Below are 115,599 nucleotides of genomic sequence, written 5' to 3' on the forward strand. Positions count from 1 at the left end.
GCCAGACTCTGCTACTCAGTAGCTATGTGACCCTGGGCAAACTCTTAACCTTTCTGAACTTTAGTTTCCTTATCTGTAAAATGGGGATAATGACGCTTGTGCTACCTCCTTCACAGGATTGGCTTAATAAAGATTTCTCCTAAAACACTAGAGAAATATGAACTGTTATCATTCTTGCTGATATGGGACTGTCTTTTAGGCTTCTGAGTAAAGGCTATGACCAGTTATCTCCCAGGACTTGGCCCTTTTAGAGACTTGTCTCTGTGGTTAGCAGGGTCCTTGAGAGTTTGCTTGCAAGAAGGGATGATGTGATCTTAGGGTGTGTGTGGTACTGGAGGAGAGATGCTGAGTGTTCAAGAGCTCTTGGGTCATGGGTATAGGAGTTCAGTGGAGCATGGCAACTCCTGAGAAGGTAGGAGGACAGGTTTAGAGAAGGGTTTAAAAAGAGGCAGCCAATGAGAGGTGATGAAGCTAGTTTCCTAGGTGCTCCCTGGAGCAGTTTTTAGAAGAAGGGAGGGATTTCTGAATTCCTTGACCATGTATGGAGTGAGAGATATCTGCTTTACATGGGATCTTGGCAGAGATGCTACTGGACATAAAATGTCCAGAATAGAAATACTTTAACTGATTTTATTGAAGCCTAAAACTAGAAAAAGGTCTCTGTCCCCCACTCCCTGAGGTTCTCTTCCAGGGTAGACTCTGCTAAGGAAGCACCAGGCTTCAGGATAGCCTGGAGTGAAGAAAGCTTGCCAGCATATGTCCCAGAGTAAAACTCAGTGTGTCTGACATTGCTGTTTCTGTCTTTTGTGTCATTCAGTAGTCAAGACCTTTGAGGACCTTGGCAGGAAGGTCTCTGGGAACCCTCTCTCTATTTATTTCTGGGCTTATGCTTCTATGCCAGCAGGGAGGGGAATCAATAAGTTGTATTGCCACTTTGTTATTGGACCACGTTTTCTGCCAGATGCCACCCATCCAGCCTTTTGACCCTATTCTCTTGGCTTTCAGGAGCAGAAAGCCCAAGCTGTAGCAATGGGGTCACATCCACCAAAAGCAAACAGAGTCACAGTAAATACCCAGCCCTGAGCTCCTCATCATCGTCGTCATCCTCCTCCTCCCCTTCGTCAGTCAACTACTCTGAGTCCAACTCCACAGACTCCACCAAATCCCAGCAGCACAGTAGTACAAGTAACCAAGAGACCAGGTACCATGCTTCCTTCTTTGTTCTTGGGGCAGACCATGGCATAGAAGCAGGGGCTACTTTAAGGCTTTGTCCCTAGCAGCACCTCACACTGACTGACCACCTCACACTCCTTTCTTCTCTTCCCCTCATCCCCAATCAGTCCATCTCCTTCCCTAGTAGCCATCAGAGCTGGAGCTTGACCCCAGGAACCCTGAGCCCTTAAGGTCAGCTTTCCTCTCTCCCAGAAAAGGCTCTGCCTTAAGCCAGTTACTTTCAGGCCTCAGGAATTTTCACACCCTTGGGACCATGGTATCCTTTCAGCTGGCTCTATCCTCCATACACTGTTGACAGGCCTCGTGTATGATGGAAGAGAATGTTCATTTTAGCTTGTAGGACATTTCTGAGTTCCATGATCCATGCTGCTAAATGGGATGGGACTCTTAGGATGATCAAACACACAAGAACACTCTTCACTTGCTACTGCTGCCTGGCTGGGCTAGACTGGGTTTGAGCTGAAGGAGAGAGGGAGCAGTTCCCAGGCAATTCCTTGGGTTCAACAGACTTTGAATGAGACCATGGAATAAAATCTGTCTTTTTTTAACGAACAAGGACACTTCATTGCCAACCTAGTTCAGACCTCTGTAAGGCCCAGTCCCATGCCCAGGACAGGTACTAATATGAACGATGCTCTAGTCATGATGCTAGAACTCCACTTATCCATCAACGACCCAAACTTTCTCTCTTCTCCCTGCTGTTGTCAAGTTGGTCATTTCCATCAAAGCTGGAGGAGCTAGAGGACTGGGGCAGACCTCCTAGGGGTCCTGTAGGACTCAGTGTAAGAGGAATTCCAGCTTCATGGTTCAGTGGATGAAGAGTCAGGGAGAAAAGGATACTTAAGGAAAGAGGAGAGAATCTGAAAGTGCTTGTTCTAAGGGAGTGGAGAGAAAAACTGCCAGTAGGGGTTAACTTCAAAGGAAGTTGGGAGGGAGTTAGGATTTGGTGAAAAAAGAACACTCAATCTGGAGTCACATAGACCTGGATTCAAATACTCTCTCTGCTATTTAACATCATTCTAACCCTTTCTTCTGTGATCCTCTTTCTTTCTCAGCATAAATGAAGACATTTGACTAGGTGATGTAAAAGATCATATGATTCTCTGGCCTCCATTTATAGAAGGGGGATTAGCCTTTGGTTAGTGAAAAGAGAGAAGAACTGGGAGGGTGGAGGGTGGAGAAATTAGGCCCAGCCCATCTTGATGTACTGGGCAGCTATTAAGTGCAAATCAAGCACATGTTGATTTGAATTGAAATTAAATTGAAGTGGGAGGTGAAGCTATCTGTCTGACCTTGCAAGTGAAGTCTCCCTGGAAAGCCACCTAAATTCCTTCCATCGGCACAAGGCTAGGAGAGCAGGAATTCTAAGCTTGAGCTCTAGTCTTCTGCCTGGTAGAATGGGAGTCCCAGCCAGAGCCATCTTTTCTTTTCTGACCTGTCTTAGCCAACATCTTCTCCTCCCTCTTTTTCAGTGATAGTGAGATGGAGATGGAAGCAGAACATTATCCCAATGGAGTGGTAGAGAACTCCTCCACCCGGATCATGAATGGTGCCTACAAACATGAAGAAATCCTCCAGACAGATGAATCTAGTATGGGTAAGGACCTTCTTCCCTTTCTATGATTAGCTCCAGAAATAAACTTTAGGGATGTGGCTTTTCCCCATGTGATTCTCCACCTTTTTTGTTGGCTGAGAATAGCTGGAGCTTGAACTGAACTAGTGAGGCCTGGTAGGGATTGAAGAACCCAGCTGGTCTGGAGAAATATCTGGTCTAGCCTTGGTCTGGGCTTCTTTAACAGTGTAGAGATATGAATAATCTGTATCTATCTCGGGGAGGAGAGGAAAACAGGGAGAGAATTTAGAACTCAAAATTTTTTTAAATAAATGTTAAAAAAAATTTTTTTATATATATGTTATGGGGGGGTATAGATAAAATATTGAAAAAACAAAGTAGTGCAGGGAGCTAGCTCCCTGTATTCCTCACAAGAAAGTTGTACACTGGAGTATTTCAAGAGTTGAATGGATGTCTAGATTTATTTTCAGACCTAAAATGTAAAGTCCTAGCACATCATTTGGGACGTGAGTGAGATCACAATTTAGTAGTCAGAGAAGGCAGACTATGTCTGACAGAGCATGCTAAATCACAGGAGAAATTATTGTATCTAGGGCCATCTTCTCAAACTTGCCTGCTGGCTTTTCCAGCTTCTATGCGTCAGCATACTCATGTAGATAGATCCAACCACAGATCATCCAGCAGCCCTATGTCTCCCAGCTGTTAGTCCCAACTATGATCATCTTTCCTTTAAAGCCTTGTGATGGGAAAACAGGGTCATGGGCAATCCTTGGGATTCTTGCTAGCCCTTTCTTAATGCATATGTTATATGTCCTCTCCCCGGCACAGAAGATGGGCGTCCTCGACGACAGCTCTGTGGAGGCAACCAGGCTGCCACAGAGAGAATTATTTTGTTTGGCCGGGAGCTGCAGACCCTCAGTGAACAGCTGTGCCGAGAGTATGGCAAGAATCTGGCCCATAAAGAGATGCTGCAGGTAACTCCAAGACAGTCTTAGGGCCTCCACCTTCATCTGTCCCGAAGCCCACTGGACAGGCAGTCCCAGGGACAGGCCCCACCCAAGGGGGAGAATGCTCTCAGGAGAGCAGGAGCAGAGGGGCCATTGACCCCGTAGTAGAGCCAGCCGCAGCCCAGAGTTGAGGGGTGACTGACAGGATTGGCTCCTTAGACAGTTTCCAGTAGGGCCCATGTGGTCATCACCATGGGGGTGGGTGGGAGGGGCCATCTATTCCTGAGGGAGATAAGGGGCAGCAGCAGCTTGTCCTGTCGGGAGTAGCCCCTTCAGGGATTCAAGGATCCTCCTTCATGTTTCAACCCCAACAAAACAGTCAACTCCTCTGCAGTTCAGCTCCAGAAAGTCCTGCTTCAGGAGAAGTCCCTGAGCTTCTTTCCAGCTGCTGCCCGGGGCTCCAGGAGTAAGGCCAGGCCAGCAGGCTCAGGGGGTTGGGCTGGGAGCCTTCACGAAGAGGACTGAAGGGGAGCTCCTTGGAGACGGGGAGGAAAGCAGGTCTGTTGGAGCTCTTAGGCTCCCGCTCCCCAGCACTCCAGCTGAGGAGGTGGAGAGGGGTTTGGGGAGGGGAGGGCCTCATGACAAGGGGCCTCCTTCCTCACCGATTCTTCCATCTGCTTTCTTCCATCCAGGATGCATTCAGCTTATTAGCATACTCCGACCCATGGAACTGCCCTGTTGGTCAGCAACTAGACCCTATCCAGAGGGAGCCTGTGTGTGCAGCTCTCAATAGTGCTATTTTAGGTAGGAAAAGAACCCCCAGGCAAGATTCAGATGTTACCATCCCTGGGAGTCAGTGGGAGCAGAGCTTCTGGCCTCCTCAGGGAATTTTCCCTGTCTTGGGCTTAGATAGAACCTGGATACGATGAAGGAAGGAAACTTCCTCTCTTGATTCTGATCACAGGGAAGATTTGGTGGAGGGTGCTATCCTGAACTCAGATCCATGGTGACATAGAGATCATACAGGCTTGTTGATTGTGTCCAGGCCCTTGAGGGCTTAGGAAGAATGGGTTCCTTGCTCTGAAAGCATTCACTCGCTTACATCTTAACTGGGAGAGAAGGGACTGAGTAGATTCAGTAGATCCATGCCAGTGAGGAGATCTCTTCCAGCATCTCTCTCCCAGTCCTCCCTTAACTTCACCCATGTCCTGCTTTGATTGCCTCAAGGCTCTTGCTCACTTTCCCCCACAGTGATGCTCACCCTCCTGAGGTGGTTTCTTTTAAAGACATTTGGGCCTAGGAGCTCCCCTTCTGACAGATCAGTAGACCCTCATTTTTATTATGTCCTTTCTAGGACAATAATTTCACTGATTCTGCCCAAAATCTACCAAGGTGTATTTCATAAATTCTGCCAGCAGAATTTCATAGAATTCACAATTTCTACCAAATTTTGTTTAAACCAAGGACTGAGTTCTAATTCTTCCCCACCCCTAACATCATGCTGACTCCGACTCTGCTCATAGACAAGCCTATAACTTTTGACAAATTGAGTTTCAACCTTGGTCCCAGATTGAGTCCCTGATGCCCTGCTCCTGGCCACAAAACTGACCTTTGGGGTTTTTTTGGTTGTTTTGTTGTTGTTTTTTAGTAACTTTTTCTTTAGGAACTTAGCTTTCACAGTTTCTTTTTTATTTTTCTTTTTTTTTTATTTAAGGCAATGAGATTAAGTGACTTGCCCAAAATCACACAGGCAATTATTTTGTGTCTGAGGCCGAATTTGAACTCAGGTCCTCCTGATTCCAGGGCCCGTGCTCTATCCACTACACCACCTAGCTGCCTCTGACCTTTGACTTTTGTTCCTTAACCCAAGTCTCAAAGATCTCCAATTCTGACGAGATCTGTGCCTCACCCTAGTGCTCTGTCTGACCTGAGTCCTAACTGGTCATCAACTGACGCAACCTCAGCCACAGATCGATTATTTCTCCAACCAGATTTATAGATGGGAGTATCCTAGTCATTGCCACAGAGAGCAGCCTTTGCCCTCTCCTGAACATAGATTGAATCCTCTAACATCAATACCATTTGACATATTCTGCCTCCATCTCTGGCACCAGAATCATCACCTAACTCTTTCCCTAGTTTTTGAGCTTTAACTCTGGGCCCCACTTGACTGTTAACCCTAGTCTAGTACCCTAACCCTGACCCATGGATTGATGCCCTCATGCCTACATAGTCTGACTTTTTCCTCCCTAGTCCTCTACCCTGACTTCCTAACTCAAATTAGAGACTGTATTAAGCTTATCCCTCCATCTAAATTGACATCTGACCCTGACCACAAACCTAGGCCCTGATCCCAGGTTGACCCCTACCCCCAGCCTTCATCCAACTCCCTGACCCTGACCACAGACATTGCTCTCCAACAATGGTCATCCCTAAGCTTAGCCACATCAAGATTCCAATCAAGGTTCCACAGGTCAGCCCCTGACCCTCAATAAAGGCTACAACCTGTCACTCAACTTTTAGAAGTATATACTCTTGGTCACAGGGGCAGTGGATCAAGCACTCACACATAGCCCACTCTCCTCCTGTCCCAAACTAGGTTTTTGGGGGCATTTTCCTAAATTTCCCCCTACAGACTTAAATTCCCAAATCTGACTACAATGTGCCAGCTGAGAGCTGAGGCCTTTAAAAGAATAACCAAATCTTCTCTTTCTCCCTGCAGAATCTCAAAACCTGCCAAAGCAGCCCCCACTGATGCTCGCCTTGGGCCAAGCATCTGAGTGTCTTCGGCTTATGGCCCGAGTTGGCCTAGGCTCCTGTTCATTTGCCAGAGTTGATGACTATTTGCACTAACCGCCTGAGTAAGAGAGGAGCACCTTCCCACCAAGCTGTTCCAGCCTGGCCCCAGGGCTCTTCCTGGCCTTCTTCATGCTGCCCCTCCTCCCCCTGGGCTAGCCCAAAGACTCAGGGCTAGCCTTATCCTCTCATTATTCTCAAGACCCCTTTTCACACATCTGTCTCAGAGACCTGGAAGCTGCTGGCAGAATTAGATCTTCCCCCTTCTCTCTCACTCTCCCCCTCTCTCTCCCCTCTTCTCCTTGTTTCTCCCTCCTTTTTTCGTTCTTCTCTCAGCCTCTCCTTGACTTTTTCTTCCATCATATGCAGCAACAGCAGGGACAACACACACAGTATTTGGCAGATTACCCTTCCACTCTTAGGGGACATTGTTGGGGGAGGCAGAGGGAATTGGTTGTTTTTGATTTTTTAATCTATATTTTTTCTGACTGAGCCACCAGTATTTATCTCTGGAGAGTTTGTGCTGAGCTGGTTTCTGCTAATTTAGTGATGATAAAGCTCATCCAAGTTGGTGATAGCTTATTATTTTCTTAAGTAAAAAAATGAGATATATATAAATATATATATATATATATATATAAACAAACACAGTATTTATCGTAGTGCTAGTTGTCTGGACACTTTGGGGAGAGGCAGTCCAGACAGTGTATGTTTTTAGGGGGAAGGGGAGGTCCCACTCACTAAAAAGAAACCATCTCTGTCACCTCAACCAAGTTGTTCATTTCTTTCTACCATGTCCCCAGCTGAACTTCCAAACCATAAAGTCAGTTGAAGAAAACACGGTAGGAACTTTGTTGTGTTGGATGTGGCCAGTTAGGGAAGAAGAGAGCAGGAGCCAGATCATGCAATTTAAAATGAGCCAGTGCCTCTTCCAGTTTATCTGTTCCAGCTCCTGCATTTTATAGAGGAGATCACTGAAAGAGAATAGGACCTCCCTAAAGTCACACAAGAAGCCTTTTGCCCTGTCCACTGTACTGGGTCACCTTGCTGAAAGTGTCAGGGTGAGCATGCCCTCAAGAATGGGACAGGAACAGCAATTGAGTTCAGGCAGAAATAGTCGGGAAGATGTCAGGGTGGATTGTGGAGGGCCAGTGAGACCCCCTTTATCAGGAAGTGGTTCTAATCACCCTGGGTGGGTGAGGGGCAGACTCTTGGAGAAGTAGGTCAGATCTTCCTGTCTGCTGCAGACCTCCAAGTTCTCTGAGGACAGGCTCAGGCTGCAGAAAAGGGTTAATTGGTAGAGTAAGTTGCAATCTTCAGTCCATCCTTTTGAAGGGCAGCAGCAAGGTTTGGGCCAGTTGTTTGCTTTTTTTTCCCCTACTTTGAAGTGTTGGCTTGTTTTGTGTGTGTGTTTTTAATGGCTATTCTTGGCAAAATGAGACTTTGCGGACCATGGCCCTTTGTGCAGAACCCTCATCTGGTCTATATGATGTGGAGTCACTGAATTCTGGAGGAGTATGGAGGGTACATTCATTAGCTCAGCACAAGGCCAGCATTCTGCTGTAGCAAGCCCAGAGATTCTCCCCTGTCGGGATCATCTTCTGCCTTTAATTCCAGGAGTTCAGAGCATACCTGTCCCTGAAGAAGTTTGTCTTCAATCAGCAGGAGGGCAGTTTGCATTTAAAACAGTGAAAGAAGAAAAGAAAAAGATTCTTCTGACTGAGCTCCTAAAACCCTAAGACATAAGCTGGCCAAATACTGAGGCTACCACAGGAAGGCTAGAGATGATATTTTTCAGGTGGAAGAGGCCTTTTCACTCAGTAAACAAGAAGACTGTACCTAGAAAGGGAACATGACTTGCCCAAGTTCTGTAGCCTCCATGAAAGAAATCTGTCTCCTTCCAGGCCAGGATGACAGCATCTGGAGTTAGGTATTTCAGGCCCAGAGCAGAGGGTTCAAGGAGATGTCCTCAGGGGCTCCTGGACAGAAAGGATGTCACCCAGATTCTCAAAAACCTATGCTGCTGTGTCCCTGCCACCTAGGGTAACATCAGGTTTCAGGAGGCTTGAGTCTGCTCTGGCCAGGATTGTGCCTCCCATCTCAGAGAATTTTCTGTGGTAAGATAGTTGATATCCTTTTGGGGAGCTCAACTTTCAGTCCTGGTCCCCTTTCTTGCTTAGGATAGAGGGGGTCTCAGCTGTGGAAGTTCCTGATCTATGCTTCAGTTTCCTTATCTCTAGCTCTGCTGTGGTCTTCTGGTGAACTGTGCTAACCTTTTGGTGAGGGCTCTGAATAGGATCCAATAGTCATCCTAGCCTAGATGTAGAGAGAAGTCATCTAGTCTAGCTCCTCAAGTCAGTAGTAAGGAGCCAAACCAGGACTTGAAACTCTGATTCCAGATCCAGGATTCTTTCTGTTGTGCCCAAATTAGATTTAAAAAAGTAGTGTCAAGGGTGAAAAGAGTTTTGAATTTGGAGTAGGGCACTCCTAGGAGTAGTACCACCTAGGGAACCACTGACAAGTCACCTATCATTTCCAGGACTCAGTTTCTTCATCTGTAAATTGAAATAAAAAAATGAACTAAATGATCTCTAAAGTACCTCCCAGATCTAAAGTCTATAATCCTATGAGAATATGAATTAAGATTTTTTCAAATTTATTTTAATTTAGTAGTGATCATCAGGAATAGGTAGGGAGTTACCAGTCAGAAGACAAAAGAATAATGTTCACACTTAATAATTAATAATTATTAATAATTTTCAAGCTAATCCTGGCGAGTGTGGTAGGGCCAGAGCCTTCCAGAAAACAGTTATCTACAGATTCCCAATTCTAGTACCATCTCCTCAACCATTTCTGAAGTGAAAAGCACCTACTCAGTTCTCTGAGTCAGATTACCCTTCTGATTTCTGTTGTTCATCACATTCTTTAAAATTGAATTGATAAACATCAGAATGGGTGCAGTTAGGTAGTGCAGTGCATAGAGCGCTGGCCTTGGAGTCAGGAGGACCTGAGTTCAAATCCAACCTCAGAAATTTAATACTTAGCGGTGTAACTTTGGGCAAGTCACTTAATTCCCCACCCCCGCCAAAAGATAAGCATCAGAATGTCCAAAATGGACTTGGGGTTCCCCTGGGTCTCTGCAGTCTTTAAGTGGCAGTACTGAGTTAAGTGGGAATCTATTTTGAGTGCATGAAACCAGCAGCTTGAACATTTTCTAGAAACTGTTTAAGATTCACCAGCTTAGTATTGCCTAGATTTGTTTCTTGCTCATCACAAATTCTTTCAATTGGAAATGCATGCATCCCATGAGCCTTAAGCATCAGACTAACATGTGAACCAAGGAAGAAGGAGAGGAGAGCAATTTCAAAGCCTATCAGGAAGACCAATTCTAGGCTCCCAAGTTTTAGATCCTGGAACAGATTTCTGAAGATTTGTAGCCAGATTGCAAACATAGGAGACCTATAGTAATTGGGAGAAGTGTAAGAGAGGACCTTGGAGCTTAACTTTTACCTTATCCCTTTAGGGTGAGGGAGGTATGATATGGACGCCACCTGTGAACTGTATAAGATGAGGTTAGGAAGGAGCTATTGACTTCCCCAGCTAATGGAGCCCCAAGAAGTTCATTTGTAGCTAGCTACCTAGTAGTAGGGTGAAAATTCAAATTTGGTATACCTTAATCTAGGCTAACAGGACTGCTCAGTCCTTTGGACCAGGAAAACTAATAGAATTATCTGCATGAAACAAATAATTGGGTTTAATTTCTAGATTCCTTCGAGATCATCTAATTCAGTTCTCTAACTTTACAGTTGAAGAAGCCAAGTCCTTGAGAGATGTTTTGACCAAGGTCACAGTGGCGTATCAGAGATCTGAACCTTGGCCTCCTGACCCCCTTGTCCAGTGTTTTTTTCACTACACCTCCCAATGGATTTGAATTTTCTAGTAAGAGGCACCCTCCTGAGACAGAATGCAGACTCTGGTGGCTAGTGGCTAGTTGTGGGGAAACCAAGTACCCCAAAGAGACATTGACTTGCTAATAAAAGTTGACTGTGAAAAACTTGAGAAATCATCACTCACCCTCAAGCATGCCTCCAGAGATTGCCTCTTTATCATAGTGCTGGTCATTTCCTCCTTGTCCAAGGAAACCTTCAGGAAGTGAGAATAGTGGTGGAGCCTCAGGAGCATCAGCCTCTTCCAGAGCAGATTAAGGGAGGCCCAAATCTGATAGTTCTTCACAACTCTAAAGGAAGGCCAAGTTCTATTTTTTAACCTGTTTTGTCCCCACCCACCCTTTTTTAAGAGTAATCATGATGGTATAACTGGAGGAGGGAGAAGAAGGAAGAGGATTTCATTTCTTAAGTGCCTTGATGTCTCAAGTGGACATCACGGAGGCCAGGCTACTACCTCCTCCTCCCAGAGACTTTGCCATGCCTGCATGTGTATCTGTGGTGGAATAAATTTTGCATTTTGAAAGTTAATAGCATCTGACTTTGAGTGCCCAAGAACTGGGCTCCAGCCAGGTTTAATAATTAGAATTAGTTTTTAGAGCTAGAGAGAACCTCAGAGATCATCCAGAGCCCATCTTTTTGTTGAAGACATTGAAACCCAATGACAGAACTTGGGACAAACAAAGCAAGGATTAGGATAAAGGCTGACTCCCAGCCGAGTTCTCTTTCTACTGCCCCTTGGCACCTGTAGTAGGACAGTATCACAAACACTGGCTGGAATAGAGGAAGGCACCATATCTCTCAAGTGAGCTAAGATACCACTGATGGGCATGGCCCTGTCGATTTAGGTTGAATGGCTGGATTTTGATATTTGTGGAAAAGGCTCTCTTGAAGGTCAGTGAAAACTCCAAGAGAGTGTAACAGGAGTGCTAAGAGGGAGAAGGGGAGCATTCTTCAGTGGCCACTCCCTATACAAGGTTTCCTCTTTGTTTTCTGTGCCTTATCTCAATATTTCAACTGACTTCAAGTTGTTTACATTTCTTGTCCTTCCCCAGGGATGGGGCACCTTCAGTCCCAGGTGGATCATCTGCACCTCTTGAAATTTGTAGGTAACCAGCACTAGGGTCCAGTGGGCCCTCTGTCTTCAGGGGGAATTAACCATGCCATCTCTGATCATCTCCAGGGGACTCCTAAGTTGAAGGAGGCTACAGAATTCTTGAATACTGAGGTTGAATCATATTTTTTGTGGGTCCTCATAAAGCTGCTAATGGGAGATCTAAACTCTTCCCCTCCAGGAAGGTAAAATAAAAAGCAGGACCCTTCATTTCTTTCAGACTTTCCTCACCTTATCTGTGGTGCTGATGATGATTGTCAAGTCACCCAGAGGTGTGATCAGAAAGGTCATTCTAGGAGAGGCATCCCCATTACTTGGCAGCTGGGTGCTCTCTGGGACAACCATCATCTGAGAGACCCTTTCTCTCACCTTGGGATGCCATGATCTAGGGAAACAAACATCCAAGCAGATTCACAGAAACCAGCTCACAGACCCAGGCTCTTTCTAGCTCCTGTTGTGTTGACCCTTTCAGTCCCTACTCACTAGAGTTCCCAGAAATGGGGTCAAAGGTTTTGAGTTTGGAGCAGATAAGGATGGAAAAAGGGAGTGGTTCTCCAAATTAGCAGGAAGTGGACCCTGAGGGGGCATTCCCTTTACCTCATCCTCTCCTTTGGAAGCTCTGGCTTTCTGTGGATGGGGGAAGAGAATTCAAGAGCCCTTCCTCCACTATCCCCAACTATGCCCATTAGTCCCTAATGGACTCATCCTCCAATGGATGGATGGGTGTGTTTGATTGTGCTTACTGTTTTGGGAGACAGGGAAAATTCTTCTGTCCCCTCCCTTGAAGATGGAGGAGGAGCAGAGCCTGTTGATCTTGGGATACTGACATTCCTGGGTCAAGCACAAAATAAGACAGAAACTATTAAAACGGAGAGGTTTTCTTGGACATTCTGAACTCAGGTATGAAAAGCTACATCTCGGCATGAAACCAGATTAAAATGTGTACTTTTGCCAGCACCATCAGCAGAATATATAACAGCCCCGTTCACTCCTGTTTGACACAGAGATGGCAACTCCGACTCTCAACTTTCTCGGCCTCCTCATTAAAAAGAGTATTTCCTCTTTGTGAATAACTTCAACAAAATGGACATTCTCAGAGTTGTGCACACTGGGTCTGCCTCTGCTTTGTATTTGTGAGTTGAGTTACCTGGCCACTAGCATGAAGCCTTGAAGAAGGGGTGGGAGGAGGGAGGGGGGGGACATTTTAACTAAGGAAAAAAAACTATTCAAATGTACTCAAGATATGATAAAGATGAAACTTTCTGTTGTATTTTGACAGAATTATTTTTATTAAAATATACATCCATGTGTAACTATGTGTGTCAGCCTCTGTTTTTGTTAGTCTTTGTTGAGTTATTTATTTCTCAACACAACCATTTGAGTCCCAGGCCTCATTTTCCTTCCTTTCAGCCCCATTTTGTTGACCCCTGACCCTTTGCCTTCCCATTTTTCCTATTACTAGTCCCAAAAGAGATGTCTAGATTGTTAGTACTTTCTCCTTTAAAAGATACCACCGGTGACCTGCAGAAAGGGAAGCCTCTTGAGGACAGCAGGATCTTTGAAGGAGCTTGGGACTAGGATAACTGTTTGCAAATGTCAGATGTTTCTTATGTCATCACCTGTCAGGATTTCAATTTTAAAATCAAAAGCCACCCACACTCTATAGATCTTAGGTTATGTCATCAAAACCTGATTAAAAAATATTAGAAACTCAAAATAACTTAGTTCTCCAGCCAGTGTTTGAGAAGCTTGAAAATATAAATTATATAGGAAAGAACTTTTTGAAAAAACTTCTAGGAAAGTAAAAAGTAGTTTGACAGATTTAGACCAACATATTCCATATTCCACAATAAATTCAAGATGGATACATGACATGAAAAGTAAAGGTCATATCATGAAAAAAGTAAACCTTTTCATAGCTGTTGGAGTAGAGAAATCTTAACCAACCAAAAACAGAAGAAATTATAAAAATAATAACAGTTTTGATGATATGAAATCAAAAAACTTCTGCATGAACAAATTGCAAATGTGGATTAGGAACAGAAGCAGTTTGCTGGTTAAAAAACCCCACAATTTTCTATCAAGTATCTCTGAAGGATCTGCTAGTCAAAATATCCCACCTGCTCCCGGAAATAAATGGTTAAAGAATAGAAATATTTCTCAAAAGAAATTCAAATTATTAGCAACCAAAAGGATGCTCTTATTTCTAAAAAGAGAAATGCAAATCAAGCTTCACTTCACCCCTAACTGGCAAATGTGAAGATTGGTGGGAATAGTCCTGAAACAACTGCAAAAAGACCTAATGCATTGTAGGTGAAGTTATGATTTCAGAACTAGTCTGGGCATATGATCACAATTTGAAGTACTGGCAATGTGTGGATTTTTACTCCTAACAATAGAAGAAAGAGATGAACAAGCCCATATGTGGGATTGGACCACATTTCCAAAACAGAAGAAACACTTGTACAAAGTATATCTTGGTTAGGGGTGGCTGGGTTGCACAGTGTATAGAGCACTGGCCCTGGAGTCAGGAATACCTGAGTTCAAATCCGACCTCAGACACTTAATAATTACCTAGCTGTATGGCCTTGGGCAAGCTACTTAACCCCATTGCCTTGCAAAAACAAAAACAAAAAAAACTAAAAGAAACAAAGTGTATCTTGGTTTAAAAAAAATTTTTTTTGCTTAAATGCCCATACCTTTGGACACATTCTATATGTGCCAAATTACTCATTAAATATGACCAATGGGGGCGGCTAGGTGGCACAGTGGATAAAGCACCGGCCCTGGAATGAGGAGGACCTGAGTTCAAATGCCGCCTCAGACACTTAATAATTACCTAGCTGTGTGGCCTTGGGCAAGCCACTTTAACCCCATTTGCCTTGCAAAAACCTAAAAAACAAAAATGACCAATGGATGTAATGAGATATTTATTACTAAGTATGCCAAAGGAAACTAAACGAAGATTTCAGAGAATCACGTGAAGAAATTAACTGGGGGGGGGGGTACAGCTGGGTGGCACAGTGGATAGAGCACCAGCCCTGGAGTCAGGAAGACCTGAGTTCAAATGTGACCTCAGGACTTTGGGGCAAGTCACTTTTAACCCCATTGCTTTAAATAAAATTTTTTAAAAATACAGAAATTAACTGAAGCAGAATGAAATAAGCAGTACCAGGGAAATTTACATAACAATATAAATAGAACAAGAAAAAACCTGAATGAAATGTTATTATAATAACCAAGCTGGATCTCACCCCCCCCCAAAAAAATGAGAAAATGCATTTCTTTAGCAGAGATGGGAAACTGTAGAATAGGGGTCAACAAACTTCTGTAAAGAGCCAGATAGTAAGCATCTTGAGGTTTTTTTCAGCAAAGAAATAAAATCAGATAATTTGTAAGTACTTATATAACAAGATTAAAAGATTTCTGCAAATTTTTTTGCTAAATGTAAAACAAATGAGTACTTTTTTTGGTAATACAGATCTACAAATGAGAACTAAATTCTTGCTCTGTAATAACATTTCACTTAACTGAAGTTCAGTTAGTAATCCCTATTCTCCAATGTTCATCAAACATTCCTCAAATGTTAATATTTAATCTAGAATGGGACTTTTTTATATTTCATCTTCAAATGTCTTGTCATAAAAGTGTACTGTCAAATACCGATATTAATCCATAAGAATATGGTTTTAATTGAGCAAATTAGTCTACTGGAAAGCATTCATGGAATTCTATTTCTTCTCAATAATTACCTTTTAGTTTATCATTATATTAATCACTTCCAATTGAAGATTAGGTAGAATTTCATCAATTGCACACTTAAATGAATTTTCAAATATAGAAATTAATTTTGCACCCTTCAAGATCTGAAAAATGTTATTGAATCTATAGTTTGAGCTCAGGAAAAATATATGCTCTAAAATTTGTATGGAAATGAAGATCTTATTTCTCTACTTTTGGCATTACTGGAAATGTATAAAGCAACTTGACAGTGAAATTCAAACAACATTATCATTGAATTGACTATGCCACATATAAGTTGCTTGTTTGCTTTACAATATTAAGTAGAATTTGTTTAGAAAACATCAAATGATTTTTCTCTCAACTCATTAATTTTGATCAACGTATAGCATGGAAACAATGTAAAGATGAACAGACTGCCTTCTGGGGGGGTGGGGGAAAATTGTAAAATTCAAACATTCTTCAAACATACAGAAAAATGATAGGAATAGAAACTACTATTGTTTTTAGGTTTTTGCAAGGCAAATGAGGTTAAGTGGCTTGCCCAAGGCCACACAACTAGGTAATTATTAAGTGTCCGAGACCGGATTTGAACCCAGGTATTCCTGACTCCAGGGCCGGTGCTTTATCCACTGCGTCACCTAGTGGCCCCTAGAAACTACTATTGTATATAATTGGAAAATAAAATATTTATTTAAAAAAAAAGAAACCAAATGCAGCAAAAGCTAATTTGCAAAGCCACCAAGTGTTCTTACATTTCAGTCTTGACTTCTAGCTTAAAAAAATTGTAATGAAACTTTTTTCCCCCTTTTTTTCCATTTTTGATATGATGGGTATGCATTGATGTTAAAGATAAATGTTGAGGGACAGCTAGGTAATGCAGTGGATAGAGCATAGGAGGACCTGAGTTCAAATCCAGCCTCAAACATTTTAATAATTACCTAGCTGTGTGACCCTGGACAAGTCATTTAATCCCATTGCCTTATAAAAAAAATTTTAAACTGTAAAAATACAAAACCATCCATAGTTAGAGGATTGTACAAAAATGGAAGATGGGTCAGATTTGGCCTGTAGGCCATAGTTTACCAATCTCTACCATAGAACTTTGCATATTCTTCTGAGTCTTAGTTGATGTTTTACACACTACTTTCCCTTTTTTTTGTTCTTTGTTACAAGAGATGATTGTATTAGGAAAGAAGGATAAATTTGAAAATTAAAGTAAAACAGTAAAAATCAAGATTAAAGTACTGTCTCCTAAAAATAGTAATAGTGTCTTGTATCCCTTTCTCTTTGGATTTTGAGGTCATAGTTTTCTTGAAAATATAGAATCATTATTGTAACTTTCGTGAGAAATGTTACTCTGCAGGCTTTGCTGCTCCCCCCCCCTTAGCTTCTCTTAAGATCATTCTCAGAACAACAATTACATTGGCACTGGGCAAAGCTGCTATAGATGCTGCTCGTTAATACTGAGTGTAGACTACTATCCTTGGGTTTCTTATAAGAAACTACCCAGCATGGGGGCTCTTAGGAAGATAAGAACTGCCTCTGTATCTATTGCCAATGATTGGATTAAATGGTCAAAATTTGATCAAGTTGTCCAAAAAACTAATTATGTATTCAAAAAGATCTGTCCTCGAGTTCTGTTACTTGTAACCTGATAAACCTATGTTTCTTAAGTCTTAAAAGTCAGATCCAAGATGATGCTTGGAAGAATTTTTAACTTCTTATATGAGCAAGGGCAAGCCAGCCTCAGATTACCCTACCAAAGAGCATTGCTCCCTGCCATCCATGGACATAATGAAAACTGGCCAAACAAAAGAACTCATCACAGACCCAAGAGTAACATCAGAGGCAATCATGTTCCAAATCTAGACATTTGGGGGCAGACCTAACTGTCTTAATCAGTAAGCACTACCTGAATAGCTAAGTTATGCATTACGATCTCTTTTCAGAGGCTGTTTCTAAATGTTAAAGAACAAGAAATACTGATCACCTCTCTAACCTCAGAAATTAGCCCCTCAAACCCAGGACATACCAAAAAAAGCATATTTATTAACTAAGATAATATTCCTTTTTCCATTTTCCATAAATATATGATCTAAAACCATTGTCTCCATTTCCTTGCCATTCTTTCATTTCTTACTTTCCACATCTGGTTCTAACCCCAATTTGCCTTATCGGGCAGCTTTTTCTGTCCTGATAAATTTTCAAACTCTTTTTAGTATTTGACACTATTGATCCTTTCCTACTGCCTACAAGCACATTCAGTTTTTTCTCCATCCTTAAAAAAAACCACTCATTAGACCCTACTATCTCCTTAAGGTACCATCTAATTTCTCTTATTTTCATAGCCAAACTCCTAGACAAAGTCGTGTATTCTCCTGCCTCTTCTTCCTTTCCTTTCACTTGCTTCTCAATGTTCTGCAAACTGACTTCTGACCTCATTACAAAACTGAAATGACTGTCTTCCCAATTACCAATGACTTGTTAATAGCCTGCTGGCTTTTTCTCTGACCACTCTTCAGATGCGATATTGATGTACCCTCTTCTCTGGGTTTTCATGACATTGTTCTTTTTGGTCTGTCTGACCTTTCTTCAGCTTTTCCCCTGGTTCATCATCCATCATGTGCCCTCCAACAATAGATCTTCTCCAAGGTTCCACCCTATATCTTCTATTCTCTCAACACCATTTATGCCATTGACTCCCTTTGTCAGTCTGGTAAAATCAGTGGATTCTTAGAAAAATGTCTCTAAATGCATAAAATAAAATGAGAAACTTGGAAAGAAAACCAATTAGGTTGAAATGTAGCTATCATCAAAATATTTTTAAAAACAAGTTAATAGACTCTAGGTTCAGAAGCTCTGATCTAGAATGTCTAATCTGGTAAACTCACCAGTTCCAGTTAGTTAAACAGATGGCTCCCATCTATATGTCAGGACTAATCTCTCTCCTGAGCTCCAAGCAGGCATCTCCATCTATCTCTTGAATATTTCAGACTGGATGGCCCTCAAATGTCCAAAACAGAGCTCATCCCCCCCCCAAAATAAAACTTACTCCTCTTCCAAATTTCTTTATTTCTATTGAAGGCACCACACACTTCCACGTCACCTTGATTTGGATCTTTAGTACTCTCTTTCCCTTACCCCACATAACCAATCTGTTGCCAAAATTTGAAGTCTGGGCCTGGAGTTAGGAAGATCTCACTCAAATCCAGTCTCAGATACTTACTAGCTGAGTGACCCTACAAAAGTCACTTCACCTCTGCCTTTTTCAGTTTCCTCATCTGTGAAATAGAGATAACACAAGCAACTACTTTGAGAATTGTTGTGAGGATCAAATGAGATAATATTTGTAAAGCACACTGCAAAACTTAAAACTGTATGTCAATACTATAATTATCATCTCTGACTCAACACCATCTCTCCTATCCACCCCCTTGTCCATACTTCTCCTTACATAAGCACTGATCTAGTTCAGGCCTTCATCACCTCTCTCCTCTATTTTTGCAACCTCCTCCTAATAAATCTGCTTTCAGACCTTGTCTGCTACAATGCATCTGTCCCTTGACTCATCTGAGGGGCAACTGGGTGGTGAAGTGGACTGAAAGGCAAGGGGACCTGAGTTCAAATCCTGCCTCAAACACCAGTCAGTGACTCTGGGCAGGTCATTTCACTGATTGCATCCTTCCCCCTCCAAAATTAAAAATAAGTAACATGGGGCGGCTAGATGGCACAGTGGATAAAGCATCGACCCTGGAGTCAGGAGTACCTGGGTTCAAATCCAGTCTCAGACACTTAATAATTACCTAGCTGTGTGGCCTTGGGCAAGCCACTTAACCCTATTTGCCTTGCAAAAAAATAAAATAAGGAACAGGTGTGATCATGCCCCTCCTCACTCCCTGATTCTCACAGGGAGTGCCTTGGCACATCCAGCATTCTGGGAGTTTTGCCATGGGTACACCTCAAGACTCTCCCATTCCTGAGCCCCGACCTTGCACTCAGGTTACTAATTGTCTGTCTGTCTGAACTTCTGGAAGATCACAACAGCAGCAAAGTAGAATGCTTTGCTATGACTCCTGGGCACGAAAAAAAAAGACATTTCAAAGAGAGCCAGACTGCCCATTGGCTCCTCATTGTGACCAACTTAAATATGTGAAGAAAAAAGTCTGAGAGGTGATGCCTTAGTTCTCCCTTGAATCCATCCTCCTGAGGTACAGTCCCAGCCATGATCCTCCTCTACTCCCATCAATACCAGTGGCTCCCTATTACCTCTAGGATCAGCTAGAAAGTGTTTAGCTTTACCACTTGGGTCCACCCTAGCCTCCCTTCCCTTCCCTTCCCAACTCTTGTCTATCTATATTGGCCTCCTGGAGGAGTTTGGTAGTGCAGTAGATAGAGTGCTGGGCCCTGAGTTAGGAACATTAGAGTTCAAATCTAGCCTGGTGTAGTGGTGGACAAATCATTTAACTTATTAGCTTCAGTTTTCTTATCTGTAAAATGGGGATAACAAAACTATCTCCCTCTCAGGGTTGTCAGGATTAAATGATAGAATATCCGTAAAATGCCTGGTATACAACAGTCTCTTAATAATGCTTGTTTACTTCTTTTCCTCCCTTCCTTTCTTCCTTTCTCCTTCCTCCTTCCCTCCCTACTTCCTTCCTCCCTCCCTTCCTTCCTCCATTGGACACCCTGAACCTTTTCCCAGACATACTGAATTCATCTTCAAGTATGAAGGACAAACACCAAAATCCTACCTTCTGTACCTTTCTTCTGCTGATTATCTCCAATTGATCCTGTCTTGATTATACAGAATTGTTTGCCTGTTGATGTCCCCATTGTACTGTAAACTCCCTGGGAACAGAAGCTTTTTCCTTTCTTGAGAGTCCCCAGTGCTTAGCACAATTCTTGGCTTAATTAATGCTTGTTTACCATGGACTATTTGGAGCTGAAAGGCAGAGGAAAAGGAGAAATACTGTATTGGAAATATAGTGGAAATATCATAGAATGACCTCATTATGTTGGGGAAAAGGTACAGAGGTGAGGCAAAAATCATTTGTCTAACGACCTAGAGGGGAAATGTCTCTAAATTTGCACATGTGATTCTTTTGAGCCATTGAGATTCTGCTCTGCTCATAGAACACACCACCTTCTTTGATGCAGGCATGCATCCCGGTATCTCTTCTTCTGACCTCCAAGTGAGCACCTGCCACGTGTGAGTTCTGTATAATAGTTTTGGGTAATATGTTTGGCATTGGACTAATATAGTTGTACTCTCTGCAGTAGAGTTTGGATGCTTGGCAGTTTAGTTCAAGAAAGGACCTCATTTTCTGTATCCTCTCCTACCAAGGTGATCTTTAGAATCTTCCTAAGACAATTCACATGCAAGCCATTTAGTTTCCTAGCATGGGGCTGGTGGATGCTCCAGTTCTCACAATAATGAGGTTGGCACAATGACCATAGATCTTCAGTTTGGTAGTCAATCTAATACCTCTTCTCTTTTATACTTTCCCTTAGGGCCTCCAAAACACTGAGCTAGATCCGGCAATAAGTGCATCAACTCATCATCTATGTATATATCCCTGGAGAGCATTCTGCCAAGGTAAGTATTCAAAAGGTCTCTATTTGTTGTATAAATGCTGGTCCCACATAGGGTTTGATGCAGGTTAGTGGAAAATCTCTGTTTTCTTAGTGTTAATTGTCAACCAAACTTAGCACAAGTGGCAGAGAATCAACCCATATTCTGCTGCATCTTAGCCTCAGAGACCAGGCACAATCATCTTCAAACAAAAAGTGTACCAATTTTCCCTCTACTGTGTCTTGGCTTGAAGCCTTTTCAAGGGAAATTGTTTACCATAAGTCTGGGAGTTAGCCCTAATGATGTTTGTGTCTTCACTTGAAAACTTCTGACAGCATCAAGAAAAAAAAAACATACTAAAAAGCAGCTAAATGGCATAGTGGATAAGAGCATCAGCCCTGGTGTCAGGAGGACCTGAGTTCAAATCCAGCCTCAGATACCTAATGATTACTAAGCTGTGTGACCTTGGGCAAGTCACTTAACCCCAATGCCTTGCAAAAAACAAAAACAAAAACAAAAGCATGGTATTGGATTCTTAGGTGACTGGGAAAGTGTGAGAGCATTGTCCATGATACAGAACCTGGGCAAGCCTGCCATCATGAAACTGATGAAATTCTCTGGGCAACCAAATTTTACCATAGTCTTCCACAAGCCTTCATGACTGATAGTTCCAAAAGCCTTGATCAGATTGATGAGTAGTGTGTACAGACCTAGGATCTGCTTCTGTTATTTTTCCTGGCATTACTACCAGCAGACACTTTGTCAACCATTCCTTGGCCCTTTCTGAAGACTCACTGACTTTCAGGTAGATCACCATCTTCCAGGTGAAGGATCAGCTGATTAAGGAAGACCCTGAAAAGAATCTTTCTGTCATTGACTAAGAAAAAGACCCCTGTGATTGTCCCAGGACAACCTTTTTCCTTTTCCTTTATAGAGATGGACAATGGAGGCTTCCTTGAACTTCTAAGGCAAAATTTCTTCTGGCCTTATAACCCCAGGATTTCAGACAGCTTTTGTATGAGCATTTTTGTAAATCTCAGACTAGAATCAGCACCAGGTGCTTTGCCACATGAAAGCAACCTAATGATATTCAAAGCCTCTTCACTTGGAACTTTGATTAGAGAGGAAATAACTTCGACTTGAGGCATTCGGTCAATGGCTTCAAATTTGGATGATGATGCTCTGCTGGGAGCCCTATCAAAGTGTTCAGCCCATATTTCCAGGATCAGTGCTCCATTAGCACTGAGTAGTTGAGATATACCAAAGATAAATAGCCTTTAGGGCATTACAGAAGCTCTTTGGATTATTACTATCAGTTTAAAATTCAGTCTTATCTGTCTTTTTACTGAGTGTATGGAGTATTCATAGAGGACTAGCACCTCTGGTATGGGGGCTGCTAAACCCTTTTCAGGGCCAGTTATTCACTTTTGATGTCCACCTGCCACCCAACTCTGACCAGTGGTTTCAAGAAGCTCCATTCAGCATGTGCAGCAGCCACATCTCAGTAAAACCATCTCCATCTCAACCAGGTTGAGAATACCCAACAGGACTCAAATTCATCAGTGAATTGGGGAAGGAGGTATCTACCCCAAACATGTGATTACTTCCCCTGATGAAATGCACACATGTTTGTAATGAGGGCAAAGAAGAAAATGTTACTGGAGCTCTTAGAGCTTGGTCAGATGTAGAAGAGACCAAGGTCATCCACTGTGCCCCAAACCATCACCATCTATTTTTGATTTTTTGTCTTGTTATTGGACTCTAATGACTCTAGAAGAGAGAGACTGATGACTTCACACAACTCTGCCTCCCTTAAATACAATTTACTCAAAAGTCAAAAGACATCACCCATACTATTTTACTATTTCATTATTTTGTCCATTTACTATTCAACTGTCACATTATTTTATCATTTCCCTATGTTACAATTTTACTATGGCAACCAGAAAATGATGAGGCAGCAGGTGTGGATATATTGGGAGATACAACCCTTCACATAGGTGGTCCAGGCCACCAGGTCACCTTTCCATTGCCTGCAGCAGCAGTGAGACTCAGCAACCCACCTTTGTCTGAGTGTCCTTTTGAGGTACTGCACTGCTCATCTCCTGGTGTGAGAAGGGGCTAAAAAAAGTGCCCTAAAAGTGATCTTCTTCACTAATCCTGGCCTGCTTACCACAGTGGGCAGGGGATTCCACCTTGTAAAAACACACAAAAAATTGTACAAAAACTTTTGTGAAGATGATTCCACTCTCTTGTGGAATGTGCTCATGCTTATAGACAACACAAAATCCAGTAGACTGAAACCTGAAAGACCAACAGTTTTTGATGCAAGAGAATTCAGCAAGCTGGCAGATGGAGACCAGCTCACTGAAGTTGAAGCTGGATACACATATTTCTGGAATGGCCACAGTAAAGGGTTGCACCTTGAAGTTGATTAAAGTTTTGCAATCAAAACCAATAAAGTCAACAAGTTTGTTTGTCTCCCAAAAGGAATGATTGACAGGCTCATGACAATGCAATTGCCACTTGCAGGAAAACACCAGGCCGATAACTCTGCTCCCACCATGATGATCTCTGTTGAGGTTAAAAATTTTTTTTTTCTTAAGACTTGGAGACCCTCATTATCAAAGTGCCAAATGAAGCCAGTTTTGTAATTCTGGGTGACTTTAGTGGTACAGTAGGCACAGACTATCAGATATGGTGGTGAGTCCTTGGAAATGGAGTTGGAGTCATTTAATGCTGAAGACTTGTGTATCTTGGGAGCTTCTCATCACCAAAACTATCTTCCATTTATCTAAAAATAATAAAACATTTTGGATGTATCCTTGCAATAAAAATTGACTTTTAGTAAACATCATTTTTAAAAGATTTAATAATAATTTTTTCCAGTAACATGTAAAGATAGTTTTCAACATTTTGGGTGAGATTTTTGAGTTCCACATTTTTCTGCCTACCTTCCTCTTCCCCCTTCCTCATGACAGCAGTAATCTGATATAGATTATACATGTACAATCATGTTTAACATATTTCTATATTAGAACATACATTATAATCAACTATGATGGACTTAGCTCTTTCTTTGTCAGCAGTTCAGTAACCAAGGACATTTTTTTTTCATTTTTGTGAGGTAATGGGGGTAAGTGACTTGCCCAAAGTCATACAGCTAGTAAGTATCAAGAGTCTGAGGCCACATTTGAACTCAGATCTTCCTGACTCCATTACTGGTGATCGCACCACCTAACTTGCACCATCCAAGGACAATTCTAGAAGACTTATGACAGAAAATGCCGTGCACATCTAGAGAAAGAACTATGGAATTTGAATGCAGATCAAAGCATACTTTCACATTTTAAAATTTAATTTGTTTTTTCCCTTTTCTCATGTTTTATCTTTTAGTTCTGATTCTTCTTTCACAAAAGGACTAATATGGAAATGTGTTGAGCTTCATTGTATAAGTACAACCTATTCCAGATTACTCATTTCCATGGGGAGGAGGAGGGAAAGGAGGGAGATAGAAAAATGTGGAACTCAAAAGTTTACAAAAAATATATATATATATTTTTATCCATAGGGTTTTTTTTTTTGGTTTGGTTTGGTTTTTCTTCCTCTGGATGTGGATAGATTTGTCCATAGAGTCTCCTAGGGTTGTCCTAGATCTCTGAACTGCTGAGAGGAGCTGCATCCATCAAGGTTGATCAACTCACAATGCTATTGTTAATGTGTACAGTCTTCTTTTGGTTCTAGTCCCTTCACTTAGCATTAGTTCCTGTAATTTGTTCCATGCTTCTCTAGAGTCTGACCATTCATGGTTTCTTATAGAACAATAGTACTCCATAACTTATATACCATAAAGTGTTTAACCATTCCCCAATTGATGGGTATCCTCTCGATTTCCAATTCTTTGTCACCACAAAAAGCACTACTATGAATGTTTTAGAACATTTTCCCATTTTTTTTTATGATTTCTTCTAGATATAGTTCTAGTATTAGTAAAGCTGGATCAAAATTATGATCAGTTTTATTGTTCTTTGGGCATAATTCCATATTGTTCTCCAGAATGGTTGGATCAGTCCACAATTCCACCAGCAATGTATTAATGTCCCAATCTTCCTACAATCTCTCCAACATTGTTTTCCCTTTTTGTCATCTTAACCAATCAGATAGGTGTGAGATATGGTACTTCATAGTTGTTTTAATTTGCATTTCTCTAATCAGTAATGATTTGGAGCATTTTTTTCATATGATTTTATATAACTCTAATTTCTTCATTTGGAAACTGTCTATTCATATTCTTTGACCATTTATCAATTGGGAAATGATTTGTAACCTTATAAATTTGGTGCAATTCTCTATTTATTTTAGAAATGAGACCTTTATCAGAATTCTCAGCTATGAAAATTGTTTCCCAGTTTTCTGCTTTCCTTCTAATCTTGGCAGCATTGGTTTTATTAGTGTAAACCTTTTTTAATTTAATATAGTCAAATTCATCCATTTTGCAATTCATAATGTACTCGATTTCTTGTTTGATCATAAATTTCCCCCTTTCCATAGATCTGACAGATTATTTCTTGATCTGTTAACTGGTCTATGGTATGCACTTTATGTCTAAATCCTGTACCCTTTTGGACCTTATTTTGGCATTTAGGGTATGAGATGTGGGTCTGTGCCTAGTTTTTACCATTCTGTTTTCCAGTTTTTTCATCAATTTTTGTCAATTAGTGAGTTCTCATCACAGAAACTAATGTCTTTGGGTGTGTCAAACAGATTTACTGTAGTCATTTACTACTGTTTCTTATCCTAATCCACTGATCCATTACTCTATTTCTTAACCAGTACCAGGCAGTTTTTATGACTGTCACTTTATAGTATAGTTATAGATCTGGTAAAGTTAGGTCACCTACTTTTACATTTTTTTTTTCAATCAACTCCCTTGACATTCTTGACCTTTTGTTGCTCCACGTGAATTTTGTTACTAGTTTTTCTAGCTTGGTAAAATAGTTATTTGGTAGTTTGATTGGTATGGAACTGAATAAGTAATTTAATTTGGATAGAATTGTCATTTTTATTATATTAACCGGACCTAACATGAGCAATTGACATTTTTCCAATTGTGTGAGAAGTGCTTTGTAATTGTGTTCATACAGTTTCTGCATTTGCTTAAGAGGTAGATTCCCAAGTATTTAATGTTGTCTGCAGTTACTTTAAGTGGAATTTCTCTATCTCTTGTTCTTGGATTCTGTTGTTCATATATATAGAAAAACTGATGATTTATGTGAGTTTATTGTATATCATGTTACTTTGCTGAATTTGTTGTTTCAAGTAATTCTTTAGGTATCATCATATCATCTACAAAGAGTGAAAGTTTTGTTTCCTCATTGCCAATTCTGATTCCTTCAATTTCTTTTTCTTCTCTTGTTGCTAAGGCTAACATTTCTAATACTATGTTGAATAGTTATGATGATAAAGGGTATCCTTGTTTTCACCCCTGATCTTATTGGAAATGCTCCTAGCCCCATTACATATATTTGTTGATGGTTTTAGATATAAACTGCTTATTATTTTAAGGGAAACTCCATTTATTCTTATACTCTCTAGTGTTTTTAATACGAATGGATGGTGTATTTTATAAAAGCCTTTTTCAGCATCTATTGAGATAATCATATGATCTCTGTTGATTTTGTTATTGACATATTCAATTATGTTTGAGTGTTTTCCTAACACTGAACCATCCCTGCTTACTTGGTATAAATCTTACCTGATCATGAGTAGTAACTTACTGTAATCTCTTTGCTAAAATTTTATTTAAGATTTTTGCATTAATGTTCATTAGGGAGAGGTTGGTCTATAATTTTCTTTGGTTTCTTCCTGTTTAGGTTATCAATATTATATTGATGTCATAAAAGGAATTTGGCAGAACTCTTATTTTTAAAATAGTTTATGTAGAATTGGAGTTAATTATTCCTTAAATGTTTGGTTTATAAGAATTCATGTGTAAATTCATCTGGACCTGGAGATTTTTTCTCTTAGGGAGTTTATTGATGGTTTCTTCAATTTCTTCTTCTGAAGTGGAGTTATTTAAGTATTTTATGTCCTCTTCTGTTAATCTGGGCAGTTTGTATTTTTGTAAATATTCATCCATTTCACAAAATTTATAAACATTTTTGGCATACGGTTGGGGAAAAATGAATGTTGAAAATTATCTTTGCGTATAATTGAAAAAATAAAATAACATTAAAACCATTTCCATATTAGTCACATTGTAAAAAAAGAAGAATCAGAACTGAAGAGAAAAAAAAACAAAAGGAAAAAACACAGGGTCTGCTGCTAGGTGGCGCAGTGGATAGAGCCCTGGAGTCAGGAGGACCCGAGTTCAAATCCGACCTCAGACACTTCATAATGAACTCGCTGTGTGGCCTCGGGCAAGCCACTTCACCCCATTGCCTTGCAAAAAAAAAAAAACCCTTAAAAAATAAATAAAATTTAAAAAATGATGGGGAAATGCAAGGGCTGCCGGCGGGGCAGTGTTGTGAACGCCATCACGAAACCGCCAAAATGTGTGTTGGAAACTCTCTTTGCGTGTAATTGGAAAGAACAAAGTGTTTAAGAGAAAGAGAGAGGTGCGGGAGGCCCGGATGGCAGCGGACGGGGACGGGAAGCGGAGGCACCTGCCCGGCGCGCCGGCCCCTCGGCGCAGGCGCAGACCGCTCCCATCCTGCCCCGAGCGCGGCCTGGCCCCGGGGGGACGGGAGAGCCGCGGCTGCCCGCCAGGGGGCGCCCCGGTGCCGCCCGGGACCCCTCCCCCCTCCCCCGCGGGGCGCCGGGGCCTCGCTCTGAGCGCCGCCGCGCCGGGCCGGGGCCTTTAAGAGCCGGGCGGGCGGGGGGCGGGGCTCGGGCATGCGCGCCGAGGCCTCCCCGCGGCCCCGCCCCTCGCCGAGCCCCGGGCTCCTTAGAAACGGCCGCGGTCCGGGCCACGCGAGGCCGCCGCCGCCGCCCGCTCTGCCCCGCCGCCCGCTCCGCCCCGCGCCGGGAGGGCATGCGGGCGGGCCGGGCCGCGCCTCGGCGGGCCCCGCGCACCAGGTGAGAGCGGGGCCGGTGGGGGAAGGGGCGGCGCCGGGGGCCGGGCCTGGGGCTCCCGCGGGCGGCCGCGCGGCCTCGGGGGACCCGGGGCGCCGCGGCGGGCGGGAAGCCGCGGGGGCCGGCGCGGCCGCCGGGTGGGTGCTGCGAGCTGTGGGGGGGGCGCAGCTGGGGCGCACCCCGCCCGGGTGGCAGCACCGACGGGCAGAGGGGGCCAGCGGGGAGCCCCCGCGCCTCAGCGCTGGAAGGGGCCGGGGGGCTGCTCTAGACTCGGCCCCTGGGCCAGCTCCGACGGGCTGTGCCCCGCCGGTGTGCAGCGGACCGCGGAGAACGCGGCGAGCGCGCAGGGAAGTCGAGTGATGACAGCCTGGCCCTGGCCCTGGCCCTGGCCCTGGCCCTGGCATTTCCAGGAACACAGTTGTCTGTGAGACCTGAATCCCCAGGAGGCTCGGGGGGAATTGAATGTAGGATGTTAGGGATGGCAAAGGACCTTGGCAGACCCTGGAGCTCAGCCCGGCCATCGGACAGAGGAGGAGAGGCTTGTCGGAAGGTACAAATTAGTCCGCAAGTGTTGACGATGATCCATGCAACTTGTGACTCCTTATCAAATGGACATTCTGCTCCCTTCCCTCGTAATGTTACCCAGGAGAGGAAGTCGAAATTGGAACTTTAGATCCCACACAAGTCCTGGTGCCTCCGGCTGTGTTGGGAAAAGCCTGAGATGTGGTGAGGTTGTCATCTCCCGTCACTTATGCTTGCCAGTCCCTTCAAGCTATGTCAGAAGCAGTTCTCAGATCCTCAAGGATCTGAGGTTTTTTCCAGTATGAGTAACGTAGATAAGATTTTAGAGCGCACTTGCAAAAAAAAAAGAGAGAAAGGAATCCAGAACCTCATGAGGGTAGTTTCCCATTTTTTAAAAAATGATTGAATGATTCAACACTTAAATAAATAGATATTTTTCATGGATTAAAATGTCCAAACTCCACTTTACATGAGAACTAAATAGCCAACAACTTAGAAGAATTTTGTTAAATATACTTTATTAGCGCTTAATCCTCACCACCTGGAGTTTGAGGCTTATTTTGACTTTTCATAAGGGAGCAGGTGGACTTAGACAAATGAAAGATGATATCTCCATATCAAAGCAACATCAGACGTCTAGAAACAGCAAATGTTGTTCACAGAATTGCAGATTATTCATCACCATATATAAATACACACATATAATATGTTTAAAAAATTAAAGACCAGGGGCAGCTAGGTGGCACAGTGGATAGAGCACCAGCCCTGGAGTCAGGAGTACCTGAGTTCAAATCCAGCCTCAGACACATAATAATTACCTAGCTGTGTGGCCTTGGACAAGCCAATTAACCCCATTTACCTTGCAAAAAAAAAGAAAATTAAAGACCAGCTTGCAATACACTGCTGTGTTTTTGGTCTGGACCTGTGATTTCATTAGCATAAGAGAGAAAGCTAAGAGAGAAGTTTTAAGAAATTTATGAAAAACAGGAATATTTGCAATCATGAAGTATCTTCAAAATCTACCAGGGGGATAGAAGGGGCTGGGTGCTCAAGGACCACCAGCCTCCAGGCCTCAGTTTACAGCTCCATTAAATGAGAGACTTGGGGTTGGTCATGGCTGGGAGTTCTTCCAATTCTACATCCTGGCTTCTTAGACAGAGCAAGACCCTGGGGCTAAAAGTAACTACATCTATATTGAGAACAAGGAAAAAAATGCTTCTTGGTAGGACTGCAGAAGGAACAATTAACTCTGCCTTTCTAACCATTCTTTTGGGACAGTGGATGCTCACAGAAAACTCTCTGAAAGCTTGAATTTCTCTCAGACTTTATAAGTGAGATGTCATTAGTTTCAGTACATCATTGTGTAGGGAATAATAGACTTAGTTTATGCTACAACTAACATGTAAGTCCCTCCAGTGTAAATCCAGATAAATTCAGTGTTCCACCTGTTTCAAACCTTAGTATTTTGCTCTTGCTCTGGGGTTAAAGGAATTTTGACTTTGTTAAAGTAGGATTACAATGAACTTGACTGAAATTCCTAAGATGATTCATCATCATCATCATCATCCCTCTTTTAGGAAATTTGACAAGGATGGAAATAATATTTTATTTTTTCCCCCAACTACATGTAAGGATAGTTTTCAGTATTTTGTGGGCAACTTTTTGTAAAAATGCAGATCATGTTTACTCTGTACTTTCTTATCTTGTATGATTCTTGCCTGTGATCCCCTTATAACTCTTTCCTAGAATGTCTGCCTAATGTATGAGGAGACTTCCTCTGGACCTCTGGTTATTGCAGGAATATCAGTGAAACAACCCATAGTGATCAATTTATTAAAGATTGTATAGAGATTAAAAAAGTAGGTACACAATTGAGTAGCTTTTATTCTTTTTTCAGTTTCTTTTTTCCACTATAGTAACATCTATTGTTTTCTGCCAAGAGTTTGTTATCCTCTCTTCTTTCAGATAATACAAAAATAAGTTCCTCAAAATGCTGTCATTTCTTCTTTGTGAAGACTTAATCTTGGAAGAAGTGCTCTTCTCACCTGTGTTTTTTTGAATGGCATTTCTGTTTCCTTGTGCAGCAGCACATCAGAGACTGTGATTAATATTAGAGGCCAGATGTGGTGACTTCATATAGAACTGGTGAAATATCGTTTCCCTTTTTGTTCTGCTTTCAAGTGTTTTAGATTTATTTAATTGGCTAATTCTCTATAAAGTTTCTTTAGAATTTTTTTCTCCTCTGTTACTATTCACATTAAATATCTTTCTGTCTATGCATGTATGCATATATGTAATCCTAAATACAAAAGACTTAGAAATATGAGCAGAGAAGACAGACATTTTAAAAAGTCACTAGATCTCAAATGCCATTATTAGTTTTGTAAGTTGATATATAATAGAGCTATGGTAACTTAGATTCCACTCCTTTCTGTAGTCCTTACTTCCTGTGGGGCCTTGGATAAGTCTCAGTTTTCTCATCTGCAAAATGGCTACATTGCTGTCTATAGATTTTCTTTCAGCTCTCTATCTAGGCTCCTCTGTCTTTCACTTACTCTTAAATGAGATGTGTATTTGAAGTCATCAGTTAAATCTTCAAGAGTTGTTACTTTCACAATGTTGTCACTTCATATATAAGATATAGTAAAAAAAAAATGCAGTTTTTTTTGTTTTCAGTTTTTGCAAGGCAGATGGGGTTAAGTGGTTTGCCCAAGCTCACACAGCTAGGTAATTATTAAGTGTCTGAGGCTGGATTTGAACTCAGATACTCCTGACTCCAGGGCCAGTGCTCTATCCTAGCCGCCCCTAAGATGCACAGTTTTAACCACATTTAATTGTCAAGTTTACTGAGCAAATTTTTTTCTGCATATTTTCATTGAGAGGCAAGGGGGAATTTGCTGCACTTTGGCTATCTCCCGCTCTCTGAGTCAATATTATTAATCACCTTTATCAGAACATGTACTTGAATATTGCTGGAGTCTACTTAAGGAATTAATTTGCTTTTTATTCCAAATCTCAGATTTGGAACCAAGGAGGCAGGACTGTGAGACATAAAGGCATGGGGGTGGCAGGACCTCATGCTATTAGGCACTTTGGTTTGAAAGGATTTTGGAACTGACATGGAAACCCCTTCATTAGGTAGTTGAAGGGCCCAAAGATAGTAGAACTTTCACCTTTCTGTGTTAGAAAGGGAACTGGACTTGAAGTTTGGAAAGCCTGGGTTTACATCCCAGCTCCAGGTATTTACTTTGAGGAAGTCATTTAACCTCTCAGCCTCAGTTTCCTCATCTGTAAGATGCAATAAAAAATATTTTCAACATTTAGTATCTCATGGAGTTATGAAATCATGCTTTATAAACCAGAAAGTGCTACATAAATGTGAAGAATTATTCCTATGATTATTTCTCAAGATTACACATCTGGATAATGGCAGAGGCTGCACTAAAACCTAGTTCCTTCCTTCCTAACTTCTAGTGAAAATTCAATTTTGCAGAATGATCGTTTAAGAGGGGCGGCTAGGTGGTAAAGTGGATAAAGCACCGGCCCTGGAGTCAGGCGTACCTGGGTTTGAGTTGGGTCCCAAACACTTAATAATTACCTAGCTGTGTGGCCTTGGGCAAGCCACTTAACCCCATTTGCCTTGCAAAAAAAACCAAACCAAAACAAAACCTAAAAAAAAAAAAGAGTAGGATAAGAGTAAGTTTTGTAGAGTCACACATATTTTCTTAGATCTTGTAGGGCAGAATGACACTTTGATCCCCAGAATAAATAATATGGAAGATTTATTTACTCAGGACTGTTTGAAAGGACTATTAAAATTTTCCTCTGGTTGTCATGCCAGGATTCATGACATTTCATACTATTCTGGGGCAGTGAAGGCAAGTAAGCAATCAAGCTCAGACTATAAAAGAGTCATTGACAGTGTTTGACAAGAAATGAGGAAGTAGAGAACTAGTAATATTAACAGAATTTGCAGAGTAAATCAGTATCCTCATTATCAACTTTCACTGAACACATTTCCTAGTTTCCAGATAACAGTGGAAGTGGAACAGGTTTACAGCAGATCACCTGATCTGTTACACCTGATATTGAAAGTTGTAATGCAGAGGCCTCTGCAACTGGAATTAGTGTATTTTATATAGGAAAGTATTTAATGTATCTATGTTGAATATGCCAGTCACAATGGGAAAAAATTGTTTCAGAGAATATTATTGTAACAATATAGTATGTCAGTACTTCACTGGATCCATGATTTCATCTTTGGGCACTCCCCATAATTCATTTTAATCAATAAGCATTTGTTAAGATCTTTCTGTATCTAAGGTAGACTAGAGGAAGACAAATGATCAGAACCCATCAATAGTTGTTCACCCTGCTCTTGCCTGCAGGCAGCAGCCTGTAGATGCTTCCCCTAAATCCTTTTCTGTTTTGTGGATGTCAGTAGTATTATATGCTTGAAAATCTTGGAATATCATGCTCTCTTAAGAATAAAATATTTTGGGGCAGCTAGGTGGCTTAGTGGATAAAGCACCGGCCCTGGAGTCAGGAGTACCTGGGTTCAAATCCGGTCTCAGACACTTAATAATTACCTAGCTGTGTGGCCTTGGGCAAGCCACTTAACCCCGTTTGCCTTACCAAAAAAACCTAAAAAAAAAAAGAATAAAATATTTTGCAGATGACCCAGACAGCAATGAAAAGACACTTGGGCAAAAGTAAGTTACTGCTTACTACCCAAAAATGGCATAAAAGAAAGCAAAGATATATTTGATGTGCTTAAGAAGTTAGGGTTGCCCTGGTACTATCAGTGTATTCTAAAAATAAGAAATAATGTCTCTTTCTGAGACAGAAGTGTTGTCTCACACATGTCTTTATGTCCCATTGTTTTGCCTTCTTGGTCTAGTGTGATCTGGGACAAAAAGCTCATGTGTAGACTTTAGGAAATGTCCAAGGAAATGTTCTGATAAATGAGGTCAATAATGTTGATTCAAAGAACTGGGGACAACCATGGATCAGCAAATTGCTCCTTGCTTTGTGTTCTTCCTCACTGAATCTTATCATCTTAAATTCTTCAGCACAGTGAATTAACATCATATAAAAAATAAACACAAAGAATTGTGGTAGAAAGGAATGAAGTAGTCCCTTCTTTGTTTAAAGATAGAAAATTCCTAATTTAAGATTTATTTTTTCACAGTATCTGCTTTGTAGGTCCTAGTTCTTTGTCCCTGTCATCAGCAGTTTTCATGTCAGCCTTGTGACAGGATGCCACCACGTCTGTGACCTAAATAGTGCCTCCTGAACTGCTGGGATCAGCCCTGGCAGATTATTCCCAGCTCATCCAAAGCCATTTATAGGGAGGGTTTCCTCCAGTGGAGCATTAGGAATAAAAGCTACAAAGCACATGACTTAAGTTATTTCCTGGTGCTGAAGTCTTGCTTCTACTGGGACCATCCAGTAAGTGGAAAAGGAAAAAGCAACTCCATGAACTTTATTGTTGTTTTTTAAAATTCATAGCTTTTCTCTCTTACAACATCATTAGTTATCCTAAGTACCCTTCTCCCTCCACCTCCCAGAAAAGCATTCCATAATCATATTTTTCAGAGAGGAAAACAATCAGACAAACTGTTCAAAATATTTAAAAAGTCATAAAACATGTGCAGTGTGTCACACATCTGAACCTCTCACCTTCATGAAGGTCTGGGTTGGGGGTGTCATAGTTTTCCATTCAAGTACTGCTTGAATTATATAAGATCAACACTATAATTTTGTTATATTTACTTCTGATTTTTTTTTTTTGCATATGGTTGCGATTCTTCCACCCCCCCACCCCCCTTCTGCTGAAAATACTATATTATAACTCTTCAGGTGTTTTACTTTACTTTTACTTCAGTGTTCCTACTGACTCTTTTCCCCTTACCCTGATCTTTCCTCTCTTAGTTACCCCTTTCCCTTTGCAGATTTGTTTATTGATACTTTTTTTGCTTTCTTGCTTTACCTGATTATATAATCCCCTGCCTGCCAGCCTTACATACATACATACATACATACCTTTTTTCCCCCCTCAGGTAAGTAAATTCCTCTCCTCTCCTCCCACTAATAATGTTCATTAATTTCTAAATTTCTTTTTTTTTTGCACCCCTTTCCAAAAATTATTTTTCTCATTCTCTTCTACTTTAGACCTTTAGTCTCTGATTCATGATCCTATAATTATCTTATTTTTCTTTTTTTCTCTGTATCTCTCATGTAATCAAGGTTTCCAAAGTATCCAGTCTAGATTTTTGGATATATCCATAAAACTCTAATGCTTCTTTACTGTTACCTCTACTTGATTTCTACCTTCAACCTATCACCTTGTGAACATTTATGAAGTCTCTTGTTAATTGCTTTTGTCTTTAGCTGCTACATTTGTTTATTGTAGAGAAACAAATAATCTCTTCAGTTATGGTTTTCTTTCTAAAAATGTTTCATACTCTTCTTTATTATTTACCTTTCATTTTTTTTCATTTATAGTTAAGCTCAGATTTTCAGGTTAGGTTACTCTTAGATGTATTGTGAGCTCCATTGCTTTTTAGAACACATGGTTCTATTCCCTCCTACATTTTCTGATGGATTCAGAATAGTCTTTTATTTTTTGAATGTTTTCTTTGTGTTTGAAGATCTCTCTCCTGATCAATTGCAGAACTTGTTTTGTTTTATTTTTTTAAATTAAATTGAACCACACTAGTCCCTGCTAGCTTCTGAACTTGCTTCTTGCAATTCTAGGCTCTTATCTTTCCTTAACACCAGAATGCCTATCCTGGGTCAGGTCCCTTCCTTAGCCTCCCCTGGAACTGCTGCCACATATCATCCATTCCAGTCGCTATCCCTTGGTAAGGGTCTGGGGACCTCCTCTTGTCCTTGTTTACAGCCTTTTCCAGAGCAGTGGAGTGCTCCTAGAAGACCCCTCCCAGAACCCTTTGGAAACTGAGACAAACCTCTCTGCCAATCTCCAATGCAAATATGGGCTAGAAAAGTGATTCACTCTGACTTTTTCTTGACTTTCCTCTTCAGAAGTTGATCTGGTGTGTTTCCTAGATCTATTTAGAGGAGTTGGGTAGTAGGACAGCTTGCTGGACTGCTCCTGCAACTCTGCCATCTTGACACTGCCCTCCCTTCCCTTGCCTTTACCCACCCAGCTGTTAGCCTAATTCAGATCCTCTTCCCTTCTGGCCCTTAACAGTCCATCTTGCCCATACAGCTCCGAACATGTCTCCTCTAAATAAAAACTTGGCCTTGGAAAGCCTTTACAGTCTGGTTCCAGACAATCTGTCCAGGCTTTTCATGGTACTCTCCTTCATATGTCCCAATGAAACCGAGCTGCATGTCATACCCCCCCCTCCACCCCCTCCAGTAGTCCCTTCCCCACTTCCATGCCATTTCAGAAGCTGCTCCTTAGGCCTGGAATGTACTTCTTTCTTCTTCTGAGAGTCCTTCTTACTCAGCCTAAGACAACCCCTCCTAGAAGGAGCCTTCCTTGATTTAGTGCCCCTCCTTTTCAGGGCATCTGAATACCTACCTTTTTATCTATTGTATCTTTGAAGGCAGAATCTTATTTTTCTCATTTTTGTCTTTGTAGTTCTAGTACCTTAAATACATGTAGAATCTCACCACGTTACTTGAATCCCAACCCATGTTTGCCACAGAAAGAGTCAATTCTTTCCAATTCTGAATTTTTTTTAATAAGAAAAGTGAATTAAGCATGTTTCTGAATAGAAACTACTTAAGAAAGTAATAGAGCTTGAAGGAACCTCAAAGGTTATCTAATCACATTCCATTTTATAGTTAAGGAAATAGCCTAGGATGTGCAGGCTCCCAGGTCTTCCAAACATCAAAGACCACTTCACTATCCATTCTAACTCACAGCTTCATCCTTCCATAGAAAGCAAAATAGATTGCCTCATGTGATTGTTTTTCAGTCAGCCAATAAATATGAAATACCTTGTATATGTCAAATACTGTGCTAATCCTTATGAGTGATATACAAAGACAAATAAGGATGTGATTACTAGCGTCATGGTGTTTACTTATAGCCTTGTTGGGAAAAATAAAGAAAATTCACATGAAAAGATAACTAACAGTAAAAAAATGGAGAAAATAAGATAACCTAATAGATCATTGTTGGCTTGTGATCTAGAAAGTCTTCCTGAAAGTGGGTGGGCCTTTAAAAGAATGGGTAGGATTCAGATGAAAGGCAGGCATTCCATCTCAGGAGGACAGCATGAGTAGAGACAGAGAAGAAGGAGGATTTATGGTTTTTTCTATGTTATTTATTTATCATTGATTTGCATCAATCTTGGGGAAGGTCATGGAGGCCAGGGGTGTGTCTGTGTTTTGTGTGTTTGTGTGTGTGTGTGTGTGTCTGAGAGAGAGAGAGAGAGAGAGAGAGAGAGAGAGAGAGAGAGAGAGAGAGAGAGAGAGAGAGAGATTGGTGTACTGGATTGGAACTGGATTCTAGAGAGCCTTGAATACTATTTAAGGAGTTTCATTCTGTAGATGGAGAGAATCTATCAAAATGTTTTGAGTGAAAAAGGGTGGATAATAAAACAAAAGCAGCATTTTAGGAAAAGTAAAGGGATAGCAGATGAAGTGTGGGAATAGGAAAAAAGACCCAGTATTGAAGTAACTCAGCTGTGGGGTAGAAAGAGTTCAAATTGAGGGGGTTGTTAGTGGAAGCCATGGATTGATCAAGAGATGCTTTGAAGAATATGAAGACAGGACTTTTAGCCCATCATGCCTCCTGATTCTTGCAAATAGTGTTGCTTATTCACCTTTGCAGAGGAGAAAATAAGGACACATAAGCTAATTTTGCACTTGAGTTAGAAAGTGTGTTAATATCAATTTTGATCTTTATAATTCTAGTCTATTAGAGTTACCTATTGCTACCCTTGATCTTCTTGATTCTTGGAGAAAAACATAGTAACAATAAAAACAAAAATGCCTTCATAAAATGTTTTCAGGTTTGCAAAGTGTTTTATTGATGTTTCATTTAATCCTCATAACAGCCCTGGGGAAATAAGGTATTAATATTGTCACTGTTTTCTAGATGAGGAAACTCTGTTGGGCAGAGGTTATTTTAATTTTTTTCCAGTTGCATGTAAAGATTGTTTTCACCATTCCTTTTTTTTTGTAAGATTTCAAGTTCCACATTTTTCTCTTTTCTTCTAAGTAATTTGACATAGTATACTGTACAGTCATGTTAAAATATTTACATTTTAGTCATGCAGAATGAAAGGGAAAAAATCATGAGAAATACAAATTTTAAAAAAGTGAAAATAGTTTGCTTTGGTCTGCTTTCAGCATCCATAGTTCTTTCTCTGAATGTGGGTGGCATTTTCCATCACAGGTCTTGTAGAATTAATTGTCTTTGATCATTAAACTCCATCATAGTTGCTTATCACACAATATTGCATTTGCTTTGTACAATGTTTTCCTCATTTCACTCAGCATCAGTTCATTAAATCTTTCCAGGTTTTTCTGAAATTTACCTGCTCATGATTTCTTACAGAACAATAGTATTCAATCACATTCATATGCCATAACTTGTTCAACCATTCCCCAATTGAAGGTCTTTCTCTCAATTTCCAGTTCTTTGCCACTTTAAAAAGAACTCCTATAAATATTTTTGAACATATGCGACTTATCTAGTTTTTTGTAATCTCCTTTGAATACAGACTTTTTGGTGATGCTGCTGGTTCAAAAGGTATGTTTTACAGCCTTTTGGGTATGGTTCCATATTGCTCTTCAGATTGCCTGGATCAGTTCACAACTCCATCAACAGTGCAGTGTGTCCCAGTGTTCCCCTATCCTCTTCAACATTGATCATTTCCATTTGTTGCCATCTTATACAATCTGATAAGTGTGAGGTGGTAATTTAGAGCTGTTTTTATGTGTAATTCTCTAATAATGATTTAGAGCATTTTTTCACATTACTTAGATAACTTTAATTCCTTCATCTGAAAACTGGCAGGCAGAGGTTAAGTGACTTGCCTAAGGTTTCATAGAGAGTAGGTCTAAGACCAAATTTGAACTGCTCTGTCTTATGAGTGCAAGTCTGGCATTTTATCCTCTGGGTCCCCCTGCAAGCAGATCTTTGTCAGCATTTTGCACTCAGAATATATTCTAATAAATTTGTGCATTTTAGTAATACTATGACATGAAGCTAGTAAATCAATCAGGCAGAACCACTCAAATGCCTAAAACTAATTTACACAGGTTTCAAAGATTCAAAGCATATTGTAAAATGAGAAATGAAACGTCTCCTGGTTGAACAGCATCAGTCTTATTACAATAATATATGAGTCTGAAATAAAGGAAAAACTTAAAGAAAAAATAATTTTCCTGTGCCATGAGTATAGCTCCTGAGCTCCAGGATTTACTTTGATTTCCCAGGCCAGTCTTGGCACTAGAGATCAACCTTACTTCCTTTTCAGGATTGGCCATTTTTTAAACTGAAAATAATCTTTGCCTTAAAACTTCTCCATGGAAACACCTAGTCTCGTGCTTTGTTTTTCCTCCTTTTGGGGATTTGCTAGAAACTAGGCAGGAGGGAAAAATTCTTGAAGTCAAGCAATTCTTTGCTTTACCAACATGTAAAAAGTCTTTTTTTTTCTTGTTGTTGAGAGAGCAGAAGAGGGCAGATGGTTGGCACAGCTCTTTGCTAGCCTCTTTTCTGAGGTCACAGAAAGGTAGTAGTAGTTTCTCAGGCAGGTAGGTCTGCTTGTGATCAGCCTGGCTTTGTTACCTCGGTTCATAAAATACTTTGGATTACTTTACATATTGGTAAGTATGTAATAACACTTGCAGCATTGTATTTCACTGCAAATGTTTTTTCATTCCCAGATCATAGATACTTGCTATAGGGGCTTTAAAACTCTTTAAGGCATTGTTGTTGATTTTCTCAGGAAATTGTCCATTGTGCCAGGATGTTGTTTCTTGAACAAATTCTTTTGGGCTTTTCTTTGACTGCAACTGGGTGGGCATCCTAGGCTTGCCAGCACAGGAAAATGTCGAGTGCTGGTTTGGTGGATAATAAATCTAACCAAAATGCTTTCTGAGGTTTAAGAAAGCTTCGTTGCTAGGATTTGCAAAGAATTTCATGTCAACTGAGTAGCAAGTAAGTAAAATTAAAGCTAGGATTTGGAGCATAAAAGGACTGAAGAGGTCACCTGTTCCAACCTCTTATTTTATAAATGCAGGATTGGAGTAGGGAAACACCTTGGTTTCCACAGCTAGAAAGAGCCTACTTGGGATTTTAGCCCCTGCTCATCTTCTTTGTACATCTTATAATTCTTCATATCTTCTTCACTTCTTCTGGGTCATCACTGATGAGTGAAAAGTATCCACTGTTTTGTTTGTTTGTTTTGCAAGGCAAGGGGGTTAAGTGGCTTTCCCAAAGTCACATGGCTAGGTAATTATTAAATGTCTGAGGATGAATTTGAACTCAGGTCCTCCTGACTCCAGGGTTAGTACTCTATCTACTGCACCACCTAGCTGCCCCCTTGCACCCACAGTTTTTAATCCACAATTGTTATACATGATCTGACAAGATACTTTTTCCAAGTCTTGTTAAACATACATTTTCTGGTCTCAGGGAATACATGTGTGTCTATAGGTACATCTGTGACTTCTCTATTTCTCTCTTGACTTTAGACTATAGTTTACTTTCTGAAGCCTCATTCAATTCTTGGGTTGTCTTGTTGGGGACAAGATTTAGCTGTTATTTCTTACATTTCTTTTCTCAAAAACTGTATCTTTTCAGTCTATTACTTGGTCATCTGTGATTACTAATTTAAAAATCCTTAAACCACCTACAAAAAACAAATCAGCACTATTTAAAGCTTAAGCTTCTAGTGAATTTTGACGGAGTGTATGGATAAGCTAAGAAAAATGCTCTAGCAGGGAACATGTGAGAAGATATTGAGACTGCAGAAAATGTCCTAGCAGGAAAAAGAGCAGCTGTTAATCTGTTTTAATCAAAAAGTGAACATTTAGAGAACTGAAATGTTGCCTTCTCAGTCCCTTTGATTATCCTGTTAAAACAAAACAAAAGTATCTTTTGTATTGGGTTCACCCCAGAAAATCTTGTGTCAATACTAAATTGGATTTAGAATATACTTTTTTAAAGTTAACAGCCTACCTTTCTCATTTCTAATGCCATAAAAAGAAAGTTTGTCTGGCTTACTGTTTTCAAACATGTCAGGAAACATGTCAGGAAAAACCTAAATCAATACCGAAGATTTTTACATTAGTTTGACAAGCTAGTCCCCCAAGCAACCTTTTAGAAAGTAGAAATATGATTTGACAATTATAAAGGTATGTATTTGTTTCATCTACTAATTTATCATTGATTTGTTCTATGATCTTAATTGCTGCATATCCATTGCCTTTTGTTGTTTTCTTTATCAGCCCAGTAATAGTTCTGCCTTTCCTTCTTGGAATAAACTTCTTCTAGTATATCAAGCACTTTTATAAAAATAGTCTACATGCTGCCACAATTTTATTTTCTATTCAGGTAGGGTAGAAATAAGCTTTCTTTGCAGGTTATGTTAAAGTTCATCACTGCAGATGGGCTCCCTGCCTCTAGGTTACAAATCAGTTTAGTGCTTATTAAATTATAATTCACTTCATTGCCAGAGCTAGTTCAGTATTTGGGAGGAAGAAATTGTCCGAGAGAAGAAATATTAGATTGACTACCAAACTGAGGGTTTTGCAGGCCTACAACAATGAAGTCAGCACAGTGGACAGTCTGCCAGCACATGCCAGGAAACTGAAACACTTCCATTTAAATCGTCTTAGGAAGATTCTGAAGATCACCTGGCAGGAGAAGATACCAGACACCAAGGTCCTTTCTCAAGCTAAATTGCCCAACATTCCAACATTACCACAGAGAGTGCAGCTGCAATGGGTTGAACGCATTGTTAGAATGTCAGATGTACACTTGCCAAAAGACTATTCTATGGAGAACTCACATTACAGGGCAAGTACTCACAGGGGGATCAGAAGAAGCAAGACAAGGGACACTGGTGATCTCTCTTCTAGAATTGATTGTGCAGCATGGGAGACACTGGCACAGGATCACCTAACATGACGTGCCTTCCTCAGAGAGGGTACTGCACTCTAAAACCAAAGCAGAATGGAAGAAGCTCAAAAGAAACGTGTGATTCATAAGTTTAGAGGATGTTCACATGGACTATTTATTCTAGACCTGTGATAGAGCATTCCGAGCTCATATGTGTCTAATCAGCCACAGTTGTACAACACTGTAACTTGTCTCTAGTGTAGTGATGTTATTTTGGTCTTCTTTGAAAACACAGGACAAGACCCAACCAAAGTATAAAATCATAGTATTTTAAAGCTAGGAAGATATCTAATTAACTCTTTTATTTTACAGATAAAAGTCCTGAAGACCCAAAGAGGTCAAATGACTTGTACAAGATCACATAGATAGACTTCATGGTTCTTAGTGCTCGAGTCTACCATGTGACCCTGCCTCTCTCAGGTAGTTTTCTGAATTTGAGGTCGACTTTTCTTTCTTTTTTTTTTTTTGACTTCTTTCTTTAAAAAGAAAATGTTTCTATAGTTTATAACTATTCTGAATAACTGCCTCTGTATATAAATCATGATTTTTTTTCTTTAGAAAGATTTTATTAATTTTGAGTTTTACAAATTTCCCCCATTCTTACTTCCCTCCCCCCACCTCCCCAGAGAAGGCATTATGTTAGTCTTTACATTGTTTTCATGGTATACATTAATCTCAGTTGAATGTGATGAGAGAGAAATCATATCCTTAAGGAAGAAAAATAAAGTATAAGAGATAGCAAGATTACATCATAAGATAATTTTTTTTTTAATTAAAGGTAATAATCTTTGGTCTTTATTCAAACTCCACAATTCTTTTTCTGGATACAGATGATATTCTCCATTGCAGATAGCCCAGAATTGTCCCTGGTTGTTGCACTGAAGGAATGAACAAGTCCATTAAGATTGATCATCACCAGGGGCGGCTAGGTGGCACAGTGAATAGAGCATCGGCCTTGGAGTCAGGAGTACCTGGGTTCAAATCTGACCTCAGACACTTAATAATTACCTAGCCCTGTGGCCTTGGGCAAGCCACTTAACCCCATTGCCTTGAAAAAAATCTAAAAAAAGAAAAGAAAAGAAGATTGATCATCATCCTCATGGTGCTCTTAGGGTATACAGTGATTTTCTGGTTCTGCTCATCTCGCTCAGCATCAGTTCATGCAAATCCCTCCTGGCTTCCCTGAATTCCTATCCCTCCTGGTTTCTAATAGAACAATAGTGTTCCATGACATACATATACCACAGTTTGCTAAGCCATTCCTCCACTGAAGGACATTTACTTAATTTCCAATTCTTTGCCACTACAAACAGGGCTGCTATGTATATTTTTGTACAAGTGATGTTTTTACCCTTTTTCATCATCTCTTTAGGGTATAGACCCAGTAGTGGTATTGATGGATCAAAGGGTATGCACAGTTTTGTTGCCCTTTTGAATCTAATTCCAGATTGCTCTCCAGAAAGACTGGATGAGTTCACATCTCCATTAGCAGTGTATTTAGTGTCCCAGATTTCCTATATCTCTTCCAACATTGGTCATTATCCTTTCTGATCATATTGACCAGTCTGAGAGGTGTAAGGTAGTATCTCAGAGATGCTTTAATTTGTGTAAACCATGATTCTTAATGGACTTTTTTTTTAGGTTTTTGCAAGGCAAATGGGGTTAAGTGGCTTGCCCAAGGCCACACGGCTAGGTAACTATTAAGTGTCTGAGATCGAATTTGAACCCAGGTACTCCTGACTCCAGGGCCAGTGCTTTATCCACTGCGCCATCTAGCCACCCCTTAATGGACATCTTAACTCAAATTACCTTTAATAGAGAGTTTCCTTTCATTAATGCTGTGTGTATATGAAACATGCAATAAAAACATTAAAGGTGTGGATTACTTCAAGGGCCACAGAGAAGGACATATGAGGGGCATCAGACAGACTGACTATGACAGATTACCAATGAAGAACTGGTCACCATCAGAGGACTGTGAAAGGGAATGTTGGTTATACCAAAAGAGTAAAAATCTGGAAAATTCAAGTGTCATATTGAGCACTAAAAGGTGCCCGTTGTGTTAGGTGGATAATCTTTGGAGGATTTATTGGGGGGACAGATTTAGAAGGAATGGATGGATTGGAGTCACCACTGATGGAGGGATAGATGGTAGCTAACAGATCTATTGAAATAAGGGAACGATTTGATCCTTGCCAGTATCTGTGTGCCTGGTCCTTTAGATTATACATGTACCTAAAATGCCTTTGAATTTTCTAAGGAATGAAATTCTCTCTTTAGGTGTCTCTGGTTTTATTCAACATTTTCTTTTCTTTGTGTTAATAGTATTTTTTATTTTTTCCAATTATATGTAGAGATAATTTGCAACATTCATTTTTTAAATTTTTTTAAATTTTTTATCTTATTTAAGGCAATGTGGCTAAGTGACTTGCCAAGGTCTTACAGCTAGGTAATTATTAAGTGTCTGAGGCTGGATTTGAACTTGGGTCCTTCTGACTCCAGGTCTGGTGCTCTATCCACTGGGTCACCCAGCTGCTCCCTCAATATTCATTTTTGTAAAATTTTCTTCTTACCCCCTTCTCAAGATAGCAAACAATCTGATAAGTTATACAAGTACAATTATGTTAAACATATTTCTATATTAGTCATATTGTGAAAGAAGAATCAGAACTAAAGGGAAAAAAATCACAAGAAAGAAAAAAGGAAAGAAAAAATTTGAAAAGTGAAAGTAATATGCTTTGATCTGCATTCAGACCCCCCATGGACCTTTCTTTGGATGTGGATGGCATTTTCCATCACAAGTCTTTTAGTATTGTCTTTGATCACTGTATTGCTGAGAATAGCAAAGGCTGTCATAGGTGATTATCACACAATTTTGCTGTTAAGGTGTACAGTAATGTATTCTCCTGGTTCTGTTCACTTCACTCAGCATCAGTTCATACGTGTCTTTCCAGGGTTTTCTGAAATCCACCTGCTCATCATTTCTTATAGAACAGTGGTATTCCATTATATTCATATACATGTTTGTTCAGCCATTCCCCAATTGATGGGTATCCCCTCAATGTCCAATTCTTTTCCATAATAAAAAGAACTGCTATAAATATTTTTGTACATGTGGATCCTTTTCCCTTTTATGATCTCTTTGGCATACAGATCTAGCAGTGGTATTGCTGGATCCAAGGGTTTGCACAGTTTGATTGTTCTTTGGGCATAGTTCCAAATAATGCTCCAGAATGGTTGGATCAGTTCACAACTCCACCAGCAGTGCCTTACTATCCCAGTTTTCCTACCTCCCCTCCAACATTTATCATTTTCTTTTTCTATCATAACTAATTTGATGGGCATGAAATGGTACCTCAGATTATTTTATATTTCTCTAATAGTGATTTAGAGCATTTTTTCATATGACTATAGATAGCTTTAATTTCTTCATCTGAAAATTGCCTGTTCCTACTCTTTAACCAATTATCAATTGGGCAATAATTTATATTCTTCTAAATTTGACTCTGTTCTCTGTATAATTTAGAATTGAGACCTCTATCAGAAGCATTGGCTATAATAATTATTTTATTCCCTAGCTTTCTGCTTTCCTTTTAATTTTGTTTGCATTGATTTTGTTTATGCAAAAGATTTGAATTTAATGTAATAAAAATAATTCATTTGGCATTATATGTTTGTTATTTTTTGTATTCAGAGCATTTTAAAAAAATGTTGACCTCTAAGGCAACTACTGTGCAATGTCTACATAAAAACTAAGTTGATGGGGCAGCTAGGTGGCGCAGTGGATAAAGCACTGGCCCTGGAGTCAGGAGTACCTGGGTTCAAATCCGGTCTCAAACACTTAATAATTACCTAGCTGTGTGGCCTTGGGCAAGCCACTTAACCGCATTTGCCTTGCAAAAACCTTAAAAAAAATTTAAAAAATGTTTATTTGGGGTGGCTAGGTGGCATAGTGGATAAAGCACCATAGTAGATAAAGCACTGGCCCTGGAGTCAGGAGTACCTGGGTTCAAATCTGGTCTCAGACACTTAATAATTACCTAGCTGTGTGGCCTTGGGCAAGCCACTTAACCCCGTTTGCCTTACAAAAAAACCTAAAAAAAAAAAAAAAAAAAACTAAGTTGACAGGGAGATTTTCCTGGCTCTTGATGTTGGTTTTTGTATTCACAAGGAAGCACATTCTTGCAGCTGTGCTTCCTTGATGTGCTTCTGGCCACCCTCCCATTCTTGCCTCCTTTGGTTGACCTTATAGTACAGTAAGTGCTTTGATAACTTTCTTAGCCACAGCTTGTAATTAAACTCACTGAGGGGAAGGAATTGAGGAAGCTCATTTGGAACACATAGTGCAATTTGGGTATGAAGCCTTTGCATATAAATCTAACACTTACACTTGGAAATAAAAGGGTGGTCTTCTTGTGGAAGCAGGTGCTATGTATGGATTGTCAGTCAGGCCTTCAGATCAGGAAAATCATTCAGTTAAATTTAGCAAGCATTTATTAAATCTCTAGAAAGTCACAGGCAAGTGCGGCTAGGTGGCTTAGTGGATAAAGCACTGGCCTTGGAGTCAGGAGTACCTGGGTTCAAATCCAGTCTCAGACACTTAATAATTACCTAGCTGTGTGGCCTTGGGCAAGCCACTTAACCCCATTTGCCTTGCAAAAACCTAAAAAAAGAAAAGAAAAAAAAAGTCACAGGCACCTCCTCCTTGTGTTTGTGATGATTGAAAGATTCTTTTGACAAGTCACTTATCTTCTCTAGACCTCAGTTTCCTCCTCTGAGAAATGAAGGGTTTGGATTGTATCTCAGACTCAAATTCTATAAATCCATTTCTTAATTCTTTATATCCTTCATTTGCTCTTGTTCATGGTGGGTACTCATTAAATGTTTCCTGATTAGACTAGGCTACTATGTTATAACAGAAAAGTAGTAATTTTGGTAACTTTTTAATGTCAAAGTCATGAATGTTGGTGTACCAAATAGATGCCGCCTTTGTTGCCAAAAACAAACAAACTAGGAAGTAGATGTTAGACTCAAAAAACCCATTTGGAGTGTAAATCTTCTAACTTTTCTGGGAGTATTAACATGAAGTTTGAGCAGAATTTATTTTAATTGTTTGGTTGATTAGAAGAAATTTAAATGAGGTGGGTTTTTTTTTAAGTTCCAAAGAATTATTTAATGATTTTCAGGTAACATTTTTCATTCCTTTATAGATGTTTCTACTAAGTGTAATAATCTAAGTAAAAAATGAAAAAGGTCACCTTCCAGTTTATTCCCATGTCCAGAGATCACTAATCCATAAGAGCTATCACTTCTTGGGGTAATGGAAAAATGAAAAGGCATCAGAGCCTTTTTTAAAGCTTATTTAATATTTAATTTTCCCAATTGCATGCAAAAACAATTTTAACATTTTTTTTCAAATTTTGAATTACAAATCCTCAACCTCCTTGCCTCACCCCTTTATTGAGAAGGCAATCTTTGATCAGGTGACACTGACCTTCTGACTGTTTTATAAACAAGTCTCTCCATCTCATGGCTCTGGTGGTTATCTCTGGACCACTGTCCTCCATTCTGACTACTGATGTCCTGGGAAACCTTCCCCAAACTCTTTTTAATTCCAGTGCTTTATATAGATTTGTTTTCATGTCGTTGTTCCTTCCCTACCTTAGATTGGAAGTTCCTTGAGGGCAAGGACCATCTTTTGCCTCTTTTTATGTCCCCTATGCTCGGCACAATGTCTTGGACCTAGTTTGCCAGCTTCTAAAGTAGAGGGATTAAAATTGTTTTCCTGAAGGATATAACATTTGAGTTTTACTTTTAAGGAAGTTCACTGATTAAAGAAAGAGGAAGGGAATTCCAAGCTTTGTAAACAACCTGATAAAGGAATAGGGGCAAGAAAGTATACTGAGGAGCGACCAGGTGCCGTAGTGGATAAAGCACCGGCCCTGGAGTCAGGAACCTGGGTTCAAATCTGGTCTCAGACACTTAATAATTACCTAGCTGTGTGGCCTTGTGCAAGCCACTTAACTCCGTTTGCCTTACAAAAAAAACCTTAAAAAAAAAGAAGAAGAAAGTATACTGAATGAAAAGTATCCCCGAAAATCTTTCTGCAAAGTCTTCTGATCTTTAGAGGTATAGCAAGCATTTCTTTACACACTTAGTATTCCACAAACATTTACTGAGTGAGAAGCATTTTAGTATTTTTTTAATTTAATTTTTTTTTTTAATTTAAGGCAGTGGGGTTAAGAGTAACTTGCCCAACGTCACATAGCTAGGCAATTATTACATATCTGAGACTAGATTTGAACTTGGGTCCTCCTGACTCCAGGGCTGGGGCTCTATCCACTGTACCACTTAGCTGCCCCCATTTTCTTTCTTTTTTTCTTTTTTTTTTAGGTTTTTGCAAGGCAAATAGGGTTAAGTGGCTTGCCCAAGGTCACACAGCTTAAGTTCTTCCTTTTTTTAAAAAATAAATTTATTTTTCCAACTACATGTAAAGATAGTTTTCAACAATCATTTTTTGGCAAGGTTTTGAGTTTTACCTTTTTCTCCCTCTCTTCCCTTCTCCCCTCCCCTAACAGAAAGCAATCTAAAATAGGCTCTATATGTGTAATTATGCCAAACATAGATTCATACTAAATGTGAATTGTGAATGAAGAATCAAATCCAAATAGAAGGAGAAAAATTAGAAAAAAAGACATAGTATATAATACAAATTTTTAAAATGGAAAATAATAAGCTTTGGTCTGCATTCAGACTCTATATTTCCTTCTCTGGATGTGGATGGTACTTTACATCACAGTTTGTCTTATTATTGAATTGCCGAGGTGAGCAAATCCATCACAGTTGATTGTCACACAATGTTGCTGTTAATTTGTACAGTGTTCTCCTGGTTTTGCTCACTTCATTCAGCATCAATTCATGCAAATCTCTTCAGTCTTTTTTTTTTAACTTTTTAAAAAAAATTTTTTTAGGTTTTTGCAAGGCAGATGGGGTTAAGTGGCTTGCCCAAGGCCACACAGCTAGGTAATTATTAAGTGTCTGAGACCGGATTTGAACCCAGGTACTCCTGACTCCAAGGCCGGTGCTTTATCCACTACGCCACTTAGGCGCCCCCAGCCTTTACTGAAGTCCAGCTGCTCATCTTTCTTACAGAACCATAGTACTCCATCACATCATTCCCCAATTGTTGCTTTCATTGTCCAGATTTTTGACACTACAAAAAGAGTTGCTAGAAATATTTTTGTACACATGGGATTTTACTCCTTTTTATGATCTCTTTAGGATACAGACCTACTATTGGAATTGCTGGATTAAAGGGTATGCACAGTTTTATTGCCTTTTGGGTGTAGTTTGAAGAGCATTGTAGTATTTCTTCAAACTCATTTGCAAAACAAAATCTCTTAATTTCTTTAAGTTACTTATGGTCACAGTGAAAAATTAAAACAGAATTGCAAAGGCCAACCCTGAATAACAATTGCCCACTAACTGACATGCCAGACATTCTTTTAATTTTTTTTTTTGGCCATAAACACAAATGAATTATTTGCTTCTGTACTCTTATTTGTTATGAGCCTTAAGATTATCATCTATTCTGTCTCCCAAATATACTGATCATGATCTATGTCCTCACTCTGGGCAGTGCTACAGCTTTATTAGTGAAGATTTGGTTATTTTCTTCTTTGGTTCTATCTTCTTTTTTTTTTTTTTTTTCTGAAGGTTCTGTTCCAAAAATCTGGGACATGGAGAATAAAGGATGGGAAAGAGTTGGTGTCACCCTGAAGGTTATGTTTTGTTGTTGTTATTGTTTGTGGTAGATTCCTCTTGACTACATTTGGGGTTTTCTAGGCAAAGATAACTGAAGTAGTTTGTATTTCCTTCTCCAGATTATTTTACAGATGAGTCAAACTTGCTGAGGCATACAGCTAGTAATTGTCTGAGGTCAGATTTAAAACTCAGGTCCTCCTGACTCCAGAACTAGTTCTCTGTCCTTTGTGCTAAGGCCAGTGCTAGATGGTCTTCATTTTGTATAGTTGCTCAGATTCAGTACTTCATGAAAAATGTTCTTACAGTTTCCTTGGGAGATTAATTTTTGTTATGTATTATTCTTTTTTTTATTTAATTTGGATCTGAGCATCAGTAAATGCTTTCTTTACTAAGCCAAGAATTGTGCTCGCTTATTTCATAGATTGTTTATATTGTAAACTAATAGACCATCTCCCCTTTAATTTTTTCCATTTCTCATAATTCATCTCTTCTCTCTGGTTCTACACAGACTTCCTCTCATGCAGAATCGAAGCTCCTTCTCATCCTTCCAAGCTCAGCCCCAGTACTAACTTTTCCATCAGCCCCTTCTGACCCCTTCAGCTGCTTGCTTGTACCTCTGGCTCTTTTTTTTTCTTTTTTTGGGGTTTTTGCAAGGTAAACGGGGTTAAGTGGCTTGCCCAAGGCTACACAGCTAGGTAATTATTAAGTGTCTGAGACTGGATTTGAACCCAGGTATTCCTTACTCCAGGGCCAGTGCTTTATCCCTACTGCGCCACCTAGCACCCCCCACCTCTGGCTGTTTTGTATAGGAAAGCTCCCAGTTCCCTCAGAATGGAAGGGCCTGAGGGGCACCTTCTTTTATGTCTTCTTTTCCCTAGTGTCTAACACAGTATCTGATAGACATACAGGAAGCTATTGATAAATCCTTATTGACTTTTTGTCATTACATTTGTCTTTCTGAGATTACGATTTTTAGAGTTAGAAAGAAAAGCAGGAAAAAAAACTGACTTGCATTTCAACATTCTTGAGAGCATTTCACATGTGTATCAGATAAAATTCAGCTTCCTGGGCTTATTGTGGCCTCTAGGTAGAAGCATTAAAGGAAAATAAAATGCATTGTAGTTAGGGATAACAAAAATGAGGGGGAAGCATATATTCTCAGCTCTAAGAGAGCTGGAGAGGGAATGCTACTGATGGTATGGGCAGGGAGGAGCTTCTCTGGCAGGATAGATGGTTTGGAGTAGACCTTATCTTCCTGATTCTGAGTGATGAGGTCAATTTGGAAAAGGGACTTGATTCAGTGATAACATCTCTAGAATAATTTTTTTGTGCCAGGTTGATCTCTTCTGATCTATTTGTTCATCTCATAGAAAGCATGTTTGACTGGATTCCTGATGGTCCAACCCATGGCACAGATGCAACCTGTCTCTTCCTTTGGTTCGGTCCATGGCTTTCTGTCTCATTTTAAATCTCTTGAGTTATACCCAGTGCTAAGCACAAAGCAGGTGTTCAGGAAATTCTGAAAACTTGGCATCTCAGACTGTTGATTTCATATTGGATCCTGAGGTTTAGTGGGTAAGAATTTGCTCAATCATAGAGCACTGAATCAACCATGATGTACAGTCAGCAGCACTGCATTGTGAGCCCGTTCTCCTGCTTGATTTCCTGCGTGCTTTGGATGGGACCCTTCCCTTCTGTGGACTTCCTTAGTGTCCTCAACTGTAGAGCAGGGGCTTAGGCTTGCTGGAGGAGCTTGAGCCAGAGCATTCTCTGCAGCTGCTTTGGAAGACTTTCATTCTAGAGACAGCTGAAGCTGAGAAAGGATATTTCATTTAGGGTCCCAATGCCACTGCTTCCTGGTTTGATCCTCACCCACCAGGGAGGACTCAGAGCTCATTAGAACCTTTCTTTAAAAAAAATTTATTTAAGGTAATGGGGTTAAGTGACTTGCCCAAGGTCATACAACTAGGCCATTATTAAGTGTCTGACTTGAACTTGAACTCAGATCCTCCTGACTCCCAGTCTGGTGCTCTATCTACTGCGCCACCTAGCTGCCCCAGAACCTGCCATTCTTTTTTTTCATATTTTTTCATATAGACACTAATATTTTTATTAACAAGTGCAAAAAGGGTGAGGGCCCTGAGCCCTGCTGCATCCTCTTCATCAGGTCTTCATCCTGCAGGGACAGCTCTGTTAGTTTTTTGCCCATTCGCTCATGGATATCCAAGTAACTTGGAGACACATTGATCCAGACACATAGATTCACCCTTGGAAAGTCTGGCTCCCTTGTAATGAGGAGGAACACACTTCTGGTGGCATGCATTGCTCATCCTTTTGTACATGTCAGCCATCATCTCCACCTCCAGCTCAGCCGCCAACAGTTGGGCCCTAAGTGCATCCATCACAATCCCTCAGACCATGCTGGTTCAGGCTTCCTTGGTCCTAGATGAAGTGTAGGACAGTGGCAGCCAAAGCAGAACCTGCTATTTTATTATTTTTTTTTGTTTTTTTGCAAAGCAAATGGGGTTTAAGTGGCTTGCCTAAGGGCACACAGCTAGGTAATTTGGTGTCTGAGGCAGGATTTCAACTCAGGTACTCCTGACTCCAGGGCCAGTGCTCTATCTACTGCGCCACCTAGCTTCCCCCAGAACCTGTTACTTTTTTTTTTAATTAAAGATTTTATTTATTTTGAGTTTTACAATTTTTCCCCAATCTTACTTCCCTCCCCACCCACAGAAAGCAATTTGTCAGTCTTTACATTGTTTCCATGTTGTACATTGATACAAATTGAATGTGATGAGAGAGAAATCATATCCTTAAAGAAGAAACATAAAGTATAAGAGATAACAAGATCAGACAATAAAATATCATTTTTTTCCCCTAAATTAAAGGGAATGGTCCTTGGTCTTTGTTCAAACTCCACAATTCTTTTCTCTGGATACAAATTGCATTCTCCATTGCAGACAGCCCCAAATTGTCCCTGATTGCTGCACTGATGAAATAAGCATGTCCAACAAGGTTGATCATCACGCCCATGTTGCTGTTAGGGTATACAGTGTTTTTCTGGTCCTGCTCATCTCACTCAGCATCAGTTCATGCAAATCCCTCCAGGCTTCCCTGAAATCCCGTCCCTCCTGGTTTCTAATAGAACAATAGTATTCCATGATATACATGTACCACAGTTTGCTAAGCCATTCCCCATTTGAAGGACATTTACTTGATTTCCAATTCTTTGCCACCATAAACAGAGCTGCTATGTATATTTTTGTACAAATGATGTTTTTACCCTTTTTCATCATCTCTTCAGGGTATAGGCCCAGTAGAGGTATTGCAGGATCAAAGGGTATGCACATCTTTGCTGCCCTTTGGGCATAGTTCCAAATCTCTCTCCAGAAAGGTTGGATGAGTTCACAGCTCCACCAACAATGTAATAGTGTCCCAGATTTCCCACAACCCTTCCAACAATGATCATTATCCTTTATGGTCATATTGGCCAGTCTGAGAGGTGTGAGGTGGTATCTCAGAGAAGCTTTAATTTGCATTTCTCTAATAAAATGATTTAGAGCAATTTTTTATATGACTATGGATTACTTTGATCTCCTCATCTGTAAATTGCCTTTGCATTTCCTTTGACCATTTGTCAACTGGGGAATGGCTTTTTTTTTTTAATATGACTCAATTCTCAGTATATTTTAGAAATGAGTCCTTTGTCAGAAGTATTAGTTGATCTTGGTTGCAGTGGTTTTATCTGTGCAAAAGTTTTTTAATTTAATGTAATCAAAATCATCTAGTTTGTTTTCATTGACATTCTCCATCTCTTCCTTAGTCATAAACTGCTTCCCTTTCCATAGATCTGACAGGTAAACTAGTTCTTGATCTTCTAATTTGCTTATAGTGTTGTTTTTTTATGTCTAAATCCTGTATCCATTTGGATCTTATCTTGGAATTGGGTGTGAGGTGTTGGTCTAATATTCTAAGTTTCTTCCATACTAACTTCCAATTTTCCCAGCAGTTTTTAATCAAAGAGAGAGTTTTTATCCCAATAACTGGACTCTTTGGGTTTTTCAAACAGCAGATTACTATAATCATTTCCTGCTATTGCACCTAGTCTATTCCACTTGTCCACCACTCCATTTCTTAGCCAATACCAGACAGTTTTGATGACTGATGCTTTGTAATATAATTTTAGATCGTGTAGGGCTAAGCCCCCTTCTTTTGCACTTTTTTTTTCATTCAATCCCTGGAAATTCTTGACTTTTTATTTTTCCATATGAATTTACTTATAACTTTTTCTAACTCATTAAAGTAAATTTTTGGAATTTTGATTGGTAGGGCACTAAACGGGTAGTTTAGTTTTGGTAGAATTGTGATTTTTTATTATATTACCTCTACCTATCCATGAGCAGTTGATATTTGCCCAGTTATTTAAATATGATTTAATTTGTGTGAGAAGTGTTTTATAATTGCTTTCAAGATGTTTCTGAGTCTGCCTTGGCAAATAGACTCCCAGGTATTGTATATTGTCTGAGGTTACTTCGAATGGGATTTCTCTTTCTAGCTCTTCCTTCTGTATCTTGCTAGTCATATATAGAAAAGTTGAGGATTTTTGAGGGTTTATTTTACATCCTGCAACTTTGCTAAAATTGCTAATTGTTTCAGTAGTTTTTTGGATGATTTCTTGGGATTCCCTAGGTATACCATCATGTCATCTGCAAAGAGTGAGAGTTTTGTCTTTTCCATCCCAGTTCTAATTCCTTCAATTTCTTTTTCTTCTCTAATTGCTGAAGCTAACATTTCTAGTATGATATTGAATAGTAGTGGTGATAATGGGCATTCTTGTTTCACCCCTGATCTTATTGGGAATGCCTCCAGCCTCTCCCCATTGAATATGCTTGTTTATGGTTTTACATAGATACTGCTAATTATTCTAAGGAACAGTCCATTTATTCCTACACTCTCTAGTGTTTTTAATAGGAATTGGTGCTGTATTTTATCAAAAGCTTTTTCAGCATCTATTGATATGATCATATGATTTCTGATAGGTTTGTTGTTGATATACAATTGATTATACTAACAGTTTTAGTAATATTGAACCAACCCTGCATTCCTGGGATAAATCCCACTTGATTATAATGTATCATCCAAGTGATAACTTGGTATAATTGTTTTGCTAAGATTTTATTTAAGATTTTTGCATCTATATTCATCAGGGAGATAGGTCTATAATTTTCTTTCTCTGTTTTAACTCTTCCTGGTTTAGGTATCAGCACCATATTGGTTTCATAGAAAGAGTTAGACAGAGTTCCAGCTTCACCTGTTTTTCCAAAGAGTTTATATAGAATTGGAGCCAGTTAGAACCTGTTATTCTTAATATCAGTTGGAATTAACCTGTGTCTCTCAAACTCTGCCTCTTAGGGGGCAGCTAGATAGTGCAGTGGATAGAGCACCAGTCCTGGAGTCAGAAGGCCCTGAGTTCAAATCTAGTCTCAGACACCTAATATTTACCTAGCTGTGTGACCTTAGGCAAAACACTTAACCCCCATTGCCTTAAACAAATAGAATTTTTTAAAAATAAATTTAAAAAAAACTCTGCCTCTTAGAAATTTGCTAGATGGGAGGTCTGTGCATTTTACTTTTCTTTCTCCTCTCTTCTCTTGCCCTGATTTGAACCTAATGAATGCTTCTTTTTTGACCACCCCAATGCATTAATTAGTGCAAGCTCAGGGTCTCCTTTTCATTAGTGAGGCTTATATTCCACAAGTCATTTCGTCTTGGAATCTCTTTTTCCTGAGTTTAATAATACATTACTTATCACATTACAGGTATTTTGGAATGATCAAATTTTATTGTTCATTCATGTATAACCCTTCATGACCCCATGGGCCATACTGTCCATAAGGTTTTCTTAGCTAAGCTCCTGGAGAACTTTACCATTTCCTTCTCCAGTGAATTAAGGCAAACAGCAGTTTTGTGACTTGCTCAGGGTCACAAGTTAATAAGTATCTTGAATTCATGTCTTCCAGACCCAGCCTTCTCTTCACTCAACCAGAGTCAAATCATTATGAATAGCAAGTACTTTGTAGTAATAGTGAGACCTGTGACCTTTGTGTGACACTTGAAGTGTCACTGTTTTGTAGGCAACTCAGGTACTGTCTTCAGAAGGCCCCTTGTTAGTCCAGAAGTCCTCCCCATCAGGGAACACCTCCTGGATTATCCCTGTTGTTGTCCTCTCTGGTCACCAGAGGACACTTGTCCTGTTAGTGCAATAAACAGTGGCAATAAGTAAATGAACTTGGAGTGGCATTCAGAATTTGGGGAGGGGATGATAATGATGACTAGAATGAGAAAGGAAACCAACATTCATCAGCTACAGCTGACACTGCACTGCGGGCTTCACGAGTCCTGTCTCTTTTGATCCTTACAACTAGCATGGGAGATAGGGGTGGCTATTATTCCCATTTTACAGATGAGGAAACTAAGACAGACAGAATTTAAGTGACTTCCCTAGTATAACACAGCTAGTAAATCTCTGAGGCAGGATCAGATTTTTCCTGAGTCCAGGCCCAACATTTTATCCACGTACCACCTAGCTGCTTTGTAATATCACTTAATTATGAGAATAGGAAATCCTTGCCTCTAGCCTCTGCTCTTGCTTCTGTCTCCCTCCCTCCCTCCCTCCCTTTCTCCTTCTGTCTCTGTCTCTATCCCTGTCTTTGTCGCTGTGTCTCTGTCTCTGTCTCTCTGTTTCTGTTTCTCTCTCCGTCTTCTCCACTTCTCTTTATCTCATTGACCCTGCCCCCCCCATTCAGAAGAGAAAGGCATTATACTCTCAATAGATCATAGCAAAAATGAAAGGAAAAATGTTAAATTCTACCATTTGGAGCCTTCTGTCTTTAACCATCTTCCCAATCTTTTCCCACCCCTCCTCCCTGTTCTATAGGTATAGCCAGGAAATTTTGAACCATAGTTGCCCACAAATTGTGGAAAGGGAATAAGGGGGTTGGGATAATTGTCTGGTACTGCGGTGCCAGGCCACAGAGGGAAGGGAAGAGAGATAAGGGACTCTAGATCAGTCCCACACACATCAACAAAACTGCCTGTCTCTTTCAGGAATAAGAGTCTCCTGGTATTTGTGTTTTGGAATGTTGTCTCTAGCTAAGTCTAGAGAAATTGGCTTTAGAGAGAGGAAAATTACTAATGTGTGAAGTACTCTCCCAGACTATTCCTGTCAGTAATCATACACACCCATATTCCTTTTAAGTGGTAGTCTTGTCAGCCTATCACGTTGAAAGGAATTGGTGGCGGCAGGTAGGTGTGGTACATGTTTCCCTTTGTATATCTGATCCTCATGTTTTGACAGGTGTGTTTGGGGAAGATCGAAACTAGCTCTTGGTCTGCTGAGCTCAAGTAGGCTTAGATGTGCCAAGGTTGTAGACAAATCTTTTTTGTTTCTGGTCCAGAAAGGTAATTCTGGCAGCGGACCCTAGCTAAAAGCAGTTCTGGCTCGGCTGCACCATCCGTAGTCATCTAGTTCCCTCAGACTCAGTGGCACACGCAGAGAGATGGGTGATGAGTCTCCAAATACTTTTTATTTTCAGAGAGGCTTGCCTCGGTCTATACCTTCAGTTCTTCTCTGTTTAGACTCCTTCCTTCCATGTTCATTTGTTTTCATAGTATCAGCCATCTCCTCAATCAGTTCTTAAAGTTGAAGGAACTTAATTAAAATCATGGAGCCCTTTGACAATCTGATGAAGCCTACGGACCTTTTCTGAAATATTATTTTTATATTTATGAAATAAAATACATAGGATTACAATAAAAATCAATTTTTACTGAAAGAGTTATTAAAGTATTTAAAAAGCAAGTTTACACACCCAAGATTGAGTCCCTATCCTAAATACCAATGACTCTCCAAACCTACTAGGGTTGTTTAAAAAGTAAATTGTACAAGGTGTCTTCCACCAAATTTCAGTTCCTTTTCCACAAACAAAATGTGCTCTTTATCAGACCTATGTTTCATTGTTGTAGGGAACTGAAGCACCTGCTATGCTACTTAGAGCCTTTGAGTTGCCTGGGACACAGTGATTAAGTAACTTGACCAGGGTCCCAGGGTCAGAGGCAGGACTTGAACCCACACCTCTCTGTTTGCAAGGCCAATTTGCCATATATAACAGCATGAAACCTCAGATTTATCTGATAATCCATTCACAAATGCCATTTGGAAAGTATTTCTAGTATTTATGAATGGGTATAAGTGGTATTCTCCAAATATAAAAGTTTTAGTTATAAAATATAGAACTGAGATTACAGATTGAGCAAGCTAACCCCCTTCATTTTACAGGTGAAGTCACTGAGGCCCAGAGAGGTTCAGCAACAATGAAATATAATGCCTTCAGTTCTTTCTAGTTTTTTTATTTTTCTTCTTCCATTCTTAACCCTTCTGTCAATGACATGTGATTAAACTCTGGGCCTTTAAGCAAAAATTTTAGGAAGGACTCTGTTATTCTTTGTAAGTATCAAACTAAGATATCCATTAGAGAGGGAGCCCTATTTTCATGAGCCCCCCTTTTATAAAAAAGAGAGATGTGGATTACAGAATGTCAGTGATTTCTACTCCCTCAAGTTATCCTCCATTTAAAGATGAGGAAAAGGCTTCAGGCAGGTGTAAGGTAACTTGCCTAAAATCTCCCAGCTAATAAATTATGGAATTGTAATTTAACTAGACAGTCAACAAATATGTCTTCTCTTTGTGGCCTTTGGACAAAGTCCTTTCACTTCTCTGGCCCCTATTTCTCTTTTCTAGGAAAATGAGTTGTATGAGATGATGTTTATGTTCTATTTGAGCTCTTAATTCTAGAATTTCCTTTAACCCAGGTTTTCTAGCTTCCTATGATACCACCTTGCCCCTACCATTTTGTTGATCGAACGTCAAGGTTTAATGAATTAGATTGATGGAAGTGCTGTTCTAGGAGGAATGGAATCCTTAAAACCCATTTCCAAGATCAGGACCATTTGGTATAGAAGAGGTGCCTAATGCTTGCTGACTACATTTAGAGTTGATTATATTGCTCTCCAGGCCCCATCTGTGAAGTAGCAGTTGTCCAACAAGTAGGTTTCAATGGGGAGGTGAGAGGAAATGAGTCAGTGCATGTTCCATTTGAAGCCAGTGGAGACGGAGGAGCCCTGCCCTCTGTCAACATTATTTTCCACCTTTTCTCTAGATGCTAAAGAAAAATAGATGGGAACATTTCCAAACTAGGGTTACTAGGTGACTATTCTCAAATATTTTACTGTTTTTTTTCTAACAACCACGAGCATAGCTAATTCTAAAAGTGTACAATTTAGTTGAGTCTATCAACCCACCAGATGTCTGTGCTTAGAAATGAGAGAGAAATCAAAATGGATAATGGATCAGTTCCATATATTTTTTTGTATTCCTTTCTGAACCCTTTATATTTAATTTTTTTTAAAGTTTTTGCAAGGCAGTGGGGTTAAGTGACTTACCCAAGTCACCATACAGCTTAGGTAATTATTAAGTGTCTGAGGTTGGATTTGAACTCAAGTACTCCTGACTCCAGGGCTGGTGCTGTATCTACTGTGCCACCTAGCCGCCCCAACCCTTATATTTTCTAAACTAATAGGGTAACTAATTCCCCCAGTTCGTTTTTTGCCTTTCCTCCCTGACCAGGCAGTCTGAACAAATTCCAGTTATGCTGGTGCTGTAGTGGGAGAGCAGTGCTTCAGTGGAGCAGAAAGAACCCATCAAAACGAGGCAGAATCTGCTCTCAGGAGACTGTGGTGGGGTGCAGCTTTAGTGAGGGACCTGGAGTGGGACCCTGGGAAAGTCAAATACATGCTAATGATGATGACTGGGTTCACCAAGAAGGAAATACAGGATGTTTTCAAAAATAAATAAAGGTGCTTTCAGGAGGATTAAGTCTTTGAATTAGCCCCCTCATCTATGTCCTTAATTACCTCATTTTTGCTCTCTGAGTTAATCCCCTGCAACTATGTCTCCCTGATTCCCTCATCTCTACCCTTTAAAAATTCACCATCACCTTCATTGAGCTGCTGCCTCCCCCCAAATAAATGCCCTTTGTTTGACCTGGAAAAAACAAAACAAAAAACCAGAGACTCCAAAGTTTTCTTTAGGGGGGGTGGGAGACATTAAAGAAAAGCAGCTTGAAGGAGCTATAACTTGAACCAAATCTTGAAGGGAGCTAAGAGCTCCAGGGGTGGAGGTGAGGAAGGCAGACAGTCCTGGCCTGGGAGACATGCCTGTGTTAGAAATAATGAGGCTCACTGGTGACAGTTGGCAGGGCAGCCTGGTGTATGGTTGGCAGTGCCAATACTATGGTCCAGACAGTGGGCTAAGTAAGCAGTATACAAGGTTGATTGGAGAGAAAGGCTTTCCTATTCTTAATTCTAGTGTTTTCCTTTCTGTAGAAGGTGGAAGGAGATCCAGGAGCTGGAGATGAGGGAGAAAATTCCAGATTTGTGACTTTCAATACCAGAGGAATTTGTATTTGATTCTAAAGGTGGATTATCAGTTGGACAGTTACATGGGAGTGAGACTAACAGTGGCTTCAGAATTCAGGGAAACTGATGAGGATATTGCAGTATTCTAACAGATCTTCTGTTCATTGTGGGAGGAGAACAAGTTTCTGGATCCTTTTGTGTGGACTGTGTCCCCTTTTGGCAGTCTGGTTAAGCATGATTATTATCAGAATAATATTTCTAAATGTATGAAAAGCATAGGATTGCAAAAGAATTATCAAAAATTTGTGGTATGGAAAATAGGAATAGAAATTGGACTGCATTGTTACAGGAAACTCTGTTAAAGAAATTTCCTCTTTGGGGCAGCTAGGTGGTGCAGTGGATAGAGTACCAGCCCTGGAGTCAAGAGAACCTGAGTTCAAATCCAGCCTCAGACACTTAATAATTGCCTAGCTGTGTGACCTTCGGCAAGTCATGTTTAACCTCATTGTCTTAAATTTAAAAAACCCAACAACTTCCTTTTCTTTTTTTTCTGTTTCTTTTTCTTTAGAAAGATTTTATTTATTTTGAGTTTTACAATTTCCCCCCCATTCTTGCTTCCCTCCTCCCACCCCCCACAGAAGGCAGTCTGTTAGTCTTTACATTGTTTCCATGGTATACATTGATATCAGTTAAATGTGATGACAGAGAAATCATATCCTTAAGGAAGAAAAATAAAGTAAAAGAGATAGCAAAATTACCTAAGATAATGGGTTTTCCCCCCTAAATTGAAGTTAATAGTCTTTGTTCAAACTCCACAATTCTTTCTCTGGGAAAACTTCCTTTTCCACTGCAGGTAAGGACCTTCTCTGCAACATATAGTCATTTTTAAAAGTGTTATTTATTTTTAGCATTTGCTTTTTTAAAATTTTGATCTGAATTTTCTCCCTCTCTCCTGCCCATTCCCCACAAGGAGAAGACAGGAAATGTAATCTTAGTTATACATATGGAATCCTGCAAAACATTTCCGTATTAGTCATATGCTATATACAGAGCCTTAGAGGGTGACACAGAGCCCTGAGAGGTTAAGGGACTGGCCCAGGCCTGTGTCAGAGGCAGCACATGACCCTTTCTGTTTCCAAGGTCATTTCTATCCACTGGGCTGCCTCCCACAGGGTTCCCATTTTCCTTCACAGAACATCACTCTTCAATCATAGAAACATTGATCGAGAGAATCCGTTTCACCACCAAAAGGCTTCTCTCCCCTCCTTCCTTCTTTCTTCACTCCTCACCCCGTCCCCCTTCAGGCATTTGTCATCCTAAGAACCACAAAGGTCATCCTAACCTCATTGGTATCTGTTAATTTAACACATTCTGTTCTTTCCTCTTCTCCTCCTCCCTTCCATGCAATTTAGATCCATTAAACATTGAATTACTGGTTGGAAGGATCTGTATGAAGGATGTTGCCCAGTTCTGAATACTGTGACCCAGGCCTGCCTCCATCATTACCTACACCCAACTTCTGCTTTCACACTATTAGAATAAAGTCTTTTGGGGCAGCTGAGTGGCCCAGTGAATAGAGAACAGGCCCTAGAACCATGAAGTCCTGAGTTCAAATGTGGCCTCAGCCACTTAACACTAGCTGTTAGTGAGACTGGGCAGGTGATTACCCTGATTACCTTGCAAAAAGGACCCTCTACTATCACTCTGTTGCTGTTGTTATCTTGGGCTTCTGTATTTGTTCACTCATTTCTGTTGTTTGGGATGTTTAAGAAACAAATAATATCTTCAAGACTGGTTTTCTAGGGGTGGCTAGGTGGTATAGTGGATAAAGCACTGGCCCTGGAGTCAGGAGTACCTGGGTTCAAATCCGATCTCAGACACTTAATAATTACCTAGCTGTGTGGCCTTGGGCAAGCCACTTTAACCACATTGCCTTGCAAAAAACCTAAAAAAAAAAAGACTGGTTTTCTAAGAATTTTTTTGAATATTTAATATTTACCCTTAAAAAAAGATTTCAAAAGAAATATTTAATATTTATTCTCATTTTGTACAAATTTTTTTATACCTTAATAAAATATTCTTGTTTAAGAGTAAAGAAAATACCCCCCTCCCCCCCCAAAAAATATAGACTCACTTGAGTGATAAAGTAAAGGGGAGAGAAAAAAATTAAAATTAAAAAAAAATAATAGTAAGAATTGTAGGTATGGCCAGATGGCGCAGTAGATGGAGCACCAGCCCTGGAGTCTTGAGCACCCAAGCCCATATCCGGCCCCGTACACCCAACAATCACCCAGCCGTGTGACATGCAAGCTGCCTGAACCCCACTGCCCTGCAAAAACCAAAAAAAAGAAAAAACCCCAAAATAAAATAAAATAGTAATAATAGTAGGGGGGTGGCTAGGTGGCGGACAGAGTAATGGTCCTTGAGTCAGGAGCACCTGGGTCCAAATCCGGCCTCAGACACCCAATGATCACCCTGCTATGTGGCCCCAGGTGGGCCACCCAGCCCCATTTGCCCTGTACACCCCCAAAATAATAAAAATAAAAAATGTGCTTGAGTCTTTGTTCCAACACCAACAACTCTGTCGCAAGTGGGTCACATTCTTTATGATAAGTCCATGGCAAAAGTTACTTCCATATTTTTCCACTGTTGCCATTGCTGATCGCAACTCCCTCCTTTTGTACTTCTCCACTACCATGTACTATATTTTCTCTCTCCTTTCACTCTGACTCTGCTGTAGGGTAGCTCAGTGGTGTAGCAGACAGATCCCTGGCCCCGGGGCCAAGAGGCCCTGAGCCCCCATACCACCCCTTAGGCCCAGCATCCACCTGGCCCTATGGTCCCAGACAGGCCATCTAATCCCAGCCCCTGCAAGAAGTAAAAAAGAAAATGTGTTATATCTGACCACTCTCCCCCCATGGTCCATCCTCTCCTCCATCCCTCACATCACCCCCCACTTCCCCCTGCCCCCCCTTCTTCTTACTCCAGATGCCTATACCCCATTGAGTATATTTGCTGTTTCCTCTCCTAGCCACCTCTGATGAGAGCAAAGATTCCCTCGTTCCCCCTTGCCTTCCCCCCTTCCGTATCATTGCAGTAGCTCATTGTAATAAAGAAAAATCTTATTATGTGAAATATCTTGGCCTATTCCCCCTCTCCTTTTTCTTTCTCCCATTATATTTCCCTTTTTTCTATTGACTCCATTTTTACACCATATTTTATCTTTGAATTCAGCTTTCTCCTGTGCTTCAAGTATAAAAGCTCCCTCTACCTGCTCTATTAACTGAGAAAGTTTATATGAGTATTATCAGTGTTATTTTTTTCTATTCAGGAATATATGCAGTTCATCATCATTAAGTCCCTCATATTTTCCCCTTCTCTTCCAATCTCCATGTTTCACCTGAGTCCTGTATCTGAAGATCAAACCTTCTGTTCAGCTCTGGCCATTCCAACAGGAACATTTGAAATTCCCCTGGTTCATTGAAAGTCCATCTTTTTCCCTGGAAGAGGACATTCAGCCTTGATTCTTGGTTGCATTCTAAGCTCTTTTGCCTTCTGGTATATTCCAAGCCCTACGATCTTCCAATGTAGCTGCTGCTAAGTCCTGTGTGATCCTGACTGCAGCGCCATGATATTTGAATTGTGTCCTTCTGTCTGCTTGTAATATTTTCTCTTTGACTTGGGAGTTCTGGAACTTGGCTATAATATTCCTAGGGGTTGGTTTTTTGGGATCTCTTTCTCGGGGGGATCGGTGGATTCTCTCCATTTCTATTTTGCCCTCTGCTTCTAGATTATCAGGGCAATTTTCCTGTAGTAATTCTTTGATAATGATGTGAAGGCTCTTTTCCTGATCATGACTTTCAGGTATTCCAATTTTTAAATTATCTTTCCTAAGTCTGTTTTCCATATCAGTTGTTTTTTCAATGAGATATTTCACATTTTCTTCTAATTTTTTTCATTTTTTTGGTTTTGAAGCATTGATTCCTGATTTCTGGTAAATTCATCAATCTCCCTGAATTCTATTCTTTGTCTGAAGGATTTGTTCTTCTCAGAGAGTTTTCTTATCTCTTTTTCCATCTGACCAATTTTGCTTTTTAAAGCATTCTTCTCCTCAATAACTTTTTGAACTGTTCTATCCATTTGACCTAAGCTGGTTTTTAGCGTGCTATTTTCTTCAGCATTTTTTTGGATTTCCTTGACTAGGCTGCTGACTTCATTTTCATGTTTTTCCTGCATCTCTCTCCTTTCTTTTCCCAGTTTTTCTTCTCCCTCATTTGATTTTCAAAGTCTTTTTTTGAGCTCTGTCATAGCCTGAGCCCAATTTCTATTTTTCTTGGAGTCTTTAGATGTAGGAGCTTGGGCTTCCTCATCTTCAGACTGAGTATATTGATTCTTCTTGGTTTCATAGATAATGTATTTCTCAATGGTGTTTCTCTTGTTTCTCTGCTTGCTCATTTTCCCAGCCTGGGCCTGGTTTTGGGGGTGCTTCCTGAGCTTTTGGGACACTCCCACAAGGGTCTCAGTGTGTGAGGCTCTGTCCTCCCTCATGGTCTATGAATGACCATAAGCGCCCCCCTCTGCCACGGGGCTGAGTTGGGGGTGGCCCTGCTGTTCTGTGGGGGGCCCTGGACTGCGATCAGGATCTGAATGTGGTCAGAACCCAGAGTCCTGTTCCAGGGGCAGAGGACAGAGCTGGGCAGTCTCTCTCTCTTCACTCCCCTCCCTAGGCTCAATGGGCTCATGCCCTGGGGGCTCCTGCTTACCAGCTCTGCCTCCTTCTGTTTCCTGAATCTGGGCTGCAGTGGCCACACTGCTCTCTGTGTGCTCTGAGGGCTGGGCTTCACGTGCTTGCTCTGGCAGAGGTACCCCGGCTGTTCCCCCAATTTGTGCCTGGTGCTCCCTGGGGCGTAGCTCAGGAGACTCCCCCCTGCTGTGAGCTGCGGCTCCCAGCACCCTGGGGCTTCCTGGTGGCTGAAGTTCTTTGGCTCTGGCGGGCCACCCCTCTGGTGGACCACCCCTCTGACCCCTGGGAACAGAGCCTTTCTGCTCTTTTCCAGGTTACCTTGAGTAGGAGAACTGCCTCACTGGGTACCTCTGTGGGTTCTGTCTCTTGAAAGTTTAGTTAGAGTCCTTAGTTTCAAAGATTTATGAGAGAGCACCTAGGACAAGATCCACTCTTGTTACCATCTTGGCTCCGCCCCTTTAAGAATGTTTTGAAAATTGCTTTATAATCTTTTTGACTTTATGGTTAAGCTTAGATTTGCAGAATAGATTACCCTGAACTGCTGCATCCTAAATTGTTTGGAATACATTTTTAATTTCTTCCTGAATTTTCTGTTTAAAGACAGAATTCAGATTTCATTTCCTATGTGTTTGAAGGTCTTCCTCCTGGTTACTTGCAGAACTTGTTTCCGAATTGAATTGTTAAATTTAACCACTATATGTATTGGAGTATACTACTTTGGGTTTGTTCCTAGAGGTAACCTTTGAATTCTTTCAATTGTTATTTTATTTTCACGTTCAGAAATTCTGGTCAATTTTCTTATATATATACTTCTTTACATTACAGTTTTCAGATTTTGGGGAGATCTGTAATCCTGAGGTTGTCTCTATACATTCTGACCAGGCAGCTAGGGATGTAATGCTAAGTCTGTAGCCAGGAAGACTCATTTTCATGAGTTGAGATTTGACTTCAGACATTTAGTAGCAGTGTGACCCTGTGTAAGTCACTTAATCTAATTTGCTCATTCATAATCTTGATACCTTCTTATGGAAAAGGAAAGGACAAACCACTCTAAATGCTTTGCCTGGAAAAAATCTCAAATGGGGTCATGAGGAGTTGAAGATAAGTGAATAACAAATAACAAATTTTGAGCAACAAGGTGTCAGTGGATGGAATGCCAGACTTGGGGTCAAAAGACTTAGCTTTCTGAGTTCAAATCCAGCCTCAGGCACTTACTGTCCTAGTCAAGTCACTAATTGGTTTACCTCATCTGTAAAATGAGTTGGAGAAGTACCTTTGCCAAGAAAATCCTAAAAGGGGTCATGAAGAGTCAGATAAGATCCAAATAACTAAACAAGCTATATCCTGTCTTCAAGATTAGTGTTTTTACAGATTGTGTTTTTCTTTGCAAGGCAGTGGGGTTGAGTGACTTGCCAAGGTAATTATAAAGTGTCTGAGACTGGATTTGAATTCAGGTCTTCCTAACTCCAGGGATGATGCTCTATCCACTGCTCAACCTAGCTGCCCCTGAGTTTGTGGGGTTTTTAAAATGTTTTTGCTTCTCTTCCTCTAGATTTGCTTCTCATTTCTTAATTTGCTTTTCCAATAAATTGTCTTCCCTTTTGTTTCTTTGGTGATTCTTGCCCTCATAGCTTCAGTTTATTTTTTTCAGTTCTGCCCATTCTGCTGTGCAGGCTATAAATTTTGTTTTCAGAATTGATTTCTCTTCTTAGTATGTGGTAATTCTTTGTTCTCAAATTCTTGTTCTCATCAAGTATGGCATCATTTCCATTATTTTGCAGTACTTATTATTGGATACTTGAACTCATTTATGGGATTTGGAGGCCATATTTGCTTCTGCTTATTACCTGACTTACTTGCCTTTGCTTAAGGTCATTGTGTTTCTTTCTCAGATATTTGGTCATTTCAGTTCTTCCCCCCAAATCCCTGTTTTCTCTTTTTCACTTTCTTACTTCCTCCCTTCCAACAGTAGGTTTTTCCTGGGAGGTTGTGGGAATGGGGAGGTAAGAGAACTCCAAGCATATCAACAAGCATTGCAACACTGGAAAATTCTTAGTTCACCAGCTTAGGTGTCTGTCCCAAATGACTTTTGAGGGAGGGGACAGACTTGTCCCCAACTGGAAGCTGTGTTTTTTCCTTCAGGTTCAGTGGAATGACACATACCCTCCACATCCAGTGTCCTGCCTTGCTCCCTCTGTTACTCTGTCCTCTGGCCCAGCAGTTCAGAGCATTGTCATATTGAGAGGACTTTTGATATTTGGAATAAGAGTATCCCAAGAAGTGGCAGGGTTGGGGGGGGGGGGGTGAGGTTGAACTCTCTGTCAAGCCAAGTCATGTGTCCTGCCCCTTTTTCTCTAGCCCTTCACTCTCCTATAGCACAGGATATCTATCACCTTAGCACCAGCTAGTGAGACTCCAGCAAATTTCTGCCATTTGTAGGGCAGGAGTATACTATAATGTGGCTTGTGTAGTGCCGAGGGTATTGAGGGAGGAGATGTTGAGCAAGCTCAAGAGATATTGGCTCATAAATTTTTCTAAATCTTTTGGGCTCATGATGTCTTAGACCAAGGAAATAGCTGAAATTGTTTTATCTTTGTTTCATAATTTCTGTCATGGAGAAGCTTGAGAAGTCCTGAGGAGTAAAGAAAATGTCTAGTACTTCTTTGTGTTGGTCATATAACCCAGAAATTTCCTAATTGCCAGATCTAATGACCTTTTCTTGATCATCATCCTTTTGATCTTTCTGCAACATTTGACACTATCAACCACTCTCTTCTTTTAAAATTTTTATTTTTGTTGATAGTTTTCTATTTTTTTTAGGTTTTTTTTTTTTTGCAAGGCAAATGGGGTTAAGTGGCTTGCCCAAAGCCACACAGCTAGGTAATTATTAAGTGTCTGAGACTGGATTTGAACCCAGGTATTCCTGACTCCAAGGCCAGTGCTTTATCCACTACGCCACCTAGCTGCCCCTATTTGTTGATGGTTTTCAACATTCACTTTTTAAAGATTTGAATTCCAAATTTTCCTCCATCCTTCCTTTCCCTTCTCTTTCCCCAAGATAGCAAGCAGTCTTATTACAGGTTATACATGAAATGCTAAATATGTTAATATATGTTAAACATAACCCCATATTAGTCACATTGTAAAAAGAATCAGAGCAAAAGGTAAAAATCACAAGAAAGAAAATGGAAAGAAAAATTTTTTTAAAAGTGAAAGTATTATGCTTTGATCTGCATTCAGACTTCATAGTTTTTTCCTGTGGATGTGCATGTTGTTTTCCATCACAATTGTTTTTGATCACTATGTTGCTGAATCTTTCATAATTGATTATCACATTATTGCTATTACTGTGTACAATGTTGTCCTGGTTCTGTTCACTTCACTCAGCATCAGTTCATCTAAAATCTTTCTAGGTTTTTCTGAAATCTGCCTGCTCATCATTTCTTATAGCACAGTAGTATTCCATTCTATTCATGTAGTTGTTTGTTCAGCCATTCCCCAATTGATGGGCATCCCCTCAATTTCCAGTTCTTTGCCACAAAGCTGCCTTAAGGTGCTATACTTTTGTACATGTGGATCCTTTTTTCCCTTTTTTAAAGATTTCTTCTGGATACAGACCTAGTAGTGGTATTGCTGGAACAAAGGGTATACACAATGTGGTTGCCCTTTGGACACAATTCCAAATTGCTCTCCAGGATGGTTGGATCAGTTCACAACTCCACCAACAGTACATAAATGTCCCAGTTTTCCCACATCCCCTCCACCATTGTTGATCATTTCCCTTTCGTGCCATCTTATCCAATTTGATAGATGTGAGGTGGTACCTCAGAGTTGTTTTAATTTGCATTCTTTAATCAAATTCACTCTCCTGATGCTATTTTCTTTCTAGGTTTTTATGATCCTATTCTCTCCTCCTCTTACCTATCTGATTACTTCTTCTCTAACTTATTGTTTTCTAAGTCACTCTTAAGACAGCCCTGGGTATGCCCTAGGGTTCTGTCCTGAGTCCTCTTCTCTCCTTGATTTCATTAGCTCTTATGGATTCAGTTAACATCTCTTTACTGTTGATTCTCAGATCTACTTATTCATCCCTAATCTCTACTGATCTTCAGTCGAACTTCTTCAAATGTGTTTTGGACTTGTGGAACTAGATTTCCTATAGTCATTATTGTATCCAGAACTTGTCATAATCTTTCCCACAATACCGTCCCCTCTTCTGAACATCTTAATTATTGTTGAAGGTTGACCCCATCCTCCCAGTCACACAACCTAGATGTCATTTTCAACTCTTCACTTCCTTTCACCCCTGATAACAGATCTGGTGCCAATTTCTGTCTGTTTATTTTTTTAATATCTCTCATGTGCCTTTTTCTATCTCCATCAACATAAGCTTTTAGGGCCTTTTGGTCTCCCTTCTCCCTGCTCATCAGTTGTCAAACTGATGTTCTTAAAGTGCAGGTTCATAACCCCCATTCAATAAATTCCTTTGGGTTCCTATTGTCTCCAGGATCAGATTTAAGTTCAAAGGCCTTTATGTCCTGGTGCCTTCCTCCTTTTCCAATTCCCTCACACATTATACTCTAATCCAGTGACAGTGACTTCCATGCTCTTCCTCACACAAGATACTCAATCTTCCTGCACCATCTCTGGTCACTCTCACTGACCGTCATCTGAGTCCAAAGTTCTTTCCTTTCTCCTTCCCATTTCCTGGCTTCCCTGGCTTCAAATTTGAAGTGACTCCACTTCTCTAAGAAGTGTTTCCATTGTACACCCTAACAGCAGCATGGGGGGCGATGATCAACCTTAATGGCCTAGCTCATTCCATCAGTGCAATAATAATCAGGGACAATTTTGGAGTACTTGCAATGCAGAATACCATCTGTAGCCAGAGAAAGAACTGTGGAGTTTAAACAAAGACCAAAGTCTGTTACCTTCAATTTAAAAAAAAGTCTTATGTACTATATAATTTTGCTATCCCTAATATTTTATTTTCTCCTTAAGGTTGTGATTTCTCAACACATTCAATTTTTTTTAATTAAAGATTTTATTTGAGTCCTACAATATTTTCCCTAATCTTACTTCTCTCCCCCCACCCCCCCCCCCCCCACAGAAGGCAATTTGTCAGTCTTTACATTGTTTCCATGGTATACATTGATACAAGTTGAGTTCAAAACATTCAATTTCTTTTTTTTTCTTTTAAGGTTTTTGCAAGGCAAATGGGGTTAAGTGGCTTGCCCAAGGCCACACAGCTAGGTAATTGTTAAGTGTCTGAGGCCGGATTTGAACCCAGGTACTCCTGACTCCAGCCCGGGTGCTTTATCCACTGAGTCACCTAGCCACCCCTAAACACATTCTATTTCGATCAGTGTGTAACATGGAAACAATGTAAACATTATCAGACTGCCTTCTGTGGGGGACTGGGGGAGGGAAGGAAAAGGAGGAGGAAAATTGTAAAATTCAAAGCCTTACAAAAAAAAAATAGGTAGAAACTACTATTGTATATAATTGGAAACAAATAAAATAATAATAAGAAAAAAATTTTAAAAAGAAAAAGAAGTGTCCCAGTGTGTGCTAATGTGAGGGCCTTCTGAGTGTGGCTCTAGTGTATCCTATGTGCAGTTTGTGCCTTGTTGCTTCCCAGTTCCCTTCTTTTCTTTCCCATTTGTCTGGGAGCTCCTCTTGCCTTTCTTGGCATCCCCAGGGCCTCACACAGTGCCTGACCCATAGTAGGCACTTAATAATACCAGCTAACTATTTGGAACTATGCCCAAAGGGCAACAAAAATGTGCATACCCATTGACCCAGCAATACCACTACTGGGTCTATACCCTGAAGAGATGATGAAAAAGGGTAAAAACATTACTTGTACAAAAATATTTATAGCAGCCCTGTTTGTGGTGGCAAAGAATTGGAAATCAAGTAAATGTCCTTCAATTGGGGAATGGCTTAGCAAACTGTGGTATATGTATGTCATGGAACACTATTGTTCTATTAGAAACCAGGAGGGACGGGATTTCAGGGAAGCCTGGAGGGATTTGCATGAAGTAATGCTGAGGGAGATGAGCAGAACCAGAAAAACACTGTACACCCTAACAGCAACATGGGGATGATGTTCAACCTTGAAGGACTTGCTCATTCCATCAATGCAACAATCAGGAACAATTTTGGACTGTCTGCAAAGGAGAGTGCCATCTGTATCCAGATAAGGAGCTATGGAGTTTGAACAAAGTTCAAGGACTATTCCCTTTAATTTAGAAAAAAACAGATATCTTATTGTCTGATCTTGTTACCTCTTAGACTTCTCTTCTTTAAGGATATGATTTCTCTCTCATCACACCCAATTTGGATCAAGGTACAACGTGGAAACAAAGTAAAGACTGACAGAGTGCTTTCCGTGGGGGGGGGAGGGAAGCAAGATTGGGGGAGAAATTGTAAAACTCAAATAATATCTTTAATAAAAATAAATTTAAAAAAAATACCAGCTAACATTTACATAGCACTTAGTAGTGCAGGGCAAAGATTGGATGACCCCTGCCTGATTGGGTCAGAGAGATGATCTTCAATTCTTTCCAGGTCTCAAATTCTTTGATTCTGGGTACCTCCAATAAAAGGAGTAAGTTGTAAGCAGTTGTACTGCAGAACCTGCTTAAAACCTTCTTTTCATCACATTGTCTGACTTCTTCACATTAGGAAGTTGGGGATACTACTTAACAGATGCTGATAAAGTCCCTTTTAAGGTCCATTTCATTAAAAAATGAGTAACTAAGAGTTACTGCTTTCTGCTGCTGAAATATGAAATGAGAACAGGTAGTTGACTGAAAGAGGAAAGTATAGAGCAATAAGATGGAACTCTGAGAAGCCAAATGTGGCATCAGGTATCTAAGAAGCAGCATGACCCAAGGGAAAGTATATTGGGTTTCAAGTCAGGAGACTCTTGGGATCAGATTCTGAATTTTCTAACTCTGGGGACTTCGGGCAAATCACTTAAGCTCTCCAAACTTGTCCTTGTCTATAAAATAAGGGGACTTGGACTCCAACATCCTTTCTGCCTTTACAATTATTGCTTTTTGGTTCTAAAATATGCCTGATAGTGATCCTTTAGCCTTCACTGACAGATCACTAGTAATGGAGAACTCCCTACCTCCTGTGGAAGTGCTAATTTTTAGGAAGTTTTTCCATACAGATTGTCAAATTAAATTTCTATAACTTCTAACCATTGCTCCTAATTCTGTCCTTTGATTTTGCCTTTAAGAACAATACTTTACTTAATTACCTTAATATCTGATAACAATTAAATTAAATACCTTAATACCTAATAACAATCCCCCTTTTTTCCTGGGCTATTATGTTCACAAATGTATAAAATTTACAAAACTGAGTTGACATTTTGCTTATTCATTGATTAGATGTTCTTAATATTCAGTTTTCTAGAATACCTGTAAAGTAACCAGAAAAGGCTATTGAGGAAAAGAAAATCAAAGAAGGAAAAGAGGACCACCCAGGATTGCAATAATTAAATGGAAAAGAAAAAGTCAGAACTATTCATTTCTTAGACTTTGTTTCTGACTGAACAAAAATGGTTAATAAAGTTGAAACCTAACATAAAAAGCTGTAGCAAAACAGTACCTGGCAGGTGTGAATGCAAGTCAACTAGACATCAGAAAGCATGGCTATTATGTGCCAGGTCTGTGCCTGGCACTGTGGAGGACTGATGAATGTGAGTGCTGAAGTACTGCCCATGATCTTTGAGAGATTATGGTGAATTATAGAGGTGTAACAGGCCTGGAAAGGAAAAATGTACTGATATTCAAAAAGAGAAGAGTGCAAATTTCAATTCCTAGAAAAATTTAGCCATTATAGATTACTTTTAAAACTTTTACTTATTTTTTTTGTTACCTTTGTTTGCCTCCTTCCCTTCTTCCCAAGCCCAAATTAGAAAAGACTGGCATTGGATATCCTTATATATGAGGAACTATACAGTATATACTTCCATAGGTCACTTCTTTCCCTGGAGGTGGATAGCATTTTCCTTCCTAAGTCCTTCATAGTTGATTTGACTGTCCATAACTTAGTCATGCACAGTTACTCTCCAAACAATATTGCTATTACTGTATACAACATTCTCTTGGTTCTGGTCCTTTCATTCTGCATTATTTCATACAAGTCTATCCATGCTTTTCTGGAACTAACCTCATTATTCCCTCAATCATCTACCACAGCTTATTCAACCATTCCCCATCTGACTGGCACTTTCTAGTTCTTTGCCACCATAAAGAGAAAGGTGCTGTGTATTTTAGAATGTAAGTGTTTCAATTACAAAGGACCTATGAAAGATGATCTTCTTAACTTCCAGAGAAAAAACTGCTATATGGAACCATGTATTTTTATAGATTTATATGTATATCTCTATCAAATGTTGACCTTCTCTAATTTGGGGTTGAGAAGGAGGGAGGGAACAGCTTGGAACTCAAATGTAACCCCCTCAAATTAAGACAAAAACAACATATAGGTTCTTTACCTTTTCCCCTGATCATCTAAGAGTGGTATTGCTGGATCAAAGGGTTTATAACTCTGGCCATGATTCTAAATTGTTCTCCAGAATGGTAGGGTCAGTTCACAGTTCCAGCAACATGTATTAGAGTCCCAACTTTTCCACATTCCTTTCAACATTTATCCTTTTCTCCTATCATTTTAGCTAATCTGATAAGTGTGGGATGATATTTCAGAGTTGTTTTAATTTCCATTTCTTTAATCAATAATGATTGATACTTTTAGGGCATTTTTTCTTAAAACTATTTAGCTTTGATATCTTTTTTCCAAAAGCTTCCTGTTTATATCCTTTGATCATTAATCAGTTGAAGAATGATTCAGATTCTTGATTGATAATTTGTTTTATTTTTTCAGTTAACATTTTATAAGTTTTTCAACATTCTAGTAAACTTAGAAATAAATAAGTTTTCCTTAAAACTTCCCTTAATCCTCATTTTACAAATCAGGATACTGAGGCAGGCAGCATTTAAATAATTACCCAAGGTCACATAGTAAATTTGAGAGCAAATTTGAACCCCGGTGTTCCTGATTAGAACTCTGTTTCTCTCCACCTTGCTGGCTATGATAAACATAGTTTTTGTTGCCCGACTGATTATAGTGGTGAGAGCTGTGGACTGAATCCCATCTAAGCTGCCTACTGCCTCTATGACCTGGGGCAAGCCACTTTGCATACTGGGACCTTAGTTTCCATATGAAGTAAGGTGATTGAGATGGTCTCTAAATTATCTTCTGGCTCTAAATCCTGTGAACTAATAACACTTATTCTGAATGAGTCAGAAAGTAACTCCTGATTATTGTCTTTTCTGTTAAAACCGAGATATACCTCTCTTATTATTTTAGGAGCCATCATTGATCTGTAAGCATGAAGAATGAGACCCTAGTGAAGAGATGAATTGGTGAAGCCAGGATGAAGCTGCTACCAGGAGTAGGAGTCTTTGGGACTGGCAGCTCCGCTCGGGTTCTGGTCCCATTGCTGAGAGCTGAAGGCTTCACCATTGAGGCCTTGTGGGGCAGGACTGAAGAAGAAGCAAAGCAGCTTGCTGAAGAGATGAGCATTTCCTTCTACACCAGCCGGACAGATGACGTCTTGCTACACCAGGACGTGGATCTGGTTTGCATCAACATTCCCCCTCCACTTACTCGGCAGATAGCTGTGAAAGCTCTAGGTACAGTGAGATTTGTCCCTAGGGGGTAGATTGATTTTAATTATTTCTTTTTCAGTGCATGGAACATTGCAGACTACCTTCCTTGGTATTTGTCAACCAATATGCCCTTTTTTACTTCTCATTTCAAAATGTTCAGTGGTAGTAATTACTGGTGCCTATAGAGCTCTTCAAGATTTACAAAAATTTTCCTAAAAGTAAACTTATCAGGGTGGCTAGGTGGCGTAGTGGATAAAGCACCGGCCTTGGAGTCAGGAGTACCTGGGTTCAAATCCGGCCTCAGACACTTAATAATTACCTAGCTGTGTGTTCTTGGGCAAGCCACTTAACCCCCATTTGCCTTGCAAAAAAAAAAAATAAACTTATCAGGCCAGGTGACTAGTACTGGTATTATTTATCCCTGTTTTATAGCTGGGGAAACTGAGACTCAAATAAATTAAGTAACATAATGAGATATCAGTTGGATTTTAAAACCAAGTCCCCTCACTCCTATTCAGCCTTCTTTCCCATTCCTTTCAGTAAATGTGAAAACGTAAGTGAGCCAGAACAAATCACCCTGGGTGTATCAGGATGGTCTAAGAACTTAAGTCCACTTCTGCCTTTTAGAAGGACACCACTGCTTAAAGTAAACACTTTTATTCTGCCACTGAAGTCCTGTGTTAGAAAATGTTCATAAGAAAACATTTCCCCTCAATATACTTCTGCCCTATAAGTTAGAGGGTTTGTATTCTCAGTAACTTCAAAGTCATCTCTTGCTCAGAGCAAGAGCTAAATGGCAGAGTCCCAGAGCTCGAAGTGACCTTAGAACTAATTTAATCCTAAAATCACATATACCTGGGAAGTGCGGTGTTGGGGTACATCCAAAATCTAGAAAAGGGATCTCAGAGACCTCTAATACAATTTATGGTTTTTTTTTTATTAAAGATATTATTTGAGTTTTATAATTTTTCCCCCAATCTTACTTCCCTCCCCCCCCACCCCACCCCCCACGGACAGCAATGTGTCAGTCTTTACTTTCTTTCCATGTTGTACCTTGATCCAAATTGGGTGTGATGAGAGAGAAGTCATATCCTTAGAGAACAGACAAGAATTCTAAGAGGTAACAAGATCAGACAATAAGATAATCTGTTTTATTCTAAATTAAAGGGAATAGTCCTTGAACTTTGTTCAAACTCTACAGCTCCTTAACTGGATACAGATGGCACTCTCCTTTGCAGACAGCCCAAAATTGCTCCCGATTGTTGCACTGATGGAATGAGCAAGTCCTTCAAGGCTGAACATGACTCCCATGTTTCTGTTAGGGTGTACAGTGTTTTTCTGGTTCTTCTCATCTTACTCAGCTTCAGTTCATGCAAATCCCTCCAGGCTTCCCTGAAATCCCGTCCCTCCTGGTTTCTAATAGAACCAATAGTATTACATGACATACATGTACCACAGTTTGCTAAGCCATTCCCCAATTGAAGGACATTTACTTGATTTCCAATTCTTTGCCACCACAAACAGTGCTGCTATAAATATTTTTGTACAAGTAATGTTTTTACCCTTTTTCTTCATCTCTTCAAGGTATAGATGCAGTAGTGGTATTGCTGGGTCAAGGGTATGCACATTTTTGTTGCCCTTTGGGCATAGTTCCAAATAGCTCTCCAGAAGGGTTGAATGAGTTCACAGCTCCACCAACAGTGTAGTAGTGTCCCAGATTTCCCACAACCCTTCCAACAATGATCATTATCCTTTCTGGTCATATTGGCCAATCTGAGAGTTGTGAGGTGGTACCTCAGAGAAGCTTTAATTTTCATTTCTCTAATAATTAATGATTTAGAGCATTTTTTCATATGGCTATGAATTGCTTTGATCTCATCTGTAAATTGCCTTTGCATATCTTTTGACCATTTGTCAATTGGGGAATGGCTTTTTGTTTTAAAAATATGACTCAGTTCTCTGTATATTTTAGAAATGAGTCCTTTGTCAGAATCCTTAGCTGTAAAGATTGTTTCCCAATTTACTACATTTCTTTTGATCTTGGTTACAGTAGTTTTATCTGTGCAAAAGCTTTTTAATTTAACATAATCGAAATCATCTAATTGGCTTTTGGTGATGTTCTCCAACTCTTCCTTAGTCATAAACTGCTCCCCTTTCCATAGATCTGACAGGTAAACTAGTCCTTGATCTTCTAATTTGCTTATAGTATTGTTTTTTATGTCTAAGTCCTGTAACCATTTGGATCTTATCTTGGTAAAGGGTGTAAGGTGTTAGTCTAATCTAAGTTTCTTCCATACTAACTTCCAATTATCCCAGCAGTTTTTATCAAAGAGGGAGTTTTTATCCCAATGGCTGGACTCTTTGGGTTCATCGAACAGCAGATTACTATAATCTCCTGCTTTTACACCTAGTCTATTCCACTGGTCCACCACTCTTTTTCTTAGCCAATACCAAACAGTTTTGATGACTGGTGCTTTATAATATAATTTTAAACCTTCTTTTGCACTTTTTTTTCATTAAGCTCCTGGCAATTCTTGACTTTTTATTTCTCCATGTGAATTTACTTACAATTTTTTCTAACTCATTAAAGTAATTTTTTGGAATTTTGATTGGTAGGGCATTAAACAGATAGTTTAATTTTGGTAGAATTATCATTTTTATTATATTAGCTCTACCTATCCATGAGTAGTTGATATTTGCCCAGTTATTTAAATCTGATTTAATTTGTGTGAGAAGTGTTTTATAATTGTTTTCAAAAAGATTCTGAGTCTTTCTTGGCAATTAGACTCCCAAGTATTTTATATTGTCTGAGGTTACTTTGAATGGGATTTCTCTTTCTAGCTCTTTCTGCTGTATCTTGCTAGACATATATAGAAAAGTTGAGAAGATGGCGACATGAAGGGATCTGGTCTTAGGAGCTCTCTGATAAAAACTCATAAGCTAAGGACTCTAACTAAACTTTTGAGAGACAGAACCCACAGAGGGACCCAGTGAGGCAGTTCTCCTACTCAAGGTAACCTGGAAAAGAGCAGAAAGGCTCTGCTCCCTGGGTCGGAGGGGCGGCCCACCCAAGCAAAGAACTTCAGCCTCCCGGAGGCAGCCCCAGGATTCTGGGAGCCACTGCTCACAGCAGCAGGGGCGTCTCCTGAGCTGCACCTCAGGGAGCACCGGGCACAAAGTGGGGGAACAGCCCCAGCGGGGGACCTCTGCCAGAGGGAGCACATGGAGCCCAGCCTTCAGGGCACACAGCTAGCAGCTTGGTCTTTCAGCAGCCCAGACCAGGAAACAGAAGCAGGTGGAGCCTGTAAGCAGGAGCCCCCAGGGCATGAGCCCATTGAGCTGAGGGAGGGGAGTGAAGAGAGAGAGACTGCCAAGCTCTGTCCTCTGCCCCTGGAACAGGACTCTGGAGCTCTGACCACATTCAGATCCTGATCCCAGTCTAGGCCCCCCCAATAGAACAACAGGGCCCCCCCCCCACCTCAGCCCCGTGGCAGAGGGGGGGCACTTATGGTCATTCACAGACCAGGAGGGAGGACAGAGCCTCACACACTGAGACCCTTGTGGGAGTGTCCCAAAAGCTCTGGAAGCACCCCAGAAAACAGGCTTAGGCTGGGAAAATGAGCAAGCAAAGAAACAAGAGGAAGACCATTGAGAAATATTTTGCAAATGAGCCCAAGAAGGATCAAAATACCCAGTCTGAAGATGAGGAAGCACAAGCTCCTGCATCTAAAGACTCCAAGAAAAACAGAAATTGGGCTCAGGCTATGACAGAGCTCAAAAAAGACTTTGAAAATCAAATGAGGGAGAAGAAAAACTGGGAAAAGAAAGGAGAGAGATGCAGGAAAAACATGAAAATGAAGTCAGCAGCTTAATCAAGGAAATCCAAAAAAATGCTGAAGAAAATAGCATGCTAAAAACCAGCTTAGGTCAAATGGATAAAACAGTTCAAAAAGTTATTGAGGAGAAGAGTGCTTTAAAAATGCAAAATTGGCCAGATGGAAAAAGAGATAAGAAAACTCTCTGAGGAGAACAAATCCTTCAGACAAAGAATAGAATTCAGGGAGATTGATGAATTTACCAGAAATCAGGAATGAGTGCTTCAAAACCAAAAAAAATGAAAAATTAGAAGAAAATGTGAAATATCTCATTGAAAAAACAACTGATATGGAAAACAGACTTAGTATAGATAATTTAAAAATTATTGGAATACCTGAAAGTCATGATCAGGAAAAGAGCCTTGACATCATTCTCAAAGAATTACTACAGGAAAATTGCCCTGATATTCTAGAAGCAGAGGGCAAAATAGAAATGGAGAGAATCTACCAATCCCCCCGAGAAAGAGATCCCAAAAAACCAACCCCTAGGAATGTTATAGCCAAGTTCCAGAACTCCCAAGTCAAAGAGAAAATATTACAAGCCGCCAGAAGGACACAGTTCAGATATCATGGCGCTGCAGTCAGGATCACACAGGACTTAGCAGCAATTACATTGGAAGCTCATAGGGCTTGGAATACAATATACCAGAAGGTAAAAGAGCTTAGAATGCAGTCAAGAATGAACTACCCAGCAAGGCTGAATGTCCTCTTCCAGGGAAAAAGATGGACTTTCAACGAACCAGGGGAATTTCGAATGTTCCTGTTGGAATGGCCAGAGCTGAACAGAAGGTTTGATTTTCAGATACAGGACTCAGGTGAAGCATGGAGATTGGAGGAGAGGGGGGAAATATGAGGGACTTAATGATGATGAACTGCATGTATTCCTGCATAGAAAAATAACACTGACAATACTCATATGAACCTTCTCAGTTAATAGAGCAGGTAGAGGGAGCTTTTATAGTTGAAGCACAGGAGAAAGCTGAATTCGAAGATAAAATATGGTGTAAAAATGGAGTCAATAGGGAAAAAAGGGAAATGGAATGGGAGAAAGAAAGAGGAGAGGGGGAATAGTCCAAGATGTTTCACATAATAAGATTTTTTTTTTATTACAATATGCTATTGCAATGATATGGAAGGGGGAAGGTAAGGGGGAATGAGGGAACCTTTGCTCTCATCAGAGATGGCTAGGAGAGGAAACAGCAAATAAGGGGTATAGACATCTGGAGTAAGAAGGAGGGGGGAGCAGGGGTTAGGGGTGGGGATGTGAATAAAGGAGGAGAGGATGGACCATGGGGGGAGAGTGGTCAGATATAACACATTTTCTTTTTTACTTCTTGCAAGGGGCTGGGATTGGATGGCCTGCCCAGCACCATAGGGCCAGGTGGATTCTGGGCCTAAGGGGTGGTATGGGGGCTCAGGGCTTCTTGGCCCCAGGGCCAGGGATCTGTCTGCTGCGCCACTCAGCGACCCTACAGCAGAGTCAGAGTGAAAGGAGAGAGAAAATATAGTACATGGTAGTGGAGAAATAGGAAAGGAGGGAGTTGCGATCAGCAATGGCAATGTTGGAAAAATATGGAACTAACTTTTGTGAAGGACTTATCATGACAGAGTTGTTGGTGTTGGAACAAAGACTGAAGCACATTTTTTGTTATTATCATTTCGGGGAGGGTGTAGGGCAAGTGGGGCTTGGGTGGCCTGCCTGGGGCCACATAGCAGGGTGATCTTTGGGTGTCTGGGGCCGGATTCAGACCCAGGTGCTCCTGGCGCAAGGGCCAATGCTCTGTCTGCCACCCAGCCACCCCTACTATTATTACTATTTTATTTTATTTTGGGTCTTTTTTTTTTTTTCTTATTTTTGGTTTTTGCAGGGCAATGGGGATCGGGTGGCTTGCATGTCACATGGCTGGGTGATTATTGCGTTTACGAGGCTGGATAAGGACTCAGGTGCTCATGGCTCCAGGGCTGGTGCTTCGTCCATTGCGCCACCTGGCCATACCTACAATTATTACTATTTTTTTTTATTTTAATTTTTTTCTCTCCCCTTTACTTTTTTCGCCCAAGCAAGTCTATCTATATTCATGGGGGGAGGGGTATTTTGTTTACTTGTAAACAAGAATATTTTATTAATGTAAAAAAAAAATTTGTGCAAAATGAGAATAAAAAATAAATATAAAAAAAATTACTCAGACACTTAATAATTACCTAGCTGTGTGGACTTGGGCAAGCCACTTAACCCCATTGCCTTGCAAAAACCTTAAAAAAAAAAGTTGAGGATTTATGAGGGTTTATTTTTATTTTATAACCTGCAACTTTGCTAAAATTACTAATTGTTTCCAGTAGCTTTTTGGATGATTTCTTAGGATTCTCTAGGTAGACCATCATGTCATCTGCAGAGTGAGAGTTTTGTCTCTTCTTTCCCAATTCTAATTCCTTCAATTTCTTTTTCTTCTCTAATTGCTGAAGCTAACATTTCTAATACAATATTGAATAATAGTGATGATAATGGGCACCCTTGTTTCACCCCTGATCTTATTGGGAATGCCTTTAGCCTCTCCCCATTGAATATAATGCTTGTTGATGATTTCAGATAGATACTGCTAATTATTTAAGGAACAGTCCATTTATTCCTATACTCTCTAGTGTTTTTAATAGGAATGGATGCTGTATTTTTTCAAAAGCTTTTTCAGCATCTATTGATATGATCATATGATTTCTGATAGATTTGTTATTGATATAATTGAGTATACTAACAGTTTTCCTAATATTGAACCAACACTGCATTCCTGGAATAAATCTTACTTGATCATAATGTATTATCCTGGTGATAACTTGTAATCATTTTGCTAAGATTTTATTTAAGATTTTTGCATCTATATTCATCAGAGAGATAGGTCTATAATTTTCTTTCTCTATTTTTAACTCTTCCTGGTTTAGGTAACAGTACCATATTGGTTTCATAGGAAAGAGTTAGGCAGAGTTCCATCTTTCCCTATTTTTCCAAAGAGTTCATATAGAATTGGAACCAGTTGTTCCTTAAATGTTTGGTAGAATTCACTTGTGAATCCATCAGGCCCTGAAGATTTTTTTTTTAGGGAGTTCAATGATGGCTTTTGAATTTCTTTTTCTGAGATAGGGTTGTTTAGGTATTTAATCTCTTCTTCATTTAACCTGGGCAACTTATATTTTTTAAATATTCATCCATTTCACTTAGATTATCAAATTTATTGGCATAGAGTTGGGCAAAATAATTTCGAATTATTACTTTAATTTCCTCCTCATTGGTGGTGAGTTCACCTTTTTCATTTATGATACTAGCAATTTGGTTTTCTTCTTTTTTTTAATTAAATTGACCAGAGGTTCTTCAATTTTATTGGGTTTTTTCATAATACCAACTTTTTGCTTTTATTTATTAATTCAATAGTTTTTTGCTTTCAATTTTATTAATTTCTCCTTTAATTTTTAGAATTTCTAATTTGGTATTTAATTGGGGATTTTTGATTTGTTCTTTCTCTAATCTTTTTAGTTGCATGTTTAGTTCATTGATTTCCTCTTTCTCCAATTTATTTATGTAAGCATTTAGAGCTATAATATATACCCTGAAAGTTGCTTTGAATGAATCCCCTAGGTTTGGGTATGTTGTTTCATCATTATCATTATCCAGGATAAAATGGTTAATTCTTTCTATAATTGGTTTTTTGGTCCACTCATTTTTTAAAATGAGGTTATTCAGTTTCCAATTTGTTCTGGGTCTATATCTCCTTGGCCTAGTATTGCATATGACTTTTATTGCATTGTGATCTGAGAACGATGTATTCACTATTTCTGCCTTTCTGCAGCTGATCATTAGGTTTTTATGTCATAGTACATCGTCAATTTTTGTATAAGTTCCATGTACTGCAGAGAAAAAGGTATATTCCTTTCTATCCCTGTTCAGTTTCCTCCATAAGTCTACCATATCTAATTTTTCTAACAATCTGTTTACCTCCTTAACTTCTTTCTTGTTTATTTTATGATTCGATTTATCTAGATCTGAGAGTGGGAGGTTTAGGTCACCACTAGTAGAGTTTTGCTGTCTATGTTGTCATGTATTTCTTTCAGCTTCTCCTCTAATAATTTGGGTGCTGACCCACTGGGTACATATATATTCAGTATTGAAATGACTTTATTGTCTATGGTACCTTTTAGGAGGATAAAGTTTCCTTCCTCATCTCTTTTAACGCTATCTATTTTTGCTGCTTCTTTGTCTGAGATAAGGATTGCTACCCCTGCTTTTTTTTTACTTCAGCTAAAGCAAAATATTTTGCTCCAACCTACAATTTAAGTTTTTAAATGAAATTCAGTTTTATTTTCTGGTCCAAATCCTCTCTCTCCCACCTCTTCTTCCCTCTCTGCACTCGCACTCCTCCTTCATTGAGAAACAGGAAAAACAAAACATATTGCAAACACAAATAGGCAAGCAAAACAAATTCCCACATTTTCCATGTCCAAAAAGAGTCCTCTAATACCACAAGCCTCAGTCTGCACTCTGAATCCCTCACCTCTCTATCTGGAGTGGGAAATAGCATGTTTCATTACTCTCACATAATTTAGATAGAATACTATGACTGGGGCCCAGAGAAATCATGACATGACCAAGGAAGAGCCAGGATTTTAACCTTGAAACCCTTGACTTCAAGATCAGCTAGCTCCCTTTCTGTGCTGCCTCAATACATGTTTCCATGTAGAGTGGCTAAGAATAGGCAAGGCTGTGACATTAGTCACAAAGAGCTATTCTTGTAGTTTGTAATGTAAAAGGCAGTTGTAATAAAGGCTGATCCAAGGACCCCTTTAATTCAGTGTGTTAAGTACTATGCACCATTCATTGTGCTAAGGACTGGGGCAGTTTTGGTTATTTTAGTTGTATCTGATTGTTCATGATCCCATTTAGGGATTTTCTTGACAGAAATCCTGGAGTGGTTTCCCATTTCATTTCCAGCTCATTTTACAGATGAGGAAACTGAGGCAAGCAAGGTCAAGTGATTTTCCCAGGGTCACACAGCTAGTTAGTGTCTGTGGTTGTATTTGTTTTTATTATTATTATTATTATTTAGGATTTTGCAAGGCAAATGGGGTTAAGTGGCTTGCCCAAGGCCACACAGCTAGGTAATTACTAAGTGTCTGAGCCCGGATTTGAACCCAGGTACTCCTGACTTCAGGGCCGGTGCTTTATCCACTGCACCACCTAGCCGCCCCCTATGGTTGTATTTGAACTGAGGAAGATTAGTCTTCCTGATTCCAATCCCTATCCAAGCTCTAACCACTGTGTCACTTAGGTGCCTAAGGACTGAACAAAGAAAAGGTGAAAACATGGTCTTTGTCTTTAAGGAGTTCACATTCTAATAGGGAAGAAAAAGTGCAAATAACTCTACAGATATCATATATATATATATATATATATATCCTTATTTCAACTTTGAGGTTCTGTGCAACTGTTTAGCCATTTTATTATCCTGTCTCTGACTTTCACCACACATTGCTGAATTGATGGCTAATTGTCATTATTATTATTGGTGTATCTGTCTCTCCATTTCTATAAACTGAAGTACCATAGAGGCTATTACTAGTAAGGTCACTATTGCATGGTGTTAGTAAATACCATTGTTAACTATGATGATACTGTAAGCAAATTTTCCTGAGGATACACAGTTCCCCAGTTGACTCTGAGAGAATATCCTGCCAGTCGATTGATGTCTTACTTTTAGATTCCAAAGGAGGTCAGAGAGAGTTTGGATTCTTTGTGCTTTAATAACATTCTATCAAACATTGAATTGGTACCTTCAAGTCTTTTTAAAGTTGCCTCCTAAAGTTCCTATAATAAGAAATAATAATATGATATGATATACGATATAATAAATATAATATATATGAAGTTAAATCAGCACATAGTATATTGTAAATATATATTTTGAGAGTAAGGCCCTTAGGGGTGGCTAGGTAGTGCAGTGGATTAGGGTTAGGGCACCGGCCCTGGAGTCAGGAGTACCTGGGTTCAAATCCGGTCTCAGGCACTTAATAATTACCTAGCTGTGTGTCCTTGTGCAAGCCACTTAACCCCATTTGCCTTGCAAAAAAAGAATAAGGCCCTTGAGGCAGGTACTGAGGGGAAGATGGACAATGAAATAAAAAAAGCAGTCCCTATTTCAAGGAATTTGCCATCTCATTGGAGAACAAACTGCATGAAAACTTAAGTAATAATATATAGTAGTATTGTTAATGTGATAATTTTTCTTAAATTGCCAATTTTTAAAAATCTTTGTTTTAAAGAATGAGTTAGTGAGAAAAGAGACAAAAATAAAAGTGACATCAAAACCAAAGAACAATAAAAATGAGATTTAAAGAATAGAAAAGATTTTGTTAAGTCCAGTACAAATTCTGTAAGTTCTTATCTCTTCTTGAGATGCAGGATGTTTTAAAGAAATCTAATTCTTGTTACTTTCGAGGTTCTTTATTCACAGAGGCCAAAGGAATGTTGAGGAGGCATATATACCTTTTATTGTACAGCCTTGGCAGCAGAAGGCTGGCAAGGTCAAGTCCACACATAAGTCTTATCTGTATAGGCCAAATTTACTTACCAGTTTCCCAACTTCCTAGTCCACTTGTCTCCCTTGTCTGGGGATGCACCAAATCCATCATTGACTGCTGTCCACTTTCTGTAAGCAGTGCAAGATCTGACCACCTCATCATACTACACTGCACAGCACTTTCTATCCCCTAACTTGGACAGTTAATAGGGGCAGAGAACAAAGTGGCATCATACAAAGTCTAAGACTTACATCAATTATAAACAAGTTGTGTAACTATGTACCCAGACTCCATGTAAAGATGTCTGGCTTGATTGTATAACCGTAATCTCCTAATATAGGCCTTTTCCTATCAGATCGGACCATTATGATTAAAGGAAATTCATATCCAAATTCTAGCCAAATGGTTTGTTTTACAGATGACCTAAGGTCATATGTGTTGATCAAATTTTATAAACAGTGATTACCTAGATTTAGTCTTTTACAATTCCTAGAACTCTGAGAATTGAATTTGCAGAATATTCTGAAGATGACACTTCTGCCCTACAAACTAATAATGCCTTTATTCTGGATGATATTTGTAGTAGAAGAGTAAGTAGAGTCACAAGGCAGTGATACTTCCATACAAGGTCCTGTGCTGGGTTGGGAGCATGAGAAGAGGACAGACAAAGGACTGTGGGGTGATATAACTAAGGGAAGTTGGGACAGTTTCATCGTGGAGATGGCATCTGAGCTAAGACCTGAAGGTGTGCTCGCTCGCTCTCTCTCTCTCTCTCTCTCTCTCTCTCTCTCTCTCTCTCTCTCTCTCTGTCTCTCTCTGTCTCTCTCTCTCTCTCTCTCTCTCTCTCTCTCTCTCTCTCTCTCTCACACACACACACACACACACACACACACACACACACACACACACACACACACAAAATGAGGACAGAAGGAGCTGCAAACATCACAATGTGGAGTTGGAAGTTTGTTCTGTATGTCATAGGGAGCCACTGCACCCAGTGACTAAAGGGATCAATGATACAAATTAAACTGATTCTCCAAATTAGCACCAGGATTAAGAATTAGAGCATCTGTATTTGAAGAACAACTCTGCTGCTTAGGATGGTCTTGAGCAAGTCACTTCCTTTGTGAGCCTCAATTTCCTTGTGTAAAAAGGGGGGATTTAACTAGATGACAGAGTCTGTGATTCTTTCTACCTTTAAATCTTAGGAATGACAGTACTGAACTACACAAAATAGTTTATTGGCATAGCTCATTTTATTTCATGCTTCTTAAATGAAACTCCCACCCAATTCATAGCCCAAGAGCTTCCCCATTCTTCTGGCTGCTTTTTAGGTGACTATGGCTAGGCCCAGCTTAGTCCCAGGCCCTGTTTGAGAATTCCCCGATGTTCTTTGGCCAATTGCCTCCTGTTCTTGGCATGTAAGAATTCTGCAATTTTTACCCATTTATATAAACAGGAAGTTGGGGGGGAAAGAACAAAGACATCTGGAAGCCTGTGAAGTAGTTATATATAAAGATTTTTTTTTCCTCCTTCAAAAAGTCCTTTCTAAAGGAAGCTAAATGTGCTAAAAACCAATCTCAGAATGTGCTCTGTACCTCAGGGACCCAGCCACTCACACAAGTTCACTCTAGTCTGTGCCTGTTGTTGTTAGTACTGCTTTCAGTTTGTCCTGATGGATCTCTGTCCAGAGAGCCCAGTGAATCCTTTTTAAAATTTCCTTCATAACCTGGTCATAGCAGGGTGAGGTCAATGCTATTATAATCCCCATTTTGTAGAAGAGAACCCAGGCCCACCTGGGATTTGACCTCAGGTCTTCCTGACTGTATTTCTATATAAAGGAGAAACATTTGTAAATGCACCAAGTGACCCATCTCCATGACATCTGAAGGATAAGAGAATGATACAGTATTGGGAAAAGTCTAGAATCTCGTTAATGCCCCCAGATGGGAACTGAGAATCTTAGTAACTGTTGACCTGCTCTCCTCTCTGTACAAAGACTTCCTGAGAGTCATCTCTGTAAGAATGGAGAATGCCTCACAGCCGACTGAAAACTGTGGAGAATGTGATCGCCCCATTCTGCTTAGAGTTTGCTGGTAACTAAAGTGTCCCTCTTAAAGACTCCTCTATAACTCAGTACCTTCCACCCATAGGCCAAGATCCTTTAGGAGTACTTGGAAAATGTCATTTCAGAGATAATTCTACATAAAAAACACCAGGCATGATAGCTGGCCACTATGCTTAAGTGTTCAGGGTACAAAGAAAAGCAAAAGCAGGGCTCTGCCCTCCCAAGAGTTTCTTTCCTTTTTTTTTTTTTTTTTTAGTGTTATTTTATTTTTTCAATTACTTGCAAAGATAGTTTGTAGCAGTTTTGAGTTTTATGTTTTTCTACCTCCTTTCTCTTCCCTCCTCCCCATGCCAGTGAACAATCTGACATATAGGTTGTACATGTACAAGCGTGCGTAACGTATTTCCATATTAGTCATATTGTGAAAGAGGAATCAGAACCAAGGGGCAAAGAATCATGAGAAAGAGAAAAAACAAAAAGAAGTCTTAAAAGGAACATATAGTGTGGTTTGTTCTGCATTCAGACTCCATAGTTGTTTCTCTGTATGTGAATGGCTTGTCCATAACAGGTCTCTCAGGGATGGATGTCCTTGGTCTCTGAACTGCTGAGAGGAGCTGCATGCATCCTAGTTGATCATCTCACAGTATTTTGCTGTTGGTGTGTATAGTGTTAGGAGCTATCGTGTCGATAGTGACATACATAGTGGCTCTAGATTAGATGAAAGGCATTCTCAATAGGGTGGCACTAGCAGCTGGGGGCCTGTAGGAGAACGATTTGAGCTGAGCTTTTAAGGAAGCTTTGAAGTTGGCTGGAGATGGAGGTGAGGGACTTTGTTTTCTGGCACAGGGGACTGCTATTGCAAGGACACAGAGAAGCTAGTCTATTAGAAGCCTTGCTCATAAGCCAAGGATTGTAGGGTGTGTGAAAGACTGGAAAGGGAAGAAGCATCTAGGTGAAGAAAAGCTTCAAATACCAAATAGAGGGATTTCTATTGGATTCTGTATATCACAGGGACTCAGGGAGCTGGGGGGGTGGGGGGGGTGGGGAGGTGGGGAGGGTGGTTCCCCATTGTGATAGAAGAACCAGATCCCAGAACTCAGAAGGATCTATCCTCTATCTCCTCTATGGAGAGTGAGGTCCTTCACCTACTTCTCTTTGTGAATGATGTGTGGATTGCCTTAAATCCCAAGACTTTGTAGCTATTTAGAACAGCTCTGTCATCACTGAAAAAGAGTTTAGTTCATCTGGACACAAAGGAATGACTGAATGAAGAGATTCCATTGCACATATTTCACCCATGCATTTTGCACAGGTGTCCTATAGAACTTCTTCAACAGTGTGTGTATACACATGGCACAAACAAGACATGTAGTAGGGCCTATTTATAAAGGTGGAAAGTAGACTATATTTCTTTTAGGAAATTATAAAACACTTTTACTGAACCTGTTTTCCATAATAGCTAAGGCCTACCTTTTTCATGACAGACAACTTTCCAATGTTGCTTTATGGCAACTAAGAAAACCATTGCTTCCCAAAAAAGTAGCTGTGTGGGGTGGCTAGGTGGCGCAGTGGATAAAGCACTGGCCCTAGAGTCAGGAGTACCAGAGTTCAAATCCAGTCTCAGACACTTAATAATTACCTAGCTGTGTGGCCTTGGGCAAGCCACTTCACCCCATTTGCCTTGTAAAAACCTAAAAAAAAAAGTAGCTGTGTATCATTCTGAGGAATTGGAAAGGCTAATGATGGCTGAGAGTAGGCTGCAACATAGGACCAATAAATTCAAAGTAAAACGGGAGTAAAGAGTGTCATGAAAGCATAGTATGACAAAAAAGATGGGAGTCAAGAAGGAAAGCAGACAGGTCGGGGCCAGATTGCTTCTCTGGTATCCTTCTGATGTTAGGATAAAGGAAGTCCTCCAGTATGTTGGTGCATCCCCAGGGGGCAAACTTTTAGGAGGATATGAATAATAGTGGCATAAGATGGGGTGGCTAGGTGGCACATTGGATAGAGCACCAGCCCTGGAGTCAGGAGGACCTGAATTCAAATCCGACCTCAGACAATAATTACCTAGCTGTGTGGCCTTGGGCAAGCAACTTAACCCCATTGCCTTGTAAAAACCTAAAAAGAAAGTGGCATAGGATGGGCAGGATGGCATGAGTTTTAATCTACATCATTAAAAGGTGTCCAGAATGGATGAGACCATATAGACCTGTTTGAGAGAGTAAATGAGATCAGTGGTCTGTGTATCTTCCCCCACTCACTTTCCATCTGGGTTGTTGTTATGAAAGTACTTAGTAAACCTTAAAACTCTATAAAAATATAGTTTGTTATTATTCAAGGTGGGAGTCATCCTCATAAAATTGGATCCTCCTCTTCCAGCTCACACCCAGTAGTACACTGCTAGTTAGTTGCAGATTCATGATAATGGTTTTCAAGAGTAAAATATCTATTTTGCATTTACAAGTGTATCGTATCACAACTTAATTTCTGTTATGAATTCAATGAACCCTTTTCCTTTCCATATCAAGCCCCAGAACTGTCTCATTTCTACAGGTGTTTCATGGGTGGGGAAACAGCTACATCCAGTATTGTATTTGATTTCATCAGGTTCCTGAGGCAAGGTGATTCCATCATGGCGTGGTGGAAAGAGCAATGGATTTAGAGTTAGGAACTTAGTTTAAATCTTGGCTGTCACTTTTGGAAAAGTAGCTTAACCTTGCTCTCTAGGGGCTCTTACATGGGAGACCACAAGTTGAGGTGACTCTTCTCTAAAATCTGGCTTCTTGAGCTCCATTATCTGCTTCTTTCATCATACTTTAGGTCTTTGATTTGACTTTACTTTCTCTTTACTTCTTTTTTCTCTCTTTCTGTCTTTTACTCTTTCCTCAACTAGTGATATTGAACCTGAGGTCTACATTATTCTAATCTACATTAGAGTGAAATTGTGTTTGCTCTGTGTGGAACTCCTTTTAGAAAATCAGATGAAAAACTTCCTTGTACTGAAGTGACCCACAGATGAAGCAGGGCCCTGGAATAAGAAAAAAAGAAAGAGTCCCTTGCTTTTGGTTTAGACATTTTCCATATAAATGATTTTTGATCTCTAAGCCCTGACAGATTTTACTTCATGTCCTGTTGGATGGGGTATGAAAAAGCAGGTGAAAAATACCCAGAAATGGAAGCTGAGCTGTAACAGGGAAGGATTTGGGGGCTGCAAGGCCCTAAATAAGCAAAATTAAGTAAATTAATAAATGAAAATCCAGTCTGTCACATGGATGGCTATATTTCCCTGATCCTTTGCATCTTTCTGCGTGGCAAAAGTAGGTGGGAAAAAATCTGGGAAATGCTTGAGGATATTTTAGCCTTTCCTAAAATCTAAAGAAATAGCATTCACAAGTCAGCCACCAAAGTGATTTTTCTTAAAATTCAGGTCCATCACATTTTCCCCCACTCGATAAACTCTAGTGGCTTCCTTTCAAGACCAAATACAAAATACTCAGTTTGGCATTCAGAACTCTTTGTAACCTAGCCCCCATCTACTTTTCTACTCATTTTATACCTTAGCCCTGACATGCCCTCTTCAATCCAATGCCAAAGGCCTCCTTCTTCCTTCCTTCTTTCTAGCATACCACTTAACATTGGATATTTCCCAAGGTTTTGTCTTGGTCTTCCTCCCCCAATATTCTGTCTTGGTAAAGTCATCAGTTCACTTGGGCTTAACTCTGCTCTTTATGATCCCAGACTCCAGATGTGTATAGCTACCCACCCCTTTTCTCTTTCCAGAATTTCAGTTTTGCATTAACAATTGCCCCTGGAACTCTACATGTCTAAAACTAAAATTATTTTCGCTCCTAAACTCTCCCAAACTCTGCTTTTAAATGTCCCTCTTTATGTCAAAGGAGCCATCATCATTCCAGTGTTTCGTGCTTAAAATCTTAGCATCATTCTCAGTCTCTTACTCTATTTAAGCTCCTCAGCACATTTTTGTTTTTGTTGCTCAGTTGTGTTCAAACCTTTATGACCCCATGGATCAATGCATTCTTCTGTGCTCCACTAATTCCCAAAGTCTGTCCAGGTATGTCCTATTCATTGCTTCCATGACACTATCTATCCATTTCATCCTCTGCCTTCAGGCTTTCTTGACATTAGCACCTTTTCTAGTGAGTCTCCTTGTGAGTGGTCAAAGTATTTCAGCTTTAATATTTGTCCCTCCAGTAAAATAGCCTGCATTAATCCATTAACGTTCTGACTGATTTGATCTTGTTGTCAAAAGTCTTCTTCAGTACAATTTGAAAGCATCAAAAAGACGCTTCTCTCAGCTTCCCTTATAGTTCAACTTTTACAGTGTCAGTTACTCCTGGAAAAACCATAGCTTTGATTCTAAGACCCTTTGTTGGAAAGAGATATTTCTGCTTTTTAGTGTTTTTACTTTTATGGCTGCCGTTATTACCGGAAGTTATCTTTGAGCCCAAAATTATAAAATCTGACTTAGTGATTGGGACCAGTAGCCATTATATTATAGTTTTTTAATGTTAAAGCTTCAAGCCAGCTTTTACATTCTCCCCTTTCACCGTCATCAAGAGACTTTTTTAATTCTTCACTTTCTGCCATTATAGTGGTACTGTGAACATACTGAGATTGTTGATATTTCTCCTGGTAACCTTAATTCCAGCTTTTGCAAACTGATATATATGAAGCAGGCTATATACAGGATAAATAGGAAATAATTAAGAAAGAAGACTTGAGTGAAGAGAGATTGGAGAAGACTTTTTTTTTTTTAGGTTTTTGCAAGGCAAATGGGGTTAAGTGGCTTGCCCAAAGCCACACAGCTTGGTAATTATTAAATGTCTGAGACCAGATTTGAACCCAGGTACTCCTGACTCCAGGGCCGGTGCTTTATCCACTGCGCCACCTAGCTACCCCGAGAAGACTTATTAAAAAATGAAATTTTAGGGCAGCTTGGTGGTGCAGTGGATAGAGCACCAGCCCTGGAGTCAGGAGTACCTGAGTTCAAATCCGACCTCAGACACTTAATAATTACCTAGCTGTGTGGCCTTGGGCAAGCCACTTAACCTCATTGCCTGGTAAAAAACCTAAAAAAAAAATGAAATTTTAGTTGGTACTTAAAGGAAGGCAGTAGGCAAGCTTGAGGAGAGAGAGCATTCCAGACATGACAAATGTCCTTGTCAAGGGGACCACCTCTTTGACAGAGACTAGGAGAAAGGAGGAGAGAATGAAGGGTGACATCAAGAGGTTTTGAGATGAAGAGGGAATTCTGATCTAATAGCCTTGATTTTTTTTTTCAATAAAGAGGTGAAGTCTTCAGCTGATATATAGATTGATGAAGGGAAATTTGGGGGAACTTAAGAAGGAGAGAAAAGGTTTAGTATAGTTTCTGTGAGAAGTGATATAAGGAATGAGAAAGGAATACAAAAAATATTGCCTTGACGCAGTGAGGATTCTGTTGATGATGGATACCGTGAATCTGTAATGTATCCAGTTGGCTAGTGAATAGGACAGACTGGGCAAGGGACTTAAGAACAAATGACAGTCTAGATTGGAAGAGCTAACTGTTGACTGAGGTTGAACAATGTAAAGGAAGTGAAATCACAGGGTGGGGGGGAGTCTCCAATTTAATGATAATCTCCATTCTAATGATAATTCCAGAAATAGAGGTTTGCATGAAGGCAAAGAACAGATATAGGAGATTTGAAGCCTAGGGACAGGCTGGATGATAAAAGTTATGATCAAAGGAATGTCAAGAGTTTTCTGTTAGAGAAATGGAATGGTTATGGATAATGGTGAGATGTAGTGTGTGCTCATTCTTTGTGTACTGAGATAGATATGAAGGTGGTCATAAGGTTTAGGAGACATCCACAATGAGGAGTCCTGGGATATTAGAAAAGGGAGGAATGTCATTGAGAAAGGGCAGAGAAAGCTACTTCAGCTCTCATAATTTTAATTGGGTAGAAAATAGTCATTGAAAGGACTTCAAAAGAAAAAAGTATATGGCATGAAGAAGGTAAAGGGAAAGACTGGCAGTAATAGTGGGGGAGCAGGAAACATTCCAACTACTCTAGGACCAGTGGGATGGGGCTACATTCCCATAGGTAAATCAATATACAGATCCCCTTCTCACTGTATAATATGAAGTGCTTCTATAATCTAAGAAATTATATTTTCCAAATAAAATACTGTGCTCAGGGGCAGCTAGGTGGCACAGTAGATAGAGCACCAGCCCTGGAGTCAGGAGGACCTGAATTCAAATATGACCTCAGACACTTAATAGTTACCTAGCTGTGTGGCCTTGGGCAAGTCACTTAACCCCATTGCCTTGCCCCCCCCCCAAAAAAAATAACTGTGCTCAGAGTTGTTTTTTGTTAACAGGAGAAAACAATTGCAGCTTCTCCATGTAATTTTCCTTTTGTGAATTAAGATGACTTTTTATTATCATCATTAGCCTACTGAGCAGTAGAAGACTTTAAACCTATATTTCAGGTTTGAAATCCAAATGTTGACAAACCCATTTACGTGAGATAAAGAATAGAGAGTTCCAAACATCTTAGATTGCCAGGCAAACTAGCTTTTACCACATGATACTATCTAAAATGAAGCAGGCATAAAGGTTGAAGGAAATTGTATACACTCCTCTTTTGATAGGTAGAAAAGAATAAGGGATGAGGAGGAATGCTGTCTATTGACTAATAGATGGGCAGGGGACAAAAAAGGGACATGACTGTCTTTGATCAGCAGAGGCAAGGGCAGAAATGAAATTATTTTAGACTGGAAACAATGACATCAACTGTCATAAGGTAACAAATTCTTTCTCTTCTAATAAAGGAGCCTGTTTAAAAAGAAAAGTATCTCAAAGAAGAGAAATGCCATTCACCAGGTTTTTACAAGTAAAAATATTCCAGAAGAATCATAGCTCTTACAGAAAGCCATCCTGGAGAGCAATTTGGAACTATACCAAAGAGCAATAAGACTATGCATATTCTTTGATCAGTAATACCACTGCTGACTCTGTATTCCAAAGAGATCATGAGAAAGGGGAAAAGACCCACATGTACAAAAATATTTATAGCAGTTCTTTTTGTAATGGCAAAGTAGACCCTGAGGGGATGCCCATCAATTGAGGAATGGCTGAACAAATTGTAGTATATGAATGTGGTGGATTACTATTGTTCTAGAAGAAATGATGAGTGTCTGGACTACAGAAAAGCCTGGAAAGACTTACATGAACTGATGATGAGTGAAGTGAGCAGAACCAGTACACATTAACAGCAACATTATGTGATGATCAGCTATGATAGATAGCTCTCCTTAGCAGTTCAATAATCAAGAACAGTTCTAAATAATTTGTGATGGAAAATGCCATCCACATTCAGAGAAAGAACTATGGAGTCTGAATGCAGACCAAAGAATACTATTTTCCAAATTTTTTTAAAAAAAATTTATTTAAGGCAAAGGGGTTGAGTGACTTGCCCAAGGTCACAGCTAGGCAATTATTAAATGTCTGAGTCTGAATTTGAACTTGGGTCTTCCTGACTCCAGGGCTGGTACTCTATTCACTGTGCCACCTAGCTGCCCATATTTTCCATTTTAAAAATTTGTTTTAAGCTTTGTTTTTTTCCTCCCTTTCATATTTTCCTCCCTTTTATTGCTTCTTCTTTCACAACATAACTAATATGGAAATAGGTTTAACTAGTTATACATGTGTGACTTATATTAGACTACTTGCTGTCAAGGGGTAGGGGAAGGAAAGGGAGGAAGGATGAAAAACATGGAACTCAAAATCTTACAAAAAATGAAGGTTGGAAACTATCTTTGTATGTAGTTGGAAAAATAAATAAATTTTTCAAAAAAAAGGCTGAAAACAAAAAAATAAGAAAATAAGATTGAAGTAGTAGAGTCAAAAGTTCAAAATTGTGACCTTTATATGCCACCTAGTCAACACTTCCCCTCTTTTGCTAATGAATGAGGAAACAGGTCTAGCAAGGTAAAGCAGTTTCCAGGACCACAGAGAACCTGGATTTGGACCCTGCTGATGTTGCAGAAATTCTTCTGTCTTTATGAAATCTTTCCCTTCCTCCACAGCAGCAGTCAAGGAAGTTTCCTGCCCCAGAGTCTGAAAGAGGGGAGTCCTGTTCCACTGGTTATCATTGTGTACGTGTACATGTGTGCTTTATTTGACCTCGGAAGGAGCTGCAGATGACTGCTGGAGCACCCAAGAGTATTGAATAAATTTTAATGAACAGGCAGATTCACAAATAAGCAATCTGTGAAGAATGAGGATATATGTTTCTTTCTCTCTCTCTCTCTCTCTCTCTCTCTCTCTCTCTCTCTCTCTCTCTATATATATATATATATATATATATATATATATATATATATATATATATATAAAATGCAGTGTAATTGAAGGGGCCTGAAAGGGTTCTTGTTCAAGTGGCACTTTGAGCTCTTGGCTTTTTAGATAGAGGAATTCTGCCGCAGTTGTTGCCTTCTTTGGATTTAATGATCCCCTTCAGATAGTGCTTCTACATGATTACTTCTGTAACTTGTGGGCTTGGCTCTTGGTTTTTCATTTTTTTTTTAAGGCCACGATACAACCTTTATTACCTTTATTCTTTGATATTCAGACTTTTATAGTAAAACTTATCTCAGACCCGATAAGTTACATGAAACCCTGCTGCATCACTCCCTGGATATAATCTACAATATTTTATCCTTCGAAGTCTGTAGACTTCCTTATCAGAAAGTTTCCCACACACCTCTAGCTCCATAGATGTTTAGGTCAGGATTCACTGGTGAGACAACAAATCCATTTAATGAGCAAGAAGAATATATGCATATCTCTAGTGGCCAAGGTCACCAAAAATATGTGTAATTCACTCTCAGGAGCTGACCCTTGACAGAAATCCCCTTCTTAGGCATGTTGAAGCTTCAGAGGGTGTTTTAGGACATCTACACATCTACATTTTGTCCCAGAGAAAAAAGTCATTTGAGTCAAATGGGAATAATACACAATATCAATAAAAATGTGAAGATACCCAGAAGCATGCTCACTAATAGATTCATAAAATGAAAAGGATGAAACCTATTAAGAAAATTAAACAAATTATCAATATCTGAGTCCATTTCCATTCTAGGTGCCAATGCAATATCATTAACAATTTTATGCAATTGATTCACATCCTTAGTGATAGAATCATTATACCATATTCCATTCAAATAACTTTTTATATTATCCCATGGAATAAGTGGAGTATTATATTTTAAAGGAGTAACACAAATAGCAGAGAGTCTATAATGACATTGCAATTGTCCCCTATTTTCATTACATTGGTTTGCAATGCATTAATCAAATGATAAAGATCTTCATTAATTCTCTCCTGAGAGGGATTTGCATGAACTGATGCTGGGCAAGATGAGCAGAAGCAGAAAAAAATTTGTACATTCTAACAGCAACATCGGAGTGATGATCAACCTTGATGCACTTGCTCATTCCATCAATGCAGCAATCAGGGACAATTTGGGACTGTCTGTGATGGAGAATACCATCTGTATCCAGAGAAAGAACAAGTCCCATGACCTCTTTAAATGTGTTCCCTATAGCCTTCCAGCTTCGATATTCCCCTGGGCCTTGGAGGTGGAGGATTAGACCAAGTCTGTTTCCTGCCCTCTGGAAGTTCACAACCCTTATAGACATCCTCCCAAGGACTAATTAAAACCAACTGAGGGGAAGACTTCATGAAAAGCTTGGAAGGGGGAAGAAAAGGAAGATAAGTATATTAAAGAGAGGGACTAGGGTCAGCTAGGTGGTGCAGTGGATAAAGCACTCCATTTTTCTTAATTTTTAATGTAACTTTAGGGAAGAGATCAAAATTTTGAAGGATTTTTAATGGGGATTTTTAGTTCATTGCTATTAAGAATACCCTTTTTACAATGTAAAGTATAGTAATAATCTGCCATTTGACCAGAGTACCAATGCAACAACAGATACTAGAGTAATGTTCTGATGCCCCTCTGCCATCTGGACTCGGTGGGAAAAAGTAATCAAAATGTATGGTGCTCATAATGGAGGAACAGTTAAAAAGCTGCCCAGTACAATGACATATCTAGTTTGGGTCATGCTCCCAATAGGAGCTCCTTAAAGGATCAAAACCGTGTTCTCCAGATGTCCAGGAGAATTGCTTACAGTGTGAGGGTTTGAACTTTGGGTTAAGAGTTCAGGAACCTGCATTCTAAGGCCTGGTTCAACTGCCAATTGACTTTGTAACTTTGAGCGAGTTTCCCCAAAGGTCAGTTGCAGTATCAGTTAAAATGAAGTAAAATCTCCTTTCTTTGCAGAGGTGACAAAGTGATCTCAGTTGCATATTACACACAAGGTTGGTCTCTTGGTCCAATTGCTTTTTTCCTCTTCTGTAATCATTGTTCAAGAAATGGCTCAATGGGTAAAGGATATATTCAGAAATAAAGGTGATAGAAAACAAAAATAGCAAAATTTTAAAAGCAGAATTTTAAATGGTTATGTTAGAGCTAAGGCTTAGCCAAAGGACTGGAAATGTTTAGGCTAGAAAAGAATATGTTTCTATTTTCTTCAAATATGAAGGTCAGGGCGGCTAGGTGGTGTAGTGGATAAAGCACCGGCCCTGGAGTCAGGAGTACCTGGGTTCAAATCCGGTCTCAGACACTTAATAATTACCTAGCTGTGTGGCCTTGGGCAAGCCACTTAACCCCATTTGCCTTGCAAAAACCTCAAAAAAAAAAAAAACAACAACTATATATTCTGGTGATCACCCTTTCATACTGGCATTTGACTCTCTTAATTAAAAGTGCAGATCTAGAACCAGAATGTTAACCTATTATCCAATCACTAAGAATTCCAGAATTCCTTTTTTGGAAAGTACTCTGGAGGTTATCTAGCCCAACTTAAACATGAAGTGCCAACAAATAACCCAAGCAACCTTGATGACATTCGATGGTCCTGGGATCCCTTTCCTTCACACTCTAAGTTCCAATTGTGAAGAACTTCTTCCCAACAATAAATCTAAATCTGCTTTAATGTCACATCTCTGCTTTTTTTCTCTGGAAACAAGAAGAACAAATCTGATTCTTTATAAGACTGACCTTCAGAAAGTATGACCTTCATATTTGTTTATTTATTTATTTTTAGTTTATGGAATATATATAGTTTTTAGAATATATAGTTTAAAAAAATACACCAAAATTTGGAATTATAGAGAATGGAAATTATTCCTTGAAAAATTTTACTTCCACACAAATCTGAAAATCTCAAAGCTGAAATGGACTCCTCCCACGTAAAACTTAACATCAGCTCAGTCCTGTTCCCCTCCAACCCCCCCCCCACACCCACACATATACCCACACCCACCACCAACAGTCATTCATTTGAGGCTGTCTTTCCTTGGGACAGGAGCTTGAAAACCTTTTCCTGTTACTGTTCTCTTGTCAGAATCTCCATCTGCCAGTTGCAGCCCTTTCCTTTGGAGGATTAGTGGCCTTTCCTGCCTGCTGCACACTGCTGAATGATAAATGGGTTAAGACTCATGCCGGTTTCTATCTTTACTAACAGGCAGTTAGTTCATTTTTATTTGGTTTGAAATCAGTGGGCATTCAGGTTACTCTTCCTCTAGAATGAGCCTGAGCCCAGTTTGCTAACTGGAGATCTGAACTGTTTCTCAGTCCAAGGTAGAGCCTCCCCACTCCTGCCCACCAAGCTCTTGGCAGTGTCCTTTGCTTGGTACTTGGCTAGAGCTTAATCAGTTCTTGTTGAACAACACCTTCATGTTCCAATTTAATCTGAACTATTGCCACTTAAAACCTCCTTGCCACTGCCCTTTTCTCTTTTGAGATGTAGAGTTAGAAAGTTTTCACCATGGCCTATGTAATATCTTAGCCAACCCACCAGGATGGAGGTATCAGAAATACTGTCTTCTGTCTTACTTCAAAGCAGTCACTGCAAGAGGCTGTAGACATCATTCAACTAGTTACCTGCTTTTATCACCAGACTTACCTCTTAAGAGGCTGATGTTCAGAAATGTTCAGATGTTCAGAAAATCAAATCTACCTTCAAGCCGTTAAGATTTGCCACCACTGAGAATATTCAAAAGACTATGCCCTGCTGTCTGCAATGGAGAATTCCATCTGTATCCAGATAAAGAACCGAGGAGTTTGAACAAAGTTCAAGCACTATTCTCTTCAATTTAGGAAAAAAAACAGATACCTTATTGTCTGATCTTGTTATCTCTTATACTTTTTGTTTCTTCCTTAAGGATATGATTTCTCTCTCACTACACTCAATTTGGATCAAGGTACAACATGGAAACAAAGTAAAGACTGACAAATTGCTTTCTGTGTGGGGAGGGAAGATTGGGGGGGAAATTGTAAAACTCAAATAAAATATTTAATTAAAAAAAATCCCTGCAAAAAAAAAGACTATGCCCTGGGTTCTGAAGAACTTCCCAAGGAAGTTCCAATGATCTTCCAACAAAAATGTTTTTAATGATGGGGGTGGGGGCAACTTAAAGAGAATTCCCTCTTGGAGCAGCAGGCCAATTCTTGTGCTTTGGAGGCTTCTTCTAATAGTGCACTTCTGCACCTCTGGGGAATTCCTTATAGTCGGCAGCTTACATTTCTAGAATACTTTCTGATTTGCAAAAATCTTTCATCACAAGATCCCCAGAGGTATGTATTGCAAGTTTTGATATTTCCATTTTAGAGATAAGGAAATTAAGACCTTGAGACATTGATTTGCTTGTAGTCATAGAGTATCTGAGGGCAGCATTTGAAATAAGGTCTTCCTGACTCCAACTCAAAGTTAATATTTACTGTGCCATTCTGCCTCATTACCTTAATATCTTCATTACTTTACAAGAAATAGAAAGTCCACATATTGAAGCAGAAAATACACTATTATATCCTTATTAAATACATCCCTAACAAGTAGCCATTTGGAATTTGCTTGAAGATCTCCAGTGATGGGAAACTTTTAATACCTACCGAGATAGCCCATTTCACTGTTATTCAGGACTTGGGAAGGGTTTATCTAATCTTGAACTGAATCCTGCAACTTCCACGAACCCTGACTCTTTATTATCTCTATCTTTCATGAATGTAGCTAATTCCATCCAAAACGGCCCTACCCAAATGCTATAGTGGGAAGGATATTGCAGGCTGATGATTTAATGGGGTTTTGTTATTACTAGAGTCATCAAGATATGGCAGCTTAAAAGTAATGTCAGCTTAGTCTATTTTAAGAGAAGAATAATGAGGCAATAGTTTAACCATACCTTACTCTGTATTTTAGGAGAAATATTGATAAACTGAAGATTGGCTAGACAGTTGGTCAGCCAGGGTGGAGAAGGGACCTACAGATCATTCCATTTGAGGAATGCTTGAATGAACTCAGCCCAAAAAAGAGAAGGGGGAGATGAAACTTTCTTCAAGAAGATAGTCCTTTGAATGAGAAACTAGCTTTGTCTTTCTTGAACCTCAAAGGTAGAACTTCATTGAGGTAGATTGTAGGCTTGAAATGTGGGGGGGGGGGGGATTGCAGAATAATAAAGTGGGAGTGGAGGCCCAAGTAGCTCACCAGTGGAGGCTTTTTATTTTTTTTTAATTAAAGATTTTATTTATTTTGAGTTTTGCAATTTTCCCCCCATCTTACTTCCCTCCCCCCACCCCCCCCCCAGAAAGCAATTTGTCAATCTCTACATTGTTTCTATGCTGTACATTGATCCAAATTGAGTGTGATGAGAGAGAAATCATATCCTTAAGGAAGAAACATAAAGTGTAAGAGAACAAGATCAGACAATAAGATATCAGTTTTTTTTTCCCAAACTAAAGGGAATAGTCTTTGAACTTTGTACAAACTCCACAGTTCTTTATCTGGATACAGATGGTATTCTCCATCGCAGACAGCCACAGATTGTCCCTGATTGTTGCACTGATGGAATGAACGAGTCCATCAAGGTTGATCATCACCCCCATGTTGCTCTTAGGGTGTACAGTGTTTTTCTGGTTCTGCTCATCTTACTCAGCTTCACTTCATGCATATCCCTCCAGGCTTCCCTGAATTCCATCCCTCCTGGTTTCTAATAGAACAATAGTGTTCCATGACATACATATACCACAGTTTGCTAAGCCATTCCCCAATTGAAGGACATTTACTTGATTTCCAATTCTTTGCCACCACGAACAGAACTGCTATGCAGCAGAGGCTTTTTAAATAGAAATGGGAAAGTGTATAGCCTGTTTTTAGAGACCTGACTATAAATACTTCAGATCACTTGGAAATCACTGTGTTTCATCTGGAGTGTTAGAATGATCAAGCTATGAAACAATGGTGAAAAGTCATGGAATTGTTACAGCGTGTAATCAGCACTATGCTTTGGAAACTCACAGTGGAGGCACAGAATATACTCAGAAGTAAATAATCAGGCTTTGGCCTTTTGTCTGTCCAGCCCTTTTTCTCTTAAAATTTAAAGACAAGCCACTAACATACCTAGCTCCTCTTAAGGAATTCATTATTTTAGGCATATCTTTATTTGTAGATTGTAATATCCATTAGAGCATGGTGCTTCTGTAGGATTCAGTTATTATCAGCTGTAAAAAGTAATAACTTTCTAAAATGAGTTTTAGGAGGTGGGTGACAATATGGCACCATGAAAAAAAATTTATATATTCTGTCTATATCTTGTAGGTCCCTGTTTATAAACATGCTGTCTGCCCAAGTAGAATGTAAGATATAAGTTCCTTGCAGGCAAGCTCCTTGCCTTTTTTTTTAAATCCCTTAAGTAAGTGGTTGATCCTCTGACACATGATAACCCTTTAATATGGAGCTTTTAATTTTCATGAGCCTTAGGTGCCCCTAGTTGTAGTCTTGGGAACTGGTAAACAAATTTGTGTCATATTCATAATATCCTTTAACAAATTTTAAACTTTGTTCAAATATCCTCTGGGATACCCACATAATGTGTATACCATAGGCCGTTAATAATGCTTGTTTCCTTCCTCAGGGTTTCTTTCATATTAAAATTTTGACCATTCTGTTTACTCCTGATGTTTCTAGTTTAATTTGGTGAACCTTTATTCAGTGCCTACCATGCACCTTATGGTTATAAATAGAAAAACAAAACAATCATTATTCTCAAGGAGCTAAAATTGTGCTGGATTTTTTACAACATATTGTAGGTAAGTGCAAAGTAATTAAAAGTTGGGAAGATGGAAGGAAGACTTCCTTGAGGAGGAAATAGCTGAGAGATTCTTAGAGGCAGATGTGAGGAAGGAGTGAATTACAGTGAGGGGGAAAGGCTGTGGAGATGAAGGGAAACAGGCACTGGTCTGTCAGTTTGTAAACAGCAGGAGTATACTTTGGCTGGAAGGTAGGTGGGGGAAGGACAGACCTTCTGCAGTTCAAGCTGGATTAGCTGAATGCCTAAATCTCTTCCCATTCTTCAGTTTCATAATTCTGTGAGTAATGTGAAGTACGTCTGAAAAGGTGGGTTGTGCCCAGATTGTGGAGGGCCTCAAGTGCCAGGCTGAGGAACTTCTGCTTTATCAGAAAGGCAATAGAGTGTCCTGGAAGGCTTGGGGGCTGAGAGGTGAAGTAGGCAGACCTGGGTTTCATTTAGAAAAATTGAGTATCTCTGGGGAGAGGGGCTTAGAAGCAGGGAGACAACCCCTCGTAAAGGATGTGTATTTGAGAATCAGAGGACCAGAACTTGGGTAGTAAGTGTAAATACAGAAGGGATGAATGTGAGGTAAAATTAGGCATTCTTGTGGGAAGAAGATGACTGAGTTCCATTTTTAACATGCTCAGTTTTAGATTCTAATGCCATATACAGGTGGCAATGTTCATTCGTAAGTTGACTGGAGTTCAGCAGAAAGATAAGAGCTAGATAAATAAATTGGTTATCTGTATAAAGGTGGGATTTGAATCTGGGAGCTGATAATTTAGAGTATACGGAGGTTAGAGAACATATAGAGAAAAAGACACCAAGCATAAAGCCTTGAGGGACACCCCCCCCCATGGGTAATAGGACATGAATGATAAACCAGAAAAAGAAACCGAAAAGGATTAACCTCAAAGGTTACACACAAAAGCTATTGGGGAAATAGATGGTCAATAGTATCAAAAGTTCTTAGATGTCAAGAAGAGACTAAGAAAAGACCATTGGGATATAACAGTTAAGAAATTATTAGTTCAGTGGTTTTTTGGTTACTAATGAAACTTAGAAGTAGATAAACCATTAGTTAATTTGATTTTTTAAAAAAAGGATAAAACCAAATTTACCAGTATCAAAAATGAAAAAGTGAATATACCACCGATGAAGATGAAATTAAAGCAGTTATCATGAATTATTTTGCCCACTTGTATGCCAATAAAATAAGCAATCTAAATGAAATGGGTGAATATTTATAAAAATATAAATTGCCCAAATTAACATGAGAAATTAAAATACTTAAATATTGTTATATTAGAAAAAAATAAACAAGCCATAAATGAGTTCCCTAAGAAAAAGTTCCTAGGACCAGATGGATTTACAAATAATTTCACCAAACATTTAGGGAACAATTAATTCCTCCCCAAAAGTAGGTAAATGAAGAATCCTTCCAAATTCCTTTTCTGGTTCTGATAACCAAATTAGAGAACAAAAACAGAGAAAGAAAACTGTAGGTCAATTTCTCAAAAATTTTAAATAGAAATACTAGCAAGGAGATTACAACAGTAATGATCACAAAGATGAGTTCACTATGACCAAGTGGGACTTATGCCAGGATTGCAGGGCTAGTTCAATATTGGATCAAGAACAAAAAAATAAAATCAGGAAAATTATATGATTATCTCAGTAGATAAATTCTACAAACTCTGGAATGCAAAGAAATGAATGAAGCCTTTCATAAAATGATAAATTTAATAAATTTCTTAAAATATCATTCTAAGGGGACAGCTAGGTGGCGCTGGAGTCAGGAGTACCTGAGTTCAAATCCAGCCTCAGACACTTAATAATCACCTAGCTGTGTTGCCTTGGGCAAGCCACTTAACCCCATTGCCTTGCCAAAAAAACAAACAAAAGAAAATATCTTTCTAAAACCGGGAGAGTAAGATCAGGAATGAAGGAAAGATGTCCATTATTATCAATATTATACAATATTATATTAGATATTTTTTCTCTTATGTTTTCTTCCATTTAGATCTCTGATTCTTCTTTTACCACATGTTCATTATCAATTTACGTTTAGCCTGGTTAGAAACATAGAAAGCAATCTGATATAAGCTCTGTCAGGGGAGAGGGGAAGGAAGGAGAAAAATTGTAAAACTCAAAACCTTGCAAAAAAATGATTGGTAATATTGTATTAGATGTCCTAACTATAGAAATAAGAGAAGAAAAAGAAATTGAAGGAATAAAAACAGTCAATGAGGAAACAAAGCTATCACTCTTTGCAGATGAAATGATATATATTTAGAGAACCCTAAAAAAATCAGTTGAAACAGTAGTTGAAACAGCAACTTGAACAACGTTGTAAGATAAAATAAATCTACATAAATCATGAGAATTTCTGTATATTACTAACAAAATCCAGCAAGAAGAAATAGAGAAATTCTATTTAAAATAACTGCCAGACAAACCCAGGGATTATACAATCAAAATTATAAAACACTTTTCACGTAAATAAAGACAGAGCTAAATAACATCAAAATTCATTTAGAAGAACAAAAATTCAAAAAATCAAGGGAATCGGGGCTGGGGGGGAGTGAAGGAAGTCAGCCTAACAGCAACAGATTTCAAACTATATTGCAAGATGGTAAGTATCCAAACCACCTAATATTGGTTAAGAATAGAATGATGGATCAATAGAATAGATAACGTACACAATACTCCATAGTAAATGACCAGAGTAATCCAGTATTTGATAAACCCAAAGATTCAAGCTTTGGGGATAAGAACTCATCATTTGACAAAACTAGCTTCACAAAGATAAAGTCAAAATGAGTACATTATTATAAAAGGTAATATCATAAGCAACTTAGGGGAGCGTGGAAAATTTTAGATCTAGCTAAGTTACATCAATGGGTAAGGGAAGAGTTTATGACCAAGAAAGAAGGAGGTAGAGAGAGAGGATCACAGGAAGTAAAATGACTAATTTTGATTACATGAAATTATAAAGTTTCTGCACAAACAAAACCAAGGCATTCAAAATTAAAAAGAAAGCAGGAAATTGGGTCAGGGAGGCAGTGGGGGTGGGGAGAAGTGGGGTGGGGAAGGACAGTTTGCAGCAAGTTTCTCTGGTTTAGGCCTCATTTCTCAACTATTTAGGGGAGTCAGATTTATAAAAATAAGATCCATTCCTCAATTGATAAATAGTCAAAGGATATGAACAGGCAATTTTCAGAAGAAATCTAAGCTCATCAATAATCACATGAAAAAGTGCTCTAAATCACTATTGATGTTATTTCTGTTCAGTTATGTCTGACTCTTCGTGACTTCATTTGGGGTTTTCTTGGGACAGATACTGGTGTGGTTGGCCATTTCCTTATCCAACTCATTTTACAGATGAGAAAACTGAGGCAAACCGGGCTAAGGGATTTGCTGGGGTTCACAGAGCTAGTGTCAGAGGCCAGATTTAAACTCTTTCCTGACTTTATGCCCCTATCCACTGTACCACATAGCTTCTCCCAATTAGCTGCACTATTGATTAGAGAAATGCAATGAGTCACCAACTCATACCTATCAGATTGGCTAATGTGATTGAAAAGGAAAATGATCAGCATTAGAATAGATGAGGAAAAATAGGGTTGCTAATGTACTGTTGGTAGAATTTTGGAGAACAATTTAGAACTATCCCAAAAGGCTATAAAAATGTCTATACCCTTTGAACCAGCTTTACCACTACCAGGGCCATATCTCAAGGCAATCAAAGAAAAGGAAAAATGACCTACATATACAAAAATATTTGTAGCATTTCTTCTTGTAATGGCAAAGAATTGGAAGTTGAGATTTCCATCATTTGGAGAATGACTGATTAGTTGTGGTATATGATTGTGATGGAATACTAGTATGCAGTAAAAAAAATGAAAGGATGGCATCAGAAAAAATTGGGAAATAGAACCATTGTTTTTCACAGAGGAAATCAGAATTGTTTTCCTGGTAGTTCCCAAATTATCAATTCAGTTTTCCTGTTCTGTCTTGTCCTCAGGTATTGGAAAGAATGTAATTTGTGAAAAAGCAGCCACCTCATTGGATGCCTTCAAGATGGTGACAGCAGCGCGCTACTACCCCAAACTCATGAGTCTTGTGGGTAATGTCCTTCGATTCCTGCCTGCCTTTATTCGGATGAAGCAGTTAATTGAAGAACATTACATTGGCACTGTGATGATCTGTGATGTGCGTGTGTACTGGGGTAGCCTTCTTAACCAAAAGTACAACTGGATCTGTGATGAGCACATGGGGGGAGGTGGTCTGCACACGATGGGTACCTATATTGTGGACCTCTTAACCCACCTGACAGGAAGAAAGGCTGAGAAGGTCCACGGTTTTCTGAAGACATTTGTGAAACAGAACGCTGAGATCAGTGGAATCCGGCATGTCACCAGTGATGACTTCTGCTTTTTCCAGATGCTCATGAACGGAGGTGTTTGTAGTACAGTGACTCTCAACTTCAACATGCCGGGCTCCTTTGTGCACGAGGTTATGATTGTGGGCTCTGCTGGTCGTCTCATAGCCCGAGGATCTGACCTCTATGGCCAGAAGAGCACTGCACCCCAGGAGGAACAGCTGCTGATCGACTCTCTGACAGTCAATGCAGGGCTGCTTGAAAAGGGATTTAAAGACATTCCGTTGTTGTACCTGAAAGGCATGGTGTACATGGTGCAGGCTCTGCGCCAGTCCTTCCAGGAACAGGATGATCATCGCACCTGGGACTCCAAGCCGGTCTCCATGGCAGCCTCATTTGAGGATGGGCTGTACATGCAGAGTGTGGTGGATGCCATCAAGAAGTCCAGCAGGTCTGGGGAGTGGGAGACCGTGGAAGTCCTGACTGAGGAGCCAGACGCCAACCAGAACCTTTGTGAGGCCCTGCAAAGAAATAACGTATGAGTCCACTGCTGGCCATTGGGGATGACGGTCTAGGGGAGGGCATATCCTGGGCTCCAGCCTTCTTTGTGGAAGACATGGGTTTGTATTTAATAAGTCAGCTTGTCATATGTTTGGGTAAAAACCTGAGGTAGCAAGGGGGAAAGGCCGTGTGATTTCTCCTCAGACTCATGGGGGGGGGGGGGGGTTAGGGTTTTCATTGCTGTTGGATCAAATTGGTAGCAAAACTTGAATTTCCCTTTGCACTAGCAGAAAAAGACAGAGCTGTCACCTGTGACATCATGGGTGTGAAAAGTTAGACCTGCTTATTCCCACCTTTTAATAGGATGGGAAAGCATGCACTGAAGAGCCGGGTCTGCTACCCTAGCCTCCTGGGAAATTAGACTTCTAGATCTGGATAGAATTGATAACCCAGTCCCTCTTCTCATCCCCTTCCTGGGCAAGGGCACCTCCCTCAGGGCATTGGGGGGCTCCCCTCTTGCTCCTATTCCCTGACCTTTCTTAATTTGTTCACAGAGGGGCAGGATGCAGAGAAAGGACCCTCCTCTCTGTTGATTTATAGGCTCAGGTCTTCTAACTGGAAGATAAGATGGGGAATATGGGACCACCTTCCCACCACTACCTTCCCACAGCACTACTATGGTGGAAGAGAAGGGGAAAAGTAAGTCCCTGTTCTAAAGAACTCTCTTAGAGGTAACTATAGCAGATGTTTGGTGAGTATTTCAACCATGAAAACAAAGAGAAGAAAGAGAAGATTAAAACACCTGAAAGAATCTTAAATAAATTAATCAGAAGATATTATATATTCTGAATTTTTATAGAGTGAGAAGGGGAAGAAATTTGGTGGAAATTTTAAAGACGTTTAAGGAGACTGAAGTTTTCGTTTCCTTTTGGGCTCTGCAGTGGCTGGCCCTCAGTGATTTCCATGAAACAGGCATAGAGCTAACTGATTTTTGGAGAAATGAATCATTTGGACAATTGACCCATACATCTGGGCCCCTTTTCCTGCCTCTGACCCTCTAGCTCCCATCCTGACCTCTCACCAGCCCCTCCCCACCATGGGGCCCATCTTTTGTGTTTCCTAAAGGGCTGGCTTCTCAGGGAAAAACAAAACAAAACATACATAAATGTGGATGGTGCTTATGGCTTCCTGAGGTCATGTTGAGTTTCAGGAAGACCAGGTCATTTGGGGGCTTCTCAGGAAACTCTGAGTTGAGGAGACAGAGGAAGAGTGAGGATGCTACAAAAATGCGCATGCAGCCCATGGGATAAGGAAGGAGCACCAGCAGAAGGGAGGTGGGGTCATGGGAAGCTCCCTGGGGCTAGGGATAGGGTTACTATGACACCTGGGACAGGTGTGTGTGATGCACACTGTATCCTGTAATACACAGAAGGTCACCTCGCTTTTATTAAATTTGTGTATGTGAGGATGCTTTAGTATGTGTTCTTTCCAGCCCTCTCATGTTCACATAAAGCACTGATTTCAGCATAATGGTTTCATGAAATGACCATTTGGGAAAAACAAAAAGGCTTCATCCTACTTATTTGTATGAAGTTTTTCTTTCTCAATGAAGAGGCCCCCTGGTCTTGACAGCTAAGATCTCTAAGCTTTAAAATTAGGTGGCCTTTGGAGGCAGCTTTGCCCTGGAATCAGGAGGACCTGAGTTCAAATGGGGCCTCAGACCATTGACACTAGCTGTGTGGCTCTGGGTGATTCATTTAACCTCAATTGCCTTGCAAAAGATAAAAATAAAATTAGATATCCTTGATTCTAATGATCTCACTCATCTTCAGCCAGCTCATCTTAAAGGCTATCTAAAGAGGATAAAACTTGGGCCTGGAACCACCTTCCATTCATCAATTCTCTCTTCTCCCCTCCCCAAAAGGAAACAAAGTTTCAGTGAAAACTTCTTCACATGCTCTTATTTGAAAGATATTCCAGAGCATACCATCCAGAATTCTCACCTTATCCCTCATTCCTTCCTTCCTTTTGTTTGTTCAGTAGCATTATTAAGAACCTGTTGTGTGCTGAGCATTCTGCTGGGAATTAGAAAATTCAATGCTTAAGTAAGCCCAAACTTCAAAGAGCATATAGTCTAATTGCAGGGATAAGATACAGTCATAGTATTGTATGTGTGAGGGAACATACCTCAAAGAGACAACCCTTGAGGGTTTTCTGGAGTGCCCTTCATGCCTGATGTTAAAGTCACACCTGGAGGAATGGAATCTTCATTTCATCACTGGTATTTCTCCTTAATTTATCTTCTCATTTGCTTGGGTCAGCTGATGAACTGGGACTTTGGGGTTTTGTAGATCTGACCTTGGGCTGGAGACTAGCTTATCAATAAGTTTCCAACACATTTATGCATGGGAAGGACTCCTTTCTTTCTTAGATTAATTCAGTGTCCTAAGTGCTAGGAATACAATTATAAAAATGACAACCCCAGCCCTCAGTTTTTAATTCTCCTGGAATGAAGCGGAATAACAACAGATCTGTAAAAGACATGTTTATGGTTTGGAAATGCACTTAGACATGCTCAGACACGAGGATCAGTACGGTATGGTAGAAAGAGTATGTCCTGGACCTGTTTACACTGGAATGTTGGGAAAGAAAATTACTTCGCTTTCCTCTGCCTTAGGGTAGTCTTGGTAATGTCTAAAGTCTGAGGACACAAAAACAGGCACAGAACAGTTCCTGCTTTCAGGGGATAATATTGGGAAGAGAATATTACCACCACCTGCACCTGAATTGGACCTGAGAAGCAGAGAAAAGAAGGGGGTCGAACACAAGCAGAGGCTTAACCTAGTGCAGAGGCAGGAGATATGTTATCAAGTTGAAGGAACAGTTGGTGATCCAGTTTGACTTGAGGCCTAGTATTGAAGGGGACTCTATTAAAATAATTAAAATTAAGCAGGTATGAGGAACATCATCTCTGTCTCCCCCAAGGGACCCCAGATTGCAGGTACTCTGACCTCACTGACCCTCCCTGGTGTCTTGACTTTAGTCTGTAGACAGAGAACATAGTTCAAAGTTAATTTACTGAAATGGCATATAAGAACAAGAGCAGTGGGATATTCTCTGCCACTCATACCTAGGATGAAAGCTCCCACAAATAGTGTCAATAGAATGAGTGAGTAGAGCTCTCAAGAAGAAGGGCACACATATAGGAAATAGACTAAACCAATGTTCATTCTTGGTATTCCTGTTGACATTCTTATCCTGTCCTTGGGTTGTCCTTGGGATTGGCACTGGGCACCTCTGGACCTGCTTTTGGGCAGATAGATATATGGCTCTGCTGCTTGGCTGTGACCTCTACATCTCCAACTTCAGGAAAGAACTGGAATCAGGGTCCATCTGAATTTTTCTCAACAACTATATCTTCTTTGGTCCTACCCATCAGGAATGTAGCATATGAGAGACAAATTCCTTTCCCTTCCACAAATCTAATTTCTAAAAGCCAATTGGAGATCAGGAGAAGTGTTAGGACTAGACTTAGTAGATCTGAGAGTCATCCACATAGAGATGACATTGTAACTATGAAAGCCTGATGATATCACCAAGTACAATGGTATAGGGAGGGAAGAAAAGAGGACCTAGTGCAAATCCTTAGGCATCTCCCGCTATCAGAGGATGACATGGATAAAGATCCAGCAAAGGAAACAAGTAGATAAGGAGGAAGGATGATTGACAGTATCAAAGACAGCAGAGGGGTCAAGATGATGAAAACTGAGAAAAGACCATTAGATGTGGTATTTAAGAGATTGGGCATTTTGCTTAATAATTACCTGTGTGGCCTTGGGCAAGTCACTTAACCCCATTGCCTTGCAAAAAAAAAAAAAAAGATTGGTCATTTTGGAGAAAGCATTTTAGTTAGAAGCCACACTGCAAAGTTCAGAGAGAGAGTGTGGGGTAAGGAAGTGGAGACACCTGCTAGAGATGGCCTTCTCAAGAAGTTTAGCTGCAAAAGAGAGGAAAGATCTATAGGTAAAAACTGTCCTCTTCAAGAAGTTTCCATTTTAACAGGTTAACACCATACAAAGAGATACAAGATTCAATAAAATTAAACGAATGCAAACTAATAAGATGGAAAGATGAATTCATAAAGAAGACCTTAACTTTGTAGATTTGAGAGGGAATGCCTCCTTCTGAGTGTTTGAGACAAAATCCTGAAAAGCGGATATTGGATCACAGCCTTCTTAAATCCTTTTCTGAATTGTGCTACAAAGTCTTTATCTGTAACAATAGTCAGTCCCTGACACACAAGCATTTAAATGGTTGTAGATTGTTTTGGATGGAAGAGAATTTCCAGACAACATGGGACTTTAGAGCTGAAGTAGAAAGATTCAATAATGACACAGATTTGAGCTGGGTGACTGGAAGATTGGTAGTGCCCTTGATAGTAATATGATGGTTGAGAAGAGATTAGGAGGGAGAAATCTGTTTTAAATATGCTGTTTAAGGGGTGGCTAGGTGGCACATTGGATAGAGAACAGCCCTGGAGTCAGGAGTACCTGAGTTCAAATCCGGCCTCAGACACTTAATAATTACCTAGCTGTGGCCTTGGGCAAGCCACTTAACTCCATTGCCTTGCAAAAAACTTACATACGCACACACACACTGAGATGCCCAGTAGGCAGTGGGTGATAAATGACTGGAGTGTCAAGAGGTTAGGACTGGATATATAGAACTAGGATTTTGCAAAAATAATCAACTCATGGGAGGTAATGAATTCACTATGTAGAAATAGGGGTAGTGAGGGCAGGAGAACAAAAGCACAAGTGCCTTTATACAAGTTGAGAGGCTAGCCTTTCCTAACTTGGGGAGGAGGTTGCCTGCTGATTTATGCTGAGACAGTAGAAGCTGAACCTTGTCCCAGAGCTGATAGCTGCAGGAGATCATCTGGTCCAAACTTCACTTAACAGTAAAGAAACTTGAGTCAGGGCAGTGAGGCAATGCAATGAATAGAGCACCAGCCCTAGAGTCAAGAGGACCTGAGTTCAAATTTGACCTCAGACACTTAATAATTGCCTAGCAGTGTGATCTTGGGCAAGTCACTTAACCCTATTGGCTTAAATAAAAATTAAAAAAAAAGTCACACTCAGGTCCCAGACTAGCCAGCAGCTGATTCCAGTTCAACTACTGTGCCAATCCACACTCTTCACACTGCCATATCTCCTCTTTTTTGGCACCCTTTTTTACCTAATTTGTGTTTCTTTACCTTCTACCTGTGAATAAGCAAGAACATTTCACCCCAGATCCAAGTTTGGTCTACATTATCCAGGGTATCTATTTCTACCTAGTTCTGGAGGACAACTGCTCAACATCCTTCTCTATAAAATGAAGGGTTCCTTCCATTTAGGACCATAAGTCCTATGGTCCTAAGAAACCTTTATTTTAAAAAATAAGAGAAATCCAGAGTCAGAGGTCAAACTCAAGTCATTTGTCAAAGGGCTCAAGAGCTGCCCACCAAGGAAGAAAGGAAGCCTAGATTCTGCCCCTCCAAATCCAGTATGCTTGGCTGGAAAAGGCATCTATCTGCCATTGCAGAAGAGGCACAAGATATAGAAAATAAAACTGATGGATCTTTTTGTCTTCGACCTTAAGTTTCTGGGGAAAGTACCTAATTTGGCGAAATCATAAGGAATGCAAGAGCAATAACCGTCCAGACAAAAGAATATGGGCAATCAGATGAACTGCCTGGTCTTGGGCCTTGTCATAGAGTGACCCCTACTGGAGAAAGGTGCAGTTACACTGTTGCTTTGCATACATTCCTTTTTAAGCTTTTTGGAGATCCCATTCTCCAACTTTCTTGAAAAATGCATTTTATTGATGCTTTTTGTATTGATGTCGTGGTAATTTCCTGCTCCTGCCTCTAGATTCCCTTAAAATACACAAATCTTGTCTGATGAATATGTTACATTCTATCCTAATAGTCCCCCATCTCTCTATAGTGATAAGAGGAGATATATTTCAATCTTTTTAATGTCTGTTTAATATCTCTTCTCTAGACCTTTTTTTCATTTCTCATTCAGCTTGTTTTTCTTTTAGATTGTCTTATTGCATTAATTTATATTTTTTTCAAATATTAGGATTATTTATCATTTCTTACTGTATAATATAATAATGTTCCATTATATTCATCGTCTCATAACTTTTCTTTGTTACACAAATAATGGGGGCATATTTTTTCCAGTTTTTTGCTATTACAAAGAGCTGCTATGAATATTTTGACATATGTTGTACCTTTGTTTCTGTCTTTAATTTCTTGGAATTTATGCCCAGTTTGGGATTGCTAATCAGAGGGCATAAGCAGATTGGTCATTTTTCCTACATGTTTCAGAAATAGTTGAAAGGTAGAAGAGTTGAACCATTTCACATCTCCAATGGTGGTGCATCATTGTATCTGTCTTCCCATAGCTTTTAACTACATTTTCCATTTTTATACATTTGGATGGTGTTAAGTAAAACCTCAGAGTTGCTTTAATTTTAATACACAATTATCTTATTACTAGTGATTTTGAGCATGTTTCCAGGTGATAATTTACAGTAATTTTGAAAACTGTATTACTTAGCCATTTATCTTTTGGTGAATTGGTTTTTTTTTAAAGGCAAAAACTCTTCCTGTCAATTAGATATAATTAGGACAAGTGACTTTCACTCTTCCAAAATGGTCCCAGAAAGATTTTTTTTTCATGACAATGACCTCGATGTCAGGAGTCTGAACTCTCTGACTCCCATGAGGAAGGACCATAGCATAAATTACCTGAGTACGACCAGAGACTTAAAGAAACCTGCAGGACATCTGATTGAATACCTTCCTTTCCTAAGAAAATGAATAGCAGAATCAACATTTGACTATAGATCTTTTTTTTCACTTTTTTATTTTTATTAAAGATATTGAGTTTTACAATTTTCCTTCAATCTTGCTTCCCTCCCCACCCCCGCCCCACAGATAGCACTCCATCAGTCTTTACTTTGTTTCCATGTTTTACCTTGATTCAATTTGGGTGTGATGAGAGAGAAATCATATCCTTAAAGAGAACAGAATTCTCAGAGGTAACAAGATCAAACAATAAGATATCTGGTTTTTTTTTTTCCAAATTAAAGGGAATAGTCCTTGTACTTTGTTCAAACTCCACAGCTCTTTATCTGGATACAGATGGTATTCTCCATCGAAGACAGCCACAAATTGTCCCTGATTGTTGCACTGATGGAATGAATGAGTCCATCAAGGTTGATCATCACCCCCATGTTGCTGTTAGGGTGTACAGTGTTTTTCTGGTTCTGCTCATCTGACTCAGCATCAATTCATGCAAATCCCTCCAGGTTTCCCTGAAATCCCGTCCCTCCTGGTTTCTAATAGAACAGTAGTGTTCCATGACATACATGTACCACAGTTTGCTAAGCCATTCCTCAATTGAAGGACATTTACTGGATTTCCAATTCTTTGCCACCACAAACAGGGCTGCTATAAATATTTTTGTACAAGTAATGTTTTTACCCTATTTCCTCATCTCTTCAGGGTATAGACCCAGTAGTGGCATTGCTGGGTCAAAGGGTATACACATTTTTGTTGCCCTTTGGGCATAGTTCCAAATAGCTCTCCAGAAGGGTTGGATGAGTTCACAGCTCCACCAACAGTGTAATAGTGTCCCAGATTTCTCACATCCCTTACAACAATGATCATTATCCTTCCTGGTCATACTGGTCAATCTGAGAGGTGTGAGGTGGTACCTCAGAGAAGCTTTAATTTGCATTTCTCTAATAATGATTTAGAGCATTTTTTCATATGGCTATGGATTACTTTGATCTCCTCATCTGTAAATTGCCTTTGCATATCCTTTGACCATTTGTCAATTGGGGAATGGCTTTTTGTTTTAAAAATATGACTCAGTTCTCTGTATATTTTAGAAATGAGTCCTTTGTCAGAATCATTAGTTGTAAAGATTGTTTCCCAATTTACTACTTTTCTTTTGATCTTGATTACATTGGTTTTATCTGTGCAAAAGCTTTTTAATTTAATGTAATCGAAATCATCTAATTGGTTCTTAGTGATGTTCTCCAACTCTTCCCTAGTCATAAACTGTTCTCCTTTCCATAGATCTGACAGGTAGACTAGTCCTTGATCTTCTAATTTGCTTATAGTATTGTTTTTTATGTCTATGTCCTGTAACCATTTGGATCTTATCTTGGTAAAGAGTGTGAGGTGTTGGTCTAATCTAAGTTTCTTCCATACTAACTTCCAATTATCCCAGCAGTTCTTATCAAAGAGGGAATTTTTATCCCAGTGGCTGGACTCTTTGGGTTTATCAAACAGCAGATTACTATAATCCTCTCCTGCTTTTACACCTAGTCTCTTCCACTGGTCCACCACTCTATTTCTTAGCCAATACCAAACAGTTTTGATGACTGATGCTTTATAATATAATTTTAGATTGGGTAGTGCTAAGCCACCTTCATTTGCATTTTTTTAAATTAAGCTCCTGGCAATTCTTGATTTTTTTATTTCTCCATATAAATTTACTTACAATTTTTTCTAACTCATTAAAGTAATTTTTTTGGAATTTTGATTGGTAGGGCACTAAACAGATAGTTTAGTTTTGGTAGAATTTTGACTATAGATCTTGCTGCAATTCAAGTATTCTTTCCATTACACCAA

The 115,599-nt window shown here is 39.8% G+C and overlaps 2 protein-coding genes and 1 pseudogene across 10 annotated transcripts in view; 2 read left to right on the forward strand and 1 right to left on the reverse strand.

Moving 5' to 3' along the window:
- RANBP10 (RAN binding protein 10) overlaps positions 1–13,299 on the forward strand; it is a 138,124-nt gene extending 124,825 nt beyond the window's left edge. Inside the window, exons 11-15 of one of the 5 annotated variants that reach the window (XR_012471718.1) lie at positions 1,006–1,201; positions 2,706–2,830; positions 3,635–3,780; positions 4,133–4,311; positions 4,446–4,531. Coding sequence is in view for 3 of the 5 variants with exons in the window: in XM_074202231.1 (XP_074058332.1) it covers positions 1,006–1,201; positions 2,706–2,830; positions 3,635–3,780; positions 4,446–4,557; positions 6,476–6,606 (710 nt within the window). In the remaining 2 variants the exon portion in view is untranslated. Of the gene's footprint in view, positions 1–1,005; positions 1,202–2,705; positions 2,831–3,634; positions 3,781–4,132; positions 4,312–4,445; positions 4,558–6,475 lie in introns of those variants that run through there. The other 4 variants (XR_012471719.1, XM_074202231.1, XM_074202233.1 and 1 more) reach the window with 4 other exon arrangements.
- A 14,615-nt stretch (positions 13,300–27,914) lies between these two features.
- GFOD2 (Gfo/Idh/MocA-like oxidoreductase domain containing 2) lies at positions 27,915–107,740 on the forward strand. 5 transcript variants are annotated; one of them, XR_012471726.1, is made up of 5 exons: positions 27,915–28,000; positions 41,946–42,053; positions 74,011–74,336; positions 106,044–107,020; positions 107,456–107,740. XR_012471726.1 is itself a non-coding variant. In XM_074202243.1 (5 exons), exons 3-5 carry the CDS (start codon positions 74,078–74,080, stop codon positions 107,492–107,494), a joined length of 1,191 nt encoding a protein of 396 aa, XP_074058344.1. In that variant the 5' UTR covers positions 27,915–28,000; positions 41,946–42,053; positions 74,011–74,077; the 3' UTR covers positions 107,495–107,740. The 5 variants fall into 5 exon arrangements, 4 of the variants coding, with proteins under 4 accessions (XP_074058344.1, XP_074058361.1, XP_074058351.1 ...); XM_074202243.1 differs by having other exon boundaries at positions 106,044–106,936; XM_074202260.1 differs by having other exon boundaries at positions 106,044–106,936; positions 107,502–107,740.
- LOC141506964 (mitochondrial import inner membrane translocase subunit Tim10 pseudogene) lies at positions 51,487–51,799 on the reverse strand (annotated as a pseudogene).
- Positions 107,741–115,599: the final 7,859 nt, after the last annotated feature.

Source organism: Macrotis lagotis, chromosome 1, assembly GCF_037893015.1.
Source record: "Macrotis lagotis isolate mMagLag1 chromosome 1, bilby.v1.9.chrom.fasta, whole genome shotgun sequence".
NCBI classification, from domain to species: domain Eukaryota; kingdom Metazoa; phylum Chordata; class Mammalia; order Peramelemorphia; family Peramelidae; genus Macrotis; species Macrotis lagotis.

Excerpts from the sequence above, each read along its gene's own strand:
- GFOD2 (XM_074202243.1), top strand. The coding sequence starts at position 74,078 with ATGAAGCTGCTACCAGGAGTAGGAGTCTTTGGGACTGGCAGCTCCGCT. Across the intron at positions 74,337-106,043 it reads GATAGCTGTGAAAGCTCTAG|GTATTGGAAAGAATGTAATT; the intron begins GTACAGTGAGAT and ends TCTTGTCCTCAG. Across the intron at positions 106,937-107,455 it reads AGGCCCTGCAAAGAAATAAC|AGGGGCAGGATGCAGAGAAA; the intron begins GTATGAGTCCAC and ends ATTTGTTCACAG.